We start from the raw sequence: 140,763 nt of genomic DNA on the forward strand, positions 1-140,763 counted from the left end.
GATAAAGTGAAATGTGCAAGCAGGGCATAGGCCAATTCATCGAGGGTGGAACAATTCATGGGTGATTAAAACCATAAATACATATATATATAGGATTAAAACAATAATTCAGGAAGTTAAAACCAATTTCATAGATAAAAGCAGCAATGATAAAAGCAAGTGCAAGGAAATAATTCATGAGGGGTAAGCGGCGGAAGGGCTCATGGGGGCAGAAAAATAGACTCTGCGATAAAAACCAAATCGATATGGCTGGATTAAAATCAAATTCATAGACTAGAACTGCCTCGGCGGAGGGAGTCGGGTTAAAAAGGCAATCCATAAGGTTAAAATCAAATTCATCGGGATAGAGTTCATGGGCGCACTTGCAATAGATAGAGGGGGGGACTAGTTCGGGGCTAAATTCATGGGAGTAAAATTCATGAAAGCAATGGAAAGAAATTCATAGAACAATAGAACAACAAAGATCACAGACGGCTCAGTCTGCAGTACAGCTGCTGGACTGGGTTGCATATATACAGGAACAAGCAAACTTAGTCCATGTGTTCCAAAACACACTTCCACCCCCCCTTGCTGTCTGCGTCAATCCGCAGAGCAGGGCCGGCAGGCGGCTAGAAGGGCTTCAGGCACACAGTTCTAGTCCTCATGGAGGTAGTGCCGCTGGCGGTCGTTCGCAGGCGGACCGTGGGCTGGGAGGCGGGAAAATACGTCCCCCCCTAGTCCACAAGAGGGCCTCGGAGCGGTGTCCGGCAGCAGAGCGTCCATGGGGCCGGTGCAGGATTCATACACATAATAAACATAATCATAGTTCATACCGGCACAAGCAATAAAACAAACAAGGGTTAAAGGAGGGCGCCAAGAATAACCATTAGGGCAAGAGTAGGTCTGGATTGTAATGGTCCAGACGGTAGGATAGTTGGAGTTGCTGGAGCTGTCGGCGGCTCCAACAGCCCAAATAAAGCAGTGAGGCACATAACAAAACTTGAAAGGCCAAAATAACAACGATCGGGTGCAGAGCCAAATTGTAAATTCCAGTGGCAGTGGGGCTCCAGCCAAAGAGGGTTTCCCACCACGAATGCTCGCCGGTGGTCTTAATCCGCTGGGCAAGATCCAAAATCTCCTTTCCGTTGTGGGACACAACCAAAGCAGTGGTGTCCCCGTCCCTCTGGATGCTCTGGAGGGTGCGGTGGAGCTGCGGGTGGGTCAGGAGCTCGTGGATTAGTTCCAGGCCGATGCCAAGGGAGACTGGCTTCACATAGCGATAGATGGAGGGTGCCACCAGGATCTCTTCTTGGGTCCAGACCGGTACCGTGTAGGTGAAATCGCAGGCTGCCACCGAAGACAGGTTGCAAAAGCAGCGATTGACTCCCGGGATCACGGGCTTGAGCTGGAACGAGTTCAGGATCACAAAATCGCAGGCCGTTCGCACGCAGGCACATCCTTTCCCAATGTAGACGACAGCGGAGCTGTTCTCCCGGACGACCTCAAAAGAGCACTCGTTGAGGGCGTCGACTTGCGGGGCTACACAGGGGTGATGAGGTGCAAAGGCTTGGTCCTGGCAAATGAAGCCGGTCTGGTCTCGATGCTGGCACCCTTGGAGGCTGACGAGCTGCCATCCGGTCGGGGTGAAGCGGGCCCAATGGTCGGGGGTGGCGGGCGTAGAGGACTTCGGTGTCGCTGACTTGGAGTCCCAGAGGCACGACTGGATACACATGGAATGACTTGTGCGCGCTGGCCGTTAATAAAAATAATTTAAGCTCCTGGGTGGTCGGTGAGAATGAGGAATTTACGAGAGACCACCAGGATTCAAGCTCCAGTTCTATGGGTGACAATTTGGGCATAATCAATCTTTTAATTTCCAGGGGCAAATGCCCGTCCGTGGCTTGCCGAATTAGCCCCATGGCCACAGCCTGATTTAATTGTTGGGCTTGCATACATGCCATGGCTATTGACATGTTGCGTTCCAAAGACTGTGTTCCCTTGAGCAGCAGAGAAAAATCTCTTTCAATTTGACTCTCCCAGTTAACTAAAATGGAGCTGATCTCATGTTGCCCATTTGAAATGGAATTTAGGGACTGCACCACCGGTTTACCTAAGTCGGAGATGCTAGTCGTGACATGGGCAAACTTATTAGCGAGAGTCTCAATATTGACCGAATCCATGATTGCTAAGCCTCCGGCTGCAGGAGCAGTCCAGTCGGCAATGCTTCGTCTGGCACGCGAGAGAGAGAGAGAGGGATCGATCCACAGTTGTAGCCATGCATTCCAACCCTTGCTACCGGCCTCCAGATAGGGAGCGCACTGCGGCAGCCTCTGGGTTACATTTAGCTCAGCTAAGTCTATGCGGATCTCTTTTAAAGACATTTGCGGGCAGACTAGAACTCTCTCTCGAATGTCAGTCTTCAAAACATGGGAGCCCACTATGTGCGTGCCGCCTTGGCTTAATTGCTTATTGCCAGCAATCAAAGGGTCAATTTGGATGGTGTGGGTCTCCTGGGTCCGGATCAGCAGGGAATAATTGCCTGGTTCGTGAGTCAGATTTACAAAGAGCAGCCCAAGCCGGTGAAATTTCTCTACTAGGGGCTTGGTTTGGCATTCGGGCGTCTGTTGAACCAGTATCCAATCGGGTGGGCCGTGTTTGGCTAAGTCTTCCTCCTTTACAATCCAGGTCAGGTTCTCCCAGCGCTCTATAGCAAAGGAGAGAACTGTGCCTGAAGGGGGCGTGACAGTGACTGATGCAGACTCAGTGGCAGTGGTGCCTAGTAGGATGGTCATTCTAAAGGGGTCTCCTGCCTTCCATACTGCGGCCGACACTAAAATAACTTCACAGTATGGTCCGAAAGCCTCAGTGACAACTGGCGAGGTTTCGAAGTTGGCAGGGGTGGTATATCTGTCTACCACCGGGACTGCGGTGGGGGCTGGCCTGATACGGGGAAGGAACATACATGGAATTGGAGCAAGAGGTGAAACCGTATCAGTAGGCGAGTAACATACTAGTTCTTGAGACAGAGTTTTTACTCCCACACATAAAATAACGAGCTCTGGGGGTCGGATCCACTGCTCTTCACAACTGCGGAAGTTAGTGCGATCCGTAGGGGTGGTCATATTAATCTTCTGCACAACCTTGCAGACCATCATTTCGTTTTCTGCTAGGGTATTAATACATCTCCAGTGGGGGTAGGGCATTAATTTGGACGGGCGTCCCTCTATTAGGGTGCCTGCCAGCACGAGCAAACACAGAGTAGCCAGGTGCCTCATCTCCTGGCCTTCCTTTTCCTTTCTGTGGTGAAAATATCCTGGGGAGACCTGCGGATATAAGTACAGGCTCCCTGAGTTTATTGCAGCAAAAATAAAATAAAGTAAAGCGGGGAAAAAGGAGGGCGTATTTCTGCCAGCACTGTATGTTAGGTAGGGCTCGAACGAGAAGTCCCGGAGCACTAAGCGAGCCTTCCGGCTTGTTGCTCTGGGGAACTCCTGTGCGGAGGTTTCTTTCTAAAGCATGTATATTTCAGGGGGGACGTCTTTACGTCGAGCAGGGGTCGGCTGTACGTTAGGCGGGATTATGCAAACTCGCCCCAGGGGTCCCTGGGTGCCTAGACTATGTGGCCTTCAGGTGCCCCTTACTTGGCGGCGGGCTATTTTTATCTTGCGGGCTGAGGGCTATCGGTCCGGCTCGGCCTGGCCTTGCCGTTTTGAAAGGAAAAAACTAGAGAGCGGTTTCCATTAACTATAAGGGTTGCCGCAGACGGGGGCCCTCGCTTTAATTTTCAAAAATAGGCCTTCGTCATATATTTGCAGGACAACCAATTTTTGGAGGGACTCCCTCGGGACGCCCCATTTTCTGGTTAAAAAAAAAGGTACATCGGGCAAAAAGAAAAATATACTGAGCAAAAGAAAAATGCACTGAGCAAAAAGAAAAACACACGGAGCAAGAAGCATACGGGTGTGGGTTACTTTTAGGTTGCCCTTACTTGGGGTGCCTGGCAGGGCTTCATTATATCTTCAAAATGTCTCCCCCCTTCTTTTCCCTTATACGGTACGGGCAAGGGAAAAGATTACGTGGGGCGGGCGGCTGCTGGCGGAAAGGGCCGAAGTGGAGCCGAGGGCGCTCGGCGGCGTTTATCGAAAAGCGGCGGAGGCGGCCGAGATCTGCCGGCGCCACTGGGTCTGGGTTATTCGGGGGTCATCTTGGCGCGGGGGATCCTGGCTATGTAAATGAGGCACGCTGTCCCTTGTGCGTGGCGAACGCACCCCAATAACACATTCCAGGGGTAACATATTTACAAAACACTGGCGGGTCTTTTACTTTTGCACTAAAGCGTACTGGCTGGTGGCGCCGTATAGCAACTCACCATGACGAATATGAACATTAGTAAAAGAGGGATGTTGGGCTATCTGGGGGTCCTTTTCCAGGGGAGGCACGGCCCTCAAAGCCAAAGCCGACCATCATGCGAAAGCGTGGGTCTGGCAGGTGAGACCCCGAATCTACGTAGATGCGGGATCTTCACCAGCACGGCGGGTGATATATTTTCGAATACAGGGATCACCTTATTTGGTGGTTCCACTATGTTCGAAAGAATGTATGCACCTCTGGGCTAACGCCTCTCCAACCACTTTCACACACAGCAAATCTCTTTTGCCTGTGCAATTTTTTTCCGAACATGCGGCTTACAATCCAATTAAGAATCACTTTCGGTGGTGGTCCTATTTGGCTTTGATTGCCGTGTCTTCCCCAAGGGTCCCAACTGTGGGGCCCGCCTAATGAAGTTAAAGAATAGAATTGGAAAAACTCTTGACACTCACACTTACATCTACATATTCTACTGTTTCATTTATAGTAAAGCTACAAAGGTCTGGTCCAGGGGGACACAGGGTATCTCTGGCCCAGGGTGAAGGGATATCTGGCGAATCACTGGGCAGAGGGGGGCTGGGCTGGTGGCGGTTCCCCCAGGGTCATACACAGGAGGGGCGGTTTGCAGCGGCTTCCCTCTCCATTCTTTTAATTGCGAAGCGTGAAAGTATTTTAGCCAAGTGCCTCCTGTCTTTCTCTGGATAGCTACCTGATAGACGGCTGGGGAGACTCTTTTTGTGATAGGGACTGGGCCTTGCCATTTGGCTGCTAGTGAATGCGCCTTTTGCGAGAACTTCCTGTACAGAACGAGCTGTCCTTCCTCCCAATGCCTGGGGTTCCTGACCCATCCTAATTTGCGGTCCATATCTTTCTGAGCTGTGCCCAACTTCTGGGCCACTTGCATGTGGACAGCGTGTATGGATGAGAGCAGGTCTTGGACCCAAGCGTCATTAATCACTACGGGCTGCATATCGGAAGGGAGCTGCGTATCTAGCCAGAAGGCTTCCGGGAGCTGCATTCTTCGCCCTGTCATTACCATATGGGGTGTTAGCCCGTGAACTGCGGTAGTGCCTCTAATGGCCATTAGGATTATGGGGAGTTTTTCATCCCAGTCTCTCCCGGAGGAGCGAACCATCTTGCGGAGAGCCTCCTTGAGGGTCCGGTTGGTTCTTTCTATTGCGCCTGAAGCTTGAGGGTGGCCTGCTATGTGGAAGCGTTGCTGGATGCCCAGTGCTTTACAAAGCTCCTGTGTTACTTCTCCGATGAAGTGTGAGCCTAAATCAGAGTCCATGACTCTCACAATGCCCCATCTTGAGAAGACATTGTTGAACAGTAGTTTGGCTGTGGTGGCTGCATTGTTGCGCTTGCACGGAAATGCTTCGACCCATTTGCTAAAGGGGTCTATGACAGTGAGGCAGTGGCGATTGCCGCGAGCAGTGGGGGGAAGGGGGCCGATAAAGTCAATTTGTATGCGAGCCCAGGGTCCGTCAATTCTCTGATGCTGGAGGGGAGCTCTAGGTCCGGTGGGGTCTGCATTGACCATAGCGCAGGACAGACAGTTGTCTACCCATTGCGCTACTTCGGTGCGCATGCCAGGCCACCAACCAACCTCTTTTACCCTTTCCAGAGTCAGATCCTTGCCTCGGTGTCCCTGCTCATGGACAAACTGAAGTAAGTCAGCCCTAACTTCCAATGGCACTACCCAATGGCGTTCGCCGGCTGCATCTACTGCCCAAACTATGCCTTCCTCTTCTCTGATCATGAGTCTCCCTGTCTGATCCCTTCCTGCGGCTAGGAGGTCAGTTATTTCTGGGTCAGATTGCTGCAGTTGTGCTAGGTCTAGTGTTCCTGCGGTTCCCTGAACTTGGCTGCGGGCTTGTGCGCGGGTGGTGACAGGGCGGAGGGGACAATCGGTGGCCGATTCTGGTAGGGGAGCATTTTCAGTGGCGGCTGCCTTGGCTGCGAGGTCTGCCTGGTCATTCCAGTAAGCGGTCTCTGAGTTCGTCTTCTGGTGTCCCTTGACATGGGTCACCTGCGTTGGGCCTGAGCGGGACTGGAGGAGTGCTGCTACTTGCTGCCATAGCTGTAGGTGGGCTACGGGTTTCCCATCGCTAGCTTTCCACCCCTGATTCTGCCACACCGGGAGCCAGACCGTGGCGGCTTTGGCCGTCCAATCCGAGTCTGTATAAATGGCAAGTGGGCTTTCTGGGGGCTCAAACTCAAGCACTGCCAGAAGCGCTTGCACCTCAGCCGCTTGGCTGGAATGGGGGCGGGCTGGACCTTTGAGAGTATGGGCGTCGCTCACTCGCACGGCGCCGTAGCCTGTCCGAGGGGAGCCTCCAACGTGAAAGGAGGAGCCGTCACAGAACCAGCATGTGAAGCCGTTCTGTCGAGCTTCCTCTAGCGGGACTCCCCAAGTGACTGGCCAAACAACCTGCGGTGGCGGGTCCAGGGGGCACTCGTGCTCGGTCCCGGTTACCAATAGGCCATAGGGGGCTGGTGGCTCAGTGGTCTCCTTTTTAAACTCTACCCCGCGGTTGACCAGGGCCAGGGTCCACTGTGCTATGCGGGCGTTTGAGACTTGTCCGTCTTGTATCTTGCCAGACAGAATATATTTGAGGGGCGTGTGAGTAGTTTGAACTATTGTGCGGGAGCCTCCTATGATAAATTCCCAATGGGTCAGACTCCAAACTAGAGCAAGGCATGTCTTCTCGCATGGGCTAAACTTAGTTTCTACTGCGGTTAGGTTGCGAGAGGCATAGGCTACTACTCTAGCGGTTCCTGCTTGCTGCTGGGTGAGCGTGGCTCCTATGCTCTTGTCTGATACTGCTAACTGGATAGAGAATGGCTGAGTGACATCTGGATGGGCTAGGGCCGGGGCTGCGGCCAGGCTGCGCTTTAGCTCGGCTAAGGCTGTCTGTTGCTCCGGTCCCCACTCCCAGGGAGTGTTCTTCTTGAGGAGAGCATAAAGGGGGCGAGCTTTGTCTGCAAAGGACTCAATGAAGTCTCGGGAAAAGTTAAAAGTTCCTAGAAGGGCTCTGAGGGAGGGGACATCGGTGGGTGCAGGTAGCTTGGAAATGACCTTCATTCGCTGGGCGTCCGGGGTGCGACCCTCGGGTCCCAGGGTCAGACCCAGGTACTTGACGCTGGTCTGAACCAATTGGGCCTTTTCCCTGCTTGCCTTGAACCCAGTCTCGCGGAGGAGTTCCAAGACTTCCCTGGTGATTTGGCGGGCTAATTCTTCCGTGGGGGCGTGGACTAAAATGTCATCCACGTAGCTCAGTACGTGGGGCCTCGAGGAGGGTTGGAGGCGTTCCCACATCTGAACTACATGGGCATGACAAATGCTGGGGCTGGAGTGGAATCCCTGGGGTGTCCGCTTGAATGCGTATTGCTGGCCGCGGAAAGTGAACGCGAACTTGTACCAGCAAGACTCATGCAACCGGATAGAATGGAAAGCGTTGGCCAGGTCTATGACCGAGTAGAACCGGGACCCAGCGGCAATGGCCGTCAGGATCTCATTGTACTTGGCCACAACCGGGGCAACTGGAGGGGTGGTAGCATTCAGGGCACGGAAGTCGACCGTCATTCTCCAGGTCACTCCATCTGCCTTCAGAACTGGCCACAATGGGGCGTTGCAGATGGACTGCATCGGGAGTATGACGTCCCACTCAAGGAGTCCTTCTATAGTTTTGGCTATCCCTGCCTCAGCTTCTGCTGGGTACTTGTACTGTCTTTGGGGAGGGGGATCCTTTCCTTCTATCAGGACGCAGGCGCCCTTCACTATCCCACACTCGGCCTTATCTGTCACCCACACTTCGGGAAAGTCCAGAACCCAGGGGTCTCCTGTGATGGGGGCGAGAGGAAGGGGGGCCTTGAGGGCTGCGCATCGATGGACTGCATTAACAAAGTCTGGGCCTCCCGGGATGCGCCACAGGAGCCCGTTCGCTAAGTCAATGGTCAGTCCCTCGGCACGGAAAAATGGCATGCCCAAAAGTCCATCATCTTCTCCCCGGTTTGCGCATGCCGAAATCCGGGTGGCCAGGTTCCCAACGGAGAGGGGGATATCCTGCCAGACCGGGGATTCCTGCGTGCCGCCTCCAAAACCGGCGAGCTGCATGGTTGTAGGGGTCTGAGTTCCCTTTGTGACTAAGGTGGGCCGGAGTATATTAAGTGAAGCTCCGGTATCTATGAGGAGGGTGGCAGGCTTCTTCTTTTCCCCGGGAGTCCCGATCCCTGCCTTCACTGTCGGTCTCCCCCATGTGTCCGGCTTTAGTTTGGCAACTATGCCCACGGAGGGAGACTGGGACTCGGGGCAACCCTATTCTGATCCTGCACTCTGGTCGGTGGAAGCGGCGCTTCCTCTAAAGGGGTTGTTGGGGCTCGGGCGTTCTCGAACCGCAGCTATCGGGGGACTCGAGAAGGGAGGGTCTGGCGGCAAAGGGGGTGCCGACGGAGGTACTGGGGGCTGCTGCTGGTCCTCCCACTCCATGATCGCCTTCATTAGAACGGACGTGGGCTTTCCGTCGAAGAGCTCCATGTTCGCTCCAATGTTTTTGAGGCGCATCCAAAGTTCCCAACGGAGGGAGTCCCTGGACTGGGGCGTGCTGCCTCGGTCCTGGTAGCCCTCGTGGTCGCCCTGCAATGCTCCCCAAGCGTTAGACTGATCTGGAGGCGGGTAGACCTGATGGTGGTACGGGTGCGATGCTCGCGAGTGAGAAGGGGCTATGGGTGCATCCTGTAGTCGGGGCTCGTGGGGTCCTTGCTGGGAGGAGGAACTGTAACTCGGGGCGGGCGCAAAGGAGACTCCCGGGCGGTAGTCCCTTGGTCCTCTTCCCCGGTTAAAGCTACCGCTCCTTCCCCTTAGGATTCCTCCCCTTGCCTCTGGATACGGGCTGCGTCCCTGTGGTCGGTATTGAGAGTGGGGGCCATGATTGGCATAGGTGACTGCACTTATCGGCTCGCTCTCCTTCCTACGAGAGGCCGGGGGCTTCACATGGCGGATGGCGCCGGTTTCTCGCAACAGGCCAGCAATGCTTCTGATGCGAGCCTCCAGGTCTCCCCATGAGATGCTCCCGGGCTCCACTCCTGCCAGTGCTAGGCGGGTGGTACTATTGAGTCCGTCTAAGACTGCTCTCCTGAATTCTAACTCGTCAAAGTCGGGTACATCGCTTGCATCTAGGTCCACTTCGTCTGCTAGCTCAGCAAGAAGCTGTTTCCTAGCTAAATATGCCTCTGGGTCCTCTCCAGGTTTCTGGGACTCCGCAATGTACAGGGCTTTCAAGCTTTTGGTGGGCCACAGGAATGCACAGATCTCTTTAATTGCTCCATACTGGCTGCGTGTGGCTAGCCGTCGGTTAGAAATATAGGCATTGAGGGCCGAAACTATCTCAGGGGCGGCGCATTGGCGAGCCAGTTGGGCTACATCGGAACCGCTAGCGGAAGGCTGAGAGGTGGTCACATGGGTGAACCACTGGATGGCTGTGTCTCGGTTCAGGGGTCCCATGCGATCTGCTATGGCTTGGAGCTCATCGGGCCTCCAATTGCGGGTTTCCTTAACGACCCGGTCTGTCTTCCTGCCATCCTCGTCCATGGATACTATTTCCTTAATAGCTATGGGATGGAGGGGCTGTGGGGCTTCCTCGGGTTGGGGCGATTGAGATGCCCAGCTATCCTTACTATCTTCTGGGAGGGCCAAGAGGGCTGCGGGATGCACGGCGGAAATTACGGCCTGCTGCATTCCCAGGTGCTGTTTTAGGGCCTCTAGCTCCCTCTTACAAGCGGAGTGGTCTGCTGCAGCTATCTTTGCGACTTTCTGCTCTGCCATGAACTGGGCAGCATGGGTTAACTTTGCAATTTTCTCTTGTCCTTCAATTACTGCGTGCTCAGCCATATCGGCACGAGCAGTGGCTACTTCAGCCTTGTGCTGGGCGTCCTGGAGGGCAGCGGCTAGTCCCTGCTTCTCCAGCATGAAGTTAACGCGTTCTGAACGCCACTCGGCTGCTTTTTCCTCATGTTCCTTCTTTTCTCTCCTTAGCTTTTCTATCTCCTGTTCCTGTTCTTCCTGAGCTACCTGTAGCTTATTAATTAGGGACACGCTGTCCTGTAGGGCGGTGAAAAGTGCCCAGGCTCCATATCTGTCCTTCTTACTTGACCTAGGTTTCTCCTTCTCGCAAAAATCCTGGAAGGCGCTTCTAACTATTTGGAGCGGGTCAGGTCCCTTGAAGGAACCGGCTTCCCAGGGGCAATCTCCCTTCTTAACTAGCCACTTCTCCAGGCGAGGCACGGTGGGGGCTGCCCGGTACATTTTACTTCGTTTAAGGCTGATCTCGGGGGAGGTTAAAGAGTGGATCAGCGACAATCAGGGGTGGGGCGATTAAAGCTGCTCAAGGGTTTTAACAACTTCTTCCTCTCTATGTTCCTTTTGGGAGGTTTATCCTTCCCTCAGGTCCTCAAGGGTTTTTACCAGGGGGTTTTAAGGTTCTACTTTTAGGGTTTACAGGGTATTTTAAGGGTCCTACACTCGGTTCTTCTCCACCGGGGGAGAAGGAAAATTCCTATTCCCGTTTCAAGCTTGCCTACAAGCCACGGGACCAGGAAAAGTTTACTGGCTCAGAGGGTGCTCTCAAGCTCTCTAAGCCCAAGAACCAAAAACGCTCAGTGCTTCCAAGCCTCTGCTCAGAAGCTAAAGCTCAGGGGTCTCCCAAGCCTCTACTCGGAAAACCAAAGCTCAGGGGTCTCCCAAGCCTATGCGCTCAGAAAACCAAAAAGTGTCTCCAAGCCTCTGCTCAGAAACTGCAAATGCTCCCAAGCCTCTGCTCAGAAGCCAAAATGCTCTCAAGCTCTCTGCCCAAGAACTGTACTCAAAAGTGTCCCCAGGCCTCGTGCTCAGAGACAAATGGTTAAACTGTCTCCAAGCCAAGACCAAAAGACTAAATGCGCTCAAGGACTGCCTCTGCAAGTCCCCAAGCAAAAGTGCCCAGGAGTAAAGCTTACTGTACTCCCAAGCGAGGTGCGCTCAAGAGTTCTACCAACTCCCAAGCAAAAGTGTGCCCAAGAGTCCCACTGACTCCCAAGCGAGGTGTGCCCACGAGTCTGACTTACAACTCGCAAGCGGAAAGGCGCCCAAGAGTCTAACTTAAAACTCTTAAGCACGGTGCGGCCGGCTGCCGCGGGGCTTCAGGAACCTGGCTTCAGATTCCCAAAGCTAACTAACCAAACGGACTAACGATCCCTTCACGTTTCCTCCGGAGCGGGGATTGAAGCCTAAGTGCTGGCAGGAACGGGGTTTGGACGGACTTAGGAGAGACGGGGGAGGGCGGAAGAGAATTTTATATGTGCTGCTTCAGGATGTATATATCTATAGAGCCTACTTCTGGGATCCCACCCACATAGACGCGTTTAGGCGGCCCGGAAAGTGGCCAGGAACTTCACCAGTTCAGAGGTCCTCACCCACAGTACACCGGTTATAACGGCTGGAGGGCCTCGCGGTGCACCACAAAAGGCAAGTAGTCCAAAGCTGGCTGAAGGAGGAAATGGGGAAAAGCCAACCCACAAGATAGAAATGCTCGCTAGAGCCACACACACTCACACTTTTTAATTCCCTGAGCTAAATTGCGCTCTTTACACTGAGGTCTGGAAAATTTTCCTCTAAGTCAGTTTGCTGAAGACACGCGTGTCGACTCACGTGTATTCACACGAACTGGGTTATGCCCGCATATTCTCCACCAGTAAACTGTTACCAGAACTGCTCTTTTATTATAATGGGGAATTAGCTGTAGCAGTCTGTAACTATTAATATTAAGCGAGGATCATAACCTATGTTTACGGAGGTCCCGATCCCAGACACTCTAGTGAAAAAGAGGCAGACAAGGAGTAAGGTCCAAACACGTGTATTGAGTGTAGCGTAAGCCTAGCTTGCACAATCATACAAAGAACATACAAGGTCTAAGAAATATAGCGTAGGAAATACAGAGACGTTCGCATTAGCGGGTTCCCAACGATGGTAAGGGAAATACTCACAATCCTGGAGCGAAGCAGAGACACGGCAGCGAGGGTGGCCCAATGCCAGCACTGGGACCACAGACGGACAGCAAGGAGGTCTGGATAGGGAATGGCCGAGGCCACAGACAGCGAGGGGTTCTGGATGGGAATGGCCGAGGCACCGAGTGGTCTGGAAGACCAGCTTAAATACCCCAAAACGTACCCTGGGGCTGGTGCTGTACTTGGTGGTTCTCACAGATTAAAACAAAGGGTCTAATGGGCTACTGAATGGCTTGGATGGGCCACTTTGGTAATCAGATTGTGATAAGTGACACCTCAGGAAGAGGGGACAAAAGAGGGAGGGGGAAATCCAAGTGGGCTGAAAGGATGTTCCATCGGACAGGGCTTGTCCTGATGTCATCAGCTTTGGAATGCGGAGGTTTCTTTGAGATGCATTCTCTAAGTGCTTGGGATGGTCGGCACTTAGTTCCTTCTCCGGGGCGGCTCCTAAGATATGCAGAGCGGGGCGAGGGGCTCTCGCTGTGGACGTGGTGTGCCCGCTTCGCCGAAATGGCTTCTCAAAGCAGTCTTCTTCCCAGGGTCTTCTGGCTGCCTAAGAACATGGATGCCGGCTGGGCATAGCTGGGGCTGGATAGCAGGCTGCCCGGTAGCGAGGGCAAGCTCGGCGACCGGCTCGCGGGAGGCTCCAGGCGGGAACTGACCAGGGAGCGCCTAGCCAGGCTCGCTGGAGGTTTCCCCGGCAGGCGCCCGGCTGCTAGCAGCGGCTTGGGCCCATATGAGGCAGGCTTCCATGGAGGCAGGGGGAACAGCACACAAAACACAGTCCAAAGCAGGGAACAGGCACGGTCCGTGGCAGATGGCAATGCAGGCACGGGGCACACTTGTAACAGAGTCCAAACACACACACTGGGAATTCCAGATACAGGTCAGGGCAGGGCTGCCCAGAAAGAGAGTCCTTTTGTGCAGTTATCCAAACATGGAGTCAGTAAACTTACACAGTCTATTGCAGCAGCAAGGTAATTGACACGCAGGCAGGAAACTGACACGTGTATTAACACACACACGTGTAAAGCAGTCTTTGTGCAGCAGTGAAACAGTAACGCAGGAAACTTTAACACAGTTCATGGTGGGCTTTAAAGCAGGGGAGGGGGGCCTACCTGGCAACAGGGGTCTTCAGTGTTGGCAGTTACCATGATACAGTTTCCACACACGTTGGATAATGTACTTCCAATCCTCTTTATAGATCATTTGGAACAGATTTTTTTTGTGTGCGGAACAAAAAATCCACCTCAAATGATTAATAAAGTGCATTGAAAGTGCATTATCCAACGTGTGCGGAATCAGTATTTGTTCTGCATTGGATGTGATGGAAATGGGGAGCATGTCATTGCTGTGGAATGAAAGCTCTTCTGTGAGCTGTCCTCAATTGGACTGCATGAGAGCATAAAGGGTGAAGATGAGACACACTCTTCCAGTTTTACAATATGGGCAAATCCACACTCACTCATCTTCCACTTATCTTGCGCTGTCGTGGCAATCGCCTTTATTCCGCTACCAGGCTGTGCATCCTCACATCCACCCTTCCGGTGCATCTTCATGGCGCAATCAGTTCTCCACACGCCACCAAGTACAGCATTACCGTGGGCGGTTCCATCCTCTGCCGTCAGAATTGACGGCGCACGTCACTTCCCTTTTTTTTAAAAAAAGGGGTCAATTATCCAGTATACCGATATCTTGAATTTTGAGAAGTGGCAATGTACCCTCCCCCTTATCTTTGATTGGCTCCGGTGACCATTTCTTTTCCCGCGCAAACCACTGCTCACTACGGTTGGTTTACCGGTATACCGACCATTATGCACTGTTAAAAAAAAGGGAAGAAAACGGATTTCCGCGAATATCATGTGGTTTGGAGGGAAGGTGCAATAGTGGCACGGTGATGGCGGGGAACACGCGGAACGGGAAAGCGTGTGAGTATCTGCATGAATAGCGCACCGCTCGCAAAAAAGCTGCGGAATCAAATAGGTAGTGTGGATTCGGCCCAAATTTGTTGCTTCTTTTGCATGTGAATGTTACTTCTTCCTCTCTACCAAACATCTTCTCAGCCTCTTTTGTGGTGCGTGATTTCTCAGCTCTGATTAAGGTTGAAAATGAGTGAACAGCATTTTCTTTTTCATTTTTTCCCCCTCCGCACCAGAAGGTAAATAACCTACATGGTTTCTGAATGCAAGAGATTTCCCATGGTTTTAGAAAAGTATGCAAAGGAAATGATAGAAAATGTGAGAAAATGTAATGGTTACAGAAATGTATGTGGGCGAGTGCAGAGGTGGATATCAGGTCTCTTCGCTCCATAAGTACAGGAGTATTTTACTTCCTGTTTCCAGGGTGGTAAGAAATATAAGGCATCCTTGGCAGGAAAATGTCCTTCGGCGAAGCATATACCAGAAACTGGGAGCTCAACTGGAAAAAAGATGCCCATTTTGCATTTGAACTGCTGCTTTATTGCCCTGCAACTTTCAGTTGGGACTCGGGAGACAATTGTACAATATCCAGTCCATGTGGATCTGCAGGGTAAGGGGATATTATTGCAGCATAGCTTATGACCTGGAGAAAACGAGCCATCTGGGCTGTGTGGGTGTGTTTTAAGACTAATTGGCATACCCCAAAAGGAGGACTCTCAGCTTAAAAGAAGCACACCCAGGAGTGCGCCAGCTAAGTGGTCTCACTTCTGGAGAACCGCAGGTGAGTTTTATTTCTGCAGGTATTTTTGAAGGTACATGTTCACATATACCGAAGATGCAAAATCTTGCAGTCTCCGGACAAAAGCTCCCATTCAGATGCTTACCTGACCTGAGAGTCATGATGATGATGATGATGATGATGATGATGATGATGACGACGACGATGACGACGACGACGACGACGACGACGACAACGACAACGATAACAACAACATTCGATTTGTATACCGCCTTTCAGGATGACTTAACACCCACTCAGAGCGGTTTACAAAGTATGTCACTATTATCCCCACAGCAAAACACCCTGTGAGGTGGGTGGGGCTGAGAGAGTTCCTAGGGTGCCCAAGGTCACCCAGCTGGCTTCAAGTGGAGGAGTGAGGAATCAAACTCGGTTCTCCAGAGTCCTGCGCTCTTAACCACTACACCAAACTGGCTCTCCACGGAGGGGGGATAGCCACACTAGCTGCCTTATCAGACCATCAAGGTCAGCCTTGTCTAGGCTGACTGGCAGCAGCTCTCCAGGTTCTCAGGTCTTGTACATTACCTTTCAGCAATCTTTTCAACTTGAGATGGCAGTGAGTAAAGCTCTGTTCTTCTGTGTGTAGAAGATGCTCTGCCGTTGAGCCATGCCCCCTCCCTGGATGTGTGGCTCATCACACTCATCCATTCCACTCATCACATAAAAGACAAATTGGACAAGGATTCAAATTCATGAGTTTCAATCTGGATCTGCCCAAACCACATACAATACATGGGTGGGGGATCTGGTTTTAATATCAAAAGGAGCAACCCTGATTCCACTGAGCCTAGCTTCCCCACAACACCTCTCCCTTAGTGTGAACATGCATCTGAGAAGGAAGGGGCTGCACCTTGAGAACATCTCCATCTTAGCCAAGGTCCTTGGCTAAGGTTGAGCACATTGGTTGGGGCAATGACATGGTATTGGCATAAAGATGGAGTAGTGTTATTCATAGTGTGGTGGGCACTATTGTGCACATGGATGGAAAATATGATAGCGCCATAAAAGACCCAGCAATGAGAAGGTAAAACGTAAAGAAGGATACATGTGGCATTACTTTTCTAGCATTCCTATCTCATATACTATTCTCCTATCAATATGCATGGTCATTGGTTTGTGTGAAATAGGCAACACACATTTTCCAGCCATGGCATGCACAACTCGAAACTCAAATTTTTGAGGGTACATGTTCACATATACCGAAGATGCAAAATCTTGCATTGTTTCATTCTATTTGCAAGAGTTCTCACATTCTATCCTCCATTAAGAACATTCCCATGTGGCATGAAGAATCCAGAAGCGATTCATCTGTACTTTTCAGCATCATGTGTGGAGACACCCTTAGCATCTCCAGCACTTGGAGTCATGTATACAATATAGCTTTAACTTTTCCAATGTGAGTTTCAGACTCCTAGAACTGCAGGGAAACTTGAAGACATGGACATTAAGGGGATTCAAGGAAGCAATGACAAATGAATAGACTCCCTAATAAATTATTGTTTAAACGCCACTGCTGTGATTCAGAGGGAAGCCAGTGTTGAGAGTTTGAATGCCTGGAGCGTGCTGTATTTATTACAGGTGTCAGAGTCAGATTCTAGCAAAGCCCCTTGTGTGGCTAATAGAATCCACAGGAGTCTGTTTAGTTGAGTTGTGTTATTTTGATAATAAATAAAGCAAGGCCTGCTGGCAGTTGTCTTTAGATTAATGTAAAGGAAAGAGCTAAGAACACGTCGATGGAGGAGGAAAGAGATCGTCCAACAGAGAAGACAAACAGGCAAGAACTGCATTCCCTGCAAAAAAAAAAAAAGGACTCCCTGTAGAGAAAGTAGGTGATTGACTGCCCACGCTTCCACTTACTGGTGCTGAGATTTGGTAAGATACAGTGCTGTGTAATTTTTTTTTTTTTTACAGTAGGCTGTACATCCCAGTGGGGAAGGCAGAGAACATTACTGATCTGCGTTGCTGCTCCCATAGAAGCTTAAGGGAACTAAAAGGAGTGGCCTTGAGGAAGTCTTTCTGCTCCGGCCTCTCATCTATCATTCCCGACTCCAGTGAAAAAGAGACACCTCAGGATGACAGGGCCTGGCATTTCAGAGGAGTGGAGACGTTATCTCAGCGATTCCTATTGCCAGAGAAGTACATTCTATATCATACTAAGGAGCAACTCTGAAAACTGGTTCCAGTGCTTTTTTGCACCTTCCAGATGATTTCTGGAATTATTTTCACAGGCACATAAAAATGTTAATCAGCCACGTGCACGACTTTTCAGAGACAATCATGTAGCTTGAAGCTTAAAAAACCAAATGAATGCAAGTCACCAGACCAGTCCATTAAGACGATCACCAAGAAAATTGCCACAATTCACCTTTCAGATAAAGCACGGTGAGTTCTGGGAATCTTGTACAGCTCTTTGTTTACAGAATGAATTATCGCTAAATTGGTTTAATTCCACAGCTGTGGCTGCCGGGGGGGGCACACTACTTCCCCCCCACACATACGCAAGCTCTTTAATGGGAAGGAACACAGAGAACCTGTAGTACGAAAGAAAGCAGTCCTTAGTACTGCTGCTACTTCAAGCACCAACCTTATTCACCTGTCCTGTACATGTTATATTTATTTACTTCATTTGTACCTTACTTGTTTCCCCAGTGGGAACACAAAGTGGCTCACAACGTTCTCCTCTCCTCCATTGGTCTTCTCACAACAACCCTGTGATGTCGGTCAGGCTGAGAGGGTGTGACTGACCCAGACAGTCACCCAGTGAGCTTCCGCAGCAGAGGATTTGAACCTGGGTCTCCTGGATCTTAGCTGACACTCTAACCACTACACCACAGTGGTGGCACAACAACCTTGCCAGAAAAAGGGACACCCTTTGGGGGCTGACTTCAGAGGTGCCGTTCCACATGCAGATAAGCCTGTTGTGAGGGGAGACTAGAGGAACAATATCTACGAGGCCTTGGTCACTCCAAGCTGGACTAGTCATGTGACTTTGGGGGGGTTGTGTCTTGGGAGCAGAAGAGAATCCCAGAGGGAACTTCTGCCTGGGGTGGCTGTGCACCTTGTAGTAGAACTGCATGGAGAAGCCACCTTCCACTCTCAGTTGGGCTGTTTTACAGCTTGTGCTAGGTTGTTGTGCAAGATAAGGGGAAATAATATGAAAGGGAGTTTTGCACTTGTGCCTGTGGGATCATGAGAAGCTATAGAGCATGCAAAGCTGCCTTTTACCAGATAAGAACATTGATCCCTTTATAGTGCCACCCTAAACAGAGTTACACCCTTCTAAGCCCATTGATTTAGAATTCAGTGGATTTAAAAACAGTGTAATTCTGCTTAGTACGGTCCTGTTCTCTTAGTGTTTAGTTTGACTGACAGTGGCTTTCCAAGGGTTTAGACAGAGACGGGACTTTTTCAACACCTACTACGCAAGATCTGTTCACTAGAAATGCTTGGAATGGAACCAGGAACCTTTCCTGTTCAGAGCATGTACGCTACCACTGAGTCATGGGGCTCCTCCCTAGGAAATGATGGATCCATCTGTAATAGAACGGTGACTTTTCTTGCACACCCATGTTGCAAAAAAGTGCTAGCTGCTGTTTTCCTTCTGCTTACTGCTCTTTGGATCCAGCCCTTTGTTTCCAGACCAGTCTTCTGTAAGATTTACTTTGCGAATCAATGCATATAGTCAACGGCAGTTCTCATCTTCTACCTATATATGCAGAAGATACAGTTTTTAATCTGTTGCCTTGGAGTTTTATTTAAGGCTTCCTGGTTCTCATATTATTGTGTGGAAGAGTAAATAGCAGCAACCCTTTACTTTCTCTGTGCCTTTCATTATATGAGATGCCTCTGACCTTTTTCTCTAGAATAAACAGTGCTCATCTTGCCAATTGCACAACCTTTTCCAGGATCTTTTAAATTGCTCTTACCCATGGCAGAGACACCCTGTATCTCCTTGGGTTTCAAGTGAGAAATAAAATTTATCGTCGAGTACGCGTCTCATGTAACACTCCTCAAGGGGTTCAGAAACAAATGTCACATTCATGGGGAATCAGGAGGGAGAAACCCACATCCTAGAGTGCGTGTCACTTCGGCACCGTAGATTCAACCTTTTGGAGTTGCTTTTATTTCATCTCCTGGAAGACCGTCACCAGTAAGCGACCAGGCCTTACACCCAGGTTCTGGACTGTGAGTGAACACACCACATGGGCCAAGCCTTTCTCTGAGGTTCAGCCCTAAAAAGTCTTCAGTGCTCAGATGTTAGTGAACTTGGCTCTAAGGAAGGAGTGGTAAATAGGTCTTCTAATTAAAATCAGTAGTATAACATTTGTTCTGCTTACACACCCAAAACACCAAAGACGAGATAGGGCCCAGAGTTCTTCAGGTGCTTTTGCTTTTCGGAATAAAGTGTTGCAGGGGAAGCATCTGAAACATGCGCACAGACACACACACACCCCCAATCATAACCATGCTATCCATGTGCGGAGGTTGTATTATGATGCCATCTGTGCCTGTCTATTTATAGTCAGAATCTTTAATTCTCATGAAAAAGATAAACCTTTCACTACTTTGACTGTTCAGCTCAATGGGACAATCTAAGAGGAGGTATTTCCAATTTACAGTTCAGCTAGTGTTTGAGCCTGCTGTAGCCAACCGCCAAGTACTAACATAACCACCAGGGCTCATTTTGAGGGGGAACGTGCCGGAACACAGTTCCGGCAGTTCCCCAAAGAGGTCACATGATAGGTGGCCCTGCTTACCTGACTCTCAGCCATTTTGGGCCTGTTTTGGCCTGGATTGGGGCCAAAACAGCCTGGATCGGGCCACTGACAGGTGGTGGATCACTCTCCTGCTCGGCAGCAGCCCGGTCCTGACCATTTTGGGCCCCTTTTTGGCCATTTTCAGCCCCTTTTTGTCATTTTGGGCCCAATTTTGGCCCTGAATGGCCAGGATTGGGTCTAAAACAGCCACGATAGGTGATGTCAGGGTGTGTGGCATATGCAAATCAATTATGCTAATGGTACACTTCCGGTGATGGCAAGGGGTGTGGCATATGCTAATCAGTTATGTTAATGAGTTCCTCCAGCTTCTTTTCTACGAAATGACCCCTGATAACCACCCTTTTTCGTTGTGGAGTATGGATCTTCGGCTATTTCCACTGCCATGAACCTCATACTCGATGGCAATTTAGTAGAACTGCTTCAATTAAATTCTTCTCTCTTATTAGCGCATCCTTGCATCTATGATCCTATGTGCAATAGGATGGTGAGACTGTAGGCCTCTCTTGGACACTGCCTGTGACATCAGTGATAGATAATACAAAAAGCCCTCTCAGTTGCCACCTAGATACCCTCTTGTGAATATATGAAGTCACCTTATCTCAAGTCAGACTGGAAGTCCATCGAGCTCAGTCCTGTCTTCAATGACTGGCAGCAGCCCTTCAAGGTATCAGGCAAAGAAAGGTCTTTCTTAACACCTGTTCCCTGACCTGAGGTGCTGGAGACTGAACCTGGGGCCTTCACGCAAAGCATGTGCTCAGCCACTGAACCACTGGCCCATGGCCCTCCTTCACTGATTATAACTCCCCCATACAATTCAGTCTTCTGTAGCCAATATAAAAGAAACGATAGTACCACATGAACAGGTGAAATAAGACTCTTGGTCGATCAAGGACAGTACTGACTACTCTTGTTATCACAGCCTGGCAAACATGTGAACATGCAGTTTCAGACGGGTAAGGGGAATTAGCTTACTTGTTTGTGCAGGGAGTGAGAATGAGGCAGCTGTGCGTAGCCATGAAGAGCATGATTTCGCAGGAAAAGGACAACAGAAATATATTTTAGAGGTTTAAAAAGGAATCATTTGTACCACTAAAACTATCAAACTTACTATTAAACTCTTACTAGCTTATCAAAGAATCATCAGGAGTGCCGTTGCAACCCATCATAAATGTACAAGTAATCCTGATCCAAAACATGCACTAGAAAATCACAGAGAGAATCTTTTAACAAAAAGTCTGGTTGAGGAAACAAGTAAGTAAAACTGAAAATATGATACTGACTCATGCCTGTGGCAGTAATTTTGGGAACAATGGGAAGACCTGAGTTGGGGAGCTGTTACAGAGTACCTAAGGGCCACATTACATTAATGGTCAGTGATTGCATACCATGTGCCACGTAATGCAAGGAGAGGTGCTCTTGTCTTCCAAATGGGTGGGGCTTGATTTCATTAGTCCTGTTTTGCACCTTGTCCTGCAAAAAAGTTTTTAATTCAGAAGCTGCCAACAAGGGCTGGCAACACTCTGGTGGCAGCTCTCCAGAGTATTTGATTGAGGTCTTTCACATCATCTGCTATCTGATTTTATCAAAAAAACTGGAGATGCCAGGAATTAAATCTGGGACCTTCTGCATACAAAGCTTATGCTCTACAACTTCCTCTCGTGTAAGAATGATCTGTTGCCATATCTCAAGGAAAATAGGGGCAATGAAAAGGTGGGCAGGCTTCCTCCTTTCAACATAACAGTTCCTGATCTATCTATTTATCTGTCTATTTCATTTATGCCCCCCCTTGCTTTCTCCCCAAAGGAGATCTAAAGTGGCTTACATAATTCCTTCATTCTATCCTCATAACAACTCTATGAGATAGGTTAGGGTGAGAGTGTGGGACTGGCCCAATGTCACCCAGTGAGCTTCCATTGCAGAATGAGGAATCGAACCTGGATCTTCCAGATCTTAGAGCGGAACTACAAGTGACAAAAGGCACAGGTTGGACACTTGTCAGCTTCCCTCAAGTTTTGATGGGAAATGTAGGCAGCTTGGCGGAATGTTGGACAAGTGACAGTTGAAAAGTCCATGGGACAGCAGTCAGAGAGCCAAGCTGCAAGACTAGGATGCCTACATTTCCCATCAAAACTTGAGGGAAGCTGACAAGTGTCCAACCTGTGCCTTTTGTCACTTGTAGTTCCGTTCTTAGTCTGCTATTATAGCCACTACACCATAATGGGTCTGTCTATGAAAATGAAAGGTTTTAGCAATATGTCAAGTCACGGAAAAACACACATCCAGAAAGAGTCCAGCTGTGAAGATGTTAAAAATTCCCAAATAACCATGGTGGATGTACTTTATTTATTCATGATATATGATCTATGCTTTTGGCAAGCAATAGCAAATTTACTTTCCTGAAAAACAAAATAACAAGCTTTGCTAAATGTCGGCCCCTTTCCTCCCAACAGCCCAGTTTTAAGGAATGTGACAAACATAACTAATTTTGTTGATAAATTGTCAAGGTATTAACATGTGCAGAAGCAATTCAAATGTCTCCTCAGAACCTCCTCTGGAGACTTCTCCAGCCCTTTCTGTATTCTGTCATCTACAGTTAGAGCTTGCTAATTAACCAAAGTGGCTCTGAAGATTAGATTACTACATCAAAGAGAAACCCACTGATTCATTCTTATTTATGATCTTTGTTTCCTTTTGCTGCTTTAATTCCCCTTCCTGTCACTGTCAGCCTTTAATAATGGTTGATAACATCTTCAGAATCAGAGCCATTAAGAATCTGCTCCATGTATGTTCCACCCACCCAGCAGCAGCAGTAACCTCGTGGATCCAGGCTTTCCATGAAGCTGGAAACATGGAATCAGCAGGGCAAGGCCAGTCACCAAGTGGACCTTTTGACCTACTTTCTCATCTTGGCCAGGGTCAGGAGGGAAGGACTTAGGGCTGCCAGACCCCCGGTGGGGGCAGGGGATTCCCCGCCCCCACCCTGCCACCCCCGCCCCTCCCTACCTGGCCAGCGGGGCGGCGTGCACCTTCCATGCGCGCCCCCCTGCGGTGCTGCGCGCCCTCGCGCACAGCAACCGCCAGGACCAGGCCTGGTTTGGCCTGGATCGGGGCCCCTGTGGAGCGTGGGAGCATTCCTGCACTCCACAGGGGCCCACAACGGGCCCAATCCGTGCCAAAATGGGCCTGATCCGCGCCAAAATGGGCATGGATCAGGCCCGTTTGGGTGCGGATCGGGCCCGTTGTGGGCCCCTGCAGAGCGCAGGAACGCTCCTTTGCTCCACAGGAGCCCACAACGGGCCTGATCCACGCCCAAACAGGCTGTGTGGTGATGTCACTTCCCAGCAGTGACATCATCACGCTTGCAGGAGCGCGCGCACCCCCCCCAACTCCAGGTAAGAGCCAGGTCTCAATCTCCCATTGGGAGATCGAGGGGACCTGGCAACCCTAGAAGGACTTGTACGTGCTCCCCAACCTTGTCATGGCAGAAGGAGCCATAGTAAAATGGCCGCCACACCACTTTTCCTTGAAGGGATCTTGAAGATCAAACTTGGGCTGCATCCACAAGATGAAAACATTGCTTTCCTGTTATCGCTGCCTCAAATGTAGAGAGGTGGTCTTAACCATAGGACAACAAGGGCCCTCATCCTCATACCTTCATCTCCGTTGGAGTCACAGCAGCAATTTCTGCTCTAAAGCTGTCCCACATCATCCAGAGGCAACAATTGTAAGGGGTGAAGGCCGGGGGGCTTCCCTCCCACCCCCTACAGCTGATTGCTGGGCCTGTAGCTGTGGCTGTGACTTGCAAGGTGGTACGGCCAGCTATCAGGAGCCTGTGACCCCGATATTACACCAACTACTCTGACTACCAATCTCCTCTGGAGCACAAGTCAAGATGTTGGTTTTGGCCTTTAATGCCCTACATGGCTTGGGACCGATGTATCTGAAGGACTGTCTTCTCCCGTATGTTCCTGCCCGGGAGTTAAGATCTCAGGGAGAGGCCCTCCTGGCTGTCCCATCAGCTAAAGAGGCTCACCTGGTAGGTTTACAAGAGAGAGCCTTTTTGGTGGCAATCCCACGTTTATGGAACAGTATTCTCAGGGAGGTACGCCTGATCCCTTCACTGCCAATCTTCAGGAGGCAGCTGAAGACATTTTTATTTTGGACTGCTTTTAATTCACTTCGTTTCTGTTTTCATTGGCAGTTTATTTGTTTCTATGTTTATTGTGCTTTTAATCTTTGTTTTCATTCATTTCATGATGCCTAGCATTCCTGCAAGGTAGAAAGGAGGCTAATAAATGTTTTAAATAAATTAAATAAAAATAAATACAGCAGGAGACTAAGACAGGAGGGGTTCGGCAATCAACTGTAGGGTGGTTGGAGGACAGCCCCCTGCCTCTATCTCTTTACACCTTGACAGCCAGCCCCCTGTTCCTCACATACCAAGCAGGAGGCAGCTGTGTCTGTGTGCCAGAAAGCCAACACAGGTGTCATGTGCTCCTTCTCACATGATCTGTAACCTATGTAGCACCTGCTGGCCTGGCCCCATCCATTATTATCATTGTCCCCCTCCTCCCAGCAAGTTAAGATAGGTAAGGCAGCTAGGGTGTAGGGGGTATCATTGACCTTCATCCAGGCCCCTAGAATCACTAAGCCCACCCCTCCATTCACACTGGCAATGAAGTGTCCACATGGGAGCTTTGTGGCCCATTCTTTCCTCAGCTGTTACTTTCTATTCATTTCCCCCCGTCGTACCATGAGAGATCTTTGAGGGAGCTTTTTTTTTTAAGTTGGCAACTGCCATTTAGGCTCACCAGTTCCCCCAGGGTCCAAACCGGGAGATGGAGTGTGTGTGTCTTGGAGGGACACTCTTGGAGGGTACTTACTGTCCATGTGCATGTTCCAGAGCCTTCATGGCCATGCCAAGAATGATGTCATTCCCAGTGCGACAACAAAGGCTCTGGAGCGCGCAGGACTGTGCTCCAGAGCTCCTGGGCCCGTTCCCCGCACTCCCCCCCCCCGGCTGGTAAGAGGCATAGGGCAGATGCTGGGAACAGTGGATTCCCCTCTCGTAACAGGGGACTGGGAACCCTACTGCCACTGCAACATTATAATGATCTATTGCCATGATTGGCTAGTTCCTCTGAACTTCCAGCTTTCATATAAAAGTAGATCTCTAGACCTTTTCTTTGCAGTGATATAAGGGGGAAATCCCCTCCCACTGGCTGACCATGAGCAACTCTTTCCCTCTCAGCCTATTCTACCTCACAGGGTTGTTGCTATGATGATAAAAGGGGCAGGGAGACCACATATAGCACCTTGAGCTACTTGAAGGAAGGCTGGAAAAAAATGTTTTTAAAACATATCTCATTGGGTCCTAAGGCCAAACTAGATGTGATGAAGTCATTTCTGCCACAGGGACACCACCACCATTTTAAAGCTATTTAAAAAATGATGCAAGAGGCATGATCAGGACCACAGCGTGGCAGGCTGAGGCACTCTTATTCATCTCCATGCATGCTTGTCAAGTGCCCAAATGGCTACACATACACTTCAGCTGTTTCAGCACTTGAAAAAGCATGGGGGAGGGGGCATACAAGAGCACTCTATCCCACCATGCTGCAGGCTTGATTAGGACTGGGCATTTGCATCATTTTAAAACCATTTTAAAATGGCAACAGTATCCCTGTGTCAGATATGAGGACACCATTATATCTAGTTTGGCCCCTAGATAGCACGGAGACGTTGATCTTATCTCGAGAGGAATATGCAAAGCTATGCTGGATTTCATTAGCTGCCTCTCACCTTCACATCCAAATACTTTGCTGCAGCCAGCTTCTACTTTAGTCTGGAATCTTGGCAGCGTACCATATGATAGCAACAGATTGGCACATTTAATTGCCATACATTCTGTATCTTTCCAAAATGTGTTAGTCTTAAAATCACTCAGGTAGTTAGGTGGGTTTTTTTTGCTGGAATGAATGATTGGCAGAGCCAGCATTGAAAAAATTGTCTTCACAAGGCAAAATTTATTCTCCCTCTGTTATACATGCTTACCATATGCTAGGGATGCTCAAACACCCGCTGGCTCAGTTCACATCCTGTTCTACAGTCATGAACAGAGCGCCAATTTTTCAATGGACTGTTTGTTCATTGATGCACCCAGAGCTGTTCAGAGGGTTGCTTCACACTGTTCCTTCCAAACAGTGCAGTACAGTATAATCAGCTTTTGTGCATATGAATTCTCATACAGTCCAAATTGAGTTCTGCCCCCATCCTTGCTGAGCTGCTACTTAATGAGCAGGCAATCGAGAGCTAAATCAGTCACCAATCATATAAATCAGTCATAAATAAACACTGTCTCTCTTCTTTAGAAATCCTTCTTTGGGGTGTTTATCTAGTAGTCCTTATTCGTGATAATGGCTGCTGATGTGTTTGTATTGGCAGCATTTTTGAGCATGCACAACTTTGAAAAAGACTGATGCAACAGGCATTTGAGCATTCAGTACCAAACTGAAAAGGCCTGAAAATTGGCTCACGTTGATCATTGCAGTCTGTCACGGCAAGTCCAACTGTCTGACATATTCAGTATGAAATTTGTGGCACCTCTATCATATGGAGCTACAGACATCATCTGGAAACTGGTAATCCCCTTGCTGTGAGAAGTAATAACAACAGTTCCTCCAACCACATGCAGAGTTCTACCTAATCTGGGCTGGATACAATCACCTGGCTGAAGCTAAGCAGGTCTGTGTTTGGTCTGTGCCTAGATAGGAGACCTTTATAGGTAGTCTTGTGTTCCTTAATGGAAGGATGAAAGCGTACGCAATAGTAACCGCAGCCCATCACGTAGCTTTGAAATAAAAGCAGGAGAGTTTGCAGGTCAAAGAGTGTTGCTTCCATCAGACTTGGGACTCTTGTCATCTCTTTTAAAAATTAGGCACTGCTATGTTGTACTGTCCACTTTTGATAGCATCATGTGGAGGTCACACTGAAATCCTTTTATTCTAGGCATGTTCGTGTACCTGTGCAAGTGATGGCATTATTACAAAGGATTAGTAAAGTAAAATAATGGAACAGCACAGGAGGTTACTTCTGTAACAGGTAATAATGTTGTCTATTGCCTTGTTTATTGTATATATCATCTCCCTTTTTATTGCAAAGTCTTTATTATCGCCTGCTCCCATTTCTTCACTATGGTATGTCATGCCTTAGACCAGGTTTCGTTTGCATTATTTTCCCATTTCTGTAAACTGAATCCTATTGTATTGTTTATTGGAGGTCTTTGCTGTGTGATTTAACTGTTTTTCATATTTTGTAATCTGTCTTCATTCTCAGCCGGAAAGGCGGGCTATATTATGGCTATGTTATATTATGCCTGGACACTGAGGATGTTGCTTATACCAAATGAAGAACCAAAGGCACCAATTCCTTACAGCGGTGATTAGTTTTTTATTGTTCAATACTCAGCCAATCCAACGTTAAGCACCTTTAGATACACTTGATTTCAGCTAAACTAGCATATGAAATCAATGGGACTTAATAAAGATCCACATTGGCTGAATCAAGACTCTGTTTTTAATCTATTACCTTTTCATTCCATCCTTCCTTCAAGAACATATATACCTTTCACCCCACCCAAATTTTATCCTCACAACTACTTTGAGAGGTAATTTGGTCCACCCACCCAGTTATTTCTGGCTGAGAGGGGACTAGAACTCAGCTGCACTCCACTGGTTTTGAATCCTGCAACACAGCCAATATAAAAAGAACTCGCTGCACATGTAATCTTTCATGACTTTCCTTCAAGGCTTTCAGCTTTACCCAAAGCAGTCTCCCTTAGATCATGAGGTGTTGTTTTGGTTTTCAATATAAAAGGAGTATCCGGGAAACCGATGCTCAATTCCCAGGCAGCAGATTCCGGTGCTAATAGGAACCAGCTTCCCCATTTTGCGTGGCCCGACTTGCAATCAAATTTCTCTCTCTCTTTTTCACACCTCTTTCATTGTGCCACGTATAAAAGCAGCGCCTACTGTGCTGGCAAGTGCAAAATGCACACCGCTTTTCCAAGCCCTAATCAGCATGAAATATTGAAGAGCCCCCACTCAGTCTCGTCTGCTCTTACTGGGCTTTTCCACCTGACCTGAGAGCAGCAGCAAGGTAATCAAATCAAAGAGGCAACAAGAGCTAATGATTTAGAGGCAATTAGAGAGTTTAGCGGTAAGAAATAATACGAAGGAAGAAACTGTGATTGGACTGGAAACTCGGGGAAAATATGATGTTCCATCTAGAAGCTAATCATCCCTCACACAGCAGGACTAGATGCAATTTCAAGTAAGGAAGAAAAAACCAGAACATTGGTCAGTGAAAGTAGAATGGGCAGGAGTTTCTAATTTCAGTTTGCTCTCCTGGGCAACTTGTCAGGGGCTCTGGGGGCTAAGAAAGGCATTGCTGGGTCTAACATTGCTTGAAAATTTCTAGACTTGTGCATTTCTTTCATTATTAATTATAGTAATTATGAAAATGGGGTGTTTTATAATTATAGTAATTAATATGAAAACAAAACAAATTTCCTATCTAAATAGCCTATAACAAAAAACACCACAGAATTTTCTTTCTTTTTGTTTGAGCAACTTTAGTTTCTCTCTGATCTGACCCAAGATTACATACATGCACAATGTGCGAGGTAGTACAGTCCTGAAGCATATGGTGAGAGACTTTGAATCAGATAAGCATTGAGCCCATTCCACACATCTTTAAAGGTACAACTTTTCCCCTTGACTCCAGATGTCTCTGTTTCAAAACAGTTACAGGCTGTTTGGCTTCCAGTTTTTTGGTGCCTCTTCTGGGAACGCACATTCCTGTGGTCCCAAGGGCCTTGGTTTCAAATTCTGCAAAGTGCCTGTTTGTTGGCAAAATCAAAAAGAGTTCAGTAGCACCTTTAAGACTAACCAATTTTATTGTAGCATAAGCTTTCGAGAATCACAGTTAACTCCTCTGGATCTATGACTTGTTTGTTGGAAATCAATTCAGAGAGAGATACAGAGAGATTTCATCTGCAAGTTTTCTTGTGCCAAGTACAGAGTAGTATTTTATAATATATTATTCCTTGCTTACTTTCTTCTTGAATATAGTTCTGTTTTGTGTGTGCTATATGTGTGTGGTCTTCCTTCTGAAGCATTTTACTGTTTTTACTTGGTGTTTGCTTCTCCCTCCTTCTTCCCTTCTCTATTATTTGCCTTGACTTCTACCTTGCTTTCTCCTACCTCCTCTAGCTGTTTGGAGGTCATTTTTAAAAATTTAATCCCCCTTCAGCCTTATTTGCTTCATTAGTTCTTTCTGTATATGACTGGCTGTGTTGCCTGAGTGTGCCTTAGTGCGTACTGAACCGTTTTGATTTTTAACTGTGCGCACCTCCACACATACACTGCAGATGCTGTGGTTCTTTGGCAATTACAATTAATTTGGGGTTTGTCTGTCTTGTGTTACTCAGTTTGTGTTGTATGTCTGGGTGACCCAAGAGTAAACCAATCACAACAGTTTTATTTATTTATTTTATCACATGCAGTCCAGTAATAAAATTACATACCTTTCATACACACATTACAGTATCTTATCTGACATCTGTGCACAAACACAGAACATCGTGACTGGCAGGGGATCTTCTGGCTCTCGTGGGAAGAATGTACAGAATGATGGGGGCAGAAAGAGAGGGAGAAGAAGGGGGATTTTGAAAAAGCAGCAGCAGCCAACAGTAATAACAGTCTATCCGGCACTGGAAGTCCCCTCTGCAAACTCAAACTACTGTTCCTCAAGCTAAGTGGCTGCAGTGCCAATTCCTCAAGCTGTGTGATGTGTTACTGTTTCCTATTAATTCTCCCATACACTTTAATGCTAAACTCTTTATTCCGTCTGTCTGATATTTGGCAGTGTAGAAGTCTTAATGGAATACTCCCTTGAGTTTCATCCCATTCCGACAGAAAACCAAGAAGGTAAAGAGAAGACCCAAGAAAGAGTGGGAGGTACCTCCATTGAAAAAGAATTTCTATTGAAATAGAATTTTGAAAATGAAACAACAAAGAAAAAACAATAATGAAACAAAACCATATGATAAAACCATAACTCCCACAAAACAGGCCCTTTGGGAATTAATACAGTCATACCAACACCTGACTGTGCCCCCCATGTCACCACCCTCCTGGCTGGCAATCCTATATGCAGCAATGCAGAAAAGGATATTACTTAAGCATAAAACAATGCAGTGAGAGTAGGATAATACATCCTATACATGGTGGTATAGTTCATAGTCCCACTCCTTTTATAAAATGCCTTCCTGAACTATTTTGTATAGCATTATTGCCTATGTAAAAATGCCCTCCTGAACAATTCCATAATCTCAACTGGTTAAATTATTTATTAACTCCATTTATAACATGAATTTATCCTAGCTAGAAAGCACAAGTGGATTACAGATGCATCTCCGTTGCTTTATACATTGCTTCTCCTTTTGCACACTAGAAAACAGAGTTCGATATCTTTAGCCAGCCAAACTGGCTGCTTTTTTTCTGGTTTCCTGGAGAAGCTAGAAATGGCTAGCGTAGCCACACTTCATTGCACAATTAAGGCTTCCCTTCCAGATTTCATTAAATAAAACCAGTAGCTTATTATGTAGGTTTCAGGATTCCTCTGGATAAAGCTGAGCAATCGCCTGGATCCTACTGGGTCTGAATGGAGCAGAGCTCATGGAAACAAACGTTCCAGCTTTAGCTTTGATCAGTTTGTTGTGTCTTCCAAGTCAGGTGGTCCCTTGGGAAGGTAAAGGTAAAAGGTAGTCCCTTGTGCAAGCACCGAGTCATTACTGACCCATGGGGGCACATTACATCATGACACATTTTACCCCCAGGAAACTGGGTAGTCATTTTACTGACCTTGGAAGGATGGAAGGCTGAGTCAACCTTGAGCTGGCTACCTGAACCTGGCTGCCCCCGGAATCGAACTCAGGTCGGGAGCAGTCCTTGGCCTGCAGTACTGCTGCTTACCACTCTGTGCCACGGGGCTCCTGGGAAAAGTGGGTTGTAAAGGGGCTGTATTGGGAAGAAGGAATTTGCAAATACTACCCTATCTCCCCTTGTCTACACACAAGTGGCAACTTAGAATCCAAGCCAATGTTCTGTCCTTCCTCTTTCATTTTCTGATTTTGTACATACTTGTTTACCTCAATAATATTTTCTGTCAATTTACTTTGGTGGGTATGGTTGCCAGTTCTAGGTAGGAAAACACCTGGAGATTTGGGGAGGGATCAGCAGGGATGTGATGCCCTAGAGTCCACCCTCTGAAGCTGCCACGTCCTCCAGGGGAACAGATCTCTCTGGAGAGCAGTCATAATTCCTGGAGAACTCCAGGACCCACCTGGAGGTTGGCAACTGCATGGGAGGACATGCCCAGGCCAGGAAAAATAGGACCTAAAGATGGGGGAGGTGCTGAAACTCCGTGAAAATGGCAAAAGCTTGAATAACAAGTAATCATCATGTGTTAGCATTGATTTTAATAAACTAAAATAAATCTTCTTTATTTAAATGGTTGTATGTTGCCTTCCTCTTAGGCAGAAAATGATTAAATAAAAAAGACAATTATGAATTAAAAACACAGCTGTCCAACTCGCTTTCTGGAGAATCTCTCCTGATAGACTAGCTTCCAAATGCCTGCCTTAAAAGAACAGCCTTGCACACTCCTGCAGAAAGGGAGCAGTGCCAGAGCACTCCACACCTCCTCACGCAAGGCTCTCCTTTGCACCAAGGCCCCTGCCCAAAAACAGGCAGCCCAGATGTGACTGATTGGACAATCTACAGGGAAAGTTCAACCAAGGAGGAGGTTCTAGAAGGTTCTGAGGTAAGGAGCAGGCTGATACTGGAGTCCTGGCTCTATTGCTGTTATTGGCCAGAGCACTTGCCGCCTGGTACGTAGGTAGGGACTTAAAGAGTTTATTGGTCCAGTGTCATGCAGGCCACATTGTGAGCCATGTGGTAACCAGACTTAAGTCTTTTCTTCCACTTAACCGCACAAAACTTTCCTTTACAAAGAGTTCAGGCATCAGATGGTCTCCAAGAATAGGAGCAAAGCACAAAGATTAACACTTCTTCCCAGAAAGAGAGGTGGGTCCGCATGGGGCAACTCAGGTGCCTGGGTATGCCAAAAGTTTTGGCTACAAGATCCAGGCATTCAAGCACTACGAGTTTGGCAGTGAAGGGAACACTGTTAAGCATACATATACTGGAAGCTAGGAACAGGTTCACTTCCAGCTGAGAAACTGGGCAAAATACTGCCTGCACATTTCCTCCTCTGTATTTAAAAAAATGCAGCTCAGTATTCAAAGGAAACATATTTAATGTCTATGAAGGCACTGTTTCTGACCTAGCACAAACCTTTCACAATCCCACAGAGAGATCTGAAGGATCCCCTTGCTATTTTTTGTACAGCGCACATCCATCTGATTGAAGCTCAGCTCTCCATAAGCATATTTATCTTTATCCCATTTTTCCTGCAGTTTTTTGGACATTGCACACACATTATTCGTGGATATAATGGATACACAGCTCTCTGCATGCAGTTTTTTTTTTAAAAAAATGAGCCTTCAATCCCAGGAGAAGGAAATGTTTATGTGCTGCAAAGCTGTTAAAAAGAGCACAGGGAGGCAAGCGAGGAACAAAGTTAACCATATGTAATGAGCAGCAGTGCAGTTCAGATCTTAAGAGCAGAACAGTATTTCATGGCTCAGTGTATTGTTCATGATAAGGCTAGTCATGCCAGTGGATTCCTTATTGCATATGAAAACAGTCTTATTTTTGACTTTTTACTTATCTATACATTTTCAATGTACAGAAACAAATTTCATATTCATTTCATTTTCCCAATTTCTCCCTTTCTACTTTCTTAGGGTGTAATTTCCTCTTTCAGGGGGCATATGGCAAATCAGTGTGGCAAACTGCTAATTCCTTTGCTCCGCTGAGATTGCTGTTCAATGAATGATATGAAGAAACTCCTGTTGCATGCCGAAGAGCAATTTGAAGGAGGGGTGGGATAATCAAACAACTGCCTTGTGGTGTAGTCAGTTAAGAGTGCTGTACTCCAAGCGGGACATACCATGGATCTAACACTGGAATTAAAATCAAGAAAGCCACTCAATCTACTGGTTCCATGGTTGGTCTCTGCATGTGTATGTTAGATATACTAGAAAAGCAGAGGCCATTTATTGAATGGAATATCAAAATACACGTATGGCCCCATGTGAACGATAAAGTCAGGCTGGCCATGAACCCAAGATATTGACTGTGGAGGAGCAGAGTCAAAAGCGAACAAATTGGAGGTGTAATGGTCATAGCAACACTGTTCTGGAATTAGGATTAGGGTCTTAATCTCGTTTTATCTGCTAATGCTTGTCTGTGGTGAGCAGAATTTAAGAGTGAATAAAATCTCCACATCACCAAGCTGTCCTCGCAGCCATTATGTGAAGAATTCCAACACTTGATCATGCATGTAGTCCACAGGGCAGAATATTTTCTTCCCTCTGGTTAGGGGTTTTTTGGTCATTATATATCATCAAGTCTTTATTTACCAGTCCAGCCCTGAGCTGTGGTTCCTTGTCAATGCATCCTTTAACTATCATTACTAATTGGTACAATTGCTCATGAAGTCATTGCTTACAACAGCCATGCCTGAGTTGTCTAACAACAGACTGCTTGCTTTAGGGTTTTTTGTTTTTTAAAAAATTGCCCAGTAAAAAAAACTTGTATGGTAAAAAGACTACATTCTGTCTGGCAAAGCAGGCCCTCAGCATGGTAACAGCTTTCCACGCCCATCTTTTTACTGGCATATCTCTTGACGCTGCACTTTGGAAGTGCCATTATGGAAGAAAAACCGAGTGAGTGACAGAGCCTTCCTCCTCCCCACATCTTCCAGTGCACTGTCAAGAGATATGCCAGTAAAAAGAGGCATAGTAGGAAGGGAAGGGCCTGCAGGAGTTTGGAGCAAAATCCCCTGATCCACTTAGAATTAGGGCAGTGCAATTATTTTTTCATTTTAATTTCTAAAACATCATGTGGTTTGTAATATTTGTTGTTAGACACATTCATTTTTCTATGCTCATGTTTGTCATTGTTTTTGTCTGTTTCAGCAAAACAGATTCCTGCCTGTTTTTTCAGCTTAAGATGAAATTCTTGGGGAATATGCCCCTCACCAAAGGGATCCTGCCAGATCTCATACAAACATAAGAATGTATCCCAGTTTTATAGTCCAGGATGAAACAAAGGACATGTATTAATTTTTATTCTCATTTGTTTTTACAGCCCTAACAGAAGAAACATATGGCAGTTCTGTTTGTTCTTTTGTTAGTTTGGGGACGAACGCATATCCCTGCCTAGGCCATTTCCACACAGGTTTTCTGCTCAAAGTTCAATGCTGTTGGGAAGTGGGTTTCTTGCTTCCCTACAGCATCAAGGTGTATTTGTGCACCTCCCAACTTTCCCCCAACTTTTCCCCAATCTTTCTCAAATCTGCTTTGCTCCAAAGTTTTGGGAAAGATTGCAGAAAAGCCTGGATGGCTGACGTGTGGATGGCAGCCATTTTCCCTGACACTGTCTCCATTTCCTCCCCTGCCCCTGAGGACTTTTGGCCCTCTTCTTTGCTACTTTCAAAGATTCTCACTTTCTCTTTGTACTGCGTTTACTCCCATTCATAATTTTGACGGTAGCAGCAGCTACTGTGCAAATGCCCAGTTTGATCATATGGGCTTATATCATCTATATACACTCACACAACGACTTACATTAGCATTAAATCCAAGGCAGTTGATTCAGCCAAGTAATCAGGAGGAGACTCGCCTGGTGATTTACATGCATGTATGAACCAGTTCCAAGGGTATAGCAACAAAGTATTGAACAAATAAGTGATGCTTCAGAGCAATTGCATGCATAAGCCACCCCTGACAAAACTGAGAGTGTGATGCTGGAGTGATAAATAAAACTCCATCTTCTACAGACAATTCCTGCACAGTTGCTTACTCTACTTAATGGAATCTCTCTCATTCAGATCAGAGCTGTGAAAACAGCTGTTCTCTCAGGAGATTTAGTTGCACATTCTAACAAGGAGAAGACTTAGTTGAATAAGCCAGGAAATGTAGAAGAAGGCTGTGGAGCATCAGTGGAAGGCCATGTTTACAAATTCCTTGTTTATTAATGGAAACAGGGAATTAAGTAGTGATGTTCTATGATTTATAGGGAGACAAAGGTACCACTGGCTTTAGGTGGCTGCCATCTTGTACATTGAATCAGCCCGGTTTATTTTTATATTGCAGACTTCACTTGCATCCAGATTTACTTTACAACTAAACAGGTGCTTTGAAATCTAAAGTTAGCACAATGACCTTTTCCATACAATAAGCTCCTCTCTACAAGTAGCCAATTAAAATCCAACACCAGTGACAGTATGGTCTGCTACATGGGAGCAAACTGTTATCGTTCCTGTCAGGGCAGTCTATCAATTTGCATTTTTCCTTTTACACTTGGCCCCCTCAAATCAACAACAGTCTTCAGCTGCTTGTGCAGCTTCAAAAGATGATCTGGAACTTAGAAGAGATTCCGTTAAAGGAATCTCAGCAAAAACAAGACAATCACATGCTTGAACTGAAATTTAAATTCATGAGTAATTCACAAGTTCTGAGGTTAGATCCAAAAGTTGTCCTCCTGAGCAGAACGACTCCTTCTGGAGGGAGGGAGGGTTGTCTCTCTGGATCTGTTGCTTATTGGTTTATATTTATTTAGATAATTTATACTCTATTTTGCTCCCCTGTGTCTTACAATCTGGTGGACCGGCTCATCCAAGTATTAAACTAGATAAATGTGACACATATCACATGCTTATGGAGAATCTGCATTCCCAAGTTCTCCAGGGTCCAAATCAGCTTGGTAGCATGGCATGGGGAGAGGAGGGGCTTCAGCCATTGCTCCCAGGCCATTTTTCCAAGCTGAAACAGCCACCGGCAAGGGGGGGAGGGCTATGTGCCCTGCTGCATTGCAGGAAACAGAACCAACCTGCGGCCATTTTGACTTGGAAAAATTGTGATGGAGGAAAGACTGAATCCCCCCTCCCCTTCTTTTTCAATGCCCCTGAGGCAATTTGGACCTCTGAACATTTGGAAACTGTTTCCACACGTCTCCCCCTCCCAAAAAATAGTGCAAAACATACGGAACAACGCACCTTCATGGCGAAATTTTCCATCATGACTTTGCTTCGTGGCGCATTTTCTGATGTCATCACGCCAAGAAGCAGTCATGTTGGGAAATCGTGCCATGAAGGCATGTTGTTCCGTAAGTTTTGCGCTATTTTTCGGGATGGGGAGAAGACGTGTGGAAACGGCCATTCATTCCCCACAGTCATGTGTGGCTGCAAGTCAGGAGAAGCATCTCTGACCCAACACATGTAAGTCTACTTTAGTCCCAAGGCCACAGGCCAAAGTGCCTTTTTGTGCCTCTGCCCACCCCAAGCTTTATACCTGGAAAAGAAAAGGAAAACACCACCTCAGCTACCTAAATTCAGTATATTTTTGGCCCAATTCAAACCTCCATCTCTGAACAAAATGGATTTCAGACCCTAACTCTGAGTCAGAAATTGGTGCTGAGACTGCAGTAATAAAGCACTAGGCAATTGTTTAGCATGCCATGAGGAACATCTAACTGCAAGTACCTGTAAACACTTGAAAAACACCCTTAAATATCAAAAGAAAACTTTTGTTCACAAGGGCAAGTGGTTCAAATAGATTTTTACAGCAAAAGACCCCTCCCACCAGATGATCACACCCTCAGTAATATTATGGAGTGAGGAGAAACATGAATGGCTGGAGTTTGGAACAAGCATTCATAATAAGATCGAATCTATACAGCCCCCCAAAGATGGCTTTGGGGGGCTGTATAGATTCAGCAGAAGGAGCCTAGAAGATGGGCAAGCTGAACAGAATTCAAATAAGCATGCTATACAAGAGTACCCTTCGTTGAAACTCAGCCCGAAAAACTTCCATTGGAAGTACCCAGAAGGCAGTGCTGATGACTGCTAAGAAAACAGAGTCCTAAGGACACAGGTGCACACCATCTACCAGGCAGGACTGGTTTCAATTAATTGATTGATTGACTGATTGATTGATTAGTACAATCAGTACCAAGGACATTTCCATAAACAATGTCATAGGATTTTACAAAGACATTAGCAAGGATCCAATACAGAGTTGAAGAATTGCTGAAACAGAAGATAATCAGTTCTAGGACTGACATTAGATAGCATGAAGCACAGGTAGTATATAGGACGGAGTACATAGTCAAAGCAACAGATAACATGCTGAAACAGAACATAATCAATTCTAGGACTGATGTTAGATAACATGAATGGTGTTACCATTTTAACATTTGTAATTTTGATCCTAAATTAATCCTGTCAGTATTTTCCAGCTAGGCTAGATGATGAGGTTCTTAAATTGTTAGGTAACTGACCATAAACTAACATCATAGTGTTGCTTTGGTAAATTCTGTCCCACTCCCAATCGCATCTGAGATTGTTACTGTAGATAGGGTTGCCGCCTACTCTCTGCAAGCAATCCCCATGGTTTGGGAGGGAAGCAAGGTAGGATGCTGCTGCAGCACATTATGGTAAAAACCATAAATATTTTGGAAATTCCTAGAACACTGCCATTACACCACGATACCACTTCCAGCCAAAAGTGACATCATGACATCACTACAATGATGCTTTAGTCTTCATTTTGCTTCTGCTGCTCCATCAATTATCTCTGGCAGCCCAGAACAGCACAGAAGCTTGTGAGATGACGACTCTCCCCAAGTCAGCTGGCAGTTGCTATGGTGTCAAGGTCTGTGCCCAAGACATTTGTGCCCTGGGCTTCCTTATATGCCTCTGTCAATATTCCTCTCCCCTTCTCAGAGCCCTTGGCTCCCAAGGACACACCCCAAGTCTGCACTCAAGGCCTGGCCTCTGGGAGGCCCATTTGACATACCAGGTCCAGTAACAGCTCTCTCTCAGCTGGGCCAGGTCCAGAACCATCAGTCCTCCAATCTCTGGCACCACCTAGCAAGAGCAGAAGAGACAGCAGGCCTGTACAGAAGCAGCCCAGTAGAGACACAGGGCTAGGCTTGCAGTCCATGCTCCAGCATTTAAGACGGAGCATCTCTCCAGTGGATGTAATCCTATGCAGGATTCTAGCCCCAGTTAAGCCCTGTCCAGATGAGTCCCAGGCACTGCCTTCAGAGCAGGTGGCAGTGGTTCCCTTTCCATCTATTTAAGCCTTGAGCTGGGAGGGGAATCTTGCTGGATCAATCAATTTGCAGAATACTCTTGTACTCTGGCTTCAGCTCCTGGTCCCAGGCTACCAAGGAATACCCTGTTCCTAGGAAGATCCTTCTTGCTGTGGCACCTGGAGCCAAAACAGGTTTCCCCCACTGTTGTGTACTGAGCCTGGCACTCAGAATGATTTCAGCACAGAGTGATTTCAGCCAAAACAAGGTTCTTTATTGCAGGCCAGAACAGACAGACAACTGCAGACACTACTCACTAGATGACACACAAGCTGAACAGAAGCCCTCACTATATACACAGAAACCCTGTCCCAAAAATAGCCAGTAACCAATAGGAACGTGTACTTTACGATACCTTCATTTGCATGAACTATATACAATGTATAAGATAGGCAGGCCAATGATTGGTCTTTATTCCTCAGGACCGATTGGCTGCTGCCTATGGAATGTAACCAATGAGAGTGCAGGGCGGCATTAGGAACCTTGACATAACCTGAAGCTAACAGTGCATAACATTCAATACAGTAATTACATTAGAGGTCTTGCTTGGCCGAACTCAACCCAATACACAACACCCACAGAAGCAGATGAGACCTACTTCTATGAGGGAAGTCTGGGAATCTGTCAGAGGAGACAAAAGAAGTGGTTGTGCCTTCTGCCCCATCATCATCTGAATGTGAGGATGAGTGTGTGCCTGTAAAAAAGAATGAAGGTGGTCATGTGTCGTGGGAAGAGGTATGAGACACCAACTCCTGAACCAGCAGCCACAGTAATTACAAGAATAGAAAAGAGTCCAGTAGCACCTTTAAGACTAACCAACTTTACTGTAGCATAAGCCTTTGAGAATCACAGTTCTCTTCTTCAGAAGAAGAGAACTGTGATTCTCGAAAGCTTACGCTACAGAAAAGTTGGTTAGTCTTAAAGGTGCTACTGGACTCTTTTCTATTTTTGCTACTACAGACTAACACTGCTAACTCCTCTGGATCAGTAATTACAAGAGACTTGCAGTTCTGATCAAGGCAGGTAATTTGCAGGCTGCATGGTATTGGCCTTCTCTATTTTCCTTCATTTTGTTATTATCCTGAGCTTCTAAAGTTCTTTAATTTGTTTTCTTCTTGGTCTTGTCTCCCATTTTCTTTTTAGTTTTCTCTTTTTTTGGTTTATTTTTAGTCTTTTTTCAGGCAGAGAGAGTTTTATTATTATCATTATATGTATTAAAATAGCTGAGGAGTTGAGCTTAACAACAGCTAGCTAATTAACAAGAGGTTTTTTTTTTCTTTTTAGCTTGCTGTCCTGGATTTATTGTTGAAAGTTAAAATTAAGAAAACTCAAGAGAAGTTGATAAATATTTATAGGTTGTAGGCTTTATGGGCTTCACACAAGGGGGATTTCCCCAGTGGACTTTTAAACTTGACAATATTTTATTTAAGCCATTTTTTAACTTTTAAATTGCTTGAGTGTGCTCTACTGTTTTAAAAGCTTCTGCTGTTCATTTTATTAATTAACTTTTTAAAAGCTAATATAGTTATAGTTAGTATACCCTATTATTACTATTGAACAAGGTATTTCTACTAATTTACTAATAATTACTATTAGAAGTAGAAAAAAGGGATTTCCTTTTGATGCAGATCCAGATAATTTATCTTCTAATAGATAAAGTAAACCAAAAGATGTAAAGGTTGATACCAGTAATAGATACCAGGTCTTACAAGAAGACAATATTATAGACAGCACTAGTGTAGGGGGTAATGTGGTACAAGAAAATATTTTACCTAGTCCTGCTTCTATTACTACTATCTCTTCTGTGTGGTATGCATTGATATGGATCCCTCTTCTTGGATACAGCAGTAATTTGCCTTTATTTACTGTTTTGTATATTCTCTGGCATCATCTTGAGATAAATGGGTTTATAATTTTCAACTATAAGCTGCAAGAGGAAAGATACAAAGACAGCCCCTCCTTCCTCTCCTGGAGCTGATGTGGAAGTTCAGGAAGAAGTAATTTCTTTGTTGCAAAATATGAGGCTCAGCTGGAAAAACAACCTGAGCAACTAAAACAACTTTCCACTAATGATAAGGCAATTGATAAGTTGATTCAACAACTTCAGGAGACAACTGAGGCTGTCGATATACAAGTTCAACAGACGGAGACTAAAACTGCTGCCTTGGAAGACCAAACCATCACTCATGAGATGGCTGTCTCAGCTTCCCATAAAGTTCTCTCTGACTGAATATCTCTCATCTAAAGACTTATAGCTGGAGTCTAAATATTCTTGGATTATCAGGAGAGCTTGAAAAGACAGGGCAGAAGAGACGAATTGAACTCATGGACGCATTACTTTGTGAAGTATGCAGCTTCCTGCTGATTATCAGTTGCAGACTGAACGAGTGTATAGGATTCCTCAGGCACCAGGCAAACAAACCAGCCCCTGTAATAGTTCAGTTCCTATAAGTGGGGGTAAGAGATTACCTTTTACATATAGCAAGATAGAAACAGGACGTATTGGGATCCTAATAAAGAGTGGATTATGCTTTACCCAGATTATACTAAAGAAGTGTCAATACTACATCATCAATTTGCAAAAGCTCTTGCAAGAGAGTTGAATTTGCAATACTACATTAAGTATCCTGCCCTTCTTTGCATCCGATACCAAGATCAAATTAAGAAGTTTCACAACTGTCAGTTGACAGAAGCATACCTCATCAGTTTAAAAAAAAATTAAGTGTTTGTGCTGACTATCTGAAGAAATATTAAAGCATTTACAAATCTGGAAACAAGCAGTCTCCTCTTAACCTCTCTTCTTTTTTTCTTAGTTTCTGTGTTTTGACTGTGGGATCTGGGCATAACGCCAGCTAGAGATAAGAACTTGGCTTTTTGCTATATGTGTGTATGCATATGTCTATCTTTTTCCTCTATGTATCTCTAAGCTTTAGACAGATATATGGTCCATAAATAATTATATCTAACTATAAAGAGGGGAGAATTATGGAGATCTCCGGCATCTTACCTCGGAGCAAAGATTTTTTTCTTTTTCCATCTAAAAGTCTAAAGTTTTGATTATACTGCATATATAAACTGTAAATGGTTAAATGTTATTTTAAGCGTAAGTTTTAAAAATGTGTAATTTTTGGTGTTGTATGTATGATATTGTTTATTCACATGTTTCACCTATTGTTTCAGAGAGACTTGAGAGAACTTCACCTTAAGCAATGCTCTCAAAGGGTGGGATATGTGACGAACCACACTTAATAGCAGGTTTCTGCAGTACAGCAAAATCAGAGAGCTGGGAGAGGAAAGGTTAACTATTCCCTAGAATGGAGAGCTAGAGTGACATTCTTCTCCCTCTTCTCTGATTGGTCAGTTAGAACCAGTTTGAAGGCAGTCCGTTGGTTCCTGACAGGATTTGGAGTCAGGTAATCTGACAAGAAAAGTCAGACAGGTTCACCTTTAAAGTGAAGGAAGAAGACTCCTTTGCCTTAACTGTAGTATTACTGTCCTAAGGAAGACTTCTATCTAAGAATTCAAAGTCTAAGTGTCAGATTTAGAGGAATTACCTGTACATGGACACCAGAGAATTGAGTCTTTAGTTCTTATGTTCTTCACAGATACTTAAAATCATATGTTTAGAGGCTTTTGTTCCCATGTTTCCCCCAAATATTCTAGTATACTTTTAGTATTCTCTGTCTCTTTTGGGTTTAAGAATGCTGGTACCCACTTTTTAGTACCACAAACCCCTTCTCTTCAAACACTAGTGCTTTCCTTCAGTTTTTAACAGAATCTTAATGTCTCCAGAAGGCAGTTTCCAACCACACCCAATCAGGGGATCTCTTCACTGTCCAGAGCTACGTCCCTGTTTAACTGGGTAGAGAAAGTCTCCTTTCCTCTCCCTTTCTTTGGCCCAAATTGAGTCGCACCTACTTCCCAAACTTCCTTGCCAACTTTTCTCCAATTCTCCTGTCAGTGTTAAACTGCTTTCAGTTAGGACCCCGCCTCCCCACTGTTCACACTTCATTCCTCTCAGTTCAGGCTGAAAACAGACACTCCTCTTTCCAGCTCATGCTACCTAATCAGATTCCTTGGAGTAGCCTGTCACTCAGAGCTCTCTCTGTGTGTGAGGGATTAACCCTTAACAGTCCTTCAGCTGTCTGTACAGTACTTGCAGACTTTTAAAAAGTGCAGTCCGTCACAGTTACCTTACTCAGAAAAGACCTGTTTGTGCTACTCTGGTTTGACTGATTCTTTAGTGAATATACTATTGTATGAGGGTCTTCAACTGTATTATATTACTCTTTTAATTGATTGGCCTGGATTATATGTGTCTGAGATAACATCATTTTTATAGAGTGATAGAGATTCTAAATTACACAGGTGGTTGCAAAATTCATAGCAGTCCTTAGGCTTAAACAATTCTTCTGCTCAATTTCTATATTTCAAGGAGATTCTGGGGGGACAGAAAAAGAATTACAAGGCCTGGTGAGCTTGTTAAAAGGTATGTGAAAAGAAAAACGTGCCTGCTCAAGTTGAAGGGGGAACAGAACAGGAAGTAGAGGAGGTGAAAGAAGTGATTGTCCCTGGGTGTGTTGTGCGTCCTACTGTAAGGAATATGGTAGAAAGACTATTTCATGGTGCTTAACTGAAGTGAAAAAGTAGGCTATGGCAGGGTTCATTAGATAGTGAGCATCTTTTAAAACAGAAAACAAACATATGGGGGGATTAGAGAGATTTGGACTTTTGTTTTGGGGCTTCTGCCTCAGGTAGACACTTGTTAATGGCAGATCTGGAGGTACATGAAACAGAATGGGAAGGGCATGGTTGATGGGTAATTTTTATATCTCCTGCCCAGTTAGCATGGGCTTTTGTGGGACATTCTCAGCTGGAAAAAGAGACTGTGGTTGAATGTCATATGTGGTTTGTAGTTACTGGTCTAGTTGGACTGTACAGGTCTAGTTGCAGGGCTAGTTGGACTGTACTTCCCTGAAGATATACCGATGAATCCCCCAGAGGGTTGTAAGTGGCAGCTTTAAAAGATATGGCATTAGGTGTTCAATGGGAAGAAAGGACTGGTGTACCTTGCATAGGTGTTCAATGGTGTACCTTGCAGAGGAATGTGTTAGAAAGGGTAAAGAGAATGGGATCAATGTTGAAAGGTGTGGAGAATAAAAGAAGGGGGAAAAGATAGCTCCAGTGATTTACTCTAACTGTGCTGAATATATGGGAAGTCAGAAACCTCAAGGAGGGCAGGAGAAGTGCACTTTTGCAAAGCAGAGGATTCACAGGGCAAAAAGGCTTCGGTCTGTAAAAACATGGGGTTAAGTTTGAGAGCTCAGATTTGGAGAAATTTGGCAGCAGCTGGAGTGTACATGAAGCTACCATTGCCAGGTTGGAATAACTGGGCTCAACTAAGGTTGATGGTGGGGGCAATTTTTTAAATGAATTTGAGGCTGATAGCATGATATCACTTCCTGGGGAAATCCAGAAGTGATGTCAGTCCCCTCTAGAAATTGCCAGAAACTCTATAGTTTCTCTCTCTCTCTCTCTCTCTCTCTCTCTCTCTCTCTCTCTCTCTCTCTCTCTCTGGCAACCCAATGTTCAACCAATGAATGTTAGCAGTTGTTTGGCTTTAAAAATTCAACAAAACCCACACCACAGTACAAAACCAGTAGATAACACCACTTGCGATATTTCTGTTCCAAGAAAGATTTCTGGAACCATTGATGAAAGAACAACCAAACAATTACATCCCTCTAGCCCGACATTTACAGCCTTGCTTGTATAACAACGTATATGAATGATACAGCTGCACTCACGGACTTGTTATGCAATGGAGGCCCTGTTTAAATCTTTGGCATCTTTTCTACATTTGATGGAGCTAAATAACTCCCTTCTAAATAGAGGTTGCTACCATCTGTTCTGGATTACAATTGGTGGTGATGAATAAGACAGAAAAAGTCAATATAGCATTAAACCCTAAAGCCCCCATAATTTTTTAAAAATTTAAAGCAACAACTGTTTCAGGTAATTCACACAGGTCTTGCTGTGGAAAGTTAATTGAAGCATTAAGAATCAGTTATGTAACACTGGAAAGATAAAATTTAAACAGAAGGTTAGAGGAGGAAGATACAGATGTTTGTTTGGCACCTGATTTTAGAGGAAACTATTTTGTGAGAGTTTACCCTAACAATTTTTAACACTTGGGGAAAATTTCACACCCCAACCAGTGCTGCTTTTTTACTTGTTGATATGACAATAAGCCAATTTAAAAATAATTAACACCAAGGACAATTACTCTCCAAGGCAGTATTTCCTCTTGTCTAGCGGCACAGATTAAAAAAAAAAATCAGCTTTCATTTGAAAACCGAGAGAGTAAAGGTAATAAGATCCATTGCAGACAAGGGCAGCAGATTTCTGTCTACAATGAGAAAGTGTGTGTAAGACAATCTGAAAGCAATGTTTATAGCTTCATCTACAAATTTAAAACCGTGTGAATGTGACTTTACCTCTATTTCTGCTAAGTTTTGTATCTTGGGGAAACCAATTAAAAACATGCAGCTATACCCTCTACGCTAGACCCTCCCTCCTCCCAACCTGTGAACTCTTTTATGTGTCCTGTAATATGCTAAGGAACTTCACACGGCAGTCTGCTGTTCTACAGACAAAATGCAGGCAATACAAGGGACGGTATCTCAGAGACTGTAATGCTCTAAAAGCAATTTTCCAAAATATGAACTTTTAAAGAGGAAATCTGAACTCCAGCTGTATATAGTATAGGGAGAGGGGGGCTAGACATCTTGCAGACCTTTTTCTTCTACACAGAGATCCATCAATGGCTAAGGTGGACATAAGCACTAAGAATTATTTTTGAGAACAGATGACTTCTCCATGGGAGCCTCACCTCTCATGCTGTTCAGAACCAGAAAGAATTGAAATGGAAGGCAGAGTGGCGTAATTTTGTTAAAAGAGACTATGTAAACTTGGAGTGGAGTAGGAGGGGAATCCACACAGGAACCAGGCTGTTGGCAGCAGAATTTGAAAGAAAGCAGGTTTCAAAAAGCCATCAGACTTCTCCACAAGCCACTTGTGAGCTGTGTGTTCCTCCGAGAGCACAGACATTCAAATCCAGATGCTCCAGAAGAGCATTTTCCTCTGTAATTATTGAAAATTAGAAACCAGATCAAAGCTTAAGCCTGAGGTTGTCATGTCTGGAAATCTTCCTCCTTATACCATCTCCTGATTCCAGTATGAAGTACCTCCCAACCATCCTTTATCAAGGATAAAGGATCCTTTATGGTTGGGAGGTACTTCATGCCTAGTTAGCGAAACTGGGATACCTGCACAAGTGGATGGTGGTTTTAACTTCCAAGACAGCTGCTTAATCCATGGAGATCTTGAAAACACCATAAACTTAAGATTTTTCATAGTTGATAGCCAGACCCTCAGGAGTACAATTAATTCTGAAACATCTTGAACAACCTATGAAGACCCACTGAGGTTCTGGACAAAAGTATAGCATCATTAACATGAAGTAATATCAGGATCCAGCAAGCAGCCAGAACAGGACATGAGAATTCACCACCGATAGTGCTCCAGCAAGGACATTACTATAAAGATTGAATAGGAAGGGAACCAGCAGGCAACCCTGCTTCACTCACCTCAACAAAAGGATGTCGTCAGTTGCCCCTCAAGACCACAGTGAAACAGACAGTAGGATTTCTATATAGTGGTTGTATTAAGAATAAGAGTCTGCAATCAATGGAACGCCAGAGGAGTGATCTGTATCATAGAATACTCTTGTCCCGTGATTTACATAGGGAGCACTATGCGCCCAGTCCCCCCCATTGGGATCCAGGAACACCTATCTAAAATTAGAAGACTTGCTCTAGAGTCACCACTAGTAGCACATTTCCAACAATTCCCTCACTAGGAAAGGCAACTACATTATTCAGTACTGGAGGTGGCTGGCAGCAGGGAAGGGAAATTGACACAGAGATTTCTCCTGCATCAAGAGTCTTACTGGATCTTTCAGCTAGAATCTAGAGTACCTAAAGGGTTAAATCAAGAGTGGGACCTATCTTGTTACCCACAGGAATGGCCCCTTTAAGGATACACATAGTTTAGGTTTACAACAGGATATAATGAGTCAGAGGTACCACTTTGCTCATTGAAGCTTTACTCGTCATTCATTGAGGATTATGTACAGCCAGTGATTAGCAGATTCAACATACTTGTGAGTAAACACAATATAATATGACAAGTGTAGGAATAATCTTTATTGAGAGCAAATGGTTGTTATGAAGTTTATTTTATGTTTAGGTTCATTGATATCAGCCCTTTATAAAGTACAGAGTGCGAAACAGGCATGACTAGCGGTCTGTTGGGCAGTGCCACGGCCAGTGGTGTCTCATGGGTAGAGTACAGATCTGAAAGACAAGAATATTGCAATCAGATGCTTAGAGATTAAGACTTACCGTAGAACCCAATGGGAACCCCTGCTGGATTTTCTCTTGAACTTGCAGAGACAAAGTATTAAGAATTCTCATATGAGATTTAAACGGACTGTACCTTTTAATAACTGCTGATGTATCTTTAAATGGTGACGAGTTTATATGTATTCTGTTTATTGGATATTTATTGACTGTATGAACTATTTATAATGATTTATTCTTTGTATTTATGACACTCTATGCACTTAGCACTTTAATCAATTGTAAAATAGAATCTTTGATGTTTAGTGAAAATAATTGGTGTTAATTTTCTGGTGGGACAGCTTATGATATAAACAAGAGACATAAAGCTGAGTAATTAAGCTGTGGAATTTATTGCCAGTTGATGTCGTGGCCATAAAGGGGATTAGGCAGATCTATCTTTGGCTACTAGTCATAGTGACTAAATGATCCAGAGGAGTTAGCCGTGTTAGTCTGTAGTCTTAAAGGTGCTACTGGACTCTTTTTGATTTTAGTGACTAAATGGAAGCTCCATATTCAGAAAGAGTAAACCAGTGCTAGGAGACACCAGGAACAAGCCTGATGGCCTTCAAGGCAATTGGCCGGCCAGTGTGTGAAACAGATGGAGCACTGGTCTGACGTAGTAGGGTGGTTCTTATATTCTATGTTCAGCCCTCCAGTGGGCATTTGGTAAGGCAATTGTGTAGAATAAGGAAGGGGTGAATTCTTATGGGCTGGAAAGCCATTGGCTTCGGTTTTGTTTATTTTGAAACCACTCGTCAAACACAAACTGATGTCAACATTTCAAAGAATGTTTTCATTATCCCAAGAAAACTGATCTCCTTTCCCAATACACTTCTTTCTCTATACACAGTCACTAGGTTGTGGCTGTATAATCCGTTTTGAGTCTCAGTGAGAAACAAGGACTATAAATAATATAAATAAATAAAATAAATGTGCTGACTTATTTTTCCATTCACTCAGGATGAAGTATGCAAATGAAACTGTTTATTTAAGTTTTGCAAAGTTTATTCTGCATTTGCCACTTGTAAAAGAGGATCAGATTCTCCCCACATTCTGATCACCAGAAATACTTCGTTTGTGTACTGGTTAAAAGCACGGGACTCTAATCTGGAGAACCGGGTTTGATTCCCCACTCCTCCACTTGTAGCCAGCTGGCTGACCTTGGGTCACTCACAGCTTCTAGGAGCTCTCTCAGCCCCACCCACCTCACAAGGTGATTATTGTTGTGGGGATACTTTGTAAACCTCTCTGAGTGGATTAAGTCATCTTGAAGGGCAGTGTATAAATAGAATATTATTATTATTAATAGGGTTGAAATGGTAAGAAGGTATAATCCATTTTTCTGTAAACAATGATAATTTGATATTGAAAAATATCCAGATAATGAAAGCAAAAAATAAGTTCTTAAAAAGTCATCAGCTTCAAAGCATTCTAAATAAGCTGATACCTTATTTCTACATAGAACAGAGATGATATATGTGCACATTCAGCTGTTGGCAGTACCTAAGGGACCGTCTCTCCCTGTATGTGCCCCCGAGAGCACTTTGTTCAACTGGAAAACATCTACTGGTGGTCCCTGGCCCTAGGGAGGCTCAGCTGGCCTCTACCAGGGCCAGGGCCTTTTCGGTCCTGGCCCCAACCTGGTAAAACTCTGTCTGAGGACATTTGGGCCTGCAGGGATTTTGTATCATTTAGGCGGACCTGTAAGACAGAGATGTTCCACCAGGCATAGGGTGGAGGCTAATTTTAGCCCATCATTGCCGAGCCACCAGTCTCCCTCTACAAGGGGTATGGAGAGTCCACTCATGCTGGTTGCCCCGAAAGGGGTACAGTATTTTATCTGCTGCTGTTTTTATGATGGATTTTAAGTTGTATTTTAATCAATGTTGTACCTTGCCCTGAGCCCGCTTGCGGGGAGGGTGGGTTAAAAATAAAATAAATACATACAGTGATTTAACAATGAAAAAAAGGAGAGGGGTCCAGAAATAAATTGCTCTGCAAACTAGAAACTATTATTTGAACTGATTCAGCAGCTCTCTCATTGCAAGAAATCATGTAGTATTAGTTAAATTCTGAGTGAAATAAAGTATTTGAAACATGGCTTTGCAATAAAAGGGGAAAAAAGGTTTGCTGTTTCTACACATTCAGTTTATCTCTACAGAAAATTTACCAGATATTCTTTATTCCAAATGGCATATCCCTAAATTCTATTTGGAATAAGAGGCCCATGGAAAGGAAAGGACACCAAGCTTCTAGAATACTAGAATGTTCCTTTTTTTTAGTATTTTTCTTCAACTCCACTGCAACGTGACAATCATGATTTGATGTTGAAAAATATCCAGATAATGAAAGCAAAAAAAGCTCTTTAAAAATATTTGAAAAACAGTTCTTAAAAATAAGTTCCCCACCATAATGAAAGCAACTCAGTCTACAGTGATACTGGCTCAGTTTAGATATTGTTGTTTTATCTGTGATTTCATAAATCGAGCCAAACGCAACTAGAGGTAGGGCTTGGACATTTCAACCTTTCGACTTCACAAAATGAGACTCTCCTGCAGCATTAACTTTAGTAGCACAGGAACAAACAGATGAGGGGGGCAGCAATCAGTCCGAACCCCCTTAGGGAAGAGTTCAAAGAAATGTTGCTGCAGGTGGAGTTCCTAAACTGGTTTCTAACAGCGTTGACCAGCACAGCAGACGAGAAGCGACACAGAGCGGAGGAAGAAGAAAGACACCGCAGCCCCCTTAGCCCCCCTCAACAGAGGCTTTGCTGCAGCCTTTCAAACCGCCCGCGCTGCCTCCCTCTGCTGTTGGGCGGCTTCCTCGGCCTCCCGCTCTCTTGGCTGTATCGGGCTGTGAGCCTGCGCAGACCCGGCTTTGGTTACGGATTTGTGTGGAGGAGGAGGAGACAGAAACAAAATGGCGATGCCCATTCGGTTAGCCGGGAATAGGGAATAAAGGGTATTTTGCCCTTTTGTGCAGGTAACGCTTCTCCCGCCTCTCTGTTCTTTTGGTCCATTACAGTCGCTGTTTGCTTACCGCGCGTTGTTTTCCTTCTCCCTTTTGCAGAAGTAGCAAAGAAAACGTGTACAGGCTTGCAGGCTTGCTTGGGAGTAAGCTCCCTTGAACTCAGCGGGGTTGCCTTCTCGCGTAGGATCGGACTGCAGACGGTTTAGATTTTTCACTTTCAGTGTAGGCCTGCCTGTAATCCGGGTTCTAGGCAGGTCTGAATATGATCCAGGGTTCAGCTCCGGGAACCTGATTTCCGGTGTCAAGGTTTATGGGTCACCACGAGAGTAGGCGAAGCAATCATAAGGAGAACGTATATGCTGAGCAAGGCAGTGACTTTATGCACAACCCTGAGAGTCGGTCAGTTCGCTCAAGATACCTTGGGAGAGAAAGGATAAAAAATAGCCCAAAGCTTTTTTTGTTTCATGGATTAGATTTTCAGAGTCATAGATCCAGAGGGGTTAGCTATGATAGTCTGTAATTGCAAAACAGTAAAAAGTCCAGCAGCACCTTTAAGACTAACCAACTTTATTGAGGCATAAGCTTTCGAGAACCACAGCTCTCTTCATCTGCTGCATCTCATGAAGAGAGCTATGGTTCTTGAAAGCGTATGCCTCAATAAAGTTGGTTAGTCTTAAAGGTGCTACTGGACTCTTTAGTTTTCCAAAGGCAAGGAGTTTTTGACAGGGAGGAGCAGATTTGTTCTGAGGTAGTTTAGAACTAGTCTACACGTGAGGTAGAAAGTAAGATCAAGTGAAAGATCTTACATTTGTTCTCCCATTGTGGATACACATGCACTGCTAGGGAAACAGAGTACACTTTAATATAAGACCACACCGAAAGTAAGTCACTTTAGTGTCCCTGTTTAAGATGTCTTGTGTAGAGACAGAAGGTAGATTCCTGAGGGGATGGAATGAACAGTAATGTTAATAAGTGCAGGGATGAAATGATATTTTAAATTTTTTTATCCAGCATTGGTGCCCTTTAGCAGGAGTGGGTAAAATTCAGATCCAGATGATTTTAAACAGATCCTCATGAATTTGTAGGATTTTTAGATTGAAACAAAATCAAATGACCATCATATTGTACATCATGTCTTAGGTTATAGGCAGCACCAAAACACGTATTCCCTGTTCCATGGCATTGCCCCAGCACAAAAATGTGGTTCCAAGGCATGGATCCTCTGAATTTTTACATGGGGTTACCCAAAATTCACCATACAATTACATATGATGCCCATTACCACAGACTGACGCGCAAAAATCATGTACCTACTGCTTCATGGGGCTGCCATATATAGCCCAAAATGTAGTTCCAAGGCACAGATCCTCATATACAATGTGACAGTATTTTTATTTTGTTTCAAGAGAAAAATCATATGGGCTGTATATTTCTAGATCTGTGTTTTTTTATGGTTCAGTCAGTGGACCTGGCTGTGATATGTGGTTTGATATTGGATTTGTGGGTGTTCTATTTTTAAAAAACTATAGGATCTGTCAGGATCCGTGTTTTACTTTTTCCCTCTTTAGCAAGCTTCTTTACAAGAAGTCTGCTTTTTACCCTGGCTGCAGGTACTGCTGCTGTTTCTACCAGGGCTCACACAGAGCAGAAAGCAGCGCTCTAAATATTTTAATTTTTTTTAATCTGGGTGCCAAGTAATGAAAAGACATCCCTATCTCCCTTTCCCCATCCTATATTTTAGTGTGTTTTTTGTCAAACAAAAAAATGACTGGCAAAAGCTGATAAAAAATAACTCCCAATCAATATTTATTCAGTACGAGCTTTTGTGATACAGAACTCCAAATAAGGGCACTCCATCTTACAAAAGCTCATGTTGGAATAAATGTTTTTAGACTTTAAGGTGCCACAAGACTTGTGTCACATTCTGAAGTTTAAAAACTTTCTCCTACCTCATTACTTTGCTTATTTGTAACCCAAGGGGGGTTGGAGCCTCTGACCTCTTTTATCAGGCTTCCCAGCAAGCATTACCTTTGGTTTGTTCATTCTCATCCATTTAACCATGGCAAGAAGTGAGCTCTGAGTCACAAAAAATTATGTTGGGATAACTTTTGTTAGTTTTCAGGGTGTCCCTGGACTTTTTTTTAAAAAAACCTGCAGCCTGTGGGTCCTATTGTCTGATAAAAATTAGGAATTCTGGATGTGGCTTGAGTTGCAGTGGTTGAAGAAGAGATGTGGGTGTAACATCTGGTGTGTGCAGGGCAGGTAATGTTAACCTAGCAGAAGATTAGTGTGTTAGGTGTTGTTTTGTGAATGAAGGGGGTGAGGATGCTCTGGTCTGTATGTCTTATATCAGATGAGAACTTTCTGTAGATATTTTTATATAGTCCAGATGCAGGTGAGAGCAGGTTCCTAGACTTGCTTGTTTCTTGTTCAGACTCAGGTGAAAACTAGTATCTGGACTTATGTTTATTGTTTGTGTGTGCATGTTTGTGTGTCTCACCTGCAGGTTGGGGACATCTGTTTGAGGCAGGGGTAAATGGGTAGGTGGTGGTACCACAGTCAATAGGGTATGGGGTAAGGGAATATGGTGGTAGAAGAAGAACATGCCAGGTAAAGGGAGAGGGACAACAGACATTTGTGGACTATTGCCCCTTCTGGTTCTTCCGGTCAGAGTAATGCAGGTGAACATATCAGCAAACTGCTGGGCTATAAAAGCCTGCTGTTAAGTGCTAGGCTGGTTAGAGATTAAACAGTAACCATCCAGTATTTAATTCTGGATGTGAGGGCTAATCGGAGGTGCATCACTGAAACCTGGTTGGGGAGAGGGGTAGGGCAAAGATGAAGATCTTTGATTTGGCTGGTGTACACACACACGCACTCACACTCACTCACTCACACTCACTCTCTAAAGTTTATTTTTAATGTCTTAAACTTTTCTCCAACTTGAGAGCCCTAATTGGGCAGAAAAGTGGGATAAAGTGTTTTAAATAAATAAATATGTCCGCATGGAATAAAACTCCCTGCAAGTGTAAAACGAGTGCCTCATAGATTGTAAAAAAGTGCATCATTCTCCCGATGGTGCTATTTCTTTTATTTGCAGGAAGATTTTTATTTTACATACATTGGAAACACTGGGAAATGGCTGCTTCCTGAACTCTGAAGAGGTTGCAGTTTTCTCAGGAAAACTGAGAGGTTGCCTCATATCTACATGCGTGAACCAGGCTGCAGTTCAGCCTGGTCCATGCGTGTAGCAATACGATCTTTCTGATCTTGTAGCTCAGCATTTTGTATGTATGTTTCTCTCACAAGACATGCACGTAGGTCCCTTTGTGTTCTCTAGAGCAGTGCCAAAACATCCCTTATTTTAACATTTTTTCTAGCACGAGCAAATCCAGTCACAGTTAAGCCTCTATACAAATACACCTGCACAATAGTTTTCATGTTCATTTATTATGTTATTAATTTGAAAATGTATCTGCTGCCTTTCTGATAGAAATTTGCACAGGGGATGTTGCACAATAAAATGAAAATACATAGACTATGATTTAGTAAAGCAGCAAAATACAGTTGAGTGTATTTCTCAGCAGAAGAATAAAAATTCTAAATACAGACTTCAAAGCTAGAAGTTTTCACATCGTTCTTTACTCAGACCAGTCGTATTTGGGAAAAATTTCTAGAAAGTAGATCTCACATTAGAAAAGATGCTTGACTTTGCCTTCATCAGCTCACTGTCCCAAATAGATAGGATAGAGATGAGCATCCCCGAAAATCTTTGTGTAGACAGGCTTCCAAAGAAATGCAGATTGCAGGCTGTTTATATTCCTTCTGTCCTCTTTTAATGGAAACAGTTCACTATTACAAACTAATATTATTTTCTTAAAGAATTTCATAATTGTTATTGGTAAAGAGTGCTGCCGATTAACGTGATGTTAATTTTTTTTTAAACAGAACTACCATTTGCTGCAGAATGTGGCTCATCTGCCATCGATTCCTTGCTTGTCCCTCATGTTGGCGAAGCCAATGTAATGGAGCACAGGGCCTAGTTACATGGCAGAAGAGGCTAGTTCCAGGAGGCATCCGATTTATTTATAGCGATACGGGAAAATGGGGAAAAAAATATAACCTCGAGACTAGGAAGAGAGTGGAAAGTTGGTGGCATGCAAGAATAAAGGAACGGTATGACACACCTGCAGGAATAGATGTAAGTATGATACCAGCATTGAAAACATACACAGCTCTCTTTTTTTCTCTCTCTGCTAGCTCTCCTGGAAGCATCAACATTGTACAGTGTTTCTCAGACTTTGTGCCTGCCCTGAATTTCTAGGTTCTTATGCTTTCTCACCCTGACATTTTTGGGAACGTTTGCTCAGCTTCTAAACCATCCTTCCCATGCCAGTTGTTGTCTCCTCTCCCTGTCTCTTACATCCTTTCCTGATCTGAAGTAAGCTGGTCCACAGATATCAGGACTAGTATACCTGATACTCCCTTCAGTGAGACCAGTGGATTATGATCTACACCTTTGGGAAATCCTGCACTGTGACTAGTTATGGGCGTATTGTCAATTAGTTGTGTGGTGTTATTTGAAACCCCTTCTCCCTGCTCTGTTTGGTGTACCCCACCACCTGTTTCAGAACTACTGATACATAACCACTGATACATAACCACTGATACATAAATATAAATATGTACATGAACATACACAAACTCACGTGCGTTCATGACCAAGGTACTTGACGTGCTGGTGATTTTGACTGAGATTCTTGGACAGATGTTGCATGCTTCCTGGAAATTATTATTAATTGTTATACCTCTGAGCTGATTCCATGATTTGCTGGGATTTTTCTCTAGCAATGTGTGTGGTCCTGTAGTCAGAATATGAAAGCAATGAAGAATTACAGAAGGCCTCCTCTAAGTTGCCAGTGGTTTTTTTCTGGCAGTTCCTGTGACTTTAACAGCTGCAAGGCAAGCAGAAATTCCCTAGGTGGAGCTTTTCTTGCTGTTGTATTTATATGCAGGGAAAAAACTTCGTGTGCTAGATTTCTGCTTTTCACAGGAACCCTACCAGAAAAACTATTGACATCCTATATGATATTTTCTTCAAAGAAGGGGGCAGTAGGTAGAGCTTCAGGAGCTATGGATTTGGACGACAAATCTGTATTGGCACTGTGTGTGTGTGTGTGTGTGTGTGTGTGTGTGTGGATGTTTATATTGATATGACTGTTAGAACAGTTGTTTGCACACTGATTCATACTTAGTCATCAAGTCAGGAAAACAACTTGTCAGGCTTTAACAGACATGGGGGAAAAGTGAGTTTCTGAGTTCTGAGTTTATGATGGCATGGTGAAAAAGCTCAGGTAGGCTTGCGTGCAAATGATGTGTGGAACAGTCTCCAAGCCACTTGAGTATCTGCTTGCATGGGTGAAGCTGGGCTGAAAGAAAAGTGGAGCAGATGGCGTGTCTCAGAGTATTTTCACTCTAATCTAGTCATCCATCCTATAGGGCACTCTGGCGAGCTTCTTACTTCCCACCAGCCCACAAACCAAGCCCAGATGGGGCATCCCCGGGATCAAGCCTGAGCCCTGACCGCCCCCAAGCCTCTGCTGGTCTGAGGGAGGGCTGACCTTGCCCGAGCCTAGTTACAGGGCCCAAAGCAGCTTTCCTCCACGTTATTTTCATCATAACCTTGTGTGAGTAGGTTAAGCTCAAGAGTGTGCAACTGACCCAAAGTCATCCAGCAAGATACCATGGCAAAGTGGGGATTCAAACCTGGGTTGCCCAGATCCTAGTCCAACACGTGACCACTACCTCATATGTTCAAGGGCACATTGCCTTTTCAGATGTAAAACTGGGTTTGAGCTTACTTACCACTGCTAAATTGGCAATAGCAGCAAAATGGGAAAGAACTTCCCAAGGGTGAATAGTTCTATTATGTGATTAACTAAATTAACATATTTCCAAAGGACCTGGAGAAAACATTATCAGAGGGCAGAAAGAAATAATTTTCAGTGTTCAGGTAAATTTATTGAGCTTTGGAATTATTTATAATGTTTTGTAATAATAAGAGAGAAAGTGTTTCCTTATGTCTTTTAATATCTCTGTATTCCTTTCAGTAGTTGGGAGCTTGAAATGCGTACTGTGTTATATCGTTTGTTTGTGTGTGTGTGTGTGTGTGTGTGTGTGTGTGTGTGTGTGTGTGTGTGTGTGTGTGTGTGTGTGAGAGAGAGAGAGAGAGAGAGAGAGAGAGAGAGAGATGTGCCATCAAGTCGTCTCTGACCTATGGCGATCCTATGAAGGAAAGACCTCCAAAACTTCCTGTCATTGACAGACTTGCTCAGAGCCTGCAAACAGGAGGATGTGGCTTCTTTTATTGAGTCAAGCCATCTTGTTTTAGGTCTTGTTCTTTTCCTAGTGCCTTCAACTTTTCCAAGCATTATTGACTTTTCCAGAGAATCTCGTCTTCTCACGATGTGACCAAAGTACAATAGCTCAGTTTCGTCATTTTAGCTTCTAAGGAGAATTCTGGCTTGATTTGATCTAGTACCCACTTATTTGTCTTTTGGGCTGTCCATGGTATCCACAAAACTCTCCTCCAGCACCACATTTCACATGAATCAGTGTTCTTCTTGTCAGCTTTCTTCACTGTCCAACTTTCACATCTATACATAGCAATGGCGAATACCATAGTTTGGATTATCTTGATCTTGGTTCCCAGAGAGACATCTTTATCTTTAAGGATCTTTTCTAGCTCCCTCACAGCTGCTCTTCCAAGTCTCACTCTTCTTCTGATTTCTTCATTGCAGTCTCCCTTTTGTGTTATATCTTATGTTTGTATTTTGTGTTATATTTTGAAAATCTAATAAAAATAAAATGTTCATCATTAAAAATTATGTCACAAAGTGACTGAAGAGACTTGCAGAACTATAGCAGAAGTCTTGGAAAGATAAGCAATCTAAGTTTTAAATAGGGCTGTTGACTGATTAAATAAATTCATTTGCATATTACTACATATAAGTGCTTTTTTCTGATAGTGATGAAAACAGTGTAATAAACTCGTTTGAGGAAAGGGTTGTATTTGATATTTTCTTGGGCTTTCTCTATTATACTTGACCCAAAGTAACCTCAAAAAGTAAGCAGGTAAACAACTGTCAATCCCAGTTGTTAAATTTACAGGTCTACTTTTAAAATAAGTAATATATATAAAAAGAAAACTTCAGTGTAACTTTTAAAAAATATGAAATGTGTTAAATTTTTGTTAAATTGCTTTTTTAAAAAAGTTGCATCCTACAAATTGTAATCTGGGACTCCTGTTTTGTTTTACTGCTGCAGACAGACAAAAGGCTACCCATCTAGAACTTACAGCATTTTTGTTCTTGTTTGTTTAGAAATCAAGACCAAAGTTTTACGTCCTGTCAATGTTTCCATACCCTTCTGGGAAGCTTCACATGGGCCATGTTCGCGTCTACACCATCAGTGACACCATTGCACGGTTTCAGAAGATGAGGGGATTGCAGGTATCCAGTGCGGGACTGTCGTACTAGCATTTGTTCAGAAGTTGCTTTGGGTACATGAAAAGGGGCAGTGATGGTTTCTACTGCTTTGGAGAACAGAAGGAAAAAAATTAGGGATGTGATGAAATTAATACAAAGTTGTTGTGAGGCCCTAAACCAGATTCAAGGGGATGCTCTTCTGGTCAGCCATCTTGTTGAACTATTCTGTGCCCCTTCTTCTTCTTCAGGCTCACTTTCCCTCTCTGTTATTCCCATCCACTACCCTTTATTTTACTATGGATAGCATACTTACACTGCAGTATTAAGTAGTATTACTCCAATCTAAGCCCATTCCCATTCCCAGCTCAGTTTCTGTTGATATCAACATTGTTCTCACAACAAGGATTGTTTAGGCTAACAACGCATGTGTAAGATAGCAGTCGTGGCTGTTAAGCAGTAATTCACAGAGCTTAGACTGGAATAATTCTGCATAGGAATGTATGTTGTTCTCATATTGGTCATTGTGGGCATATAACAAGCACTTTTTCCTGTAAACATCTGATGGGGAGGGGGATTTGTGCACTGTGGAGGCTTGCAACTCTTTCCAACTTGCAGATTTCACAATTTTCTGCGGGACTAACACAGTTACAAATGACCTCAGAAGGAAAAGAAAAAAGATGGTTAAAAATTAAAATGTGCCTGACTAGAATTCCTGTTAAAAATGTGCAGTGAGCTTTTGAGGCATTGTGCTTCTTTGCTCACAATTCTGTCACCAGATACACCTACGTACCAGTCAGGTCTTCTCATCAATATTATTTCTAGCACCTTCAATTTACAATTGAGGGAGGGAGTATAGGGCATTTTCTACAAGGAGACAGGTTTGTGTAGTTTCCATGTTGCCACTGTGGCTGCCAATACAGAGGTCTCTGCCAATTCAAGTGTCTCTGAATTACCAACGTTCATTTTTTTTAAAAAAATTAAGTTTCTGTACTCGCTCATTGTGGAGATATAGATATATATCTATATAGATACCTCTCTCTCGATACATATATATATATAAATGAGTTTCTCACTCCTACAACAGATATCCACGATTTGCTGTCATCTTTCCCAAAACTTTGCAGCAAAGCAAATTTAGGAAAGATCCAGCAAAAGCCATAGAAACTATGGGAGCTGCTCAAATGTACCGTGATGCTGTGGGGAAGAAGGAAAAACCACTTCGCAAGATTGTCAAACGCAGGGCAAATAACCCATGTGGAAACAGCCTAGAACATTCTTTTTCCTTTCAGGTTGGACTTCTGTGGCAGGGATGTTTCCTTCTTGGAGCACTGGAGACATTGTAGATTATCTGTACTTGGTCTTCCCTCTGCTGGAGCGCATACCTGTCCGTATGGAAAGGTAGAGGAAGACACAACAGAACTGGCAAAACTCCTAATCCTTCCCACTCTATGATCCTAAGATACTATAATTTTGGTATAGTAACTTAGCTTACAAGACTTTTTCACTTAGCTGTGGATGGAGCAAACTGTTTTGAAACGTGCGGATATGAAAAATGTGAGCCATTTGTATATTTCAGAATTTGGCAGTTGTAAGAAAGTTATGGTTAGGCATGCTTCTTTTGCACATGGTTGGTTGGAAAGCATTCTTGCTGTGGTGATTGATTGGTCCTGTTGTCTGGAACTGGGCTGTTAAGTGAACATAGGAATGCAAGAACAGCCCTGCTGGGTCAGATTGATGGTCCATCTAGTCCAGTGACCTGCAATGGCCAGTACGTAATGGGAAACAGATATTTTTGCAAGGATATATTAATGTTTTCTGTACAGGAAGGTGCAAGGCAAGTGAAAGATAGATTTTCTTACTTTAATTTCTGCATCATTGGAAAGATGCGGTGAGGTCCAGGAGTGAAGCATGGTGTTTCAGATGCTGAGGCACTGGTGGGAGTATCCATATGCTGGCTTCTAAATTATTATTCCCTCCCCCCCTTTATAAATTAGGAGATGCCCTATACAGATTTGTGATTCTAGCATTAACATTTAGTTGTTTCTTTCCTTAACATTCCTCTAGTTCTATTTGCATTTATTCACCTTGAATATGGTGTTATCTTTTAAAACTGGCCCATTACAAGTTCAGGGAAGTGCAATTTATAGAACCTTTAACATCCATTTGCAGTCCCAAGCCAAGAAAGAATGGATATGAAATGATCTTTTTCTAATGTACTTTGAAGGTTACATTACTCTCCATGGTAACAGATAAATACATCGGCTTCAGAGATTAATCTATGGATAATTGACAATGGACTTGAAATGATTTTTTTCCAAATGTATTTTGCATAATGTGTTTGTCTCTATAGTAACCATTAAGTACATCTGCTCCATATATTAATGAATGAGTAATGTTTCTTCTTACACTGACGTTCGTGGGACTTAACTTCGAATATAGAGAGTATGAGTTAGATCCAGAGTAAATTCTCCACTAACAGAAGGGATGGGGGTCATTTCCACCAATTCCTTCTTCTTGCTGCATACCCATGATTTGCCTGTTCCCAAGGGTCCCCTGTACCCCAGGAGCAGCATTTTGGAGATATCAGTAGACTACAGTGTGGGTGGGAGGGGAGGAACCTTCCATTCCTCTAACAGAAGTGCTTTGCCTGAATAGAAAAGTTAATCTGGATCTAACCTTCAGACAGTTCACAAATTTGAGGCTTTGCTCAAAACTCAGCCATTTTTTGGTTGCTGTTGACCATGTGCTTAGGGAAACTTGAAGGAAGGGAATTTTCTCTGGTCTTGCACTGGGTTTTTCTGGGAGCAGTGAGTTGTCTGTGTGCACAAGCAGCTCAGGAGAGAAGATTTTTGTGCTGAACGTATGAGATATGAGTAGCTGTGCTTGCCAGAAGATGGAATGATGTTTGCAAGCAAGGGTTCCTGATTATAGGACTGCATGGATTTTGAGGTTGGCTGTTCATTGACTGCAGTGCTATTGTATAAAGCATGGTTGTTGTTGTAGGCTCTAGTATGTCTTTGGAATGATCTTGAGTCTGATTAAGGAGTGAATGAAGAGAGTTTATTCAGGAACTACAACATTGACAGAAATGAGAGAAACAAAATAGATACTAACTACCTCAGTAAAAGGGAGGAGGGAACTTCCAGGGAGAAGCAGGAAATAGCTTAAGAATACCAATCTGGAGACATGCAAGAAGGACAGAAGAGAGGAGGAAAGAAGGATCCCACTCTGCCAGCTATCTAACTGCCCTGCTGCCCCTTGCAGGTATTCTGTGTCTTCTGCTTTCTCTGTACACAAGACGTATTTCCAGCAGTTACTAGGTTGGATCCAGACTAAATTGGCAATTCTCATTGATTTCCCTTCAGCAGACCTCGATCATGTCACTCCTTAAGGCCCTCTGTCCCCCCAAAGCGGCGTTTCATGGAGATCAGTGGGCTGCAGTGTGTGAGGAGAGGCAGGAAAGTTTTATTCTGCCAATGGAAAATGTAGTCTGGGGCCAACCAATTATTTAATACATTTTTTATCCCACCTTTCTTCCAAAGAGATGGGGGTAGCATATATCACTATCCTCACAACAATTCTGTGTGGTAGGTCAGGCTGAAGGACAGTGCTCAGCCTGAGACCACCCAGCAAGTTTCACAGCAGATTGGGGATCTGAACCAGGACTCCCAGATCCTCTAACCACTGCAGCACATTAGCTCTCACATAAATTGATGAAATGGGAGGGAACACGGCGTCAGTAGTTGATATCAGCCCCAAAGCATCTTACTGTTGCATGTTGAAATATCATATGTAGTGAGTGGTGATAATTCCACATTGGATTAAACCCAGGTCCTCAACCACCGCAGTTGCTGTCCAGACATCTTTAAGTAATGTAATTATTCACTTCTATATAGAAGAATGTTCGTAGAAAAGGTTATCTCTGATAGAGAATGGTTTTACAGCAGTAGCCATATTAGTCTGAGCAGCAAAAAGTAAACAGGGGTCCTCTGGCATGAAGACTAACAAGGCTTCGTTCTGGTATGAGTTACCATGGGCTAGAGCTGACTTCGTCAGATGCATCTAGTGGGTCTTCACTTTTTGCTTTTCACAACCCCACAAGTGTGTGTCTGCCTAGAGCGGACCCACTGAACACATTTGAGAAAATGAACTATGGTCCATGAAAGCTTACACTGGAATGAAAACTCGCTTGCCTGTATGGCGCCGCAAGACTCTTGTTTGTTTCGGCATGTCGTCTTAGTATTTCCCATTGGAATATGTAAGCAATGTCTGGAAACAGCTGGAGAAAGAATGCTGGCCATCCAATAAAACTAAAAATAAATGTCATTGAGAGAAATGATATGCCTGTATTGAGTATATATATATGCCTTTAGTAGCCCTTGTCAGTTCAGATTTGGTGTAGCATGGTTAATAAGACCATGAGCTATGATTTAGGCAGTTGGTAGTTTGGGCTAAGTGACCTTAGGCAAGCACTCTCTCTTAGCCTCTGCCCCCCCCCATCTGCAATATGGGGATAAGAATTCTTACAAGTAAGTTGACAAGGATTGTAACAACATGTCCATAGATGCTTCTTTGGGTAGCTGTTCTAATAAATGAGTTCTTACCGTGGTGGCGGTAGAGAATTCTAGGTAATTATAAAATTGTGAATTATTATCTGGCAAGCATGTAGAATTTGCAGACGTTAGGAGGAATGCTTTACCTAACTCAGTCTCTTAAGGTATGCAAATATAGTCTATATCTATTTTGCATAATTTATACAGTTTGCAAAATTACATTTTCTAGTTTTCATTAAAATTGATTTCTGTTAAAAAGACTTTTCATTGCTCCATCTTCACATTCTCTTCTGACCCTTTACATCAAGGACATTATTATAGAATTTCATTTAGATGTCAAACTAATGTGCCATCAGCATATTCTTCTGTCTTTGCAAGCTGCTTGTTTCTGCAGTCATTGACAACAGAAACATGCAGAATTACAAAGACAGAAGAATATGCTCCAGAATCTCTTTGCTTGGCAGTCCCAGGGTTCACTTTCCAGAAGAAGGAATTCTGGGGCTTTTGTATCTGGAAACATTTTCTGAAGCTCTCCTCCCTTTTGATGATGACCTTTTGCTGCTAATGTAGTAGTGAAGGAAAAGCTCTTCAGGAGCACTTCTTGCTTTTTATATTTCAAAGTTAAGCCACTGAAAACAAATGCTGGGACTGGGCCCTGACACAAACTTCAGCTTTCTCATCGCTTGCTTCCCAGTCATCTATATTTAGGGGCAAACATCTAGCAATTCAACCAAACAAAACCAAAATTCCTTTTTGGACACTGCTGGTCATAGCTTCAGAAGAAAAGAAAAAGCATTCTGCTTCTTTTGAATGCAGAATTGTGACTATGGGTATGCACAGGAAAGAAATTTGGTTCTGCTATTCTACTAGAATAGTAGTATACATGAAAATGCTCTAGAAAAAAGGGAAAATGTCACTACAAATTCCTCTCCAAGTTCTATATAGCACAAGATAAAGTTGAAAAGTCCTCCATTACTGAGTTGATAATTGTCTATTTTATTTCTCTTCTTTCTGTTTCGCTTTTTTCCCTCAATTTTTAAATTTTTTTCTTTTTTTCTTTTATCATATATGTTTTCCTTTTTCTATTCCCTTATGTAACTCTGAACATTTATGTTTGCAGTTTAGATGGTGTTTATGTTGTGTTATAATTATTTAACAATGGAAAAATAAATTAAAAAGGGAAGAATTTTGGTACATTCCATTCAGTAATATTGAATTGAAAAAAAATCAGTATTCCCCAAATACTGAATTGATTCTTTAGTTCGATTCAGTATTACTGAGCAAATTCGGTAAAATTTGGCCTTTGTTTCCTATGGGAAACTCAATTTGGGTTATTTCCGGTGGCCTGTGAGGGTAATTGTTTTACTGAATTTCACCAGATTTGCAGGGGACCCATTCTTGACTGTCCTCTAAAGACCTCCCATATTTCAGTGAGTTTGGACCCCAGGGGGCCATTTTATGCCCCCTCAAAAGGTGCCGTAGCCACTCCATTTGTTCCTATTGTCCGGGGGGGCGGGTTGAGACCAAGCTGACTCCCACTGCAGAAACACATGGTGCAAGGCTGCCATGGCCAGAGGCAAACATATGCACAGGGCAAGGATGCCAAAACCAAGGTGCACTTCCAAAAGTTGAAGCCCAAACTGACACCCGCCCCAAAAACCCCAAAGCCACCTGAGCAGGCTGACCAGCTTCTCTCCATTATTCCCAATGATGAGAACTTTTACAAGTTCTTTCCCAGGTGCACATACGCATAGGGCAAGGATGCCACAGCCAAGACACGCTTCCAAATGCAAGCTCATCCCTAGGGAAGTCCAACAGAACTAAATTGACCCTCCCCCAAACCCCAGCGCCCCCTGAGCAGGCTGACCAGCCACTCTCCATTGTTCCCTATGATGACCAATATCGCATAAGAGAATCACATAAACAAAACTGAAGCAAGGGACAGTCTTGCAACTAGAAGCAGACTGAAACAAGGGAATAGAGTTCCCCCAGAACCACAATGAAGCAAGAGTACCAACTTCACACCCAAGAATCACATCCATTCCACCCAAACCAAACTGAAGCAAGGGATATTCTTGTAACTTAGCCCAACAAAACCAGTGTCATTCACAGCAACCAGGTACTGAGTTCAGCCAGTGGGGGGAATATCACAGAACAGACCTAAGCAGAAGAAAATCTACAGTTAACACCAAGCCAAGCTTCTATGCCAACAGAAAACAGAAACACCAATTAAACGTCTATAAAGAAAGATCAGCTCCAATAACAGGGAAAAACACGCCCCCCCCCCCCCCCGCCCCAGAAAACCAGCAATAATTGAGAGCCAGTTTGGCGTAGTGGTTAAGAGCATGGGACTCTAATATGGAGAAACAGGTTTGATTCCCCGCTGGGTGACCTTGGATCAGTCAGAGCTCTCCAGAGCTCTCAGCCCCACCCACCTCACAGGGTGTTTTGTTGTGGGGATAATAATAGCATACTTTGTAAACTGCTCTGAGTGGGCATTAAGTTGTCTTGAAGGGTGGTATATAAATTAAATATTGTTAATATTGCCACAAAACACCTGCAAAAGGGGAAAACACAGACCCTCCCCAAGAGCAAGTGAATCTAATAAGCAGGAACAAAATACCCCAACAACAGAATAAAAAAGAACCCCCCTCCAAAAAAAGAACAGCAAAATAACCACTGTAATAAGTAAAAGTCAAAACGAAGCACACCCCTCACACAAAAGCCAAACAAAACTGCATCCCCCACACAGCAAAAAAAAACATTTAAAATGCAAAAAAACAAACAAACCCTTTTCCCTTCCCCACCCCGTATCCCTCCCAGAGACCAGGCCAACCCCCTCCCCCAAAGAGAGAAAAGACCCAGTGAGTCTGCGACTCTCAAACCAGGCAGTAGCAGAAGTCCTCCAGGTGCAGCAGATCCCAGCAGGCAGCAGCAGGAATTTGCTGGGCAGCAGGATCCAGTCACAGTCCACGTCAAGTCCAAAGCAGGCCAAGCCCAGGCCTTACCACAGAGAGAGAGAGTCTACAGCCAGCAGCAGTCAGTGTCTCAGATCTTTCCAGAGAGCCAGAGGACATAAAATGGAGGCTGCTCTGATGCAAGGCTACATATATTAACTCCTTGCAGGGTAGTTTTAAAAAGCCACTCTCCTAGAGAATCCTATTGGCGAGAGAAGGAGAGCTTCTGCAAGGTTCAGCCACTCACTCACCCTCACTTCTTCTTTCCCCCTTGGTGAAAACCCATAGCTAACTCAAGCTTGGAGTGATCTCCTACTCTGAGGTAAAATTCTTCCCCCAAAGCATATGAAGCTATTACTGGTCTGGGAAGCCTTTAGTAGCATCGTTGTGTATGTAGCTTCAATTTTCTTTATTGTCCTACCCTTAACATATAGGTGTAATGTTACCCAGCCAAGTCTAAGTAGAGGGAAGATTTCCCTTAAAAATAATTGGCACATGAGGCTTATGGAGTTTTAAAAGGAAACAGGTTTATTTACAGGGAGATTGGATGGGTAGGAATGTAGACAGGTTCTTAAAAACTGAACCAAATAAGAGGGTTTTGCACAGGTTACTTTACTGGTGTGAGGCACAAACCACTTGGTATGGTTTATTAAGTTGCTGACTTGGATGAGAGAGGTTGGTGTTATCAGATTAAGTACTTTAAAGTAAGTTCTTTATTCCTTCACAAGTTAGGTACTCCAATTTTGCACACACACAGCATGTCTTCCCTTTTACTTCAGACCTCAGGGTACTCCACTGAGTCAAACCCCTTTTCAGATACTGGGCAGGAGTTACAGTTATATAACTAGGGGTGTGCGGTTCGAAAATCCAATTCAGGAAAAATTCCCAAATCGGACCCGATCCGTAAATCCCGAATCAAAGCTTTCCAAAGCATTCGGAGTGCCTCAGAAAGCTTCTGGGCTCAGTTTAAAGGGCCCCGCCGCTGCTTGCAAGCAGTGGCGTGACCCTTTAAAAACCATCCAAACAGCCCCCCACCCCCACTTACTTTGGCCCCGTGGTCGGCGGTGGCTCCGGCCCTCCCCACTGCCCGCCGGACCGTGGAGTGGCAGAGGAGGCGGTGCGGTAGGAGGTGTTGCGGTGGCAGAGGAGCTAGCTGGCTCTAGGCCACTGCCACCATGTGATGCCACTGCTGCCGCCGCCATCGAGCACCGCTGCCGCCACCGTGGCCGCCTCCAAGTGACGCTACTACCGCAACCGAGCAACGGCGAGCAGCGGCGATGACGCAGTGGTGGCCTGCCACCACTCAGCTGATCCCCCTCCCCCTCTCCCTCCAGCGCAAGGTAAGTGGGTGGGGGGTGGAGGGGTTGCCCTGGGAGGTGGGGGTGGAAGGGTTGCCCCAGGGGGGTGGGGGTGGGGGTGGGGGAGTCGCTTTAGTATGCTCCGAATGTTTATGGAGCATACTGAAGCGAGTAAAATGCCAAGCCGCTTCAGAATTATGGTATTCCTGATTTTTTTACCCGCTTTGGGTAAACTCAAAGCAGGAAACCTGAATCGACCTGCCCCTGCACACCCCTAGAGGAGACTACTTTCTACCCACTTCCTTGGCCCATTACAAGTTCCCAGATCGCTTGTGTCTCAGCAAAACTTAGTGTGGTCTGTCTCACTTTAGTACAAGAACTAAAAGTGTTTCAAAACTTGAATTTTTTTCTATAAGAGTACACTTTTCCCTTTCTCGCTCACACAGAGGACTCTCTGACCGACCCTCTCTGGTCAGATGCCAGGCTCCAGCTCCCTACTCTTTAGTTTGTTCCAACTGTCAACCTTCGTTCTGTTAGCTCATCATTCTAATACCAACTGCCATTTCAGACTAGCCACAGAAAAGGGAAGGGACATGTCAATCATCCTCCCCTTCTTGCTGCTGTTTCAAGCTTCCATCCATCTCCCACTGGATGCAGTACCCAGCAGTCCCAGCATTTTGGGAGGAGAATTTTACCTCAGAAGAAGAAAGTCAGCCCAAGCTTGAGTTAACCAAGGGTTTACGACACCCCTTCCTTCTGCCTCTGCCAACTCCCTTCTCCCCTCTCCATCTGGTAAAAAGAGGCGGGAAACTGGTAGTTTTTTTGCTGTTCCTTAGCAAAGGAACAGTCCAGCTGCTATTATCAAAGTTTACTGAATTAACCTGACTTAATTTGGTAAGCTTGAGTACGGGAATACTACATCTGATTCAGTACTCCCTTTTGAGTTCAGTAATATCGAATTTCACTGAATCTGGTAAAATTCAGGATTGTTATAGGAATACCAACCCAAATTGCACATCCCTAATTGTGACTTCCTTTTTGTGCACACAGTCTGGAACTTATCCAAAATATGACAAAAATTCTTCTGAGTTGTGCTTAAAGCCAAATTGTTTGTAGCAGTTTGGGTGATTTTGTGAAAGAGTGGAAAATGTCGACTTGTGAAAGTCACTTCATTATTTTAAGCCCTGAAGGTGTCATTAAATCTGTTCTGGAAAGTGACAGAAGATGACATTTCCTTTGAAAATAATTGTGTTACAGGTGATCAATCCAATGGGATGGGATGCATTTGGATTACCTGCAGAGAATGCGGCAATCGAGCATGGATCACACCCAGCAAACTGGACACAAAGGTGTTTGTTTTTGTGACTATTCAAGACGGTTGACAGTGCTGTAGCAAGAAATAGTGCTTTGATTGTTCCTCCTTACCTTTATCATTTTGGTTTCCCTTCATTCCATGGAGGATTGCATATTTATTTATTGTTGGTTTATTGTAACTGCATCTTACTTCAGCCCTAGGTTTGGGCACATTTCCCCTATTTAAGTACATATTGCTGTATGCTTTCTCCTAGACTGGGATAGTACCAGAGGCAATCCTAAGCAGAGTGACATCCTAAATCCTTTGAATTCAATGAGCTTAGAAGGGTATAACTTTGCTTAGAATTATACTATACAGCAATTAAATATTGTGCCTTGCAGAACCACCCCAAATACATACAAATTTACAGATCTTACTCTTTCCCTTTTGCAAACCAGAAATAAAAAAATTAAATTAAAGATGGTGTCACTGATGTGTTGACAAAGTTACATGATTTGCAATACTTTGTAGTCCAGAGTAGCAATCTTGAAAATAATTGATGCAATATGAATGAGAGATAGAGTAGCCTGACAGATGGTAGGAGCTAATGTGGACACAGCAAGGGCAGCTCAGGTCAGAAGCTTCAGGGTGAATGGAGCATTGGGCACCAGTAATTCTTTGGGGTATTAAATTCCCTTAACTAAAAGGGATTTTATTTTGTCTTGCAGTAATATTCAACATATGAGAAAGCAGCTTGATGCACTAAACTTGTCTTTTAGCTGGGATCGGGTAAGCCTTTTTTTTTTTAATGGCAATAGTGCATTGCTCTTCTAGAAACAATTCTTTGCGCAATATCTATAGAAGTGTAAGCATTTAAGTATTTCAGGTTGTTAAAAATCATGAAATGTGCCTATGAAATAACTTGAAAATGTTGGGTTTGGTCCAAAGATCTCATCATTTATGCAGAAGGCATGTTTTGCTCACAGAAGAGGTGTTTTTTTACCCTTCAGAATATTGTACGAGCAAACTCGATCCAAAGGCAATACTGTGAATTCATAGCCTCTGCCCAGATGGATGCATGGGATTTGCTGCAAAAGCTCTCTACTACAGCACTGCACCCTCGGACAAAACCACGCACGAGTGTTTATAGAACAATGCTAGTAGCATTTTTCTTTCTGCTGACGATTCTCTGAATCCAGATTCTTTTTTTAAAAGATGGCTTTTGAGATGGCAAAAGAAATTACTGCATACCTTGTCATAATCTTTTCTGTGTTACTCGTAAAAAGAGAGCTTTGATTTTCTTTCCCTTGGACTACAAACCTTTTGTCTGCTTTTGTGTGTGGTCAGAGTAACGCTTTAATGCTCACAGCATATCTCAAAGACTCTCTTATTACCTGGAGATGTTAATTAATGAAACTCTTAATTTGAAAGAATGTTGCCTGCCACAGTCCTTTACAACAAGCCTGATAAGGTTACCTTGCTCCAAGGGTTGTGCCATTTCTGAGTGAATACAGATGCTGAGCAGCAAATGTCATGCAAATACATTGAAAACTGTAAAACAATCTGTGAAATGACCTATCATGTGAAATGAATGAGCATGAATCCACCTAAACCTGTGACAGTTTTTAAACAAGAAGTCCCCTCCCTGCACCCCACTTGTCTACGTGATACTATTTGATTATCTATCACATTTCTTTTAAATGGGGAGAATTCAAGAGTGTTTATAATGAGTGACTTGTGTTTTGCAGTCCCAACATTACTACTGTTTTTGCTCTTTACAGGAAATAACCACTTGTTTTCCAGATTACTATAAGTGGACACAGTACCTTTTTATCAAACTTTATGAAGCTGGATTAATTTACCAAAATGAGGTGAGTTCAATTCTGTCTTGATAAATTACAGAGACACTTTTAAAAATCTTATAACCTTCATGCAACAGCTTTCAGATTTGCTGAAAGGGAGAATGCTATGTGTGAGATACAACCTGTGTGAGGAAGAGTGAACGGAGGGAGCAAATGTGCATGTTTCGTTCTACATTACATGACTATAAAGGTATATGAAGATGTGCCAAGTTTAGTTATTTGGAAGAAAATCTTTACCATCAAAGAAAGTGTTGTGGACTGTCTGACAAATATTTATCCTCTATGGGACTTTCTGATATACCAAATACATAATCTATACATTTTAGCAAAACTGATGCCATTTGCATTTAATATGAATTTTTAGACTTGACATTTATAATAGGCTATAGAAAAGATCTGCCTGATACGTCCTTGGGTGAAGAAGTCAAGGTGGAACTTGCTGCCTAAAGACATTTTTCAGTCTGTCTGGGATCACTTAGTAAGGGAACCAGCAAGACCTTCATAAGCCTGACAGTTTCTCTTTAGAGTCCCACAGCAGACTGCTGTTTCTTGAAAGAGACAATGTTGAAGGGATGAAGTTCAGAGAGAATAGAAGGGATAAGGTGGTGAAAAAGACAGTCAGCTAGGGGTTCAGTAAGCATTTTGTTTTCAGCTGCAGAGGCTCAGCTCTGCAACATTTGATAAGGTAATTTTTAGATGAGCAGTATTTTGCTAACAAGTCACTCAGTGCCGCATTTAACATATTTTGCATATTTCTTCTATTTTTAAAAATGGTGTGATCACTCTTGATTATAATTTTAACTATCTTGTATCACATGTCTGTGTCTGCTTTGCTCTGAAAATTACAGCTTGGATCCAAGTCCCCCTCTTCCCCATTTGTACGCTTCCTCTTGTGCACGGGTGGCTGCAAACCCCTTCTCTCTGGCTGCAGCCCCCTGTGTCCCCTGAAAAAGTGGTGGGCAATTGAATTATTCTCTAGAACAATGTCCAGTCCTGGAGCAATAATCTATAGCTGGGGAAATATCAGCAATGTATATATACCATATATGTAGATATAAACCATATATGCGTGAACGAAGCTTTACTCCACACAAGCGTAGATATGCATCCAAGCCAGTGCAAAATTTAACTGTGTTGCAAAGTGGCATGTACAAAAAGTGCATGAAAGATAACTGTAGTTTACTCCTCCTATGACAAATCCCTGTTATAATGTATGGTACTATCAAGAAGTGGTCCAAATTACATGGTTGTGTTCAGGGCTTTTTTTCTGGGGAAAGAGGTGGTGGAACTCAGTGGGTTGCCCTTGGAGAAAAGGGTCACATGGCTGGTGGCCCCGCCCCCTGATCTCCAGACTGAGGGGAGTTTAGATTGCTGAACGGCGCGGAGGGCAATCTAAACTCCCCTCTGTCTGGAGATCAGGGGGCAGAGCCACCAGCCATGTGACCATTTTCAAGAGGTTCCCCCTGAAAAAAGCCCTGGTTGTGTTACCCATGAACAATTAAACAATGCCCAAAAGTCTGTGCATTGTCAAGCAGCATTAGATTTTCTTCTTTGTACTGTGAATGTGTTAAATTCGAGTGGTCCCAAAACATTTGAACTGTGATTCACTAAAGCGCATGCTGGAATAAATGTTGTTAATCTTTAAGGTGCCACTGGACTTCTATTTTCTTCTCTGATGGCATTGATGCACAGAATTGTGAGAATCTTAAAATTGGGCTCACCTCACTTATCCTGATGTGGCTGACAGTCATGTGGTTTCCCCCAAACCATCAAATAATCTACCCTTTTGTCTTAAATCAGCCCAGTGCTAATAAAAGGCTCTGGAATTAGCTGTAGGTTTGTCTTCTAAGAACGTCAGGAGAGTCCTGGTAAGTCAGTTCAAAGGTCCATCTGGGGCAGCATCCTGTTTACAGCAGTGGCCAGCCGACAAGCGAAGCATGAAGTCAAGTGCCCTCCCCTGTTGTCAGACTCTGGTCTTCGAGGGCATACTGTATCTGAATACTGAGTTTCTATTTAGCTGTCATGGCAAAGGCTGGAACTATACAGCATCACTTCATATAGAAGTACCAGAGCCTGCTAGGAGTTTTAAAACTCTTATCTGAAGAACCATACAGCTAGTTCTGCACGTCTAATTTGTATCAGACATTGCCTCTGCACTTTAATGGCGTGCACGCTAACTCCAGCCCTCTCCCTTTTTTGATCCTTGCATCATTTAGGCCATGGTTAATTGGGACCCCGTGGACCAGACTGTTCTCGCTAATGAACAGGTGGATGAAAATGGCTGTTCGTGGCGCTCGGGAGCAAAAGTGGAAAGGAAGTATCTCAGACAGTGGTTTATCAAAACATCCGTTTATGCAAAGGTACGAATATAAATGATTTTGAACAATGGGGCCTACTCTACAAAGATGTTTCTAAATCTTTGCAAGTTTGTACTTGGTATGTGTGGTGCATAAATATTTTAAGAAAATAGTTTTTAACATACTATTTTCGTTTCCTGTTTCTTTTCCTTTATGACAACTTGGGAAAGATTTAAGGTTGCAGGTCTACAAGGCAATGCTTTATGAAAGGCAGTGTGATGTAGTGGCTAGACTAGGAGTCCCCATTCTACTGTGGAAGCTTGCCAGATAACACTGGGCAAGCCACATACTGAAAGCACTTTGTGAGGCTAAAATGGGGGAGGGAAGAATGTTGTGCAAGCCACTTTTGGTCTCCATCAGGAAAACAGTGAATTAAAATTGAAGTTAATTAATTAAAATTTGTTCAGCGTAACTTGTTCCTTAGCAAGTGTTTTAAATTCTGTCAAGTAACAACATCTGACAAGTATCTTTTTTTCCTATAGTTTCTTCCTTGCTTTCTTTTAGTGACTTTCATCAGCCGTGTGATAGGGCCGCTATAATCAAACACTGTACCGCCAAGAACATGACCTCTGTCGTTTCCCATACTTCTGTCTAGAACAACTAGCCTATAAATAAGTGAGAACAGAGTAGCTAGATAAAGGCCACGTGAACCGGAGGGAAGCAAGCTGGATATGACATTGAAAGCTTGAACTCGGTTATGTGTCTTTTGGTTAGTCCTAATAAAAGGTATTATGTATTTGTTTGTTTGTTTAGGTTTTGGATTTAACTTTCGAGGGCATCATTCATCACTGTTTTTGCTCTTGATTGTACATACGGGTAAATTTAGGGAAGGGCTGTGGCTCAGTGGTAGAGCGTCTGCTTGGCCTGCAGAAGGTCCCAGGTTCAATCTCTGGCGTTTCCAGTTAAAAGGACCAGAATGATGTGGACGTCTTTACCTGAGACTTCAGAGAGCCGCAACTAGTCTGAATGAACAGAGCTGACCTTGATGGACCAATGGTCTGATTCATTATAAGGCAGCTTCATATGTTCAAATTAAATTGCAAAGAACATCATAAAAATTATGTAGTTGGGAAATAATATCTTTCTGATTCAGAAACTAGACAATATCTTAGTACTGGGCTCCGGGGGCAGTATCTATTTCACCCCAATTGCCGTAGCCCAGTCGCTAGGTGTGTCGGGGAGGGGGGGGTGGATATCTGCTGTGGAAAAAAAGTAGAGCTTAACCTACTCTTTCAGAAGCTTGCTCACTTCATTTAATGTAGTGGCATCATTGACTAACACATTGGCTTTAGCACATCAGATGATTTTCAGAAGGATCCATAAAGTATCTCACTCCTCTAAAGGGCTTTATTAATGCCCCCCCACACACACACACACACACTTGGCACAGTTTTCCCTATTTCAAACAATACCGAATGCCTCCATTGTAACAGCTTTGCATCTTCCTCCCTTGTGATTCATGATCCTTTAGGGCTCCCCACAGAACGGGTAGCTGGACATGCTCCAGACAGGGCATGTTGGTCACAGAATACCTTTTTTAGTCCTCTATCTCCACCAGATATCTGCTTGGTACACAATTTTACAAACTTACTCTTCAGTTTTTGGAAAATTCTCTCATTCTAACAGTGGGGGGAAATCTTTTTAAAGAAACAGATTTTTTTCTCATCAAAAATCTTTCAAATATTAATGATGTATCTTAAGAGTGGAATTAGTTCGTTTCCATAGTTACTTGGTAACGTATGCAGATTCCTTGAAAAGGTTCCTACTTAGCATTAGTAGTTCCTGTTTAGTTATTTTTGTGTGTTATGGATATTTTGTGTAGAAATCTAAGGGTGGCTTTTTCCCCCTTGCAAATTCTACTGGAATTCTAAGGAAACGCCTGTTCTCCAGATACTCCTATATGCATCCGCTTTATTCTCTTATCCTAACACACTAAAAGACTGAGAGAGCCTTCTTGGCTGTACATTTGCCATTGTTGTCATTGACTGATGGCAAGACACTATTCTAGAGTGAGTGACCCCCCCCCTTCTCTATAGGTCATTACTTCAGCAACCAAATAAGACAAAAATGAACTGGAGACCTTTTTCCTGGAAGAGAGAGGCATGTTGCATACAGAAAGCTAGTACCTTAGCTTCATGATGCTTAGGTTAGAATAGAGACGTTTATTTGAAATAATTCCATTAATCCTGCTGCTGATTTAACGATCCCAGCATTAGCACCTTAGGAACTGGTAGCAAGCAAATTTGAGCACCTGGAAAAAGAAATAAGATTTTAAGATAAAAATTTATATCAAATGTAGATTGATGGTGACCTTGGAAGTATGTATGAAAGGATAATTGCCAGAAGCATCTTTCTAGTCCATTATAGACAATCATTTTATGATGCAATAAATGTGCAGATATGGCCAACTATACCCTGACATGGATAGCCCAGGCAATCCCAGTCTCATTGGATTTCAGAAGCTAAGCAGGGTCAGCCTTGGTTAATAATTGGATGGGAGACCTCTAAAGAAGACCAGAGTTGCAGAGGCAGGCAATGGCAAATGACCTCTGTTAGTCTCTTGCCTTGGAAACCCTGGCCAGGGCAAGGGGGGCGGGGTGTCACCATGTCAGCTATGATTTGACAGCACTTTCCATCATCATGGCCGACTAGTCGCACAGAATTTATAAACTGCTGGTTTTCTTCTAAAACTTAAGAACAGCTCTTGATGTTTAAAACTAACACGTTCACAATAATGAAACGACTGCCATAAACATTATTTGAACCCCGGTGGTGTTTTTGTAGAAGTACGGTGGGAAACGTTTGGAAGATTGAGTCCTCTGTTCTGAAGTTAGTAGCATTTGGATCCAAGCACTCTTGTTTTCCTTCTGTTGTAAAATTCATGGTGGATTGTGTTGGGTTCCCAGAAGGCGTCCCTCTAGGCACGGTCCAGACTTGCTTAACTTCAGCAGGGTTGCTGATTCACGTGCACTCCATCCACAGCCGTTCCCTCCTTAGTTTTTATTTATTTATTTTTATCTCATACGGCTTTTTCTCACAGCAACCAACCTAAACATTAAGTACAGGAGCTACAATTAATGCGCCACCAAGGGCACTGGAGTATGCTCATTGTCAGCTCTTTTTTCCTTTCCGTTTACAAATTGGAATCACGCTTTGCTATTAGGCCTGAAAATGTTTACAAGTATGGTGTGTAACCCTATCTGGCCCATTCCTTCTGTTTCTGCATGAGTGACTTAGGAGAGCCTGCTCAGAGAACAGGTGTCCCTCTCTGCCCCAGAAGTGATCGGGTTAGTCAATCAGAACTGATGCAGATGTGCAGCAGAACTGCTCTCCCCCATCCTGCAGGAGGGATCCCTTTGCATTTGATGCTGCTGGTGTAGATCGTGTCTTGCTACCAGATCAAGTGCAAAGAGAACAGTGTAATCCAGCAACCTGCAAGACAGTGAATTTTTCCTGTTAATGGATAAGAGCATAACCGAATCTAACAAAAAATGGGAAATGGGGGCTCTTCTTTGCCTGCAGAATGGAAAATGTATTCTTATAATTTCCCTGTTCTATAGAATTTTTGCAGGTTTTTCTATTCTTGCCTTCCTTCTGATCGTCCAGCGCAGCATCCATCTTTTTTTTAAATAGGCAAATATTCAAAAGCCCCTTTTTAAGATTTTGCAGGTTCTGGAACACTTATTTTTCTCTCTCTGAGGTGTTATGAGCTCTGCTTCCCAAACTCTTATGACCCGCTATAGTATAGAATAAGCTGTTGTCTCTGTTATGAACAGAATAAGAAAAACTAAATGTCAGAGCAGCCAATAAAACTGGATTCTTCAGACTGAATACCAAAATAATGTCCCTAAATTTTGAAGTAAAAAATTATTAGGTGGTGAAATGATCGTTAATAATCTATCAAAAATAATAGCTTTGACAAATAACATCATTATCTTCTCCATTGCTGTTGGCCTGAATCTTTATTTTTGTGGAGTCAGATCGATACGATACAGTTTAAACATTATAGTGACAATTCTAGATACGCTCCTGAGAAACCCACTGCAATAAATAGATTTAATGAATAACATTACGTTTATTGTTGGTGCCTGTGTGTCTTTATTTAATGTGTCTCATTTAATAGGCGAGTTTGGAGCTGGAAGTACAAAGTACTATATAACATTTGTAGCTTTCTGTAAGTGGTACACTTCTCTACTTTGAAGAAGAAATAGAGGAGCCTTTATTTATTTTATTTTTATTTGTTTTAGATACTGGAGATGCAGAGGTTTGGTTTTGAGTTCCCCCCCCCCCCACCTTTTGCATCTACAATCATTTCTGCTGCAATTTTCAGTATACAAAATCTGCTGAAAGCCAGCCTGGTTGAGTAGTTAGGGTTCCTGACTGGAAACTGGGAGACCAGATTTCGAATCCCCACTCTGCCATGGAAGACTCACTGGTCACTTTGAGCCAGTGACATTCTCTCTGCCTAACGTACCTCACAAGATTGTTGTTGTGAGAGTAAAATAGAGGCGAGAAGAACAATCCTGCAAGTCACTTTGGGGCCCCACTAAGGAGAAAACTAGGGGTTTAAATATCTAGATAAATGTAAATACTATTCTTATTTGTGCTACAACAACCTGTGAGGTACACGGGTTGGAAAGTATCTGGCTTCCTGCCGCCTATTATTTCTGGCCAGTATCAACCTTGCTCCTGCCATTACTGGCAAGCACAGAGGACTCAGGGTATAGTCTTGCTTCTGGGACTGTGGCTGATCTCGCCTTCCCAGCTCAGAGTAAACCCTCCACATTCTGTGTGCTGTACAGACAGAAGGGAGAGAGGTGTCTCATTCCATGTTGGGTCTAGAGGAATGCTGGGTCTAGTAGTTTTCTGTTCGTAACAAAAGGCTTTAGGTAGATCACAAACTGCTTTTTAAGTTCTTTTGAAATAGTTTAGTTTCCCATGTAGCCTGTGGGTGGAGTGGGAGGCTACTATTCAATAAACACAACATGCTGAATTCTTTCGGGCTCAAGGAACTAGCACCATTATTGAACTGTAGTCTACAAGGCAGTGGTAGCCAGGTGCCTATGTTTAATCTGAATCTTCCCATTGACTCAATAACACCTGGTTGCACCTGAGAGGAAGCTCCACAGTTAGAGGCACAATAAATGGTCTGGCTTGGTTTAAGGCACTTAATTTTAAAACATGTATGCATTTTTTATATTGAAACTCCCAGATTCCATTGTCTGTCAGGGTGAGGTTGGAGCAGAGCTGTGAGATGTAGAAGCAGTGCAGTACCGGCAGTATGTTTAAAATGGATGTGTTATCAGAAACAATTTGCTTAGTTATTGGGTGGCGTGAATTAATGCTACCTTTCTTATAAAGAATATATGAATCACTTATATTTGATTTTGAAGTTGAGGTTAAAATAATTCTTAATTAAATTTGCATTTACTGTTACTTAGACTTAAATATTTTTTATATAATGTCACGAATCTGTGCTTCATAAAATTCTTGTTACAAAGTTCTTGCATTTTGAGCAGATTGGAGATTAACACAACCTCCCTGCTATGCTGTTGAAATGCTTCTCTTAATGCATAGAGAACTTTGTTAGATATTTTAAAAAGCTTTGTAAATGAGTATACATATGTACTTGATTTTGTTTGTATTGTTAAGATCCTTGTTGAACAATTCACATGATACAACGTTTTGACTTCTGCTTTAGTTAGGTTTCATGGCTTGTTGTTTTTTGTTCACAAAATTCTTTATGACCGTGTTTAAGCAAGAAGATTCTTTGCCATTTGAACTCTGTGATGAACCAGAGATTTTGTCTTCTGTGCACTTTCCTTGTTTATGTAGGCTACATACATTTTAAACAGCACTGAAAGGTTGACTTTTGGACACAAATGTTTTCTCTTTATAATATCTTAGATCTGTTTTTGATCTAGGTCATCACTTTGCTAGGTACGCCCAGCTCTGTAATTCCCTCAGCTCCCTGTCTCTTAGCAACTAGTGCTGTTGATGGCCCTTTCTGAACTGTATCAAAAATTTCCTGTCATGTTGCTGGGTTCTCTTCTCCATAACGAATGCTTCCCTCCACAAAGTTTTGTTTTTATCCTGTTGCTCCACTCCCATTCCCTTTTAAATTGAGGCAGAAGTTTGGAAAAAATTCATTTGTAAAGATGATTTTTCACTTCTGTGTTGTGTGCAAAAATCAGCTTAACAGATTTGAAAACACTGACACAACTTGCCCCCAAATGTAATTGTATGTTTCTGTAGATGAAGATTTGTGCTTCCTGCGTCCCTTCTGAAGTAATTGTTTCCTTCCTGAATTCCTGTTTTCTGTCCACAGTGATTAGCTTAACCGACTGGAAGATCCATTCAAAGGACCTCTGAGTACCATTTGCAGAACTTGTGTTTTCATGCCCGTTTGTGGGCTTTGCAAGGCATCTAGTAGTTGACTGCTAAGGAACAAATGATGCTGAACTAGAAGGACCTTTGGGCTGGTCCAGCAGGGCTTGTCCCGTGTTCTTATCTCCTGTTACATGCTACTTTAACTTCTTGCCTTTGAACATGCAGAATGCTCAGGCTGGAATTGCACTTTGTGGTATGCGTAATGCCAGCCGTGTACACTTCTGCCTCAGCGTGCTTATTGCTGATTCTGTTACTTAGGGGTCATCTTAGCACACACTGCAGCTGATTTCCATAACATCGTTCGGATTTTCATAAGGCATTCAATGGAAGTACCTTTTCTGGTGTTAGAATGAGCTTGTTTCTGTCCTGTTGCAGGACTGAGTACTTTATCTTTCTTTTGTGCTTCTTTATCTAATTGGAAACGTTTAAAGGTCCATCTGTGGGAACAGTTATTTGTTGAGAGGGAATCTGTAATTCAGTCTAATTCTTGGACTTTTGATTTAATTTACTATCGCTTGTGTAATCTTCTCTCTCTTTTTCTTGTGTAGTGAATGCTGTGTTTTCCCTTCCTTTTTGTACTAGATGATTTTTTTTTTTGGTTCTCTCCCGTCTTGGTACTTTTTATACTTTCCTCTCCAAAAAAGGAGGAAATTGTCTGGAGTTCCTTGAGTTGGCACTGAAAGGACCTATCCCTGTTATTCCCTTATTTGTTATATTCAAAGGTGTTTGTTAGTTCTTTGCAACAAAAGGCCAAACTAGATGTGATGGCATCCTCATGTCCACATGGTGCACTGAGGCACTCTTGTGCTAGGCCTTTTCATGTGCCGAAACATCCCCTCCCCCCACACCCCCGTGGCTGTTTAGCACTCTTGGGTGGAGAGGGGGGAACAAGACCACCTCGGCACGCCACATTCTTGGCATTTTTAAATCGCTTTAAAATTGTGGCATTAGTAACCAGCTTCTCAGATCTGATCCCAGATCCTCGATTTTGAACTGGCATGTCTGTATTTTGCTGAATCCGCATAAATCGAGCTAATTAGCCTGTATACAACATATTGGGCACCCCTATGGAGAAGCGGTGTTTGCCCCACTACAGCATCACAGATCCATGTGGAGCATCGCATAGCATTATGTGGCATTATGTTAATAAAGTGGTTGGTCTAAACAGTTAGATAAGGCAGGTGTCTCTTAAAATGAAGTCAGATTTTGAAATCTATTGAACATGTTTAATGCATGACTGTGCATAATGGTTATTAAATAAATTGATAGCAATGTTCTTCCTACCCTCTCAGCCTGATTAGAGTTTGGCATTACAGCTGTTCATGTTTAAACCTTTAATACAGTTCAACAACATTCTCTCTCTCTCAAATCTGCATGACCTAAAACTGAACGTTTTCGTCATATTAATATTATTGAAATAACTTTACAAATATTCCTCGTGCTTTTCGTAAGTTGGCCATAGCTAGCCTCATAGTTGTTGGCTCAGATGCTCTCGATTTCTTCAACACACCTTTCCCCACATGAAATGCTGGTACATGTCACGGTTTCTTCCTCCTTCACCTACTAATAATGTAGAATATGCTGACATTTTTTGTTCTCACTTCTATGACTCAATCGTTCCTTTGCTTTCTTGGTACATTATGTGAGTGTGCTGGCATACTGTCAATTTGCTCTTAATTTGCATTAAATTACATTTTGCCCTTTATTTCTCCTTTGAACTTAGATGTTAAGTTTCCGCTCCTGTTATTTTACTCAGATTTGTATTTATTAATTTGTGTGGGCTTATAAAGCTCTGACAAAGTACAATTTCTGTATCTTTCCACTAATTCAGGTTGCCTTCCCACTCAGTCAACTTTCCTTCAAGGGCCCAGCCTACCATTAGGTGGCTTGAGAGAGCCTTTCACAGCAGTGAATCCGGAGTAATAGCAGCAGGTGGCAAATTGTCAATTACTGAGTGAATTGTAATCTCGTTTATTTATTTAAAACATTTATACTCTGCATGCTCAGCCAGTGGCTCCCAAGGCAGCTTACAAATACCCCTCTAACACAATCACATTTCCAATTTAAAAAAACAACAACAATGAAACATCATAGCAAAAACCATTGTGGATCTAAAAGCATGAACAGCCAATAAGATTGACAGGCAACAGAAGCACAAGAAAATATTATATTTAAAAAGCCTGCAGTCAGCAATAAAAATAATTTGAGAGCCAGTGTGGTATAGTGGCTAGAGTGATTGGATCTGGTGATCCAGGTTTCATTCCCTGGTATGCTGTGGGAGACCTTGGGCCAATCAAATACTCTCAGCCTAACCTACCTCACAGGGAAGTTGTGAGGGAAAATGGAGGAGAAGAGAATGATGTAAGCAGCTTTGGGTCCCCACTGGGGAGAAAGGTGGGATATAAATGACATAAACCTTAACAGCAGTCAAAGATCATAAAATGCTGAGCTAACAAAAGATGCTTAAATACTTAAAAATCAAGTATTAGGTCAATAAAATCTGGGAAAACGTCAACATATTTGATCGTTTTAACCCCCCTTTTGCCCTCCATTGTCAGGTATCAAAATGGGCCATCTCCTTTTCCTTTCGTATCCAAGTGTTGCTTGTTCCAAAATAGCCAGAGTTTTGATGTTTAATTTCCTAAAATTTTGAATGGCATAACTCTTGATTTCAAGACGCTGACTCTATATTTGTGGGTATTGTGTAACCCCTTTCCTGTTTCTGTCTATCAGATTCTCCACATAAGCCTACTGTTTAATTGTGGCCTGAGTTCAAACTTCTTTTGTTCGTAAAACTGCATGAGGTTGATAACTCTTGTTATATGTTGAGGTATTTCTCTGAGCAAAGTACCTGCTTTCTTCCAAATCCATTATCAAATAAACCTAGAATAATGTTCCCATGGGAATGTGTTATTGGTCATTTGACAAGCGACTGGAGGATTGTAAAAATGTTAAAGCGCAGCAAAGCCTCAGTAGTAAGGGTGACATTGAGCAAATGGTTTAAAAAGCAGTGTTTAGCAGTGATGCTAGAGCTGCTGTTTCAAGGGGACATGCCAATTTACCGTCGGTTGCTCTGGTGCCAGATCCCACCCACCCACAAGCTACTCTTTCCTTCTCACCCAAGATATGATTTGTCACCATTAGTAGTCTAGAAAATGTTTTCTTGCAAGTCAGGTTAGCCAACAAATCTAGTGATGTGTGGGTTGCCTTTCCCTGTAGCACGTGCCTTGGTTCTTTGCTTAAATCATCTGTTGCTACCCTCCAATGGCAGAATAGTTACTTGTGCTGGACGAAGCCTCCTTGGGCTTCAAACTTTGCTGAACGGGGTGGTAGGAAACAAGCCATAGTGTTAACCTGATTGCTCCACCTTTCTCATTGTGGTCTAGGATCGATTAGGATTGGTGGTGTTAATGTTTAGAGAAATTCTTTATAGGGTGATGGGTAGCTTTTGTTCTAGGTTGTGATGCTGTGCATTTTCATTTTTGTATTTTTTGCAGCAGCAGCAGAAAAAGTCTATTGGGTTAAAGCCTTTCATTTTGTTCCACCAGCACCTTCATATTCCTCTGATGCAAGCACCTTCCACTGAGGAGAGACACTCTTGCAGTGGCATAAAAGCCAGTGTCAGTGGCAGGCACTTTGCTCTGGAGGAAAGTGTGGGCACCACAGAACAAAATGGTAGAATGAAAGTGGGGGTAGGGTGGAGTGGTATCGATTAGAAATGTTTTAGAGCTCTTAGAACACAAAATGCCATGACCCAGATAGGTGAACCTGATAGCTCTTGTCAGATCTCAGAAGCTAAGCAGGGTTGGCCTTGGTTAGTAATTGGATGGGAGACCTCCAACGAAGACCAGGGTTGCAGAAGCAGGTAATGGCAAACCATCTCTGTTAGTCCCTTGCTATGAAAACTCCCATCAGGGGTCACCATAAGTCAGTTATGACTTGAAGGCACTCTCCACCACCACAACAGAACACAAACAGTTATTTCATATGTTGTATCTTTGAACTTTGCTGTACTTTTTACAACGGAGCAAAGAAGGACAATACAATAAAGAGTTAAAATGCAATGGGGGTGATGTTATGGAATGTACATGGCATTTATTTATTTATTACAATTAAATCATAATTTTCATCTGTGTCACAAATCACTTCTGTGCCATACAAGCTACCAGAAGACAAAGAGGACACTTCAAAATACCCTCTGCAACATGTGAAACATTTACCCCATGTCCTCTGTCCACTACTTTCAGTGTCAAAGGTCTAAGGGTGGAGGGTAAGGAAAACAGATCTGGGACAGGTCTTTGTTCTACCCATAATTTGTGTTCCTAATGTTTTCCCTGTTGTTCTGGCAGGCCATGCTTGATGCTTTGCCAGGGCTCCCCAAATGGTATGGAATAAAAGAAATGCAAGCAAACTGGCTAGGGGATTGTGTTGGATGCTATTTTGAGTTCTCGTTAAAGGTGAGTTGCTCACTTTTAGAATTCAGCTTTCAAAGAAAATTGCAGTGATATTTCTCATAATATGACTGAAAGTATAACTAAATTGGAGCAGGGTATTTTCCGTCTGGTTTGATGATGAAGTGTTTGCAGCTTTTCTTGTTATTTTGAATTGGCTTTGTGAGGCAAGCTCTGTGATTTGGGGTGTGTGTGGGGGGGGGGCCAGAAAAGATGGCCTAGACTGAGGTCCCCAATGTTTTGAGCCTACAGGCCCATTTGAAAGGATGCAGGGAGCACCAGCCAGAAAGGTGAAGCCAACCCCAAAAACGTCTGCTGCGGGAGGCAGAACCAAATGCAATACCTCCTTCTTTGTTGTGCAAAAGAAAATGGGTATAAAAAGAAATGGACAAAAGCCCAAGCGGGGAGGGAGAAAGAGAAGGGGCAATTGAAGGAAAGCCTGGATGGGGAATGGAACCACACACTGACTAAAGAAAGCCCAGGTGCTTACCAGTTCTCCTGATTCTCCCTTCATTTGCTTGAGGGCAGCCAGTAACAAGCCCTGCCTTACAATGGCCCTGCCCACTTTCTGCAAAGGTCAGCAGCAAGCATCAGGGGAGATAGTGGTAGGCCCATGTTGGGGAACCCCGGCTTGAATTTTATTTTAACAGATTAAAATGTTAAAAATGACACATGGGGTACAGGTAGAGTGGGGGAATTCTTTGAATGGATCATTTCAGAGAGTAGCCAAATAAACAATCAATGAAATAGCCCTTTGAGTATGGCAAATTTACAGTATGTTCCTAAACAGAGTTATGTCCTTCTAAGTCAATTGAAGTCAATGGGCATAGAGTCATGTAACTCTGCTTAGGGTTATGGACATAAACTGTCCAGTCTTCTAACTGTGGCTTGTATGCTGCTTCACCATCCCTGGTGGTTTTGTTAATCATGGTTTGCTCCCCAAAATATTTGGCAACTATGATTGAAAGTGGCAAACTGTGGCATGATATAAACATGCTAACAAGAACGCCAGTACAGATCTCTTACTACTGCACCAGAAGATGTTAGGGAGAGGGAATTCATGCAAGAAAGGAAAGAAGGAGAGTCTGTGAGGCCTGGATCATGATTAGGACAATGGGCAGTGTTAAATCTGCATCACATAATAATATTCAGTGCCCTTTGCCATTCATTCCTATGTCACCTCCCAAATGGGATCACGTTTTTGTGGAATCCATAAGTGGATGAAATTTTGTATCGTCATGGAAGAAAACTGCAACAGTTTGCAATACATTTTCCCCTGGAACATTTCCTGTGTTTTGTCAGGTTAATAACAAGCCAACAGGAGAGACAGTAGCAGCATATACCTCTACTCCTGAAGCCATATATGGAGCTTCTCATTTGTATATCTTACCTAGCCACTGGCTGTTGCAAGGAAACAACTGTCTAAAGGAAGTCCTCAAGAAGGAGTTTGTACCTGGCAAAGGTGATTTTTTTTCTGTTTCTGTTTTGTTCTAATAATGCCCCATTTACAAAGGTAGACATTTTGTTCTGTATAACTGAGAGGAATCAAGATGGGTCAGTTCACTTTTGTCAAACTCTCTCTCTCTCTCTGTGCGTGTGTGCATGTGTAAAAATTAGTCTTCCCAGCTGAGTGAACTTGAGCCAAAAACATTTAATAAATCACATCTTTAGATTGGCAGGGTTCTCGTGATGTAAGTCCATTATTGCTGTTGGCTATGCATGTTCTTCCTTGATTTCTGAAGTTTTTAGTTAAACATTCATTTAATGTTTACAGGCATCCAAATTTGGTTTGACTCCAGTGGCTGGATTTTTAGCCCTCGTTAAGTAGAACAAAAATTTTTAACTAGGTTTTCTAAAAAATCAAATCCAACAGTTTAATTTCTTACCAAGCCTTCAAGATGAGTGTTTATGCCAGTTCAGTCCTCAAGTTCCATCTTTCATTTACCATAATATTTTCTCTATCTAAGCTTTATTTTTAAGTTGTAACTGATAACTAAAAAAAAGCAGTCATAGGAACAAATTTTTATTACCTTAAGTTGCAATATTATAATACAGTGATACAGGAAGCAGCCTTCAGATTTGCAGAATCATCATGGTATAATAATGTTTAAATACCAGTAGTAATAAGGATGAGCCCACTTTCTAAATATTTTCAGAAATAGGCCCTGCAGGGCTATAGTTTTATACATGCATCCACTATACACGGTTCATTTCCTCTCCCCACTCCTGCTTTCTTCCTCTTTTTTTTGTTGTTGCTAGTGAAAATACAGCATTACAGGATGTTACGTTGCACCTCCATGAAAAAAGCAGTGGCACCTACTGATAGGAGTATAGAATTAAGAGACAAATTGCAAATGATGACACCTAGTGATAGAGGACAGCATTAACTCTCTTAAATCCAAAGAGAGTTCAGGAAACATCAAACTCCCAAAACAGCCACTGCTAAAATTATGAAATGGATCCATTCCGTTAACAACAGAGTCTTTCTTTCTTACATATTCCACAAAAAGGAAAGCTCCAGCTTTAACAGAACAGATCCTTTGGCTCTGTCCCTATATACAGACAGGAAAGTACCATAAGATGGCAAAAATAGGCCTTTATATCTTTGTATATTTATTTCCTGTATGATTTGTAAAAACCTTCCATACATACCTGGAGAACAGTACTTCCTTTTTCAGGAAAAACCAATAGCACGTTGAACAAGAAACCACACAATTGACACAATCTTTCAACAGCTGAAACAAGTTTATATTAATTCAGAGGTAATTAAATTTTAAAATTACTGATGAAGTTTTATGCCACTGAACATCTAATCTCCAAGACATGCTGCGTGAGATTTAGTAATAATATAGCAACAGTTATTCTCAGGGCTTTTTTTCTGGGAAAAGAGGTGGCGGAACTCAGTGGGTTGCCCTTGGAGAAAATGGTCACATGGCTGGTGGCCCTGCCCCCTGATCTCCAGACAGAGGGGAGTTTAGATTGCCCTCCGCGCCGAGTGGCGCAGAGGGCAATCTAAACTCCCCTCTGTCTGGAGATCAGGGGGCAGGGCCACCAGCCATGTGACCATTTTCAAGAGGTTCCGGAACTCCATTCCCCTGCGTTCCCCCTGAAAAAAATCCCTGGTCATTCTTAATAAAAGGTGAGCTGTCTCAGCATTTATGTTTGTGTTGTTACGGTTGCTTTTTACAGACTCTCTTACTTCAGTGACTGCTGTTAATTTGCTCACCAATCGGGAAGTCCCAATAGTCATATCAGCAAAATCAGAGTTTGAAGGCTATCTTGACACTATAATAGGTGAGTACTACAATATAAAAGACCAATGTTATGTTTATTTACAAAAGAAATTGTAATAATGGCATATTTAAAACTGCTGAGGTAGTGCTTTGGCTTCTACAAGACTACATGGAAGGAGAAATAAAGGTGATGCAGTTACCAGACCTCTTTTTGTATTATGCAGTGCTATGATGTTTAAATGTTTAGTTTGTTGTGTGTAAAACATCAGACAAGTATGTATGAGTTTTATTTTAGTCAGCATTAGTGTTTTTATTTCTCAAATATTTACTTAAGAGAGTTTAAGGCAGTATACCTGACCCCTCCCTCTATTTATCCTCATAACAACCCTGTGAGGTACGTTAGACTGTGAGACAGTGGCTGGTCAAAAATCACTTAGTAACTGTGGCTGAGATGAAAGACCTGAATCTCTCTGTGATGTATCACACTGCCATTTTATATTACATGACTGATTTTTTTTTTAAATGATGTGAAAACCAAAAACTGTTTTCAAACTTAGAAGACAAAACTCTGACTCAAAGAACAAACATTGTTATTTTTTCCAACTAACCACATTAATACAAACTAAAAATTTGGTTAGAAATACAATATAAAATAAATCTAAACTTGAAGTATCAAAGTAAACATGTAAACCAGAATAGAACATAATTAAATTCATATTGAAATTAATTAACATTTGTCTTGCACCATCCATCAGATTAATCTTGACTACTTCAGTGGATGTAACTCTGCTTAGGACTGCACTGTTAGGTTTTCACAAGGAGCTTACAGTAGCCCAATGGAATTTCTGATTCCCCCACCTTTGAACAGCTGATCCTCATGTGGTGTCATGAATGGCTTTTGAAAGTTCTCTCAATTTCAAAAGCAAGTCTCTCATGCAGCATGGGGAGATGGTAGTTGAGAAAGATAGCTGGGCTCAAGTAATAGTGTCACATTTCTTTAGATTCTGATCTTTGCTTGCAGTTAGAGCACACCTTACAACTTCCTGTATTCACATTTATTCCCTAACAGGGTCAAGTACAGGCTAGGGGTGTGCGTCCTGAAAAGATTTGGAAAAAAATTCGGAAATACTATAATTCCAAAGCAGCAAGCCGCTTCGGAATTATGGTATTTTACTCGCTTCGGTATGCTCCGTAAATATTTGGAGCATACTGAAGTGAGGGGAGCAACTCCCCCCACCTCCCCCCTGGGGCAACCCCTCCACCCCCCACCCACTTTCCTGGCCAGAGGGGGAGGGTGATCAGCTGGGCGGCAGGCCGTCACTGTGGTGCCGCCGCCGCAGTGGCGGTGGCAGCCACAGTAGCATGAGGCTGCGACAGCCTGGAGCCAGCCGGCTCCTCTGCCGCTGCACCGCCTCCTGAGCCTGCAAGGCAGTGGGGAAGGCTGGAGCCACCTCCTCTGGCCCTTCCTGCCCCTCAAATGGCCGTGGTGCCGTGGCAGCCATTTGAGCAGCAGGAAGGGCTTTTTCCGCCTCCTCCGCCGCCCCACAGGTGGCAGGGAGGGTCGGAGCCACCACAGCTGCCGACGCTGGCTGCAAAAGTGAGTGGGGGTGGAGGGTGGGGATGGGGTGATGTTTAAAGGGTCCTGCCGCTGCTTGCAAGCAGCAGCAGGGCCCTTTAAACTCAGCCCCAAAGGTTTCCAAAGCATTATAAATGCTTTGGAAAGCTTTGATTTGGGATTTCATGTTGGCCCTGATTCAGAAATCCCGAATCTTTACGGATCAGGACCAATTTGGGCATTTTTTCCAAATCTGATTCCCGAACTGCACATGCCTAGTACAGGCCACTAAGAATGCCAAGACCAGAAGAGATTCCAAATCTCTCACATTTCAGAGGATAGGCCAGAGATAATGGAGAAGATCCTTATATACCTTCAAAATGAAAAGAGCAGTCTTTTAAGGGCTGTGTTTTAGTTGAATTTAGAGTCTCAGTTTAATGAAGGTAGAGATTAACTGTCAAGCAAAATACATTTTGATTTTTGAAGTCTGATGTGTATCCTGAAAAGAAAAGGGAAACAAGGGACAGAGAGGCTGATGCTGTATATAAGAGGCTCTGGCCAGTTTGAGAGGAAAAAAGCTTCAAATGCATAGGCCCACATGCTTCTGCCTCATGGAGCCATGATTAAAAGATTTTCTGGTTTGGGGAAGTCTTTGATTCAACTTCAATTTGTCATAATGTCTGATTTGGGTTCCTTGACATATTGGGGCTTGTTTCTTTCCCTGTAACTCGGCTTGTAAATCAAGATTAAACTGCATAAAATTGGAAGGCAGGAGTCATGGATCTGTGTGCGAGGAAAGGAGAAGGGGTACCTGTGAATTACAGGATTTGATACTTGTTCATTGTTCACAAATTACAGTTTGTTTGTGAAGCGTCTGCTAAATTCTGAATTAGAAACCTGCTTGAATGCACTGTCATTTGAAAACCAGAAGGCGAGATCATCTTTGTTCAATAAATGTATGTTATTTTTCCCCACTCCCTAGGAGTCCCTTGCATGAGGCCAGATGATGCTGAAGTTGCTAGGAATTTAGGACTGGCTTTTGAAAATGTTATTGAAACTTTGCCGGGTGGCTCAGAGAAACTAGCCAGCTCTGGAGAGGTTGGTATTGTTTTTTTTTCCCCATCCTCCCCCCCCCACCCCAATGCCACCTAAACTAAACTTTTTAAAAAAAGCACTATGTGACTTGAAATATGGGCTACAATAACAAACACAAAATATGAGATTAATTTGTAAAGGCTGCATCTGCATAGAGTGAGTTTTTTAAAAAAATCTCTTATAATGACACCCCTTAATGCACAGAGTGCTTTTGAACAAGGCAGAGGGTTGGTGCCCACCAGCTTTTCTGCTGGTGAAAAAGGAAGGAGGGGTCCTCTTTAATCGCCCCAAAAGTCTATGCTGAGAATCATGAGAACTTCATGTACAGAAGCCACATGGGATGAGAGCTATAGTATGTCGGGGAATTGTGTGAACTTAAGTGGAAAAACTGGGTGGATCCAACTCATGGTAACAAATGAGAGTTCATAAAATCTTCAAATATTGGGCCTACCAAATATTTTGAAAGGATTGAATAGAAACCACATTTGGTATAATGTTTGTCTGAATCCAGAGAGCTCTGTGCCCTTGCGTGAAGTGAAGCTATGCGCAAGGCTCAGGAATGTTGCTGGTTTCCTCACCCCGACACAGCCCCTTGAAAGAGAGTGCAATCTGGGTCCAGGATCCAGAAAAAAAGGCTGGATTTTAACCAATCTGGCTTTCCCGGATCAAATTATAGAATCCGGGATCTGATCCAGAAACCCAAATGAAGACACCCAGATAAATCCAAGTTAATGCAGGTAAATCTGGGGTTTGCAGCATCAGCCTCTTGCCTGGCTGTTTCCTCTGGCATCTCCAGTGAAGGGAGAGTGAGGCAGGGATGGGGGAGTGAGTGGCCAATCCATGCAGGAGCTCCCCTTGTCTGCCTGGCTTCTGTGAGTGACGCTGGTTCAGTTGGGCTAAGTTGCAACAGTGTCCCTTGCTTCAGTTTGGTTTGGGTGGGATTCCCTGTTTTGACTTGATTCTCTAGTTTGATGTTGGTCCCCTTCCTTCACTTTGGCTCTGGAAGGATTCAGTTCCCTTGCTTTAGTTTGGTTGTGGTGGAATTGATGATTCTCTGGTGTGGTGTGCCGGTCCCCTTGCTTTATTCTAGTTCCGGAAGGATTCCATACCCTTGCATCAGTTTGGTTCTGCTGGTCTTTCTCTGGGTTGTGCTTGCATTTGGGACTGTGCCTCTGGCCAGTGCTCAGCCTTGGCCTGAGAAGCAGCTTTGACTCCCCCCCCCATATAGGTTTTCGGGGGATCCCTGAAACCCAGATCTGGATTTCCTGGGGGGTTTTTTTTGATGCACACCCCTAGCCCCTTGTGCTATTCTGCTCAGGAGCTTCCCCCATCTCAGAAATGGCTTTTTGGAGTGCAAAGTGGTAGCAATGAGAGAGGGCCTGCAAAGTCCCAACACAAAGCCCCTCCCCCACAAAGTACCCTCTGGCTCTTGACCTCAGACTGTTTGAAAAACATGTACATTCATAGCAGAGCAGATAAGACACATCCGCTTTATAGCTGGCAGATTATAATTGAAGTTGAAAGAAAAATTCTAGAAAAGGAGCTTTTTCATTCTTCCTTTGCCCCTGAAATGTTGCAGCAATGTCCTAGAAAAAGAGACTAATGTGCCTTTTTAGACCTAAAACGTGGTAACTACTGTGCTCTATAGACTTTGAAAAGAGAAGGGAAATGGGAAATCTTTGAAAACCCATAGGGTCCATATATGCAATACCATTTTTTAAATCTGTGATTGGTGGAATATTTGTCAGGCATAGAAGGAGGACCCGAAGCACAAATAGCTGCATGCAAAGACAGCTCTCTTTGTCAGTTTACAGGTATGAGTAGACAAGAAGCCATGAATGCCATTACCCAGAAAGCCAGAAATAAAGGAGTAGGAGGGCATCTAACAAGCAATAAATTGAAAGATTGGCTAGTATCACGACAGCGTTATTGGGGAACACCAATTCCCATAATCCACTGCCCGAACTGTGGTCCTGTTCCCGTGCCTTATGAAGATCTCCCTGTGAGGTTGCCCAACATAACAGCCTTCACAGGAAAAGGTGGCTCACCTTTAACTTCTGCTTCTCACTGGATAAACTGCTCATGTCCAAGGTGAGTGCACATTTCCCATATATTCTGAACTATAACTTGGTTGGAAATAACTGGTGGATTTTCCTTCCTTATGCAAGTCCTTGGTTTGATCTTTGGTTTGAGCAGTAGCTAATGGTTTAGCAAAAACTAGACCAAGCTTCCTGTTCTACAAATGTCAGTTTCTCATGTCTGTCATTTCTTTTCTGAGCATTGCTGCTTGTCAAAATTGAGCAATTCAGAACCTTATAACCCTTCCTGTTCACCATAGCAGAAGAAAGAATCCAGTTCCCTATTTGTTTCCCTTTCACTCATTCTGTCACTATTCATTTATTGACATGAATCCAGAACAATAGTTCCTTCACATATTACTTTTGTCCAAATGGGTATGAAAAATATGTCCCCATCCTTTCTGTTTTATTTTACTCCATATTCAGATGTCGGAAAACTGCTTGTCTGTGGAACAGCAGGTTATCAGCAAGTAGCAAAACTGTAATTTGTGAAGTTTTCCCATGACCAGTGCTTTTGGCAAGCAATTACTGGAATGCTGTGGCCGCTGTGTTTTGTTTGCTTGATTGTTGTCAATTCTAAATTCAGATTTTCAGAATGACATATTCATTAGGAAAACTAGGTCTGTATTCTCTAGGACGGCGTGGATAGCGGGTTTGTCCGAGTAGAAAGAATCTGAATTTCTCCATATCCTTGAGAGACTGTTTTCTCATCACGCGTATAGTGGAACATTGCTCTCGGCAGATTTGACATGGTGAATTCTGTATTGTTAGACTCCCTGTTTGGAGCCATAAGTGATCTCAAGCCATTCGCACTTCAGAACTCAGAAGCAGTAAACCTGTCACTTTCTCTGGACATTCAAAGGCTAGCGAAGAGATGCTTTTGGGTAATGAGGTGTCTCAGCACTGTGACTCATGAGGACTTGATCTTGTTGCAGGAGGCCTTTGAGATCAAGAGAAACTCAGGCAATGGCAGATTTCAACAAAACATATACCTCCCACTATATGTCTTTTCTATATAAAATCTCGTCAGATTGCGGCAGCTAAGCAGAGTTGGTACTTGAATGGGCAACCACCAAGAAAGACTCTGCAGAGGAAGGCACTGGCTTCTCACTTGTCTTGAAAGCACCTGACTGGGGTCACCATAAGTCGATCGCAACTTGATGGCACATGCACACACACATACAAAACATATCATAACATAAAAATTAATCTTGTTAAATACATGTTTAATGCAAAGAGATATCATTTATAGGTCTGAACTTAACCTGAATCCCGTTTCATCTGGGCTTAGCCTTGGAAATGACATTCAGTGCTAGGTTGTATCTACGAGACATTTAAGTTAATACCAAATAGTTATTCTCAACATCTGTTTTTCCCCTCACTGTTGAATTCTAATCTAGACGTTCAGAAAAATTGTGTGTTACAACCTTCCTAGGATTGTACCAGTTCAGAATGCAAATAGAGGATCTGTTGAAAATCAGTATGTCAGGGGAAGTTTGCTTGACTTAAGTTTTTCTTGATAGACTGCTGTAAAAAAATGCTTTATTAATGAGTTTTAAAAATGTTTTTACCATACAAATCTGACCCGATTGTCACAACCATGGGCCAGTGAACAAGTTTGATGAGTAAAAAATTCTATAAATGTGTTATATAAATGCCTATACATTTGTTATATTCAGTGTTGACATGCTTGCTTTCTATGTGCTTTCTGTTTTTTAATGCAATGAAACATTCAGAGTTGTGGTCCCCTCCCACCTCCCTGCATTTTAAATGTCCTCCTATGATTTTTTTTTTGTCTGAGTATATAGATCAGCTTGGAGTAATTACAGCCAACCCTGCACAAACATGGTATTTGGAGAAAGAGAATTCTAGGTCAAAGGGGCTACTCCAGAAGGATTGGTGTACATTGACAGCCAGACTTTTAACATTTAAAGAGCCAGCATGGTATAGGGGTTAAAGTGTTGGACCAGGATCTTGGAGAACTTTGCCATGGAAGCTTGCTGGGTGACCTTGGGCCAGTCACACATGCTCAGCCCAACCTGCTTCGCAGGGATGTCATGGGGATAAAACGGAGGAGAGGAGAATTATGTAAGCCACCTTGGGTCCCCATCGAGGAGAAAGGCGGGATCTAAATAAATAAAGTAAATCCTATATGTAAGTTTGTTGGCCTGAAGAATGGTGTGTCTCCCTGGCCCATTCTCCCTGTAGATAGATATCCCACTTCTACAGCATGTTATGAATGAGAAAAAAAATCCACTTGGGGTAAGGCTGTTTTTCTCTACCCCATGAGTACCGATACAGCCTGTGACATCAAGACTGAGGCTGGAAAGTAGGTGGGAAAGCGAGGGGGGAAGACCGAGGCAGGACTGTGGAAAGGATAAGCAGCAGTTTCTTTAAACATTTCAATTTTTGTTACGGTATATTGCCAGGAGATTAACAACGGGGGGGGGGGGTTGTGGGTGTGTGTGCAGCTTGCAAAAAAACCCACCCTATGTTCAGGCTGTTCTAATTTACATATCCTCTCTCCCCGCCCCCTGCGAATTACCTCCAGGATTAACTAAGATACGCATGTGTGTGAGAGCAATAGGTGTAAGAAATGTAAACAATGTCAAATATTGAGTCCTCGTAGGTTGGGTTTATTGTCCCCCTTGCCACTGTAAGTGGCCATGGTGTCATGTGGCCTCCAGCCATGCAGAACTAGTCAGGAATCCTGCTTACAATGACATCTAGAAGTGAATAGATCACTGTCTTGCAGATCTAGATGCCTGCAAAATGACATGAATGGTTTCCAGGCTTTAAAGACCAGAGCAGGAGTGTTCTAGCTTGCCAGGTACATTCTGTATTTGTTGGGCTGCCAGTGGGTTTCAGACTCCCACGCTGATAAAAAGCAACCAGCAGCAGTAGTCTTTCCCTCTGTTCATTCCACGAGGAACAGCTTGTTGCTTTTTCTTTGAATGTTCACTGGAAGGCTGATATAAGGGAACAGACTGTAGTTCTTGGGAAATTCTGATGTTTCACGGCAGTTCTAAAAGAGTTGTGAACTGAACCCATACTGGAAAGATGCTTTGTTGTTCCTTTTGTTTGCAATAAATGTGTCATCGTTCGTAGCTTGCTTCTGAAAATTTTAAGAGAACTCAGAACTGATTTGCACATTTGTGGAAACAGGAATTCCTGAGCGAATTGCACTTTTGATTTCTTCACTTCTGACGTGAGGAACCAAGCAAGGGCTTGAAGCTTCCGCCTCTGATGAGATCTCCAAGCCCCCACTATGCATGTTTAGTTAGAAGTGAGGCTCGCAGAAGCACGAGGAAAATATCTGTGATTCTCACTTCTTATGACGTGCAAATTGGCTTTTGGGGAACAGACTGGTGTTGAGTTTTTATCTCCATGGGACTCTAATAAGAATAATATGTGTTTCCTAGGTGTAAAGGGCCTGCAAAGAGGGAAACAGACACCATGGATACTTTTGTTGATTCTGCTTGGTATTATTTAAGATACACCGATCCTCATAACTCTGACAGGTAAGTCATTTATATGTGTGGCATGCAGGAATGCACCCATTAATATAATTAATACCGTCCCCTTCTTTTCATAGCTCAGGTTGGGGAAAGAGACAGAGCTTTGCTCTGCATAATCCTTAGCCATCGGCTTATGCTGAACAGCTTGGAAGGAGGTCCTGTGGGAGATTCTTACTGGGATTCTCTCATTGTTGCCTGGTCCCAGGATCATTTGCGGTAGTCTCCATTCAGCCTTCACAACAAGCTCCCTGCAATTAAACTCCAGTCAAGCGTGAACATTGTTTGTTGTTGTGCTCGCACATGCCCCTCGCTCTTCCCACCTCCTTTCTCTTCTCCTGTGTTGAACCTATTTGAAAACTTCCTGGTCTGATGAATCTTCGATCCGAAGGCAAGTAACTTTGTTTCCTCCCCACAAGATAGAGCTCAGAACTGAGGGTAGATCCCGGTTTAAAGTTCCAGCTTGTGTGGAGTGCACAAACTCTAGTTCTCTGAGGAGTGAGGAGCCTGAGTTCAGATGTCATGACGAACTGGAATCTGTTTGCACCCAGGGAAGTGTTGAACAGGCTCCACACCCTAGAAGAACAGAGAGGAGGGGAGATTGATATGCATGTGCAAGCACGTCAGCAAACCACATTCAGGCCCAGTCGCACTTTGATTGTGCTACTCATCATGACATCTGAATGCAGTGTGCACCTACTGGCTGACACTGCCGGCGCTTCCGTTGACGCAGAGCTGACCTCCACCTTGGGCGCTGAACTCTGAAGGAGGTGCCGTGCTGGCCCCCCAACGATCGATCAGCGTTCCCTGCAGTGTGCGTGCTCCTGTGTGCTCGCGCAGGAATTCTCCTCTCTTGGCGCAAGGCATTTCTTCTGGAGTGCAGAAGGGTAGCCCTGTCTTCCTGCTCATCCAGCACCCGAGGAGCTTCGAGTTCAGCCCCATCAGCAGGGACATTTCTCTCTCTGCCTTTTTCCCTCCTCCTCTCTCTCTCTCTCTCTCTCTCTCTCTCTCTCTCTCTCTCTCTCTCTCTCTCTCAATTTAAGCCTTGGGCGAAGCTTCCATGAGCAAGAGAGACTCTAGCTGGCTGGAGAGCAGCGAGCTCCCATCTGACCTTTTATCCCCCTTGTTCCTTCCTTTCTTTCTTGCTCCCCTCTGCCCCCGCCATATACTAAAAGGAATGACAGGAGGATTGCCCATTGGAAATAATAGGAGAGGCTTGAAGGCCCATTGGAGATCATGGGAGCCAGGGATGCCAATTTACTTGCCTGGGCTCCATTGAAATACATCACAACACAAAAAAGTTGCAAAGAAAATGTGGAATGGATTTTCCATAAAGGTCTCTGGGACAAGATGGAATACTCTGGGAGTGGAATGATGGTCCCCAGAGTGCAATGACAGTCCCTAGGCATAGAACCTGTGCTCAGGGACTGGAATGACAGGTGGAAGAGTGGAACAACTGCTGCTGGGAATAGGGTCAGGGCTCTGGGACTGGAATGACACCCCCTGTCATTCCACACCCACTGCCATTCCAGTCCCAGACCACTGATTCTTCTCCCAGTGACTGTCATTCCACTCTGGGGCCTGTTTTAATAGATCAAGATGGGCAGCCGTGTTTGTCTGTAGCAGTAGAAAAAAGCAAGAGTCCAGTAGCACCTATAAGACTAACAAAATTTGTGGTAGGGTATGAGCTTTCATTAGCCACAGCTCACTTCTTCACTACTGGACTCTTGCTCTTTTTTGTGTGTGTTGTAATGCATTTCAATGGAGCCCATGCAAGTAAATTGGCATTCCTGGTTCCCATTTTCTCCAATGAACCTTTAAGCCTCTCCCATTATTTCCAGTGGGCAATCCTGTCATTCCTTTTAGTACATCCCTTTCCCCCTCCCCGACTGGCATCAATTCTACTTCTCACCTTTCCTCAGGCTTTTGTGGGGGGGGGGCTGCTTTTGGTGGAAAGAGTGGCTGGTTGTGTGTGCACCGCCACAAAGGAAGGAGGAAGTGAGGTGAGAGACACACACAGTTCCCTTTCAGTCCCTGTGCGACAGGTAGGAGCAAATCACTGTTGGGTTTAAAGTTGTTGTTTTAAATTCTATTACTTTCCTCCCCGCTTCTCCCTTTCGTTCTCCTTCCCCCATGCTATTCTCCAATCTCAATGCTGCTCCCCCTTCACTCCAGCAGAGCGGCGCCCCGCACTGCACCCCCCTCTTTATCACCCTCCTTCTCTCATTCCTTAGTTTCCATATATCACCCCACCTTCCCCCTCTCCCCCAATAGTTTATTTCAATATTTATATACCACATGCTTAGCTGTCAGCTGCTGTTCACTTCAAACCCAAGGCGGGGGGAGAAGGATGAGCAAGGAGGGTAGTTCCCGAAAGCGATCCCTGACTAAGGTGATCAATATTTTAAGGCTCGGAGAGGGTTGGAGAGAAAGAGAAGGCTTCAGCTCAGTCTCCCCCTTCCAAACATCTCTCTCCTCCAAGCAGACCCTGTAAGAGAAGCCCTCTTTCTACTGCCAAGAGTCTCTGGGTTCAGAGAGAGGTGGAGAGAAAGAGAGAGGGAAACTTTTTTACATACACACAAAAGGAGGTGTGCTCAAAACTTCAATGCAAGTCGCTGTTTCTGTTCATAAATAGATTTTTGGCCCTCAATAAGAAAAACAAAGACTGTTGTTATTCTCACACTTATTTAAAAAATTAAAAATTTAAATTAAATAAAAATTAAATTAAAAATGTAAAAAGTTTCAAGTTTTGTGCTTTTCATTTTTCCTACATTTCTTCTGTTTTTTAAAATTGGTTAGTGGGGGCAGGGGGGACGCAAGTAGGTATCTCGCCTCAGGCGCCAGAAACCCTGGCACCGGCCCTGCTGGCTGATTTAAACTGTGTATCACTTAGTGAGGACGGTAACATGGTAACATTCTGGGCTCTCTCACCATTGCAGAATGCACGGGTTGTTCCAGAGCCCTCCTTTGTTAAAAATTTCCCCATGTGAAGAGCTAATTTTAGAACAAAAAGTAATTATGGTCACAGACTCCATCCATGTGACCAAATGTTATTAGTGTTTGAGAATAATACATGATTACTTTTGTTCTTGATTTTTGATTATCGGTATGCCTCAGCAGAAAAGAAACAGGCAAAAACTAAGGTTAAAAAAAAGAGGCTCCCTCTGACAAGGTGCTGAGATGCTGTTAGAACAACAGAAATCTAATGCTTTAGCCAGGTTTTAAATTATCGTAATGAACTAATTTAAAGAATGGGTTGGATACTGTGACTTCCTCAAGCTGATTCTGGTCTGTGCAAAATCTTCAATGAAGACAGAGGCCTTTTCGCATGGGCATTTTTTGCTCCTTTTGGCCCCATACCTCTTCGGGTTATCTTCCAAATTCCAGACACTAAACTCCCCCTTCAAATTTCAGTGCAGCTTTTCAAGGGTTCTCTTTCGAGTTTTCTGCCTGCGCTGTTTTTGTGCAGGGAGAAAATTTGGAAGAGAACCCTTGAAAAGCTGCATTGAAATCTGAAGGGGGAGCTAATCGTCTGGAATTTGGAAGAAAACCCGAAGAGGTATGGGGCCAAAAGCAGCAAAAATTGCCTGTGTGAAGAAGGCCAGAAGGGAGGCGTAAGATCCAACCTCCAATATCTTTGCCATCCATTTTTCTAGTGCTGTGGGACTCTCCCATTAGGACCTGTGTAGCAATAGGTGATGCAGTTGTTAAGCAAGATCAAAAACTATGGATTTTTTTTATTAATTATGAATTTTGCTTGGGAGGCATTTCAGAATTTGATGCAGGTTGGGACTTTCTTATTATATACTTTCTTTCCTGTACTGGCTTCAGTTCACCATTGCAGAAGCATGAATACCCAAGAAATGCTAAATTATAAGTGTAGCTTGGGTAACAGATATTTATTTATACATGGCTGATTATGGAGTATTTATGGTGAATTGAAAGCTGTTCTTGTTCTAGGTAGGAAGAGAATTTAAAGAGACAAACTACATGACATGTTTTTTAACAGGTTGGGTCTGGATTCTCCATTTTTAAAGTCTTGCATATTTTGGTCTTTAGGCAGTTCAAAATACGGTGTTCAGTATGGGTCAAACATGAGATTCCCAGTGTTAGCATTTTAAAGACTAGTCATCCTATACAACTATAACGGTGTGTCTGAGCATTTTGTGCTCTAAGGAAAGCATTCTCTGCCCTCCATTTTCAGACTTTGCCTTTGGTTTGTGAGGATGGAAGATAGTTAAAAATATGAGTCCCATGAGTGTTTACGGCTCAGTCTTTGGGGGATATTGCTCCTTCTTCCTTAGGGGGTGTTGCTCACTTTTCTGCTACTGTATGCAAACCTCAGGGAAAGGTTTCTTGTTGCTGTTCTTTCAGGAATCCCAAGTAGACATGAGTACATGAAAAAATGCTATTTACTAGTGACAGTATTGTAAAAAATACATCTCTATAGTCACATAATACAACAGCCTTGCTGGCTATTCGAAGGCAAGTCCACTCAAGGTTCAGAAGGGAGACCTGGGAATCCTATGTATACTGTGTTGAAATTCATAATGGACAAAAGGCAGGTTATAAATCCGTTTTTAAAAATGCTGTTATTGCATCTTTTATTAAACTTGTCTTACCATTGTTTTTCATTCTCAGTGCAGTGATGACCTTGCTTTGATGTAATGTTTTTAATTCATTCATTGTTATGTGACTTCACTGAATATGACTTCACTTGCCAGGAAAGTATTCCCATACATAGCCACTCCAGGCATAAAAGGCCCTACCCTTTGCAGTTACTCCAGTCTAACTTTATTGCAAATAGTGGGTTTAGACTAGAATAACTCTGTGCAGGATTGAACAGTAAAAAGTGCAGGCCTGAATAACCTGTACAGAACTCCTCCCCCACCCTGATAACGGTCTGATACCCTTTTGTCTTTGTAGTGTGCATAGGCAGTGCGAATATTTGATTTTTACAGTGATCCATTATGTTTTTAAAGATCAAAATATAGTGGCTACTTGAGAGTTCAGAATGTAATTTGACATAAGAATAATAATGTCATGTTGCCCTCTATTGGTAGCATTCCAAATAGAGGCTTCCTGTAAGCCAGCCTGAATAGATTCTATAATTATTGGAATGGTTTGCATAAATGTTCATAGTGCTAGCTTGTGTTGTTGTGCCCATAGACCTTTTCGTAAAGAATTGGCAGACTATTGGATGCCTGTGGATCTGTACATCGGAGGAAAGGAGCATGCCGTTATGCATCTGTACTACGCCCGCTTCTTCAGTCATTTTTGCCATGATCAAAAGATGACTAAGCACAAGTAAGCTGTATTTGATTTCTGTGAAAAACTATCCCTGTCTTGAAACGCATTGGTGGCATTGTGAGTTTTAGTTAGGCTCTTTAGTGAGAAACAGATACCTTCTGTGTTTTGTATTGTATTTAGCCTGCATATAAACAATGAAGAGACACGGTGCTGATATTGTAAAGTTGTGGTGACCCATGATACATGTTCATTTATTCATTTTCACAATGGTCAGACTGGTTTTTCAGGTATCAGTGATGCTTTCAGCTCTCAGTACTGCAAAAAGCCCCAAACTCCCAGCAATACAACCAGCACAATTGAAAAAGGCATGTGCGTTTCGATGTAATGGTAGGGTTGTCAGCTCTGGGTTGAGAAATTCCTGAAAATTTGGGAGGTGGTTTTGGGGGGAGGAGAGGGAGATGTGATGTCCTCCAAAGCTGCCATTTTCTTCAGGGTAACTGGTCTCTGCCGTCAAGAAATTAATTATAATTCTGGGAGAACTCCAGGCCCCACATAGAGGTTGGCAACCCTGTGTAATGGTCCCTAACGCCTGTGGGATAGTGCCGATGGCTCTTCCCAACCTTCCCTATACACAGTCTGAAGAGCCGGGTTGGAACAACTGTTTTTAAACTTTTTCAAAAGGAAAGGATTTTAAATCCTTTCCAAAGAGAAAGAGCATGCAAGACTACCTCCGGCTCCTGGAATTCACTCTTGAATAGCAGAGTGTTGCATCTTTCTGTTCCTACGGTGCTTCTTTGAAATTAATAGTCTTTCCTATCGGCTTGTGTTGAATAAGTATCTGTAACTAGACTTTAGGAAAACAAACCAAGTGGCTGCGCCCTGCTTTCTTCTCGATTACATTTGTATAGTGCCATGTTATGGGAAGGACATAGCTTCCATTTCTCACCAGCAATGATGGTATTTAAATTCTAGCTATCCCACCCCCCCTTCTTGCTTGTTCCTAGGTTTGTTTCATAGGGCAGTAGTGGAAAACTATTATCTGAACTTTCAGTCATTATTTGCGATGGGAACTTTTTTAAAGGAATTAAAAATGAGATTAGGGAAACACAGGAGCTTTACGGGCTGGGGAGGGACAGAACGATAACACTTTGCATTTATATAGTGCTTTCAATGCTCAAATCATTTCACATACATTTTTATTGTAATCTTTACAGCAGCCCTGTAAGGTAGTTCGTTATTATTATCTACATGTTAAAGCCAGCATGGTGTAGTGGTTAGAGTGTCACGCTAGGATCTGGGAAAACCAGGTTCAATTCTCCATTCTGACTTGGACGTTTGCTGAGATACTTCGGGCCACTCACTTAGTCTGACCCTTCCTCACAGGGTATGTCATACAAGCTCTGCTTGAATCAATAACAGGATCCTGAATTAAGCTATGGTGTTGAGATAATTGTTTGTAATAAAATTGAAATACAAGCTCTCTTTAGCATGTGATTTGTGAGAGGAGTTAGTTGGCCACGAGAGGGAGCTATTACTGCAATACTGTTAGTAACTCTTCCTAAAGTAAGCAACAGTAGAAACGTGGTAGAAAATCGTTTCTCTGGGCTGTTTTAGGCAATCTCCCCACACCCATTTTTATTCTTAGAAACTAGTACATTTTTTTTATTTCCAAAAATGGTAAGATTTCTTGTACCTCTTATGCCAGCAAACAAACACAGCTTGTATCAACGAGTGCACTTTAATGTGAATTAACACAATGTCATCAAAGATAAACGTTCCCTGAAAAATTACTCCTGGCTTGGAAACTTACCAAGGTGTTTTCCCCCTCTGCACCCCACGTTTACTTTAATAACCTTTTTCCCATATGGAGAGTTTTGGTAGTTTCAAGCAATTTCTTTTTAGTGGGAAAAAACAGCTTTTGTATTGGATGGAATTGCACAAACTATTTTTCCTACTCTTTGTCATCTTTGTAAATTTCACTAATTAACAACTTTTAAAAGAATGCGTTATATAATTGTCTGAATTTGGTTTCCTTTTTTATTTCTGACACTTGTAGGAGTACAGAGTCCTTTAGATTGTGAAAATGAGCAAATGGTGTTATGTTCTTTGTGTGTGCATTTATTTCAATGTTAATGCTTCATTTTTCTCCCCAGTGTCGACTCAAAGTGACTTACATCATTCATTTTATCCTCACACGACAACCACCCTGTGAGGTAAATTAGACTGAGAGCAAAAAACTAGCCCAAGATCACCCAGGAAGCTTCCATGGTGGAGTGGAGATTTGAACCCGGGTCTCCCAAATTCTAGTCAGATAGTCTAACCATTACACCCTGCTGAAAGTGCTCGTTGAACCCTGATCCTCTTATGCTGTGCTAGGTGAGCTGTGTGCAGTATAGCAGCCTCGCCCTACTCTTCCCAGATATTATGAGAAGCCCTGGTCATGTGAGAAGAGCCCCATTCCTCCTTTTGGAGAGGGGCAACACAGATGCGAGATACAAGCGCTCTTTGTGCTCACAGCCTCAAGCTTCATACGTTACCCTGGCAACACAGGAAGGAGCTATGTAGCATCTACTGGAAGTCAGTCCCATGTTAAGTCAGCCCCGTGTTATTCAGTGGGGCTTGCTCTTAGGAAAGCATCCATAGGATTTTGCAGCCTTGGTCTCTTTCAGCTTCCTCCTTGGGTCTTAGATTGAGAATCTCAGCAAGATGGCCTACAGATGGCTTGGTGCTCTTGCAGTAGCTACTGTCTTTGTGTAGCTTGGCCTCTTCTTACCAGCATGAAAGATCCATTTGAGACTGACTCTACCAGTCTCTCTTTAAAATCCTTCCTATGGACACATCCAACAAAAGCTAAGCCAAAGCAAGTAGGATGCAATTTTAACAGGGCCCATTTGGAAGTTCTGAGATGCTGGATGGAGAGAACCCACTGGGGTTGCTTCTGGTTAAATCAACCGGATGTTCTTTCACGAACAAGATGTGACTTCGGTATGCTTAAAATGTAGTGTTGCTGTTTATTTTCTGTGGAATGCTTTCTCTTTTTTTCCCTCAGAGAGCCTTTTAATGAGCTGTTAGTTCAAGGGCTTATCAAGAATCGGACATTCAGGCTCACAACAACGGGCCAGTATTTGAAGAAAGAAGAAATTGATCTTACTGGTAAATAAGGCGGTGAGGGATCAACACAAAATCAGTGGGGGCCGTTTAGGAAAAGGTTACTGTTTTTCAGAGTAGCTAAAATGGAGCAACAGCAGGTGACTCTCCAAAGGAGAAATGAAGCGGTTTGCTATTGGGAGGCTTAAAACATATTTCGATTTTTCTGGAACCACGAACAGGGTTTCCTAAAGTAAGATACCTGATTCCCTGCCCCCCACCCCCCCCCCCACACACCCCAGAGACATAAAAATGCTGAAAATGTTTAAGCTTCATGAATCTGGCTGTAAGCTCATGAGTGGGAGGTACAGACTGCACACAGCAACTGCTAGAGCCGTGGTTGTCAACCTTTCCCAACATGGTACCCACTGAGCTGCAAGCATGTGACAGGAAGTCACATAATATCAGTTTCATATGACAGGAGATAGGAAGCCAGACTTACGATCTCACCAATGTCAAGGCCAGGGCTGTGGGCAGCAGACCGAAAGAACCGGGGACAGAAAACACAAGCCAAGCACCAGGAGATGTGCCATAGAGAGGAATAAATGGAGGGTCAGAGCCATGACAAAACCCTTCCAGTGCCATTCTGTTGCTCTTTTCAACGTGCATGAAAAGGGAGGCGGGAGGCATGACACCTTTACTCTTTAGGCAGCAAATCCTTCTAAAAGGCAGCAAAACAACAAATTGCAGTGCACAGCCCAGCCGGGGGTGGGGCTACACAACCCACCTGAAGGTCCTGCTGCATTGACCTACAGTCTGAGAGTGGGGCCTTCTTAAACTGAGGTGACTACCATAAGGGATGCCATTGTTTTGGCCAGAGGAATGAGTTGGAACTGTTGCAGATAAGTTTGAAAGCTCCCAAGTTGTCCAAGGACTTGAGCCTGGTGCTTTCACATCTTGGGTTGATGTCCAAGGAGGAAAGTATTCCTCTATTTAAATATAAATGACATAGGTGCAAGTGAGTGTTTGCTGATTATTGGATTGGAGGGCCTGAGGCCAACAACTCAACCTTGCCCCAGTGTGTCTCGCAGCCTCAGCTCAAAGAAGAAGGGGTTTACAGCACCCTCCTCCTCCAGCAGTCACGTGATCCATGCTGGGGTCAACATGTCAAATGGCCTCAGCTGTCCTCCCAGACCTCTTGGACAGCACCTCACACTTGTGCAGGCCCTGTCAGGTTCCCAGGACTCCTGTGAGACATCAAATTTCCACAATGTGGCTCAGATGCAACTCTGCCCCCCCCCGCAGCCCCCCCCTAAGCTGCAACCCAGCTGAGACAGTGTGGCTTCAGATGTGCTAGTTTTCTCCCTCTTGCCACTGTTTGAGGGTAAGTGAGTACACATGCCCATACTCTGAACCAGCAGCTGAGGCCTGTGTTGTACCCTTTTTCATACATTGAATTGGAATTGAAATTTCTTTGCTTTTATTCTTGCTTCTTTGCTATCCTTTACAAACCTGCCCTCACCCACCAGCCGAGGATCTTCGTTTTTGATAAGGGACTTGACCCACACCACTGGGATTTTTGTTGTTTCCTAGAAGGCAGTTGCCTCTAGATAATCCCATTTTTTAACCTCAACTGATAAACTATGGATAGAACAAGCATAAAATGAACAATTTTTCCAGCTGTTTTTTAGATCTATGAAAAGCACACATTTGTTACATGTATGTGTGAGATAGGTGAAACACAGCCAGTTCTTAAATTAGGCCCTTGCACTTGTTTAGAGAACTAAGGAATAACTGTTTCTTTGTATGTTCTGTATATTTAGGTCCTGAACCTGTTCACATACAAACCAAAGAGAAGCTGCAGGTGACATGGGAGAAGATGAGCAAATCCAAATATAACGGTATAGAGCCTGAGGAGATAGTCCAGACATATGGAATTGATACTGTCCGGCTCTACCTCCTCTTTGCTGCCCCTCCAGAGCAAGACATCTTATGGGATGCAAAAAGTAAGTCTCCACTCCTCCATTTTCTCTGTTCCTTAATTTTACATTTAAGCTGCGGTGTGGGTTGCAGAATTTAGAACGGCTGACAAAATTCCCAAACAATCCAGTGGTTAGGCAGTCACTTTGGATGAAACATCTAGGATTTGTTTTGGACTTTTTGTTGTTTTGTTTGCTTGCTTGCTTTTGTATTTTACTCTTTAACGTATGTTTGTTTACAATATTGCTTGATTGCCTCACAGCCAAGATTTTCAAGATTTACTTGACAGAACTCTGGAGGTAATAGGTTCTCTGTGACAAACCCCAGTCAGCACTTTTGCTATATTCAAAGGTAAACCCACACAGAGCAGTTGGGTGGAACGGTCACTGGATCTACTTTTTCCAGAAACGGTCACAGATGGTAAACCAATGTTAGCTGTAAAAAGCTCTAAAAGTTAGCTGGTTCCAGTATTACCCCTAGACTGTAAAACGGATCCTTCATGGGGAGTGCAGTCCACCTAGAAAAGGCTGGTCTCTGCCTCTGGCCCACTGTGCTCTTGCCTTGTCTGCTTCAGTTTGCAGGCCCTTAGGCAGCCCTCCACTGACTCCAAATACCGTTGGAGGGGTGTGACCTATGTTACAGTTGTGTGCCTTATATGAACCGGCCTCTCTTGTATGTGGATATGTGAGGCTCGGTTAACTTTTGTGGCCTTCCTCTGTCATTCTTTCCTTTAATTCTGGAAATTAAAATAAAATAACGAATGGTACAGATATGTCACAAAGTGCATTTGGTCTTCATCCAAAGACACGTTCGTGGCACAAAATTATTTCAGCTTTCCCCAGCAAATCCACTTTCCTCTTTCTCTCTTTTTTTCCAATAACCATGAATCTGGCACTCTTGCAAACATGCCTTTACACAAGAGATCTCCTTCACATGTTGCTATATGTTTGTGATGTAGGTGAGAGTATACACTTGCTTCTCAGTCATGTGAAACGGCTAGCCAGCTGAGGGGATATTGGAACTGGGCCCAAGTCACATTTAAGAGACAAACTGTCTCGTTACAAACTGTAGCCAGTCCAGGATTAATAATATAAACTCGCATCCCTTAGTTCTGTGGAACCGGGCTGTGTCTTCTTTCGTCTTTTTTTGTGTGTGTGAGATGCATCTCCTAAAGCAATCTCTTTCTCTTTGATTGCCTTTGTAAATACTAGACAGGCATAAAAGGGTGGTTGTTTGTGTTATCAGATGCTTAAGGGAATGTCTGTCTGGTAAGGAGTTTGTACCAGTTTCCATTCAGCCCTGAAGAAAAAGGACAGAATTAAAAAAATAGTAATAGTAATAATGCATAGCTGATAATGGGATTAAACCAAAGAAGAATTATTTACTCAGTTATATAACTAAATATTATTAAAGCAAACCAAGATCTTTGCATGTTTTAAATGCTGACTCATTTTAAGTGGACAATTGTCCCTGACAGTTTATTCCTTGAACAGTGTTATCTTAACTTGCCTTAATGAAAACCTCTCTCTCTCCTGCCATTTTTCATTAAATTTAGCTGATGCAATCCCTGGGGTGCAGAGATGGCAATCTCGCCTCTGGCACTTAGCAACCAAACTTATTGAAGCCAGGAATTCTGGAATGCTGCCCAGTCCTCAGCTCCTGAATCAAAAAGAGCAAGCTGAAGCCAAAGGTATCTGGAAGCAGAAGAACCTTGTGGTCTCCGAGGTTAGAAAGTATTCTGACTATTCTAAAAATGATGGAACCATTAGATCTGTAGTGATATTTTGCTGGTTGTCACACGAAGCGTTACTGGTGTAATTTCAGAGTGCTTTTTTATTTTAGCAGAATATTAGCCCTTTGAAGTTCTCTTCTTAACTCCCTGCTTGTAACCCAGGGAAAGTACGTGCTGTTCTGCAACAGTATTTAGTGATGACCACAGATATCACAAGGCTGGAGGCGACTTGAGGCACTTCTGTGTGTGTGTTTAGCTATTAAACTCTTTTAAACGCTTATATTGCCAGCAAAATAGCTACTGCGCTATGCACTGTAAACACCACTGTTTCTTTTGTACTGTGTGGTGCAGATAGAACTCCTGTAAAGACAGCAAGAAGAATTTCTAAAATGTTGCTGGATGATTATCATTTTCCTGCTGTGATGCCAAGCACAGGGTACATTACTGTGAATTGTGCTTATTTTTAAAGAGGAAGAGAAAAACATTTATTTGTTGGGGGAGGGAGTTGACTTTCTGCCTTGGGGATTTGACATTGCTAGAAAGGGAAGGGACATAGTCGCCCATGAAAAGAGCCAGTGCACCACCAGGCCTGGACCAACAAGGCCTGGATTCATGCCAGCTCAGCCAAGAAGCACTTTGTGCGAGTGTAGATTGGTCGTTGTGAGGAGAAATGAGTTCTCGTGGACATCGTCTTCTTGATGAAAGATATTTAGTAATGAGAGCAGTAGATCCCTATAAGTGCCCCAGTAAAGCTTTTCTAGATACCTTGTTCTGAGTTCTGTTCAGAATCTACCTTGTAATACTGGCATGGACTTCATATTTCATGTCCAGGCCATGACTGAGGTAAACAATCTAAGCCCTGATGTTTTCATATACAGCACTTATACTGTTCCTTGTTGCTTCGAGTTGCTTTACTCCAGATCCTGGCCTCAGTAGAAATTTGCTGTTGACACCAGGGATTGTTTCTGTTGTATATCTTTTGTACATGAGTAAAATGTCTTCACACCAGTGTGTTCAAAAGACAGACTGCACAGTACAGAAATGCTGTAAACAGCGCAAGATTTGGATGTTTCTGAAAGATGTAACAGTTAGTTAGAGATCTAGGTATTTTTTTAATGAGTTAGACATGATTTTGTAGAAGGCTAACTTAAAAATTGCCAATTTAATAAATTGATTGGGGATTTTTCAGTCGGACAACCTGAAGAGAGATGTATTTAAGTCAATAGGAAGTATTTGATGCTTCTCAAAAGTATACAATATGCTATTGCGATATGTTTAAAGACTCATGGTCAGGTATGTGTCTGCATGCATACTTATGGCATATAAAAATTGGATTTTCATATAAAATGTATTGGGGGCTTGTATGTGATCACTATTTTAAGTCTGAGGCAAGTCTTCCCACAGAAACACAAGCAGTTTGTAGGCAGCAGGGGAGGGATCATATTTCTAATCTCCCAAATCCATATTTGTATGTGACGGAATACCAAAAGATATCAGACCAAGATCCAAGTAGCTGCTTTAGGCTGTCAAAGATTTTTGACTCAGGAAAGGCAAAACAGAAGATTTCTAATGCTGCATCACAAACTGCTGTTGCTCCTTCTCTCAATGTTTAAATTTTGTTTACCATGCAAGATGAAGATAAAATGCTACATAGTCTCTTCTTCAAACACTGTGAACACAAAGGAGGACAGTGAACGAATCCTTTGGTTTTGCTTCTTAGGGTTCTCTCCAGACAAAAATCTTTTTTTTCCTGTTTGATATTCAAGTCTAATGGATTAAATGAAAGCTGAAATCCAAACTTCTATTGTTTTATTAAATGTATATAAGAAAGTTTATTGTACATACTGGCCCTAAAACATTTGTTTATTCTTATGTTTTTACTAAGGTACAGTTAGAGGACCTCTGTGATACACTAATTTGCTTCACCATTTTTTTCCCTCTGCTTTTGCGTGATTAGGTAACAGGATACTTCCTGAAGGATTACTTATTTAATGCTGCAATTTCTCAGCTGATGAGCCTCAGTAATACATTGTCGGTGAGAATGTTGTGTAAACATTTCTAAAACTTTTTTTTTGCTTTGTTGACATGCACTAGACCTCCAAACTAGTGGAAGCTTATGCTATTACTGCAGCAGGTAGGATGAAATCTCCAGATGTTTCGCTTCCACATTCCCATAAAATCTTAATCCCATTGCACTTTGAGAAAGTTTGATGTTTACTCTTCAGAATTACATACATTTTGGGGTGTCCAGCATCGCTACCAGTTAGTAGTAGTTAATCTTATGTATAACAAAATGATTCCCCTGGCAATATTGTAAATATGGTTTTGTGGTTGTAAATTAGAACATGGTTTCCAGTAAGAAAAAAAAAATTATGTAGTAAGCGGAGGGTTAATTTGGTTTTTTCCACTTGGAGTGAACTTTAACTTGGTGTTTTGAGACAATTTTGGCTACATCAGAATACCTGTCTTGTTGAAGCAATACGCTGAAACTGCAGATGTCTTCGGGCAAATATAATGCTGATGTCTTTCTGTTCTGGCCATCTGCTCACATTCTTATCAGATCGGTGGGGTGTAAAGCCTGAGAGAGAACTTCAGTAGAGCTGTAGAACAAGTTTTCACCAGCCCCTCAGAATATCTATTTTCACACTACTTGAAACCAGGAAGTCTGAAAGCTAAAATTAGAACTAAAAAAGTTTCACTTCAGAAAACGATAAAATCTGTTCTTATTTTCACTTTGAGAGTTCCTTTATAGTAACTGTAGACCTAAGCCTTGTGCCACAGGAAAAAAATCTAGTGAGGAAGGCTTCTGATGGGTAGGCAGCTGTTGAAGGGAGGCGTTTTGGAGACCTAGCAGAGCTGCAAACGAGGCTTTCTGAATGATACTGGCTTGAAGATTTTCTGCATATAATACACGCTGTCTTTAAAAAATTCAGCCTGTTTCACACATTCTGCAGGTCTTCTCTGCAGGTGACACTTTATGAATAAACAGTTTCCAAACACTCATTGAATACACAAACTGCCTTTTACTGAATCAAGCCCTTGGTCTATGAAGGTCAGTATTTTTCTAAGACTGGCAGCATCTCTCCAAGGTCTCCGGTTATTTCCTGATCCTTTTAACTGGAGAACCTGGGACCTTCTGCATGCAAGACAGATACTCTACCACAGCCCCTTTCTGGGAGTAGAACCTGGACCTATTTTGGACCTGGAGAACATACAACACATGCCCCAGGCAGCACTTTCACAGTTACTGTGGTTGTGTGGAATGCATAAGGAGATTATCAGTCTCTTTATTGCATATTCTTGGGGAAATTATTAGTAATCAGCAGCGCCACTCAACCAGCCAGTTGGTGAACACTTTAAAGTATTGTTCTAGAAGTGGAGTATATGGTAGTGCATAAGTTGCCATGTTAAAAAAATACAGTAACTTATCAAGGAGACACTTTGGATTGGGTGGGGGGAGCATGTTATAATATTTAAATGAATACAACAAGCAAAGTAGTGATGCTCCTATCATTGTAAAGCTTATTCCCCCCCCCCCCTTTTAAGTTATTTGGATGTTTCTTAGCATGCAGCTCCTGCACGGGCGTCTAACACATGGTTTATTCCAAGTGGTTAGAAAGCAATGATAGGCCTCCTGCCTCCCACTTCAGGCTTCCAGTTCCCCCCTGTATTGTCCCTGAGCATCCTTTGACACTCAGAAACAAAATTTGGGGAGATGGGCTCAGTGGCATGTAGCAGGAGGGAGAAGGGGAAGGTTCCACTCCACTAAATCTATAGCTCATTAGATACACACTAGGAAGTCAGTGACAGCTGTGCTTGCATTATTTTAAACTGATAGCTTCTGATTTTATATAGGCATATATAACTATCTATTGCTCTGTGTTTGTGTGTGTGTGTGTATTAATCTGTTTATTTGCACTTTAGTGGCTGCACATGCATGTATGTTCAAGTAAATAGTAGCATGGCTGTCCTTCCACAGCAAAGCAGTTGCCCTCATATATTTTGATGTCCTAAAAAAGGCTCCTGTGGGAATAGTGCCCACAAACAGTGGTAACAAAATTAGAAAACTTTCCTCTGTGTGCCAAAAACTAATAATTCTTGGCCCTTGGAGAATTCTTCCCCCTCCCTTTCGATACTTCATCTTTTCCTAAAGCTGATTCCATTGCCCGGCTTTATCTAAAGCAGACAGAGATGGAATGCTAACTGCATATCCAAACAAAACACAGACCAGGGTTATCCATCTTGTCTATCTTATCTCTTGCATTTGTAAGAGGAATTATAAATTAAGATTGTGCTAGGCAGTGAATTCCAGCGTAGAGGCCTTATTCCTGTTGGCTTGTATGTGCAGGAGCATTTTCTGGGCCCTAAGGCTTGCCGATGCCATTTCCTTTGTTGGTTAAGGCCCAATGGTCAGCAGTAGCCATTGACAGTGTATGTCTTCTAGGTTGTGTGTGTGTCTGTACACAACTACTATTCATCTTGATGTTCTTCAGACAGCAGAATTGGAACTGCTTTTAGCATCTCACTAAACAAAGATACACTGTATGAATTTTAGCTCTACATTTCACAGTTCACGTTTTTAGTTTTGGTCTGTGTTTTTTTGTCATGAATGGCTACTTGTTGAATATTATGTATATTCACAAATTCCACCCTTTTTCTTTACAGCAAGTTTCTCCTCGGCTTATTCTCCACAGTATGGAATTTGAAGATGCTTTGGCAACTCTCTGTGTTATGCTTGCCCCGATGGCCCCATATATAACTTCAGAGATCTGGAAAGGTACTTTGCAGATTTATGGTGTTGTGGGGGTTTGTTGTTACCACTGTAAAGAAAAGGCTTTCAGGGAAAGGTCTCTGGTCATGACTAAAAGTTTTGATTATAACCAAATACTCTTGTTTTAAAGGTATAAGTGGTGGGGTTGTGCCCCAAGAAAGTTTCAGTTTTGGTTCTGGAATAATTCCATTCTGCTAGCTGGTGCTGGCTCAGAACTGAGTTTCACCCTTCGCACACATGTTGATTGTGCATGCACACAAATGCACACTCTTCTTTTCAAGGGGCGGGGTGGGGAAACAAGGTTCTGGGGCAGCTGTTTTTGTACGGAACGGTACCCAAATTGCACAGAACACAGTTCTCCCTCTAAACCACTGGCCCACCGAGTTTAAGAGCAGGGTTCTGTGTTTATGGACCCCAAGGAATGTTTGGGGAAGGCACACATCAAGGCGAGTTTTGTGCTGCATAGTGCACATGCACACAACACTGTTCTTTTCAGGGGGGGTGTTGGGGGAATGAGGCTGTATTTGCACTTAACCAAAAACTACATTGTCCAAAAGAGTATGAGAATACAGTTTAGTGTACTTAGTAGTTTGTTCTATGTTTAATTTCTTTCTGTGTTTCAGGCTTGTTAAACAAGAGAGCTAACAATAAGATTCTTTTCTGCTATCCTCCTCCTATCTTAGTACTGTGAACAGATGCCTCTCTGTTACTGAGAACCAGGCTATAGGTTTCATTGGAGATCCGTGATTGGATTTCCCAGTGTTGGTTTTTTAATTCTAAAAAGCAGTCACAGGGTCCAATTCTGATCGTGCCTGTGGCTCTAGTTAAGGAAGGTTTCCTTCTGGTACCAAGATCACCAGGTTGCAGTTAACTCCAGCAAAGAAAGATGGTGGGCCAAAGCCTAGGGAGGAGGGCGTTCCTTCTACACAGGAGTAACTGCAGCCCAGAGGAGGGGTACAGTTTCTCTTGGGAGACAGCACAGGTGGGGAGAAATAGTCTTTTTTAAAAAAAAAACCCTCATCCAGCAGTATAGCCCCAATCTAGGTTAAATACAAAACACTTCAGGAAATATCATCATAAACTGCCAAAGTAACATGTAGTTTGGCTTTCTGTGGAAATAATTAGAAACGTGTATCTTTCTGTGTAAGAACACAAGTAGGTTAAGCTCCACCATTGTGTCAGTGGTATGTTTAACTAGCCATTTCCTTTCTGTAGTTGGAAGTTCTGATGAGTACATTTTCAAAAACCTGTTGGCTGAGAGAAATTGCAAACAGGAAAGCATATGCTGGCATTCAGCCAGCCTCATATTAAGTTCTTTGAACTGTCCTCGAGATGAATGGAGTTTCTGTCTTAATAGTATTTTGTGGCTGGAAAGCGTTTACTGCATACCTACGTGCACCCGACATTCAAGTACATCGGTGTGGCACGGGGAGGGGAGTGCCAGCTCTGGCGCTGCACACAGTCCTTATTTAGCTTGCATTCCTCTGGGTTCAGTTGCATCTTAAATGTGGTTGATTGCCTTGTAACCCCCCACCCCACCCTGTTTTCTTCCTAGTGTGTGTAGAGAAATAACACGAGTTGCCTGCTTTGAAGTGATACTTATATGTAGCTTGACCGATCTCTAGGTGCTTCAGAACGAACCTGGTGCCCCATTGGAACAAGGCTCAAAACATATTTCTAAAAGAAAAAAAAAACGCCAAAGCGTGGCCTCCCTCTCAGAATTTTTTTCCTGATTATTAATGATCAACAGACCTCATAGATTAGCAAGTTCCTTCTTCTACTAGAAAAAAGGAGAAATTCCTCAAGTTATTTAATGATAGAGGAAAGGTCTCCTGAGAGCTTGTTTGAATTTGTTGAATTTCTCTAGCATCCCACAGCTTAGCTGTTATTATAATGTCTTTCTTAGAAGGGAAACATTCAGAACAGTAACCGTCCAACTCCAAAAGCTTCTTAGTTTGTTAATGGTAGCAAGGCAGTGTGGTGTAGCAGTTAGGGGCTGGGTTGAGGCTGGGGAGATCTATGTTCTAGTCCCTGTTCAACCAAGAAACTTACTGACTGACCTTAAACCAGTCATGAATTCATGGCCTAACCTACTTCTTAGGGTTATTATGAGAATAAAATGGAGGACGGAGAGAACCTTGTACACTTCCCTAAGCCCCTTGGAGAAAGGGCAGGCTAAAAATGCAGCACCTAAATAAGCTTTGGGGGGTGGAGCGGGGTAGATGTAACCCTTTTGTTAAACACACATATTTAAACATTATACAAACATACTTGTGAGTGACACACACGCACAGCCTGAATTCTGGTTTAAGATTATATTGTGTTTCAGCCAAGGGTCCGTAACTGAATATGGTTTAAGGATGCTGTGATATTTTGTGGTGTGAAATTGTTCTCTCTGAAGAGATCCAGTGTGGTGTAGTGGTTAGTGTGTCAGACTAGGAGATGAAAGACCCAGGCGGGATTCCCTGCTCGGCCACAGAAGCTCGCGCGGTGATCTTGGGCCAGTCACATACTTTCAACCTAACTTGCCTCACAGGGTTGTTGAGACAAGAAGGGGAGAATATTGTAAACTGCTCTGGTTCCCCGCTGTGGAGAAATGTGGGTATAAATAAATATAGCAGTATTTTAATTTTTTTTTTGCAGGTGTTGTGGATTTTTTGTATGTTGTTTGTATGTTGGTTCTTTAATTTGGAAGACTATGTGTCATCTTCTGTTTGTTATTCCAGTCCTGTCATATGTGCTACCAAAATTAGGGTGCGTACGTGCCTGTGTGTATTTAGGAAGGTATTCCAGCCCTTCAATTTTGGGATTGTAGCCAGAGTTCATCAGACTGATAACCTGGCAATTTGTAAATGCAAACAGGATGAGGAAATCTGTTTCCTTCCTGCAACCTTGTATCTGAGCAACATACTGACACTTTATGCTAAAAAATATTTTCTGTTCAGACAAGAACATAAACTTGATTGATCGGGAAGGTTTCATTCATGCAAGAAATCCTGTCCGGCAAAAGTGAAAACTGTCTTGCGAAAGGCACTTGACAAAAATATATATATATGGAGACTTTGTCTCCTTTGAGTGACATGTATCCTTCTGTTTGGTATTGGTTAGGCCATCAGAGGTGTTAACAACTTTGCAGCAAAGACGGGAGTCAGGATACAGTGTTAAAATAGTACAGCGCAGCCTGAGTAGAGCAGAATTTAGCATCTGTAGTGAGACAAGAATCCTTTGTCTGTATTCAGCCCCATCGGGTTCGTTATTCTGGATTTGTGAATGAGCTCAAATTCAGCAATCTCAGGTTGTAATCTCCTCTTGAAGTTTTTCCTGTTTGAGGGCTGCCACCTGAAACTATTTCACTTTGTTGGTTTTTCTTCCCACATCTTTCCACATTTTTGTATAACTATCTCAGAGTGACAGGAGTTTGTCTCTTGGAAAAACATGTAGTTTGCCACATTGATGCTTTCCCCCAAACAGTCCTGTATGGTGTTTTATTTTTTCTTATGCCATATGATGATCTCCAGAGTGTAATTGATTTGCTTCATTTCAGAGGGTGGGGATTTGGGGCAACAGCCTGAAAAATCCAGTTAAATAGGAAAACAAGGAATGGCCCACAATGTCAAGTTTTTACTTTTTCATGGAACATGTGGTCACTTAGAAAGAAGTGAACTCATTCACAAGTGGAAGAGTCATAAACAGGAGGCCCGCAAACAATGAATATTCATTCTAGAGGCTTATGATTTACCTTAAAAATGGCAAAGATTTCAACTACATCTTCTATAGTGAAAACTACTCTTATATTAGCTCTTGACAATGCATTTGGACAGAAATTTATTCCATCTGAGAAGTACATGCGTTATACAAATGTGGAGAAGCTGCGCTGTAAACAGATACGATTCTTTTTTATTAAGAGTTTTATATAATAAAGCATAAAAAAGACAGTTACACAAAAACTAACCAAGAAAAAGATTAGCTAACAAACAAACAAAAATAACTAGACATACACACAAAACAGAAAAAACAAAGGAAAAACCAAAGAAACTAAAAGAAGGCTTTCAGTTTTCTCCATGACAAATAAAAGTATCATTTTCAAATTTTCTCTTACTCTTTGTTGAAAATATAGGTTCTCTTTTTGCTAATGTAAAAATTTCTTAGTCCATAAATCCACAAATCATCAAATCATTATTATCTATCTCATATAGAAAGTCTGTAAGGGGTTTCCATTCAACAATAAACAAACTTATTTAATCAATGAAGTAAGTTTTGCCATAATTGCAAATTCCAACACCTTTATCAACAATTCCTCGGTTGCAGGCAGTGTTGGACTCTTCCAGTTTTGTGCATATAATAGTCTCACTGCTATAATCATATATAAAAACTAAGTTCTATAACTTCTTTCCAACTGAATATCCATTATTCCCAAACAAAAAAGTCTCTGGTTTCAGTTGTACTTTAGTTTTTAAAAAATTTTGAATAGTTGTATTTGTGTCCATTTTTTTGCTTTCTTACAAGTCCACCACATATGGAAAAATGATCCAAGATCCATTCTTTCATCCAAAGCAACTGGTAGCAAAATATAATTTCAAATCCAGTAGGCCCAATCCTCCTCTTTTCTTGATTTTTCCCCCTTCCCATATAAATCTAGATATATATTTCTGCCATTGTTTAAATGGTGCCTCTGTTGTCAAAGCTGAAATTGTCTGAAATAAAAATAACATTCTAGGTAAAACATTCATCTCAATTGCAGCTATTCTTCCCAAAAGTAGTAATTGAATTTTGTCTCATCTTACCAAATTACTTTTAATTTCATTTTAGGTTTTAATATAATTATTTTGAAATAACATACAGTTCATATTTGCCAAAGTAATACCCAAATATTTTACTTTTTTTCTCAATTTTAAAAACTGTTTTGTTACCCAGTTTCATTTGTCCCTATATTTTTATATTTTTGTTAATATCTTCTGTTTATTGACCTTAAAACCCGCTACTGCATCAAATTCTTCAATTTAACCATTAACATTTAAATGCTCTTTAGGAGATCTCCCCGAACCAGTGCCTAATCAAATGTGATTCTTGATTTTTCTGGGGTAATTAAAATTGTTCAAAGTATTTGCGTGGCTTGCAGAAACTGCGTGTATCTGTCTTTTTTTCCAACAGAGTTTGGGCATGATTCATTTCAGTGGGATGGAAGGGTAGCGGATGACGTCAATGAAAGTTAGAACTACTTTGGCTGGACTCTGCTCTTTTCTCATTCTCTCTTTTAAAAGAGAACACTGTCAGTCTGCCTTCATTTACTATAACATGTAGAATTAGTCTCTTAGGGTGTAATCCTCTGCAGAGTTCTCCAGTCTGTTGACTTCAACAGGTTGAAACTGAAGCAACTGCTTAGAATTGCATACCACATTAACCATTGTGATCATATTTACCATTTATTATTATTTGTGTAGTGCCATCCAAAACTTGACAGAAGGGAGACAACAAAGGAAAGGAAAAGAAGTGGAGGCAAAGAAGGGAAGAATCATTCTATTGCCACGCATTAGGCTTAGTGGGTGATGAGGACTAAGGGGCTGTGCCAGAAGCTTCACAGAACAGGTTCTGAGGAAGAACTTAAAGGAAGAGACATATGTTTTAGGAGGTGATCTGAGAAATATATGAAAGATGCATACATTCTGGGAGGTTGTTCAGACATTGGGGCAGCAAGGGAGTAAAGGGAATAAAAATGAAGCAGGAGGCCTTCAGGTGGCTCAGGGTGATGGAATATGAGGACCCAAAGTCCTAAGGCAAGCAAGGTTGTATCTCTGTATGAGAGGACAGAGATTTGGCTGGGAAAGGGGCAAGAGTAGAGAGGGCTTTGAGGATGAGGAGTTTGTGTTGGATCAGGAAGGTGACAGAAAACCCGGATACAATTTATGGAGCAGTGTCTCAAGAATCAAACTAATAGATCTTAAAACAGAAAATAAACCAAGGATGTTTCAAATACCCAGATTTAAACATTTATGCCCATGCTATACGCCTTACAAATGCTCTTCAACTACTTGTGAAAGGCACTCAGCCTGATTGGATCAAAATCTCACACTTATCAATTGCTCCCATGTCATTTCAAGAACTACTGTGGAGTCAAAAACTTAACCCTTTGCCAAGTATATATCAGAAATTGTGAAAGTATGGCACAAATATAAAACAAAAACTCTTCCAAAATTATCACATTATTCTTCTTTCTTAATGCAAGATTGGTTTCAGCCAGGGAAAGACCCCTCAATAAATAATTATTGGAAAAAATTGAATATCATAACTCTATCAGACATATCTTCTGCTAAGAGACTGCTGACAAAAGGTGAATTGGAAGAAAAAACAAATTCCACAATACCATGGTTTCAATATTTCCAATTATCGCATATGGCTACTAAAATAAAATTATCTGAAATTCTCTGTAAACCCAAAACTGATCTTGAAAATATTCTAAGTCAGGCATCCGACATTAAGCGGAAAGGTCTTATAGCTAAGTTATATAACATTATACTACTCACAGAGAAACCCAAAGTTGCATCTTATCAATCAAAATGGCAGCAAGACTGCAGTGATCAACTCTCAACAGAACACTGGAACCAAATCTGGTCCTCTAAACTAATCAACACAACAGACATCAATAAGAAACTTCTATCACACAAAATCATAACAAGATGGTACTACACACCAAAGCAACTCTCTGCAATAATACCAAATTACTCTCCTCTTTGGCCCTTTTCGCACTTAAGGTTTAAACCGCCGTTTATGAGCATTCGCCCGGATCGCAGTGGCTTCGGCATTGCACCTGTTCATTTCACACTGTCCACTGCAATTTCGATTTGGTGTCTGTGCTTCATTTCAAAACCTCGGTGCAATTTTGGGCTTTTGGGGCCTTGCAATTCACGTCACACTTTTTTAAAAAAAATTCAGCATGCGTAGTAATGTTGCAATGTTGGAACCCTTCCCCCCTTTTTGCTGATTGGGCGGTCCCCTGCCCACCGGAGAGGCAATTGGTGGCAGAGTTCTGGGGGAAAACATGTACCACTCTCATTTTTTTAAATCAAGCCAGGAAAGGGTTAAAATGCTGCCGATTAATCTCCTCCCAGGAAGCAGAGGCTTGTTTCCAAAGGGCTGTGCAAAATGCTTGGGTTTTTTCCCCCTCTTTGGCAAAGTCTGAAACATGCCTGGGAGGGAGGGAAAAGCAGCCATTTAATCCTTTCCTGGCTTTTAAAGCCAGGAAGAAAGTGCAGGAACATTACAACGTTGCAACCCATTCTTGTCTTTAAAAAAAAAAAGAATGTGTGTGCATACCCTAAGGGAGGAAGGAGAAAGCAGCTATTTAACACTTTCCTTGATTTTAAAGCTAGCAGGGAATTAGCAGCAAGTTTAGGAATCATTCCTGGCTTTTGAAAAAAAATAAAACAGCATGCATACCGGGAGGAAGGAAACCAACGAAGAAGCAGCCTTATGACCCTCAGCTCGCTTTACTAAAAAAAATGGTGGACAAGGAGTTCAGAGAGCTGAGGAGGGTGGGAGTGGTTAATTCTGCACAAACCAATCAGCTCCCAGGGAAACGGAGAAGGGGGGAGAGAAGCAAAAAGGGGGCAAAAGTGTTCACATTAGCAAAATGCGGGCCAGCTGCCAGTCGGCAGCAAACTTAAAAAAACATCGGGGTATGTCCGCAGGGGGAAAAATCGGGGATACAGCGGACAAAAAGCGGGACTGCATCCCATGACTGCTTTTAAGTGTGAAAACCTTGCAAACATGGGATGTGGAACAGGTACAAACGCGCTCTAAAAACCGAGTGCGAAATGTACCTTTGTTGGAGGAAATGTGGCCAGATTGGCACTTATGCCCATTGTTGGTGGATGTGCCCCGTCATTTACAAATTTTGGGAAAATATACTACAACAAATTTTTATAATAACAAATATTAAGATTCCCCTTTCCCCACAGCTAATCTTTCTAGATTTATGGCAATCCATTGAAACTCCTCCATCTAAACATGATTTAATTTCAACACTTCTCATAGCTGCAAAAAATATAATAGCTTTAAACTGGAACAAACCGACTCAACCATCAATTAACCTATGGTTTTTGAAAATCTGGGACTATTTTATCATTGAAAAAATAACAACCTACAATATTTGGATTCATCTATCAAAAGCTCACTATTTTATGGAAAATGGCTACCCTTCTATGAGTTTATCACAGAGAAAGAATTACAGGCCCCCAGTCAACTGCATCAATCCATTTTTGACACTTAACTAGACCTTTTGCTAAACAAAGGAAGATCACATTGACAATTTTATTCAACATTGATATATTTGGTTTTACTGACTTATACTCCAGTGTCAAAAAAGAAGCTAACTTTCTAAAGGTTTATAGCACACACCTTCTTACACACTATTTCTCCAATTCAAGGCGTATATTTACATAGTCATATTTACAGCTAAAGTATACAAATTGTGGTTTTTTTGTTATTGTTACCTTTCTCTTCTTAGTGTATTCTGCTATATCTATTTTTGATCCTGACACAATTGTTCTTTTCCCATCTTCCTTGTAAACTTGTAAACTTTCAAATAAAAGTTAAAAAAAAAGAATCAAACTAACAAAATACATGGATGATTTTGGTGGTAGAGTACTAGACAGAAGTGACAGGGTAGAAGCTCAGTACAGATCAAAGGAGGAGGAGGTTGCTATAGTCTATGAGTTTGACCATGCGGGTATGTTCCTCTGGTGAAGGGTGCTTTCCTCTGGCAGAAAGACCTTTCAGCTATTGCAAGATGCTACAATAGGAGGTCTCTTTCTGCTAAAGGGAAGCACCCTTGCTAGTGGAACAGATTTGTGTGATCCAACCCAAGGTGAGATCTGACTTGTCAGGTTTTGGAAATGTTCTTACCTATTTTTAGTTTTGAAAATATGCTTTAGGGCAGATCTTGACATCACTGCCTCCTCTTGTTCTTCCTTAGACTATTTGGATTACTGAAAGAAAAATTTTGATCTTTTTCTCTTTACCCGTTTGGCTGTGATCCCAAAATCTGGGGCATGTTCGGTTTGCAGTAGATAAAGCAGCTCTGTGCTAAAGCAAACTACTATAGGTTTTTCTTAAACTGAGCAAGCAAGCTCTTTAAAACATGTTAAAAAGCCATTCATCAATGTTGTGTGTTTCAGGCTTGTCTCACATTCAGAACAAGCTTTGCACTCATCACCACTGGGACATGGATGTACTGCAGCAACCCTGGCCCACAGTGGACCCAGAATATTTTCAGCAGCCAGATGTAGTGGAAGTATTGGTTCTGGTAAGTACATGGATAGTAAGTGAAGTTCCCCAGATGTCATGTAGCATGAGAAGGTGGAATCTTACTACTCTTGAGGACCAGGAAATGACTGCTGAAACTTAGAAATGGTGATTCATGTCATCACGTCACATCCCCTGATGAACTATATAACCTTTTTTCCTTTGTTTACCATAATGATGTCTTTAGACATTATTTTAGGTGGGTAGCCATGTTGATCTGCGGTAGAATAGCAAGATTTTAGTCCAGTAGCACCTTAAAATTCAATAAGTTTTTCAGGGTAGAGGCTTTCAAGAGTCAAAGTTCCCTTCATCAGATAACCTTTTACTCTCAAAAGCTTATACTCTGAAAATTAAGGTGCTACTGGACTTGAATCTTTAGAAATTATGTTAACATTAAATGTTCTTTGGATAAATCACCTATTCAAGAGAAGTGTCTAAATGCAAGCCAAGCTGATGGGTTGTGCTGAGTTTATTCTTTATTTTGAAGTCCTTCCTGAGCAATATACTAGTCCACCAAGTAGAAAAATAGGAGAGCCCCTCAGTGAGTTGTATCTTCTGGGAATCGTTTTGTTTTATGCTAGAAAATGAGAGTAAATGGACTGGAGGAAAATGTGAGGGCCCATTTTTAAATCCTTCCTGTTGATTTTCTTCATCTTTTCCAGATCAATAACAAACCCTGTGGTAAAGTTTGCGTACCTCAGCAAGTAGCCCGAAATGCAGAAGTCGTTCGTGAACTGGTTGTCCAGAGTAAGCTGGGGTCTGAACACCTCCAAGGACGTACTATTACAAAATCCTTCTTGTCTCCCAGAACTGCCCTCATCAGCTTTCTAGTCCAGGAATAATGGATTGATATATTTGTTAAAGCTAACTGTCTAACAATGGCTGTTGGAATTCATTAAAAGAAGACTGATTAAAAATAGAAAGGACATTTGTTCAAAACATACTTCAGACATGATGGAGAAAAGTAAAAACGTTGCTAGAAAAATGTTTATCCTATCACTCTCCATTTAAAAGAAAAAATAGTGGAAGCACTCAAGGCACCCCTTCTAATCAGGAAAGAAAACTACTTCGAAATATTCTCCAGCTTGAGTAAAGATGCTGCAGAGAACAGAAAAGAGAAAGAAAAGAGTGAGGGAAATGATACAAGATCTCAAATGTATAAAATCCATAAGCAATTCTACAAATTTCTCTTTGGCTCTGTTTTTAAAATTGTGTAAGAAAACAGACTTTTATCTGTGTCTGACTGCTGTGCATAAGTGTCGCAGGGAACATTTGCTACACAGTAACTTGTAACAGTAATAAATAATTAGCAGTAATGTTATTTTTTCCCTCTCAAAGCAGGAAAGTGACTTGTAATTCCAAAGCAAAAATTATATTCAAGAGGAGTACTTTAAAAAAAAAATGTAAAAGAGAGACATTTTCAGTGGATTGTTCCAGAAGCAGTGTCCACTGTTAAAATCCACTGTTTCATTTCTCGGTTCTGTTCCTGCTTGCTCAGTAGCCATCCTAAATCCCCAATAAAACACTTTCCTACCATTTTGCTTATTCGGTGCTTGCTGCATTGTCACCAGTTCCCACAGATCTCACCATTCTAAATGAGCTGATGAAAATTACTTCTGAGCAGGAAAAAAAGAGCCTGACGTAAATTATTAGCTCTGTTTCAAAGTCCTGATAGTAGATCAAGTCTAAGCACTGCAGTGTTGGCATCGGACACCCATTCATGTCGGTTTTAATCTTTTGTTCAGCCGTAACTCTCACACAGCTCTTGATGTTTGGCTAGAATGGAAGCTGTTATCTCTTCAGTGAACTTTATAATGTGGGAGAAAAAAATGAGGTGTGTTTTCAAGTATGTGGCTTCAGTGATGGACTTCCAAATTGTATGCAGCAGTTCCCATGGACCAATGCAGCTGGATGGTTAATACAATAAGTCAACTGTTCTGGGCACAGGAAATCTTTACATTGTAGAAAAAAATGGGGACAGGCTGAAGATTCCTGACTTCATTTTTTTCTGAGCGGTATTCTTAGACTGGTAACAGAGCTGAATGTGTGATCTTCTTTCTTTGCTTTTTACAGTTCAGAAATTGTAAGCTATATATAGATTATACGTCAACTGCAAATCTTGACGCTTTGGAGACCAGCCCCAAAATGTATGGTCAACATCTCTTAACTCAAAATTTAAATACTTAAATTAGTTTATTATTTCTTAGAGAAACTATCAAAAACTTCATAGTAGTGTTGACCAAATAAAACAGATCCCATTTCATAGCTATAGCTTTAGCACAAGAGTAAAGTCATGCAAACACTCCTGGTCAGATTCCAGTTTGAGCTTGGCTACTCAAAATAGTTGCACCTTATGTGTTTTGAATTTTAAAAAGTTTTAAAGTAATTAAATAATAACCCTGTGGGCATCTGTTCAGGGGAATTGATGGAGACAGATGCATACAATGTGTGTATTCCCTGGCCACTTTGTTGAGGATTGTAAATCTTGGAACTTAATAGGCAGGAAGGATATAACATAGGCCAAGGAATCCCCATAGCAGTTGGAAGCCTGGAACCTTTTTCCCCAGCTGAATCTCTGAAAAGCTCTAGAGTGAGGTGGTGCAAACTGACTTGCAGACCAACAAAAACTGTCAGTTTGAAAATAGGGTACCCAAAAATGCAAAGACTGAAAAAATCAAGTAAGTGGCACTTCAGAACTGATGTCCCTCCTCTCATTCATAAGCAGCCATCCTAAGAATACTTTGCTGTAAGTCCCAGTGAATAAGTTTGAATAGGATTCTGAGTAGACATGCTTAGAATTGCTCTCTGAATGATAGAAGTGCTTCACTTAAGGAAACTGCTATTATAGCTGACACAGCCATGGAACTAGATCTTATCCTACAATAGATGGTGCAAACTGACAAGTGAGTTAAGAGTTAAAGCAGAGGGTCTGGGAAAATCTGAAATAATCTCACTGTTGTCAGTGGAGAAGGTAGAGGGCTCAGATCCAGGGGATTTCTTAGCTTATTGGTGAGGTCAGTTGATGCCACTAGAGAATGGAGTACCTCCTGCAGCAGAAAAAGTCATTCAGGGATCTAAACAATGATTACATTGCTAGGTTTATGCATTAGAGAATAAAGAATCATAGATGGCAAATGACAACCTCTTAAGTAAGTAGGGTTTTCACTCTCAGTTTCTGGTGACACATGAAGAAGAGTTGCTAAAATCTATGGCCCCTACTGAGAGGCAAGAGCTGCTGCTGAATCTATCAACATTCTCACAGCAGACCCCCCCCCCTTTAAAAAAGTAAAATCTGGAAAAGAAGACACCCCCCCCCCCCGCCCCCGCAGAGATCTCGGAAGAATCTTGTGGTAAGAGCATCAAAATCAAGAACAAATGAAGGACTGTAAACTTGAGCCAAATAGAAGTCTCAACTTTGGCTTGAGCCTCTGACATCAGAGTTTTATCTTTTTATCTGCAGAGCGCACAGCTGGACCTTTCTGCCATCTTGCAGGGATTGCACCCAGGTGCTGTAGACAGACATTTGATCTTGTTTAGTTCTTTTTCTCATTTTAATTTTTTTTTTAGTTTCAAGGGATATTTCTCCTCACCCTTAGCTCATTATGTACTGGGAGTTGTGATGGAAAGGGACGTTTCGGTTGCCACTGATTTTTTGTAACCTTAATTGTTCTAGAGTGAAATTATTAAATTAGTGGATATGATAGAAACCCCAAGGAAGAGAAATTGTCATCTGTTGTATTTTTTACCAAGGCTGATTAAGAAATAATCTAACCTCTTAAATCACACAACTGTACTTATCTTTGAAATGAAAGCTAACAACATTTTATCTCTTAATGTCAGTGGTTTTAAATCAAAGCATGAAAAGAAGAAAATATTGAACTCCTTAAGTAAGGAAAGCAAAACAGTCCTGGTAGTGCTACTGGAAACAAACTAGAGAAAAACACCAAAGAGATATAGCTGATTTGTGAGTCCTCCAATAGTGTAATTTATTTATTTAACTCACCCCAAAAGATGGAAACAGTCTCAGGAGATGTGTATTATCTTCTCACATTATAGAGGAAATTACACCCAGAGGAAAAAAGTTACTGCTATTACTCACCAGTCCATGATATTTAATAATAACCACCGATTTATATACTGCCCTTCAGGATGATTTAACACCCACTCAAAGTATGTTATCCCCACAACAAAACACCTTGTGAGTTGGGTGGGGCTGAGAGAGCTAGAAGCCGTGACTGACCCAAGGTCACCCCGCTGGCTTCAAGTGGAGGAGTGGGGAATCAAACCCTGTTCTCCAGATTAGAGGCCCGCGCTCTTAACCACTACATCAAACTGGGCTTTTCCATATGATCAACTTGTTCCTGGTTTTTTTAGCAGTCAGTCCACGAGCATTGGAATCAATTTGAGTTTGTCTGCCCTCCTGCATTTTTACAGTTTTCGAGTCAGGTTTTTTCCCTCAAGTGCCTTAAATAGTCAGGATTTTCAAGCAAGGATGCTGTCATCAATAATCAGTGGCTTCACAGTATCCCGCTTTTTATTTTTGTGCATTCTTACATTTATATAAGGGCTGACTTTTTTAAAAAAATTGAAAAAACACACTGCCTGGCTTTGTACAGGGAAATCTAAAAGAGGAGCAGCTTCATCACCCATCCCTAGTTACCTCCCCCATACAAGGTCCAAACCAGAACACCCTGCCCAAACTGGCCAACCCAGAGTGAGGAGGCAGTGGCTGGTATCAGTGGGGCAAACCAACCTCTTTGGGGATCGACCCTAGAGCAACAGCTACTATAAAACCAGGTACGTTCCTGATGCTGGAAGTGGCCACCCATCCACCACACAGACCACCAGGGCTTTTGCAATTTTTTGTTTTTAAAATCAGCACTATAATAGAGCCAGTTTGGTGTAGTGGTTAAGAGCGCGGGACTCTAATCTGGAGAGCTGGGTTTGATTCCCTACTCCTCCACTTGAAGCCAGCTGGGTGACCTTGGGTCAGTCACAGCTTCTCAGAGCTCTCTCAGCCCCACCCACCTCACAGGGTGTTTTGTTGTGGGGATAATAATGACATACTTTGTAAACCGCTCTGAGTGGGCATTAAGTTGTCCTGAAGGGCAGTACATAAATCGAATGTTATTATTATTAATATTGCTATATCAATTTTTTTTAAAGTCTCTAGCCCCTTCCCTTGCAGAAATACAAGGGGGAAAGCATATCTCCTCCATAGGAGGGGCTAGAGACTTGGGGTTTTTTTTAATGAAAGCTGGGGAGTCAGAACCTACTACACCTATCATTACAATGGTATATTGATATAGTGATGTAGGCATTGCATTGTTTTTAAAGCTCAAAAATGAAACCAAGAAGGGGGAGGAGTGGTTCAACGATGATAATAATTTTTGATTACTGAATGGCAGAGTGTCCATTTACTTACATATTTGACAAAACACAAAGCGATTTCTGATTTCTATATAGGAAATTCTGGTTATATTGAATATTGCTCATTTGATTGGGTGCTGGCATAATTACACTTTGAGAAACTTCTTTTTCTTCCTTGGTACAGCAATCTTAAACAATTAGGTTTTTGATTAAGTTGTGATGATAAGGATATTTTTAACGCCCTGTTCTAGAGTGCACAAGTGAATTGAACACTTAATTCTGTGTCAGTATTCAGTTTTTGGTTTGTTCAGTATCATCCAGTCCTTTGCATTTTCCTAGTACTTCCACTGCCTCCACGGATTTTGATGGAAAGGAAATAAAGAAATGGGCATTTAGCAACATATTGATAACACTTAATTCCAAAGCTTTGAACAACCTCTTCTAGTGGTTTCATGGAGACATTAAGCATTATGGGGAACAAGCTGGAGACACGTGGAACACACAAACTAATCGCCACGGAACAGAGCACTATAGGAATATTCAAAGCCAGCATAAAACTCTGTCTTCTAAACCCAGCTTGGCAGAACTGTCAAGGAAACCATGGAGGATAATATCGAACACTGCCAAGAGATTTAGGAGAACCAACTGGAATACACTCCCCATTAGTAAACCAATGTAAATCCTCAATCAAGGCAACCAAGGTGGTTTCTGTGCTCGACGCAAGTTGGGAACCTGATTGACATATGACTGTAATTGGGAATTGATTTATTATCATTGGCTGCTTCTGAGTTTTTTATCATAATTCTATACTGCTTGTGATGTTCAGTGTGGGTTATTTTTATATGTGACTTTAATTGTAAACTGCCTCAATTTTATTGGTGAGTGCATTATTTAAATAAATACGGGTCTAAAAAGAGGTTGTTCTATAGTTCATGAGCATTCATTTAAATATATGCAAATACAGTTATTAATACATATCATGAACAAAGGCTTACAGCAGGCTATGATACAAAAATTAATCCTAAAAATGTGTTAAAACATACAATAATGAAAAGCTCATGCCGCAGTTCTCTAACCTCAAAGCATTCATTCATCCCTTGTTTCCCTGTTTCTTTTCCTTCATTCGAGTGTTTCTTTTTTCAATCAGGAAGAAGAAAAAAACCCCTTTATGCTTCAGGGTCTAAGAAAGACGGAGAAAGGAATCCTCTTTAAACTTAGTTGATCCCTAACTGCTATTTAGCTGGTGCCTCTTCTCTCTACAAATCTGTTACTGATAACTGGTTGTGCTAGAAACAGAATGATAACTTACAAGGCTGGCCCAGTCATGTAATTCCTGTGTTTCAAAAACCATATGTTTAAGCTGCTGCACTAATGGAGCTACACTCTTATGGAACAAAACTTGTGGCAATGACTTTTAGAAAACTTTTGGCAAATGAACATGGTTGTGTAAATCCCTATTCATACAACCAGGTTCCCTACCTGAATCAAAACCATCCTTTTTAGGCCTAATCTAAAAGTCAAGCTACGCAAGATTCTGGACAATCTGTGCAAGAATCTCTGGTGTGTTTCTAATTGCTAATTAGCATGTGTGAGCCCTCCCCTTTGGATCTGGACCAGAAATATCCATTCACACATGCTGTTTTCCTGACCTGGGGCTGCTGTTTACAGTATTAGGAACTCATACAAATAAACAACAGGGGAAGAACATTTGAGGTTAGGAAACAGCAAGGGAGGGGAAAAAACTCATCCCACAGTGCCGTGCCAAATTTGTGTGTGTGTGCTATTTAGCAGTAAAAAAAATGCACTGGAGGATCTGTTCATAGACTTTCCACCATGTTGTCTATTTGGACCCCATAAGTTCTACCACCCTTCAGAGCAAGAGGGAAATTTATATCAGCTTGCTTTGTGTTCCCTATTAAAAAGTTTCAAATATTAAGAGGACTTTGTCCTTTATAAAATAAGGATAGCAAACAGCCTTTGAAAACTATGGCCTTCTCTGGAACCCTTTCCAGCACAATGTAGTAAGAGAGAAGCTGGAATGTAGTAATTCAAGCAGTGTTCGCTGTTGTAGTAGGAAAAACATCTCTAAATCCCTTTTCACAAAACTCTTCCCCCCCACTAATCAGAATGAACTGGAAAAGAATGTTAATTAGCTGTTTGCCTATTGTTTGGTCCTCTAAGCGATTTGCAGCATTACAGTGCTTTATTGAGAAAGCCAGGATTTCTCATGTATTATGCTGAGTCTGGGACTTGCCTTGTAAGCAGCGCACTTGATTTGGGAAGGCTGAAAGATCACCAAATAGCCTTTATATGTTTCTGTAGCATTCAGCACAAACAAGAAGGGTGGGGGGAAATGTCAACATTGTGGACTTAATGCTCCAAATGGGCAGAAGATAAAGACAGGCTTTCAAAAGCTGCAAGTTCTCGTCTGCTGAAGACTAGACAGTGATGGCAGTAATGCTCCAGTGTCTCCTGCTGAAATGGTTGAGTTTTCAGGTCAGCAAAGTTTTGAAGACAAGTTTTCTGCCAAATATCTGGTTTTAACATGGACAATAGCAATGTAAGCAAGCAACACTTCAACCCCCCTGGGCAGACTTGTGTTTAGCTTCCTGTATTTCCTGATACACACCCCTGATTTGTCTCTCATGTTATTCCGTGGTTCCCTGTCCCTCTGGCGCAGCATTTCGGTGAGATCAGGGGGCTACAATAGGAAGGGGGAGGCAGGAATGTTCTCTTGCACTGACAGGGGTGCACTATGTGAGCTTAATTCTGTTAGCTATTTTATGTTAATAGAACGGGGGGGGTGATTTTTGGACTTCACACTTCATGCTGTTCCTGCAGGGATCCCCCGGAAGCTGCATTTCAAGGAGACCAATGGGCTGCAGTGAAGAGGGGGAGGCAAGGAAGTGCCATTCCGTTAACAGTAGTGTCTGCCATTAGTAAAAATTATTGTCAGGATCCAAACCCACTGTTTTTATAATTCCACCTATAGATTCTTATATAAAAATGTGTGTAAATTGATGTAGTGGTTAAAAGCAAGACCTGTGAGCCCAGTTTAACAGTCATGATTTTAGTGGATGGCCTTACCAAGTCATCCTGAGGACTGCTGAAGGCCAACCAAACAAGACATTGGACATCCATGTCTCTTTAAAAATGTATAGATAATTGATGATGGAATCTTAATTTGAACTAGAACCACGGTGTTGGGCAAAGGAAAACTGAGGGTAAATTGATTTCTTCCTGCTAGCATTATTTCCCCTGGTAGATCAATGCTTGAACAGTGCTCTGACAGTTTAAGAAAAGTGATATAAAATACTACTGTTGCCAACCTCTCCCTTCAGAATCATGGACTATGTTACCTGTGCCTGTCTCTTGCCTCCTGAATTATGGACTATGTTATCCGTGCCTGTTTTCTGCCCCCCTGGATTATAGACTCTCTCTCTCTCTGCATGCCTTATGCTGGGCATGAACTGTACCTTGGGACAAGAACCTGGCAGCTAGCAATGACACGCAAGAAGGAAGGATTCTCTGTGAAACGGACTGGGCGCCCCCTGGCCCGCTCCCACAGGGAAGCCACCGCAGGAAAGCCCTGGGCCCGCCGTAATGCCCAGAGAAGCATGCTAGCGACTCGAGCCCACGAACGCACAGAAGCAAACCAGAGGGCAGCCATGTTCTCAGGCAACAGGCAGTTACTACAGACAGTTCTCCCTGAGTCCACCGTTTCACCGCAAGGCTCCTGTCACATCCAAAGCTATGCCTCACCCTGATATGCAGATCACTTGCAGCAGCCCAGGGATGGGAGCGATGTGCCAACTGTACAGGGCGGACAATGGACACTTATCAATACTCCAATCGAACATCAACACTCCAAGCCGATCCCATCAAGTGCAACCTGGCTTCCTGCCAAATCCAATCAACCCGCCCTGCACTCCTTCCCTTCCTTTTGTCCCGTCCCCAAGGGTGTCACTATCACATAATTAGATTCTAAAGTGGGCTATCAAATTCCTGATATGAGCTCATCATATCTCTTGTTAGCCCATTATATCTTTGGCTGAAAACATCCTGAGAGCCATCATGAGGTACCCCCAAAGAGCCCCCGCCTCAGAGTACATTTTGGCTATTTAAGCAGGCTGTGCCTGACACTAGGTGCTCGGTGCTTGGTGCCGTGCCCGGCGCCTGGTGCTGTGCTTGGCCAGGCGCTGCATGCCATCCCCGACCCAGATGGACCCTCTGCATGTATAGTGCGGGAACTGTACACCCCCCCACACACCTCACTGCTAGAATCTCTGCTGCTCGCAGTGATCAGGTAATGTATTGCCTTTCTCTGCCATCGATCTCAAGTGGAAACCTGCTAATGCAAATGTCTCTGTAACTCTTTCCAACCTTTATTTCTGAGTTCTTGTATGTCTGCTGTATGTAAGTGCTATGTCAGGCATATGCAACACTGTTAGTAAACATTATTTATTTGAATATTAGCCTCCTCTTTCTTGTCTGAGTAATCTGAAAGACTGACTCTGGTATACATTGGTTAAAGATCCGCGCTAGCTCAAGCTGAACTGCTTGCTAATTTCCCCTATAAAAATATCAGTTCTGGTAACACTACTGCAATCCTAAACACTCTTACTAGGAAATAAACCTGATTAAAGTCAGTTGTAAATTCATGTGATGAAGGACAAAAATGGTTGATTAATGTATTCATTGTTACAAAAAATGAGAGGGGGATTATCTAATCTCAAATTCCTTTATCTCAAAAAATGATAATACTGAATTGCAACATGATACATCAAGGCTCCCCTTCTCACAGTGCCTATCAAATTCTAATGTTATCCAACTTGAGTATTTTAAATACAGAAGTGGAGTATAAATGTTTGAATAAATATAAAAGAGAAACTACTTCTCTGCTTTAAGGAAACTGCACTGTTGAAGAAGTCTATATCCAGCCTTAATATTACATTGTAGAACAACAAAAGACCGTATTACAGATTATCTTCTGATGAATGAAAAGCAAGTGGCCTTCAACAGGAAATTAAATTTTATATAACAAAGAAAAGACAATTACAGCGCAATCTTAAACCAAGTTACCCCTGTCTAAGCCCATTGAAGTCAATAGGATTAGACTGGAGTAACTTTGTTTAGGATTGCACAGTTTGCTTACGATGGCCTAAAACAGCATTGCTGGTCATGGAAAGGGATTGTAATGCATGTAGCTTGGAAATGTACATTTTCAATGGTAATGAAGCAAAAGTGTATTTTCCAAAACTTTTTAAAAACAGTGAACCGAATCCACTGGGAAGTCCTTCTTTCCATATCCTATAAATGCAACAACTGCACAAGAGCACAGCAACTTGTACTATTTTTTGTTTGTGTTTTAGTACTTGCTCTTCCCTGAAGTCCAATGGGGATTGCACGAAAACAGCAAAGATGCTATAAAATTCCCACTTTAAAAAAAATGCTTCTTATGAGGGAAGCATGGGATCAGCAAGAATCCTCTGAAGCATACCACTAGCTGGATGCATTAAACAGAATCTTTTAAATCCATGCTGAATCTGTTGAATTGAATTGATAACAGGACATCACATGGCCTGACAGCCTTTCCAGCTAAGAGTTATGGAGAACAAAGTAAAACACACACGAGTGCGTGTGCCCGCACACACACCACTCTATATTTTATTAGCAAAATGAAGGTAGCATGGAAGAGAATTGGCACCGTTTTACAGATCAGAACAGTTCTATGAAATGTTCGTTCTCCATTCCCGCATATGAGATTTCATACCAAGAAGGTCCCTGGATTGCCATGGAGGTCAAGTACAGCAAGAACAACCCAGAAGTGGCTGAGAACAAGTACAATGAAGTGATGGTGATGTTACGTGATAGGGCAACTAATCCAGCTGCTGTTGACAGTGCGAGAACAAACCTATGGGGAAAGTGAAACATGATACAGGGTAAGTCTCAAAAGCAGAAGCAGCTTGCAGCTTGGCGTTTATCACAAAGCCTCCCTGCTAGGAATGCTACCGCACACAGTTTATACAACTGTGTAAATAGTGAAAGAGCTCATGTTTTGCCTGACTAAGGCTCCAGTTCTACAGTTAAAGAAGATTGGCTAGGGATGCCAGCTCTGAGCTGTGAAATTCCTGGAGATTTTGAGGATAGAGCCCAGGGGTGGGGTTTAGGAGGGGAGGGACCTCAGCAGGGTATAATGCCATAGAGGCTATCCTCCAAAGGAGACATTTTCTCCAGGGGAACTGATCTCTGTCATCTGGAAATCAGTTGTAATTCTGGGAGATCTCCAGCCACCATCTGGGAGTTACAGAAACTGGAGAGTCCTGACAGAGTAAGTTAACAAAAGAATTCAGGACCACCAAACGACACCCACTTCAAAAGTGAACACTCATATATTCAATACAATTACAATTTGCCAGATTACATGCAATTCATACAATATTCAAAATCCATTCACAATGCAAAGTTATATTAATACATACAGAGCAGAACCACAAGTGACAAAAGGCACAGATTGGACACTTGTCAGCTTCCCTCAAGTTTTGATGGGAAATGTAAGCAGCTTGGCGGAATGTTGGACAAGTGACAGTTGAAAAGTCCATTGGACAGCAGTCAGAGAGCGAAGCTGCGAGACCAGAATGCCTACATTTCCCATCAAAACTTGAGGGAAGCTGACCAGTGTCCAACCTGTGCCTTTTGTCACTTGTGGTTCTGCTCACAGTCTTTGTGACAAGACCCAAAAGTGCTCAGTGCTGGTATAACAAGTAGTCCATAACCACAGCTATATAGCTAAATACATAAATCCATAAACAGAATAACTCAGTCCAATGCAATTCAATGCAACAATATAGCTGGCCAGGAAGGCACTATAGGTCATAAATCATGTAGAATTATCCATCTGACGGGAAACCAGTGCAGAGTCCCGTTTCTGGAATCCCTTTCTCAAAGATGGTATATGCGCACTCCAACGTATCCTTCATCCACTTTTGACTTGCACTTAAGCCCTCAGTAACATGACGTCCGGTGCTGAGTCGAGCGAAGGCTGCATGGAAAGGGCTATGTCTGCAGTTGCTTTGCATGCAGAAGATCGAGAGAGAGAAGATACCTGGCATCTTCAGGCAAAAAGGAATCAGGTAACTGGTGATATGAATACTTCTTTTTGAGGCCCTCACAAGCAGCTACCAGTCAGAGTAAACAATACTGATCTTGACAGGTGGCAGATCAGACTCAGTATAAGGTAGCTTACTGCCTTGTTTTTCCATGTTTTCTCTTAATCCCTCACTCCTCATCCACTTTCTTGTGATTTGTGTGTGTTATGTGCCATCAAGTCGCTTCCGACACATGGCAACCCTATGAAGGAAAGACCTCCAAAATGTCCTATCATTGACAGATTTGCTCAGACCTTGCAAACTGGAGGAAGGCATGCCTGATGCTTCCTGGGCATGTAGGAGGTGACCAGGCCGGCCGGTTCTCTAGTTTGCACGTCATTTTAGGTCTTCCTCTTTTCCTAGCATTATTGACTTTTCCAGAGAATCTTGATTCTTGTCTTCTCATGATGTGACCAAAGGGCAATAGCCTGATTTACATCCACCTATATTAAAAGTCTACAACCGAGGCTTAACATTGATTTTACTTTCACACAGCTACTTATGTACTAGCTCCTTATAGGCACTTTAGTGATAAGAAATAATACTGCTATTAAGAGACTAAGTGTAGTGGTCTCGAAGGAGGCATTCTGTATGCCATTAAATTTGTTACCAAGATTTTGGGGTGAATTTTCTCCCTGCTTTTGTGCTTTTGAAGGTTGAATGCATAGGGAAATGGCTCTACAACTTTTTCCTTTTTCCTTTGAGAATATTGCCCATAAAGTATAGCCCATAAAGTATAGCCACGCCACATACTTTTGCCATTAACACCATAATTTTTTTGTAGAGCATTTGACTACAGTGGCATTTTGCTTAGGGTAATGATTTCATCCCAAATACATCTGTTTAGTTTTTTCACAATATTGTCATAAGGTTAGGAAAAGGCCAGAAAAATGAACTTTACTGTGGAAAATGTGAAAGTATAATCTTGTTTTAGACTGGCCCAGAGCTTGTTCCTTTTTAAAAAATCCATCCAAGAAAATTTGAATTTGAGCATCCCTGGAAGTAAAAACTCAGTTTCCCTGGTGTGCAATTAAAAAATTGTATTAATAAAAATATCAGGCCCTTGAACCAAAAATGAGTAGCCCAAGCTAGCTTTTATATTTCAAATTAAGCAGTATTTGCTTAGACAAACACTTGGAATTTAATTTTAATGAATACCTGAGAGTGTTCTTGTTTTACCTGAGCTCAGTTCTAAATTGCAGTTTCTCTCAGGGCCCATAAAGGTTGGCATTGCTGTACTTTCTAATTAGTTTGCTTTTACAACTGGAGGAACATGGCAGAGAAGCCTCCTTTTTATGTCAAATAAGCAAGTGAAGATTGACCTCAAAATTTCTCTGAAACAAATCAATGAAGAGATTGGAATCATATAAACACACTAAGACTACTGAGCTCTTAATAGAGCCAGAAAGACTGCACAATTCCCACAGCAATCTAGGCAGTCTCTAATGTTTGTGTTTAGATTTAGCTGTGCTAGAAGGCCTAAAAACATTTTGAGTTGTTTTTGAGGTATTTGGAAAGTCCCAAACCATTGGCTAGATGGGTGCAGAGGTAGTGCCATGCAGAGTGTTAAACTTTGTTTTGCAAAGGGGATAAATTTTTTAACCTCTAAAAGGAATGTAGAGAGTTCTCTGGGGCAGACTGTTTGGGGAACAGACATCTCAGCACATTCCTGTCAATTTGAAGGCAGGTCAGATGTTTGCCCCATTTGATTTGGCAAGGCACTTTCAGTGGCTGAGAGTCCAGCATCAGCTGCTTTATTTGGATCTCACTTTTCTTTCTGCGATCAATCTGTTCACTTTCTGTTCCATTCCAAAAGCATTTTTTCATCCCTCTTCACATTCTTAGCCCACTCAATGTGGAAGAAGTTGCTGCATTCCTTCAGCAAGTTCAAATCTTCCCACAGGAAAAAAATGGAGGGAAAACTCCCATCATCTCTTCAGAATGGAAGCCAAGCTTGTTTCTCAAGGGAAATGCAATCATTCCTTGATCCCTGTTTTGACTAACATTTACCTCTTGCTATAATGTCTGAAAGATGAAAAAGAAATTATTGGTGCAAATGAGACTATTCCTTATTAAAAATAACTAAGCGATGCTATTCCTTTATGGAGAAGGCTTTGAGAATTTCAGCCAAACCCATAGCATGAATACCCTTCATAACACTTTTATTTAGCCCTAGGGTTGCCAGATCACATTAAAAAATAAATCAGCAGAAACAGATTGAGTCCACCAGTCTCCCCATTAATGTTGCCAATTAATGCCTACTATGATGTAGCCGTGACAAACAGAATTGATCAATTAAGCTATGAATCAATGATAGACAAAGAAGGAAACATAAAAACTTGGCAAAAATTTCAGGCCCAAAGCAAAAATGTTCCATGGCTGACTTATTACCAAATAGTATCAAGACTGAAGGATCAAATTCCTAAGGAAGACAGCAGGTTGAGAGAAAAAACAATATAAATTATTAATATCTGAAGACTTGCCGCTTCTCTTGGAGAAGATCTACAAAATATTATTGCAATAACACACCAAAATGGAGCAAGTTAAAACTTGTATGATAAAATGGATGCAAAGTTTCAGGGAAATTATTCCAAAGGACTTACGGGAAAATCTATTGGCTGAAGATATAAAGTTTACAGATTGCCAGCTATTAAGAGAAAATTGGTATACTACTCCCAAGGATTTTGCTAGAATTAGTTATAGTGGATACTGCTGGAAATGTCAGATCATGGATGCAACATTTTACCATATGTGGTGGACTTGCAAGGAAACACGTAAATATTGGATAAAGATACATGAAGAGAGACAAAAGTTTCTCAAACTTAGATTTGAATTAAGTTCAAAAGTATGCTTTTAAATATTTTACCATTTAATGTGAGAAAAGAACAAGGAGATCTCTTCCGTTACATTGTGATGGCAGCGAGAGTATTATTTGCAGCAAAATGGAAAACAGATACTTGTCCTGGGCTCCCAGAGTGGAGAGATAAGATTTACGAATATGTGTAAGTGGCCAAACTGACTACCTATTTACATAATAGATCGATAACCGAATTCTGGGGGAAATTGAAGGATATTTTTGATTACTTAGGCAGAAAATAAATGACACAAAAGTTTTACGTAATTAAAATGTGTTAAGTAGAGGGAAGGAGAGGGAAAGAGAAGTATCATGTATCTAGGCTTAGAGATGCTGTATATACAAGATTTTTGTTTATACGTATATTGCTTGTTTAACTCCCAAAACTATTCATATACTTATTGTTTATACATGATTGTATAAGCCTCAATTTAATGTCTAATCAAGAACCTGTATAATCTTCTTATTATGCACTTACTTTACTATACTTTTTTCTTTTTAAATAAAATCCTTAAAATAAAATAAAATAAAATAAAATAAAATAAAATAAAATAAAATAAAATAAAATAAAATAAAATAAAATAAAATAAAATAAAATAAAATAAATCAGACTGTGAAGTTCTTCGCAGGTGCTCTCCTAGACCCAGAGTGATGACGTTGCTCTGGAGTGATGTCATTGCTGGCCACTCCCCTGGCACTCAGATGGTGAGACAGGTGAGCAGGAGCAGGCTGGGCTTGCTGGTTGCTCCTCCGATGCTTGGGCAGGCAAGCGTACCTGCTGCTTTCTGGGCATGTAGGAAGTGACCAGGCCGGCTGGTTGCTCCTCTGATGCTTGGGTGGGTGAGCAGGCTGGAAACAGGTGCCCAGGTGGCCTAGGAGGCTGGGTAGGCCCACCTGCCACTCCCTCAGAAGAGCAGGGGGAGGGGACAGACGCAGCACAGGAAGTCCTGCTGCCACCAGCTCCTGCAGGCCAGCAACCAGCCACTCCTTTCCCCCACCCATAAAAATATCAGACATTTATATTTCCAGTATTTTGACCACTTTCCCCCCAGACAGTTTGATAAAAACCGGACTGTCAGGAGACCGGACACCAGGCAACCCTACTTGGCTTGGTTTTGTCCATTGTCTTGTAGGAAACAAGTTTCTGCTTTGTCCCAAAAGCAGTTTTTTGACTTCTGTCTCATAGCAGTGGAGTCAGTGGCAGTGACTCACAACTTAGCAACTGACTCACAAGAATAACCAAAGCTGCTTCCCCGCTGTAACAATTCTATGTTGCTTTCTTTGCTACTGTGAATACTGTGTGGCAAAAGAGCATTCACACCATGCATTCCCATCCTGCTCCAACCATGCTGCAGCTTCCCTTCCCCATTCCAGTTATGCTAAGCCTATCCAAGAACACAACTGAGTACAGAGTAGCCTGGCCATTTTTCTGTGAACATGGGGTATGAATTTCAGCGCTTTTTAGGATACAAAATGTCTCAGAAAAGCAAACAATTCAAAACGGAGTAAGATTTGTTTTCTACTTCACAGAAATTCTCTTCTAGCGTTAGAACATTAATTCATACACACAGTATCAGAAACAGAATTTTTATCAGGCAATGAAAAAGTGGGATGAAATAGCAGAGTATTCAGGGACTTGGCTAGCATGTAGTCAGAATTGATAGTTTTCACAACAACTTGCATAGCCAGCTGTATTTAAAAAAGTAAATAAATAGCAAATCATTTGGGTTCGATTTTACAACTTGCTTCCACTAAATTGGATCCTAAATGTCCTTTAGGGTCAAGCTAAACAAGACGCCAGGCACAGGTTCAAACCCATGGCTGGTGATGCAATTTTACCTAGGAATAGCAGTTTTCAAAGATACAACTGCCCTGGTCTGCAGGGGAAGGAATTCCCTTGCAGCCCTCCACCAGTCTGCCACAGCCTCTGCTGAGGACCTGGCAACTCTGATTTGGTCCCACATTGGCCTGTGGTGAGGTCTTTTTCAAGTATTAAAATTAAAACTATTAACAATTATTGCAAAAACAGAATGAATCACTTCAAGGATCACAGGTGATGCTTTAGTGGCGATTATTGTCCAGTATATAAATACACACCAGAGTACATTTTAGCAATGCTTGGTTTGCCATGACAACTTTCCATTAGATGGGCCTTACAAGTTCCATGCTTGGAACTCAGCTTCCAAGTGTGAGGGGCCTGAGTCAAATCAGGACGATGGTGTGTGCGGAGAAGGTGCCTGAAGCTCCCCCCCCCTCCCCAGCATTTTCCTGATTGAAAATGGTGCCAATGAGCTTCTACTTACCCCATTAGGGACACTTACATGTATGATTACACATAGGTTTCACCAATGGAGTGAATACTGGCTCTCCAGGGCTGTTTCAGGAAAAAATGGCACCATTGGGGAGGAAGGGTTGTCCTTTCTCTCCAAGCACCACAGTTCCAATCCAGATTACACCCCTGTGTGCTTGGGAATTCAGTTCCATGCACAAGGCAAGGTGCATCTGATTGAAAGTCCTCATAGTGGGCACAAATTGAAGGAGCAAGGATAATGTAATGTATGGTTAGGCTCTCAGATGAGTAGTTGTGTCAATTGCTCTGGTATGTCGAGGTATACATTTCAGTTTGTCTCAGTGACTGCAATTAGCTGGCCTTCAGAACACAAGAGAAATTCCTCAAATTCCTTATTGGGAAAGGGTCATGTTTGTTAATGCTGGGTTAAAATGGAAACATTTTCCGTAGCACACTAAATCCTTCCCTGGGCTATTTTGCATTTCCATGTAGGTTTGTACCATACTGTTAGAAGAGTATATTGATTCTTTTGATTTATTAGGAGACTGTTTCAGTTGCAGTCGATCAATCTCTATGCCAATAAGGGAAGAAATGGTTCTTCTTGCTTTGCTGCAAATTAATTATAATTAAAGCTTGAAGTGAGAAAAGTAAAAGAAGTCTTGATAATTGCATCTTATGATTGAGGATGTTTTTTCTTAAAAGAAAAATCCAAATTTTGTATCAGAAATAGCAAAACTTCTAAGAAAATACAACGATTACAATATTGAATTGTATATAGTTTACGTATTACACATAGTAATGTGTAAGATAAATGAAAAATGAATATTGTATAATGTGAATAGTTATTGATGTAAATAGTTTATTGTTATTAATAATTGTAACTCAGAAAAGTTGATAATATGTTTGTAACTTGCATCTTGAAAATAAAGCTTATTAAAATGGAAAAAATAGCAAAACTTATAAAATTTGAATAAATAATGCAAGTTAAGTATACTTGCATCTATATCATAGATATTATCTATATTATATAATTCTTTTGAATAACTTCTTCTGCATCTGCCTACAGTATGGAGGGTATTGAATCTAGACTAAATTTTCCATTCGCAGAACAAAACTTACCTGCTTTTCCTGTCCCAATGCAGTATATAAAGTCCTCCTCCCGGGGGACAGCGGACCCTAACGAATGGCAAAAGTGAGGCCTGAAACAGGAAGTGGGAATTGGAGGAAATTGTCAACTTACTGTGGATCCAACCCAGGGAAAGAATAGTCTGTAGATTAAAACACTGAAATCTCACTTCTCAATCCGTGGAAATTATGCTCAATTCACACCTGGTTCTTGAACATTCACCAGGCACTTTCCACATTCAAACTTATTCCCATAAGTCTAGACATTCGTTTTTCAAAAATGGAGGTAGAGAGACTTTCATGACACCTAATTCTGAGGTTGTATGATAAACTTGCAGTCAAGAGAAACATGCATGATTGCAACTGGTTGGAGCTGTCAACAGATTAAAATATTTTATTATTATTATTATTATTATTATTATTATTTTATTAATTGTCTGCTTTTAAAATTAAATAAAGCTCAAATTACTGAAACATCAAGATAAGTATCTTTTGGACTTGCAATTTAATAAACCAAGAACAATCCATTATTTGAAGGGCCATCTTTAACATTATTTTTCATTCACTACTCTAGAATTGGAACCAAAATAGCCTGAAAGAGCAATAGATAAAATCTTAACATCATGGCTCCATGAGCTAAAAATGTACAGAAGATGCACTCATCAAAACTGGTCTTAGTTGATTATCTGATTAAATTGACTAAAGGTTGAATTATGGTTTTGTACAAGTCCAATGTGCATCCAGAGAAGCTCTTTAGGGTTGCCAGGTACCTAACTGGGGACAGTGCCTAGTCTTTTAAAAGCCCTGTATCCCTAGAGAAGATACAACAATACCCTATGGCAAAGGTCATGGAACAGCAGGATGGGAAGTTTTGCCAATGCAGGATTTGCATTTGAATTAGGATTAATAAAATCCTAAGAAGCATTTCAGTGTGCGTGAAAATATAACTGCATTAAAATTTGATTTAAGAAGAATTTAGGTTACAGGTCAATCCAGTAGAAAAGGCAGAAACAAGTAAATGGAACTCTGCACTTGCATTAATCATGTCATCATATAAAACTGTAATGACTTTGGGGGATATTGTATATGAGCATTTCAACAACAAGGGCTTGTAAAACTCTGAAACATGCCAGTAGGTCAAATGTGGAGCAATGAAATGGAGAATTTGCTGTGTTGTCTGTATATGTATTGTTTAACACATGGCTGATCTAATCCTTTTTTGAACAGGAAGGAAATGTATTTTACATTGTTAACTGGAGCCAACAGTGTCAGGGAAAGACAGAAAATATGATGGCTGTTTCCTTCACCAGCGAAACAACCTTGCAGACAGATCTTGAATTAGAAACCTCTGCATGAAAGGAAAGAAGTGCAAAGTTGGTGTGATTCATGCTACAGCAAGAAAAATAAAGGAAATGGATTTACAAGAAGCCACAGAGCAATTCTTACTGCCTTGGTTCTGGGGTGTGTGTGTGAATTGTGTAATACTCCAGTAAACCAATGGAATAATCTAGCTAAAATTAAGCAACTCACTCAACAGGTAGACTTACAGCCTGACCATATATGTGCATTTACTCAGAAGTAAATTCTACTCAGTTCAGTGCTAGCTACTCCAAAATAAGTGTTCATAGGACCAGAATCTATTCCAAGCTTGACTTTCCCATTGATATCCGAGAATTAAGAAGTGCTTTACTTTTAAGCCTAATCACACTCAACGCATGTATGAGTGTAATAAAAAGTCCAATGGGTGCTTTCCTAAGAAAAAGGAAATGAGATATGAAGCTTGAGAAGCTGCTAACAGAGAAAGTGTTACCCTGTGGCATCTTCACATCAAATCAATCCCTCCTGGGGCTACTTTCTCTAGGAAAAGCCATCCAGGTATCTGTTGCACATAAACGTGTGTGATATATATAGTTCTCCAATAGGCTTCTTACCCCATTGTCAGTCTTCCTAGTTGGCACAGGCAGGTGGCTATTACAATGCAAATGGAGTCATCTTAGGAAGCCAAAATCTGTCTTCAAAGAGATGAGAAAGTACAGCAGAAGCTGCTGCCTAGTTAAGGAGGC

At 42.6% G+C, this 140,763-nt stretch overlaps 1 protein-coding gene across 1 annotated transcript; it reads left to right on the forward strand.

The window, feature by feature from the left end:
* The first annotated feature begins 49,591 nt into the window (after nt 1–49,591).
* On the forward strand, nt 49,592–121,440 carry LARS2 (leucyl-tRNA synthetase 2, mitochondrial). The gene is made up of 21 exons (XM_054992144.1): nt 49,592–49,680; nt 53,617–53,869; nt 57,051–57,179; nt 67,221–67,312; nt 67,986–68,046; nt 69,039–69,128; nt 71,336–71,479; nt 82,216–82,323; nt 83,620–83,779; nt 85,507–85,611; nt 88,088–88,203; nt 90,008–90,291; nt 93,701–93,799; nt 98,963–99,100; nt 102,093–102,196; nt 103,954–104,136; nt 105,666–105,835; nt 107,800–107,877; nt 110,508–110,619; nt 119,787–119,914; nt 120,576–121,440. The coding sequence occupies exons 2-21, from the start codon at nt 53,636–53,638 to the stop codon at nt 120,753–120,755; spliced, it is 2,715 nt and encodes a 904-aa protein (XP_054848119.1). The 5' UTR covers nt 49,592–49,680; nt 53,617–53,635; the 3' UTR covers nt 120,756–121,440.
* Nucleotides 121,441–140,763: the final 19,323 nt, after the last annotated feature.

Source organism: Eublepharis macularius, chromosome 11 (assembly GCF_028583425.1).
Source record: "Eublepharis macularius isolate TG4126 chromosome 11, MPM_Emac_v1.0, whole genome shotgun sequence".
Classification (NCBI taxonomy): domain Eukaryota; kingdom Metazoa; phylum Chordata; class Lepidosauria; order Squamata; family Eublepharidae; genus Eublepharis; species Eublepharis macularius.

Bases quoted from the DNA above. Each gene is read 5' to 3' on its own strand.
- LARS2 (XM_054992144.1), top strand. From the start codon at position 53,636: ATGTGGCTCATCTGCCATCGATTCCTTGCTTGTCCCTCATGTTGGCGA. The intron at 83,780-85,506 runs GTGATTTTTTTT...TGCTTTTTACAG, and splicing joins GGAGTTTGTACCTGGCAAAG to ACTCTCTTACTTCAGTGACT. The intron at 88,204-90,007 runs GTTGGTATTGTT...TCTCTTTGTCAG, and splicing joins AACTAGCCAGCTCTGGAGAG to TTTACAGGTATGAGTAGACA.